Source organism: Atractosteus spatula, chromosome 15 (genome assembly GCF_055471065.1).
Source record: "Atractosteus spatula isolate fAtrSpa1 chromosome 15, fAtrSpa1.hap1, whole genome shotgun sequence".
Classification (NCBI taxonomy): Eukaryota; Metazoa; Chordata; class Actinopteri; order Semionotiformes; family Lepisosteidae; genus Atractosteus; species Atractosteus spatula.
Window position 1 is genome coordinate 8,317,043 of NC_142720.1, and position 144,179 is coordinate 8,461,221.

Sequence of the window (144,179 nt, forward strand, 5' to 3'; positions counted from 1 at the left end):
CATTTTTAAAGTTGTAGCTGAAATATTTTGGGTTTTCCAGACTCCTAATCTGTTGAAGGCTGATACCATGCTCGTGGAGAGTACGATTCGACTCAAAATTTCCAATAACAGAATACTTGTCAAAAAATGAAACTGTACTACAGTAGAGACATTTTGTTTGTTGTGGCAAGGCTGCTAAGTCTTTTCAGACTAATATTTTGATGCCCTGAGTTCTATTTTGTGCTTAAATTAGTGTTAGGTTGCATTGAAGAAAATCTGACCCCTAACCCTAACTGCCCAAACTCTTAGCTAGGGATAGGGTTAGCATTATTAGAAAACATAGAGGATGTTTGATGGCATGGCTGTGTTTTAGGACAGAAGTGAAATTTAGGAAATGTGCTATTTTAATGTTCTCTTCACTTTTTAATTTAGTTGCATATATGGCTCTATATGCTGCATTGCCCTAATTGAGGATGTTGCCTAAATCCCCGAACAGCAAAAGTTTGAAAGAAAGTGGTTAAACGTCTCAATGTGTTGCATTTGGCAATCAATGCACTGCCATTTTTACAGTTGTAGCTGAAATATTTTGGGTTTTCCAGACTCCTAGGCTGTTGAAGGCTGATACCATGCTCGTGGAGAGTACGATTCGACACAATTTCCAATAACAGAATACTTGTCAAAAAATGAAACTGTACTTCAGTAGAGACATTTTGTTTGTTGTGGCAAGGCTGCTAAGTCTTTTCAGACTAATATTTTGATGCCCTGAGTTCTATTTTCTGCTTAAAGGAGTGTAAGGTTACATTGAAGAAAATCTGACCCCTAACCCTAACTGCCCAAACCCTTAGCTAGGGTTAGGGTTAGCATTATTAGAAAACATAGAGGATGTTTGATGGCATGGCTGTGTTTTAGGACAGAAGTGAAATTTAGGAAATGTGCTATTTTAATGTCATCTTCACTTTTTAATTTTGTTGCATATATGGCTCTATATGCTGCATTGCCCTAAATGAGGATGTTGCCTAAATCCCCGAACAGCAAAAGTTTGAAAGAAAGTGGTTAAACGTCTCAGTCTGTTGCATTTGGCATTCAATGCACTTCCATTTTTACAGTTGTAGCTGAAATATTTTGGGTGTTCCAGACTCCTAGGCTGTTGAAGGCTGATACCATGCTCGTGGAGAGTACGATTCGACTCAAAATTTCCAATAACAGAATACTTGTCAAAAAATGAAACTGTACTACAGTAGAGACATTTTGTTTGTTGTGGCAAGGCTGCTAAGTCTTTTCAGACTAATATTTGGATGCCCTGAGTTCTATTTTCTGCTTAAATGAGTGTTAGGTTGCATTGAAGAAAATCTGACCCCTAACCCTAACTGCCCAAACCCTTAGGTAGGGTTAGGGTTAGCATTATTAGAAAACATAGAGGATGTTTGATGGCATGGCTGTGTTTTAGGACAGAAGTGAAATTTAGGAAATGTGATATTTTAATGTTCTCTTCACTTTTTAATTTTGTTGCATATATGGCTCTATATGCTGCATTGCCCTAAATGAGGATGTTGTCTAAATCTCCGAACAGCAAAAGTTTGAAAGAAAGTGGGTAAACGTCTCAATCTGTTGCATTTGGCATTCAATGCACTGCCATTTTTAAAGTTGTAGCTGAAATATTTTGGGTTTTCCAGACTCCTAATCTGTTGAAGGCTGATACCATGCTCGTGGAGAGTACGATTCGACACAAAATTAGCAATAACAGAATACTTGTCAAAAAATGAAACTGTACTACAGTAGAGACATTTTGTTTGTTGTGGCAAGGCTGCTAAGTCTTTTCAGACTAATATTTTGATGCCCTGAGTTCTATTTTCTGCTTAAATGAGTGTTAGGTTGCATTGAAGAAAATCTGACCCCTAACCCTAACTGCCCAAACCCTTAGCTAGGGATAGGGTTAGCATTATTAGAAAACATAGAGGATGTTTGATGGCATGGCTGTGTTTTAGGACAGAAGTGAAATTTAGGAAATGTGATATTTTAATGTTCTCTTCACTTTTTAATTTAGTTGCATATATGGCTCTATATGCTGCATTGCCCTAATTGAGGATGTTGTCTAAATCCCCGAACAGCAAAAGTTTGAAAGAAAATGGTTAAACGTCTCAATCTGTTGCATTTGGCTATCAATGCACTGCCATTTTTACAGTTGTAGCTGAAATATTTTGGGTGTTCCAGACTCCTAGGCTGTTGAAGGCTGATACCATGCTCGTGGAGAGTACGATTCGACTCAAAATTTCCAATAACAGAATACTTGTCAAAAAATGAAACTGTACTACAGTAGAGACATTTTGTTTGTTGTGGCAAGGCTGCTAAGTCTTTTCAGACTAATATTTTGATGCCCTGAGTTCTATTTTCTGCTTAAATGAGTGTTAGGTTGCATTGAAGAAAATCTGACCCCTAACCCTAACTGCCCAAACCCTTAGCTAGGGTTAGGGTTAGCATTATTAGATAACATAGAGGATGTTTGATGGCATGGCTGTGTTTTTGGACAGAAGTGAAATTTAGGAAATGTGCTATTTTAATGTTCTCTTCACTTTTTAATTTTGTTGCATATATGGCTCTATATGCTGCATTGCCCTAAATGAGGATGTTGTCTAAATCCCCGAACAGCAAAAGTTTGAAAGAAAGTGGTTAAACGTCTCAATCTGTTGCATTTGGCTATCAATGCACTGCCATTTTTACAGTTGTAGCTGAAATATTTTGGGTGTTCCAGACTCCTAGGCTGTTGAAGGCTGGTACCATGCTCGTGGAGAGTACGATTCGACTCAAAATTTCCAATAACAGAATACTTGTCAAAAAATGAAACTGTACTACAGTAGAGACATTTTGTTTGTTGTGGCAAGGCTGCTAAGTCTTTTCAGACTAATATTTTGATGCCCTGAGTTCTATTTTCTGCTTAAATGAGTGTTAGGTTGCATTGAAGAAAATCTGACCCCTAACCCTAACTGCCCAAACCCTTAGCTAGGGTTAGGGTTAGCATTATTAGATAACATAGAGGATGTTTGATGGCATGGCTGTGTTTTTGGACAGAAGTGAAATTTAGGAAATGTGCTATTTTAATGTTCTCTTCACTTTTTAATTTTGTTGCATATATGGCTCTATATGCTGCATTGCCCTAAATGAGGATGTTGTCTAAATCCCCGAACAGCAAAAGTTTGAAAGAAAGTGGTTAAACGTCTCAATCTGTTGCATTTGGCAATCAATGCACTGCCATTTTTACAGTTGTAGCTGAAATATTTTGGGTTTTCCAGACTCCTAGGCTGTTGAAGGCTGATACCATGCTCGTGGAGAGTACGATTCGACACAATTTCCAATAACAGAATACTTGTCAAAAAATGAAACTGTACTTCAGTAGAGACATTTTGTTTGTTGTGGCAAGGCTGCTAAGTCTTTTCAGACTAATATTTTGATGCCCTGAGTTCTATTTTCTGCTTAAAGGAGTGTAAGGTTACATTGAAGAAAATCTGACCCCTAACCCTAACTGCCCAAACCCTTAGCTAGGGTTAGGGTTAGCATTATTAGAAAACATAGAGGATGTTTGATGGCATGGCTGTGTTTTAGGACAGAAGTGAAATTTAGGAAATGTGCTATTTTAATGTCATCTTCACTTTTTAATTTTGTTGCATATATGGCTCTATATGCTGCATTGCCCTAAATGAGGATGTTGTCTAAACTCCCGATAAGCAAAAGTTTGAAAGAAAGTGGTTAAACGTCTCAGTCTGTTGCATTTGGAAATCAATGCACTGCCATTTTTACAGTTGTAGCTGAAATATTTTGGGTGTTCCAGACTCCTAGGCTGTTGAAGGCTGATACCATGCTCGTGGAGAGTACGATTCGACTCACAATTTCCAATAACAGAATACTTGTCAAAAAATGAAACTGTACTACAGTAGAGACATTTTGTTTGTTGTTGCAAGGCTGCTAAGTCTTTTCAGACTAATATTTGGATGCCCTGAGTTCTATTTTCTGCTTAAATGAGTGTTAGGTTGCATTGAAGAAAATCTGACCCCTAACCCTAACTGCCCAAACCCTTAGCTAGGGTTAGGGTTAGCATTATTAGAAAACATAGAGGATGTTTGATGGCATGGCTGTGTTTTAGGACAGAAGTGAAATTTAGGAAATGTGCTATTTTAATGTTCTCTTCACTTTTTAATTTTGTTGCATATATGGCTCTATATGCTGCATTGCCCTAAATGAGGATGTTGTCTAAATCTCCGAACAGCAAAAGTTTGAAAGAAAGTGGGTAAACGTCTCAATCTGTTGCATTTGGCATTCAATGCACTGCCATTTTTAAAGTTGTAGCTGAAATATTTTGGGTTTTCCAGACTCCTAATCTGTTGAAGGCTGATACCATGCTCGTGGAGAGTACGATTCGACACAAAATTAGCAATAACAGAATACTTGTCAAAAAATGAAACTGTACTACAGTAGAGACATTTTGTTTGTTGTGGCAAGGCTGCTAAGTCTTTTCAGACTAATATTTTGATGCCCTGAGTTCTATTTTCTGCTTAAATGAGTGTTAGGTTGCATTGAAGAAAATCTGACCCCTAACCCTAACTGCCCAAACCCTTAGCTAGGGTTAGGGTTAGCATTATTAGATAACATAGAGGATGTTTGATGGCATGGCTGTGTTTTTGGACAGAAGTGAAATTTAGGAAATGTGCTATTTTAATGTCATCTTCACTTTTTAATTTTGTTGCATATATGGCTCTATATGCTGCATTGCCCTAAATGAGGATGTTGTCTAAATCCCCGAACAGCAAAAGTTTGAAAGAAAGTGGTTAAACGTCTCAGTCTGTTGCATTTGGCAATCAATGCACTGCCATTTTTTAAGTTCTAGCTGAAATATTTTTGGTTTTTCAGACTCCTAATCTGTTGAAGGCTGATACCATGCTCGTGGAGAGTACGATTCGACACAAAATTTCCAATAACAGAATACTTGTCAAAAAATGAAACTGTACTACAGTAGAGACATTTTGTTTGTTGTTGCAAGGCTGCTAAGTCTTTTCAGACTAATATTTGGATGCCCTGAGTTCTATTTTCTGCTTAAATGAGTGTTAGGTTGCATTGAAGAAAATCTGCCCCCTAACCCTAACTGCCCAAACCCTTAGCTAGGGTTAGGGTTAGCATTATTAGATAACATAGAGGATGTTTGATGGCATGGCTGTGTTTTAGGACAGAAGTGAAATTTAGGAAATGTGATATTTTAATGTTCTCTTCACTTTTTAATTTAGTTGCATATATGGCTCTATATGCTGCATTGCCCTAATTGAGGATGTTGCCTAAATCCCCGAACAGCAAAAGTTTGAAAGAAAGTGGTTAAACGTCTCAATCTGTTGCATTTGGCATTCAATGCACTTCCATTTTTACAGTTGTAGCTGAAATATTTTGGGTGTTCCAGACTCCTAGGCTGTTGAAGGCTGATACCATGCTCGTGGAGAGTACGATTCGACTCAAAATTTCCAATAACAGAATACTTGTCAAAAAATGAAACTGTACTACAGTAGAGACATTTTGTTTGTTGTGGCAAGGCTGCTAAGTCTTTTCAGACTAATATTTTGATGCCCTGAGTTCTATTTTCTGCTTAAATGAGTGTTAGGTTGCATTGAAGAAAATCTGACCCCTAACCCTAACTGCCCAAACCCTTAGGTAGGGTTAGGGTTAGCATTATTAGAAAACATAGAGGATGTTTGATGGCATGGCTGTGTTTTAGGACAGAAGTGAAATTTAGGAAATGTGATATTTTAATGTTCTCTTCACTTTTTAATTTTGTTGCATATATGGCTCTATATGCTGCATTGCCCTAAATGAGGATGTTGTCTAAATCTCCGAACAGCAAAAGTTTGAAAGAAAGTGGGTAAACGTCTCAATCTGTTGCATTTGGCATTCAATGCACTGCCATTTTTAAAGTTGTAGCTGAAATATTTTGGGTTTTCCAGACTCCTAATCTGTTGAAGGCTGATACCATGCTCGTGGAGAGTACGATTCGACACAAAATTAGCAATAACAGAATACTTGTCAAAAAATGAAACTGTACTACAGTAGAGACATTTTGTTTGTTGTGGCAAGGCTGCTAAGTCTTTTCAGACTAATATTTTGATGCCCTGAGTTCTATTTTCTGCTTAAATGAGTGTTAGGTTGCATTGAAGAAAATCTGACCCCTAACCCTAACTGCCCAAACCCTTAGCTAGGGATAGGGTTAGCATTATTAGAAAACATAGAGGATGTTTGATGGCATGGCTGTGTTTTAGGACAGAAGTGAAATTTAGGAAATGTGATATTTTAATGTTCTCTTCACTTTTTAATTTAGTTGCATATATGGCTCTATATGCTGCATTGCCCTAATTGAGGATGTTGTCTAAATCCCCGAACAGCAAAAGTTTGAAAGAAAATGGTTAAACGTCTCAATCTGTTGCATTTGGCTATCAATGCACTGCCATTTTTACAGTTGTAGCTGAAATATTTTGGGTGTTCCAGACTCCTAGGCTGTTGAAGGCTGATACCATGCTCGTGGAGAGTACGATTCGACTCAAAATTTCCAATAACAGAATACTTGTCAAAAAATGAAACTGTACTACAGTAGAGACATTTTGTTTGTTGTGGCAAGGCTGCTAAGTCTTTTCAGACTAATATTTTGATGCCCTGAGTTCTATTTTCTGCTTAAATGAGTGTTAGGTTGCATTGAAGAAAATCTGACCCCTAACCCTAACTGCCCAAACCCTTAGCTAGGGTTAGGGTTAGCATTATTAGATAACATAGAGGATGTTTGATGGCATGGCTGTGTTTTTGGACAGAAGTGAAATTTAGGAAATGTGCTATTTTAATGTTCTCTTCACTTTTTAATTTTGTTGCATATATGGCTCTATATGCTGCATTGCCCTAAATGAGGATGTTGTCTAAATCCCCGAACAGCAAAAGTTTGAAAGAAAGTGGTTAAACGTCTCAATCTGTTGCATTTGGCTATCAATGCACTGCCATTTTTACAGTTGTAGCTGAAATATTTTGGGTGTTCCAGACTCCTAGGCTGTTGAAGGCTGGTACCATGCTCGTGGAGAGTACGATTCGACTCAAAATTTCCAATAACAGAATACTTGTCAAAAAATGAAACTGTACTACAGTAGAGACATTTTGTTTGTTGTGGCAAGGCTGCTAAGTCTTTTCAGACTAATATTTTGATGCCCTGAGTTCTATTTTCTGCTTAAATGAGTGTTAGGTTGCATTGAAGAAAATCTGACCCCTAACCCTAACTGCCCAAACCCTTAGCTAGGGTTAGGGTTAGCATTATTAGATAACATAGAGGATGTTTGATGGCATGGCTGTGTTTTTGGACAGAAGTGAAATTTAGGAAATGTGCTATTTTAATGTTCTCTTCACTTTTTAATTTTGTTGCATATATGGCTCTATATGCTGCATTGCCCTAAATGAGGATGTTGTCTAAATCCCCGAACAGCAAAAGTTTGAAAGAAAGTGGTTAAACGTCTCAATCTGTTGCATTTGGCAATCAATGCACTGCCATTTTTACAGTTGTAGCTGAAATATTTTGGGTTTTCCAGACTCCTAGGCTGTTGAAGGCTGATACCATGCTCGTGGAGAGTACGATTCGACACAATTTCCAATAACAGAATACTTGTCAAAAAATGAAACTGTACTTCAGTAGAGACATTTTGTTTGTTGTGGCAAGGCTGCTAAGTCTTTTCAGACTAATATTTTGATGCCCTGAGTTCTATTTTCTGCTTAAAGGAGTGTAAGGTTACATTGAAGAAAATCTGACCCCTAACCCTAACTGCCCAAACCCTTAGCTAGGGTTAGGGTTAGCATTATTAGAAAACATAGAGGATGTTTGATGGCATGGCTGTGTTTTAGGACAGAAGTGAAATTTAGGAAATGTGCTATTTTAATGTCATCTTCACTTTTTAATTTTGTTGCATATATGGCTCTATATGCTGCATTGCCCTAAATGAGGATGTTGTCTAAACTCCCGATAAGCAAAAGTTTGAAAGAAAGTGGTTAAACGTCTCAGTCTGTTGCATTTGGAAATCAATGCACTGCCATTTTTACAGTTGTAGCTGAAATATTTTGGGTGTTCCAGACTCCTAGGCTGTTGAAGGCTGATACCATGCTCGTGGAGAGTACGATTCGACTCACAATTTCCAATAACAGAATACTTGTCAAAAAATGAAACTGTACTACAGTAGAGACATTTTGTTTGTTGTTGCAAGGCTGCTAAGTCTTTTCAGACTAATATTTGGATGCCCTGAGTTCTATTTTCTGCTTAAATGAGTGTTAGGTTGCATTGAAGAAAATCTGACCCCTAACCCTAACTGCCCAAACCCTTAGCTAGGGTTAGGGTTAGCATTATTAGAAAACATAGAGGATGTTTGATGGCATGGCTGTGTTTTAGGACAGAAGTGAAATTTAGGAAATGTGCTATTTTAATGTTCTCTTCACTTTTTAATTTTTTTGCATATATGGCTCTATATGCTGCATTGCCCTAAATGAGGATGTTGTCTAAATCTCCGAACAGCAAAAGTTTGAAAGAAAGTGGGTAAACGTCTCAATCTGTTGCATTTGGCATTCAATGCACTGCCATTTTTAAAGTTGTAGCTGAAATATTTTGGGTTTTCCAGACTCCTAATCTGTTGAAGGCTGATACCATGCTCGTGGAGAGTACGATTCGACACAAAATTAGCAATAACAGAATACTTGTCAAAAAATGAAACTGTACTACAGTAGAGACATTTTGTTTGTTGTGGCAAGGCTGCTAACTCTTTTCAAACTAATATTTTGATGCCCTGAGTTCTATTTTCTGCTTAAATGAATGTTAGGTTGCATTGAAGAAAATCTGACCCCTAACCCTAACTGCCCAAACCCTTAGGTAGGGTTAGGGTTAGCATTATTAGAAAACATAGAGGATGTTTGATGGCATGGCTGTGTTTTAGGACAGAAGTGAAATTTAGGAAATGTGATATTTTAATGTTCTCTTCACTTTTTTATTTTGTTGCATATGTGGCTCTATATGCTGCATTGCCCTAAATGAGGATGTTGTCTAAATCCCCGAACAGCAAAAGTTTGAAAGAAAGTGGTTAAACGTCTCAATCTGTTGCATTTGGCTATCAATGCACTGCCATTTTTACAGTTGTAGCTGAAATATTTTGGGTTTTCCAGACTCCTAGGCTGTTGAAGGCTGATACCATGCTCGTGGAGAGTACGATTCGACTCAAAATTTCCAATAACAGAATACTTGTCAAAAAATGAAACTGTAATACGGAAGAGACATTTTGTTTGTTGTGGCAAGGCTGCTAAGTCTTTTCAGAGTAATATTTTGATGCCCTGAGTTCTATTTTCTGCTTAAATGAGTGCTAGGTTGCATTGAAGAAAATCTGACCCCTAACCCTAACTGCCCAAACCCTTAGCTAGGGTTAGGGTTAGCATTATTAGATAACATAGAGGATGTTTGATGGCATGGCTGTGTTTTAGGACAGAAGTGAAATTTAGGAAATGTGATATTTTAATGTTCTCTTCACTTTTTAATTTTGTTGCATATATGGCTCTATATGCTGCATTGCCCTAAATGAGGATGTTGTCTAAATCCCCGAACAGCAAAAGTTTGAAAGAAAGTGGTTAAACGTCTCAGTCTGTTGCATTTGGCAATCAATGCACTGCCATTTTTACAGTTCTAGCTGAAATATTTTGGGCTTTCCAAACTCCTAGGCTGTTGAAGGCTGATACCATGCTCGTGGAGAGTACGATTCGACTCAAAATTTCCAATAACAGAATACTTGTCAAGAAATGAAACTGTACTACAGTAGAGACATTTTGTTTGTTGTGGCAAGGCTGCTAAGTCTTTTCAGACTAATATTTTGATGCCCTGAGTTCTATTTTCTGCTTAAATGAGTGTTAGGTTGCATTGAAGAAAATCTGACCCCTAACCCTAACTGCCCAAACCCTTAGCTAGGGTTAGGGTTAGCATTATTAGAAAACATAGAGGATGTTTGATGGTATGGCTGTGTTTTAGGACAGAAGTGAAATTTAGGAAATGTGATATTTTAATGTTCTCTTCACTTTTTAATTTTGTTGCATATATGGCTCTATATGCTGCATTGCCCTAGATGAGGATGTTGTTTAAACTCCCGATCAGCAAAAGTTTGAAAGAAAGTGGTTAAACGTCTCAGTCTGTTGCATTTGGATATCAATGCACTGCCATTTTTACACTTGTAGCTGAAATATTTTGGGTTTTCCAGACTCCTAGGCTGTTGAAGGCTGATACCATGCTCGTGGAGAGTACGATTCGACTCAAAATTTCCAATAACAGAATACTTGTCAAAAAATGAAACTGTACTACAGTAGAGACATTTTGTTTGTTGTGGCAAGGCTGCTAAGTCTTTTCAGACTTATATTTTGATGCCCTGAGTTCTATTTTCTGCTTAAATGAGTGTTAGGTTGTATTGAAGAAAATCTGACCCCTAACCCTAACTGCCCAAACCCTTAGCTAGGGTTAGGGTTAGCATTATTAGATAACATAGAGGATGTTTGATGGCATGGCTGTGTTTTAGGACAGAAGTGAAATTTAGGAAATGTGATATTTTAATGTTCTCTTCACTTTTTAATTTTGTTGCTTATATGGCTCTATATGCTGCATTGCCCTAAATGAGGATGTTGTCTAAATCCCCGAACAGCAAAAGTTTGAAAGAAAGTGGTTAAACGTCTCAATCTGTTGCATTTGGCAATCAATGCACTGCCATTTTTAAAGTTGTAGCTGAAATATTTTGGGTTTTCCAGACTCCTAATCTGTTGAAGGCTGATACCATGCTCGTGTAGACTACGATTCGACACAAAATTTCCAATAACAGAATACTTGTCAAAAAATGAAACTGCACTACGGAAGAGACATTTTGTTTGTTGTGGCAAGGCTGCTAAGTCTTTTCAGACTAATATTTTGATGCCCTGAGTTCTATTTTCTGCTTAAATGAGTGTTAGGTTGCATTGAAGAAAATCTGACCCCTAACCCTAACTGCCCAAACCCTTAGCTAGGGTTAGGGTTAGCATTATTAGAAAACATAGAGGATGTTTGATGGTATGGCTGTGTTTTAGGACAGAAGTGAAATTTAGAAAATGTGATATTTTAATGTTCTCTTCACTTTTTAATTTTGTTGCATATATGGCTCTATATGCTGCATTGCCCTAGATGAGGATGTTGTTTAAACTCCCGATCAGCAAAAGTTTGAAAGAAAGTGGTTAAACGTCTCAGTCTGTTGCATTTGGAAATCAATGCACTGCCATTTTTACACTTCTAGCTGAAATATTTTGGGTTTTCCAGACTCCTAGGCTGTTGAAGGCTGATACCATGCTCGTGGAGAGTATGATTCGACTCAAAATTTCCAATAACAGAATACTTGTCAAAAAATGAAACTGTACTACAGTAGAGACATTTTGTTTGTTGTGGCAAGGCTGCTAAGTCTTTTCAGACTTATATTTTGATGCCCTGAGTTCTATTTTCTGCCTTAATGAGTGTTAGGTTGTATTGAAGAAAATCTGACCCCTAATCCTAACTGCCCAAACCCTTAGCTAGGGTTAGGGTTAGCATTATTAGATAACATAGAGGATGTTTGATGGCATGGCTGTGTTTTAGGACAGAAGTGAAATTTAGGAAATGTGATATTTTAATGTTCTCTTCACTTTTTAATTTTGTTGCTTATATGGCTCTATATGCTGCATTGCCCTAAATGAGGATGTTGTCTAAATCCCCGAACAGCAAAAGTTTGAAAGAAAGTGGTTAAACGTCTCAATCTGTTGCATTTGGCTATCAATGCACTGCCATTTTTACAGTTCTAGCTGAAATATTTTGGGTTTTCCAGACTCCTAATCTGTTGAAGGCTGATACCATGCTCGTGGAGACTACGATTCGACTCAAAATTTCCAATAACAGAATACTTGTCAAAAAATGAAACTGTTCTACGGTAGAGACATTTTGTTTGTTGTGGCAAGGCTGCTAAGTCTTTTCAGACTAATATTTTGATGCCCTGAGTTCTATTTTCTGCTTAAATGAGTGTTAGGTTGCATTGAAGAAAATCTGACCCCTAACCCTAACTGCCCAAACCCTTAGCTAGGGTTAGGGTTAGCATTATTAGAAAACATAGAGGATGTTTGATGGCATGGCTGTGCTTTAGGACAGAAGTGAAATTTAGGAAATGTGCTATTTTAATGTCTTTTCACTTTTTAATTTTGTTGCATATATGGCTCTATATGCTGCATTGCCCTAAATGAGGATGTTGTCTAAATCCCCGAACAGCAAAAGTTTGAAAGAAAGTGGTTAAACGTCTCAATCTGTTGCAGTTGGCAATCAATGCGCTGCCATTTTTACAGTTGTAGCTGAAATATTTTGGGTTTTCCAGACTCCTAGGCTGTTGAAGGCTGATACCATGCTCGTGGAGAGTACTATTCGACACAAAATCTCCAATAACAGAATACTTGTCAAAAAATGAAACTGCACTACGGAAGAGACATTTTGTTTGTTGTGGCAAGGCTGCTAAGTCTTTTCAGACTAATATTTTGATGCCCTGAGTTCTATTTTCTGCTTAAATGAGTGTTAGGTTGCATTGAAGAAAATCTGACCCCTAACCCTAACTGCCCAAACCCTTAGCTAGGGTTAGGGTTAGCATTATTAGAAAACATAGAGGATGTTTGATGGCATGGCTGTGTTTTAGGACAGAAGTGAAATTTAGGAAATGTGCTATTTTAATGTTCTCTTCACTTTTTAATTTTGTTGCATATATGGCTCTATATGCTGCATTGCCCTAAATGAGGATGTTGTCTAAATCCCCGAACAGCAAAAGTTTGAAAGAAAGTGGTTAAACGTCTCAATCTGTTGCAATTGGCAATCAATGCACTGCCATTTTTACAGTTCTAGCTGAAATGTTTTGGGTTTTCCAGACTCCTAGGCTGTTGAAGGCTGATACCATGCTCGTGTAGACTACGATTCGACACAAAATCTCCAATAACAGAATACTTGTCAAAAAATGAAACTGCACTACGGAAGAGACATTTTGTTTGTTGTGGCAAGGTTGCTAAGTCTTTTCAGACTAATATTTTGATGCCCTGAGTTCTATTTTCTGCTTAAATGAGTGTTAGGTTGCATTGAAGAAAATCTGACCCCTAACCCTAACTGCCCAAAACTAACCCTAACTAAGCTAGGGTTAGAGTTAGCATTATTAGAAAACATAGAGGATGTTTGATAACATGGCTGTGTTTTAGGACAGAAGTGAAATTTAGGAAATGTGATATTTTAATGTTCTCTTCTCTTTTTAATTTTGTTGCATATATGGCTCTATATGCTGCATTGCCCTAAATGAGGATGTTGTCTAAATCCCCGAACAGCAAAAGTTTGAAAGAAAGTGGTTAAACGTCTCAATCTGTTGCAATTGGCAATCAATGCACTGCCATTTTTACAGTTCTAGCTGAAATGTTTTGGGTTTTCCAGACTCCTAGGCTGTTGAAGGCTGATACCATGCTCGTGTAGACTACGATTCGACACAAAATCTCCAATAACAGAATACTTGTCAAAAAATGAAACTGCACTACGGTAGAGACATTTTGTTTGTTGTGGCAAAGCTGCTAAGTCTTTTCAGACTAATATTTTGATGCCCTGAGTTCTATTTTCTGCTTAAATGAGTGTTAGGTTGCATTGAAGAAAATCTGACCCCTAACCCTAACTGCCCAAACCCTTATCTAGGGTTTGGGTTAGCATTATTAGAAAACATAGAGGATGTTTGATGGCATGGCTGTGTTTTAGGACAGAAGTGAAATTTAGGAAATGTGATATTTTAATGTTCTCTTCACTTTTTAATTTTGTTGCATATATGGCTCTATATGCTGCATTGCCCTAAATGAGGATGTTGTCTAAATCCCCGAACAGCAAAAGTTTGAAAGAAAGTGGTTAAACGTCTCAATCTGTTGCAATTGGCAATCAATGCACTGCCATTTTTACAATTCTCGCTGAAATGTTTTGGGTTTTCCAGACTCCTAGGCTGTTGAAGGCTGATACCATGCTCGTGTAGACTACGATTCGACACAAAATCTCCAATAACAGAATACTTGTCAAAAAATGAAACTGCACTACGGAAGAGACATTTTGTTTGTTGTGGCAAGGTTGCTAAGTCTTTTCAGACTAATATTTTGATGCCCTGAGTTCTATTTTCTGCTTAAGTGAGTGTTAGGTTGCATTGAAGAAAATCTGACCCCTAACCCTAACTGCCCAAAACTAACCCTAACTAAGCTAGGGTTAGAGTTAGCATTATTAGAAAACATAGAGGATGTTTGATAACATGGCTGTGTTTTAGGACAGAAGTGAAATTTAGGAAATGTGATATTTTAATGTTCTCTTCACTTTTTAATTTTGTTGCATATATGGCTCTATATGCTGCATTGCCCTAAATGAGGATGTTGTCTAAATCCCCGAACAGCAAAAGTTTGAAAGAAAGTGGTTAAACATCTCAATCTGTTGCATTTGGCAATCAATGCACTGCCATTTTTACAGTTCTAGCTGAAATGTTTTGGGTTTTCCAGACTCCTAATCTGTTGAAGGCTGATACCATGCTCGTGGAGAGTACGATTCGACACAAAATTTCCAATAACAGAATACTTGTCAAAAAATGAAACTGTACTACGGTAGAGACATTTTGTTTGTTGTGGCAAAGCTGCTAAGTCTTTTCAGACTAATATTTTGATGCCCTGAGTTCTATTTTCTGCTTAAATGAGTGTTAGGTTGCATTGAAGAAAATCTGACCTCTAACCCTAACTGCCCAAACCCTTAGCTAGGGTTAGGGTTAGAATTATTAGAAAACATAGAGGATGTTTGATAACATGGCTGTGTTTTAGGACAGAAGTGAAATTTAGGAAATGTGATATTTTAATGTTCTCTTCACTTTTTAATTTTGTTGCATATATGGCTCTATATGCTGCATTGCCCTAAATGAGGATGTTGTCTAAATCCCCGAACAGCAAAAGTTTGAATGAAAGTGGTTAAACGTCTCAATCTGTTGCATTTGGCAATCAATGCACTGCCATTTTTACAGTTCTAGCTGAAATATTTTGGGTTTTCCAGACTCCTAGGCTGTTGAAGGCTGATACCATGCTTGTGGAGACTACGATTCGACACAAAATTTCCAATAACAGAATACTTGTCAAAAAATGAAACTGTACTACGGTAGAGACATTTTGTTTGTTGTGGCAAGGCTGCTAAGTCTTTTCAGACAAATATTTTGATGCCCTGAGTTCTATTTTCTGCTTAAATGAGTGTTAGGTTGCATTGAAGAAAATCTGACCCCTAACCCTAACTGCCCAAACCCTAAGCTAGGGTTAGGGTTAGCATTATTAGAAAACATAGAGGATGTTTGATGGCATGGCTGTGTTTTAGGACAGAAGTGAAATTTAGGAAATGTGCTATTTTAATGTTCTCTTCACTTTTTAATTTTGTTGCATATATGGCTCTATATGCTGCATTGCCCTAAATGAGGATGTTGTCTAAATCCCCGAACAGCAAAAGTTTGAAAGAAAGTGGTTAAACGTCTCAATCTGTTGCAATTGGCAATCAATGCACTGCCATTTTTACAGTTCTAGCTGAAATGTTTTGGGTTTTCCAGACTCCTAGGCTGGTGAAGGCTGATACCATGCTCGTATAGACTACGATTCGACACAAAATTTCCAATAACAGAATACTTGTCAAAAAATGAAACTGCACTACGGAAGTGACATTTTGTTTGTTGTGGCAAGGCTGCTAAGTCTTTTCAGACTAATATTTTGATGCCCTGAGTTCTATTTTCTGCTTAAATGAGTGTTAGGTTGCATTGAAGAAAATCTGACCCCTAACCCTAACTGCCCAAAACTAACCCTAACTAAGCTAGGGTTTGGGTTAGCATTATTAGAAAACATAGAGGATGTTTGATAACATGGCTGTGTTTTAGGACAGAAGTGAAATTTAGGAAATGTGTTATTTTAATGTTCTGTTCACTTTTTAATTTTGTTGCATATATGGCTCTATATGCTGCATTGCCCTAAATGAGGATGTTGTCTAAATCCCCGAACAGCAAAAGTTTGAAAGAAAGTGGTTAAACGTCTCAATCTGTTGCATTTGTCAATCAATGCACTGCCATTTTTACAGTTCTAGCTGAAATGTTTTGGGTTTTCCAGACTCCTACTGTAGGCTGTTGAAGGCTGATACCATGCTCGTGGAGAGTACTATTCGACTCAAAATTTCCAGTAACAGAATACTTGTCAAAAAATGAAACTGTACTACAGTAGAGACATTTTGTTTGTTGTGGCAAGGCTGCTAAGTCTTTTCAGACTAATATTTTGATGCCCTGAGTTCTATTTTCTGCTTAAATGAGTGTTAGGTTGCATTGAAGAAAATCTGACCCCTAACCCTAACTGCCCAAACCCTTAGCTATGGTTAGGGTTAGCATTATTAGAAAACATAGAGGATGTTTGATGGTATGGCTGTGTTTTAGGACAGAAGTGAAATTTAGGAAATGTGATATTTTAATGTTCTCTTCACTTTTTAATTTTGTTGCATATATGGCTCTATATGCTCCATTGCCCTAGATGAGGATGTTGTTTAAACTCCCGATCAGCAAAAGTTTGAAAGAAAGTGGTTAAACGTCTCAGTCTGTTGCATTTGGAAATCAATGCACTGCCATTTTTACACTTCTAGCTGAAATATTTTGGGTTTTCCAGACTCCTAGGCTGTTGAAGGCTGATACCATGCTCGTGGAGAGTACGATTCGACTCAAAATTTCCAATAATAGAATAGTTGTCAAAAAATGAAACTGTACTACGGTAGAGACATTTTGTTTGTTGTGGCAAGGCTGCTAAATCTTTTCAGACTAATATTTTGATGCCCTGAGTTCTATTTTCTGCTTAAATGAGTGTTAGGTTGCATTGAAGAAAATCTGACCCCTAACCCTAACTGCCCAAACCCTTAGCTAGGGTTAGGGTTAGCATTATTAGAAAACATAGAGGATGTTTGATGGCATGGCTGTGTTTTAGGACAGAAGTGAAATTTAGGAAATGTGATATTTTAATGTTCTCTTCACTTTTTAATTTTGTTGCATATGTGGCTCTATATGCTGCATTGCCCTAAATGAGGATGTTGTCTAAATCCCCGAACAGCAAAAGTTTGAAAGAAAGTGGTTAAACGTCTCAATCTGTTGCATTTGGCAATCAATGCACTACCATTTTTACAGTTCTAGCTGAAATGTTTTGGGTTTTCCGGACTCCTAGTCTGTTGAAGGCTGATACCATGCTTGTGGAGAGTACGATTCGACACAAAATTTCCAATAACAGAATACTTGTCAAAAAATGAAACTGTACTACAGTAGAGACATTTTGTTTGTTCTGGCACGGCTAATAAGTCTTTTCAGACTAATATTTTGATGCCCTGAGTTCTATTTTCTGCTTAAATGAGTGTTAGGTTGCATTGAAGAAAATCTGCTCCCTAACCCTAACTGCCCAAACCCTTAGCTAGGTTTAGGGTTAGCATTATTAGAAAACATAGAGGATGTTTGATGGCATGGCTGTGTTTTAGGATAGAAGTGAAATTTAGGAAATGTGATATTTTAATGTTCTCTTCACTTTTTAATTTTGTTGCATATATGGCTCTATATGCTGCATTGCCCTAAATGAGGATGTTGTCTAAATCCCCGAACAGCAAAAGTTTGAAAGAAAGTGGTTAAACGTCTCAGTCTGTTGCATTTGGCAATCAATGCACTGCCATTTTTACAGTTCTAGCTGAAATGTTTTGGGTTTTCCAGACTCCTAGGCTGTTGAAGGCTAATACCATGCTCATGGAGAGTACTATTCGACTCAAAATTTCCAATAACAGAATACTTGTCAAAAAATGAAACTGTACTACAGTAGAGACGTTCTGTTTGTTGTGGCAAGGCTGCTAAGTCTTTTCAGACTAATATTTTGAAGCCCTGAGTTCTATTTTCTGCTTAAATGAGTGTTAGGTTGCATTGAAGAAAATCTGACCCCTAACCCTAACTGCCCAAACCCTTAGCTAGGGTTAGGGTTAGCATTATTAGAAAACATAGAGGATGTTTGATGGCATGGCTGTGCTTTAGGACAGAAGTGAAATTTAGGAAATGTGCTATTTTAATGTCTTTTCACTTTTTAATTTTGTTGCATATATGGCTCTATATGCTGCATTGCCCTAAATGAGGATGTTGTCTAAATCCCCGAACAGCAAAAGTTTGAAAGAAAGTGGTTAAACGTCTCAATCTGTTGCAGTTGGCAATCAATGCACTGCCATTTTTACAGTTGTAGCTGAAATATTTTGGGTTTTCCAGACTCCTAATCTGTTGAAGGCTGATACCATGCTCGTGGAGACTACGATTCGACTCAAAATTTCCAATAACAGAATACTTGTCAAAAAATGAAACTGTTCTACGGTAGAGACATTTTATTTGTTGTGGCAAGGCTGCTAAGTCTTTTCAGACTAATATTTTGATGCCCTGAGTTCTATTTTCTGCTTAAATGAGTGTTAGGTTGCATTGAAGAAAATCTGACCCCTAACCCTAACTGCCCAAACCCTTAGCTAGGGTTAGGGTTAGCATTATTAGAAAACATAGAGGATATTAGTTAACATGGCTGTGTTTTAGGACAGAAGTGAAATTTAGGAAATGTGATATTTTAATGTTCTCTTCACTTTTTAATTTTGTTGCATATATGGCTCTATATGCTGCATTGCCCTAAATGAGGATGTTGTCTAAATCCCCGAACAGCAAAAGTTTGAAAGAAAGTGGTTAAACGTCTCAATCTGTTGCAATTGGCAATCAATGCACTGCCATTTTTACAGTTCTAGCTGAAATGTTTTGGGTTTTCCAGACTCCTAGGCTGTTGAAGGCTGATACCATGCTCGTGTAGACTACGATTCGACACAAAATTTCCAATAACAGAATACTTGTCAAAAAATGAAACTGCACTACGGAAGAGACATTTTGTTTGTTGTGGCATGGCTGCTAAGTCTTTTCAGACTAATATTTTGATGCCCTGAGTTCTATTTTCTGCTTAAATGAGTGTTAGGTTGCATTGAAGAAAATCTGACCCCTAACCCTAACTGCCCAAAACTAACCCTAACTAAGCTAGGGTTAGGGTTAGCATTATTAGAAAACATAGAGGATGTTTGATGGCATGGCTGTGCTTTAGGACAAAAGTGAAATTTAGGAAATGTGCTATTTTAATGTTCTCTTCACTTTTTAATTTTGTTGCATATATGGCTCTATATGCTGCATTGCCCTAAATGAGGATGTTGTCTAAATCCCCTAACAGCAAAAGTTTGAAAGAAAGTGGTTAAACGTCTCAATCTGTTGCATTTGGCAATCTATGCACTGCCATTTTTACAGTTCTAGCTGAAATGTTTTGGGTTTTCCAGACTCCTAGGCTGTTGAAGGCTGATACCATGCTCGTGGAGAGTACAATTCGACTCAAAATTTCCAATAACAGAATACTTGTCAAAAAATGAAACTGTACTACAGTAGAGACATTTTGTTTGTTGTGGCAAGGCTGCTAAGTCTTTTCAGACTAATATTTTGATGCCCTGAGTTCTATTTTCTGCTTAAATGAGTGTTAGGTTGCATTTAAGAAAATCTGACCCCTAACCCTAACTGCCCAAATCCTAAGCTAGGGTTACGGTTAGCATTATTAGAAAACATAGAGGATGTTTGATGGCATGGCTGTGTTTTAGGACAGAAGTGAAATTTAGGAAATGTGATATTTTAATGTTCTCTTCACTTTTTAATTTTGTTGCATATATGGCTCTATATGCTGCATTGCCCTAAATGAGGATGTTGTCTAAATCCCCGAACAGCAAAAGTTTGAAAGAAAGTGGTTAAACGTCTCAATCTGTTGCAATTGGCAATCAATGCACTGCCATTTTTACAATTCTAGCTGAAATGTTTTGGGTTTTCCAGACTCCTAGGCTGTTGAAGGCTGATACCATGCTCGTGTAGACTACGATTCGACACAAAATCTCCAATAACAGAATACTTGTCAAAAAATGAAACTGCACTACGGAAGAGACATTTTGTTTGTTGTGGCAAGGCTGCTAAGTCTTTTCAGACTAATATTTTGATGCCCTGAGTTCTATTTTCTGCTTAAATGAGTGTTAGGTTGCATTGAAGAAAATCTGACCCCTAACCCTAACTGCCCAAAACTAACCCTAACTAAGCTAGGGTTAGAGTTAGCATTATTAGAAAACATAGAGGATGTTTGATAACATGGCTGTGTTTTAGGACAGAAGTGAAATTTAGGAAATGTGATATTTTAATGTTCTCTTCACTTTTTAATTTTGTTGCATATATGGCTCTATATGCTGCATTGCCCTAAATGAGGATATTGTCTAAATTCCCGAACAGCAAAAGTTTGAAAGAAAGTGGTTAAACGTCTCAATCTGTTGCATTTGGCAATCAATGCACTGCCATGTTTACAGTTGTAGCTGAAATATTTTGGGTTTTCCAGACTCCTAATCTGTTGAAGGCTGATACCATGCTCGTGGAGAGTACGATTCGACACAAAATTTCCAATAACAGAATACTTGTCAAAAAATGAAACTGTACTACGGTAGTGACATTTTGTTTGTTGTGGCAAGGCTGCTAAGTCTTTTCAGACTAATATTTTGATGCCCTGAGTTCTATTTTCTGCTTAAATGAGTGTTAGGTTGCATTGAAGAAAATCTGACCCCTAACCCTAACTGCCCAAACCCTTAGCTAGGGTTAGGGTTAGCATTATTAGAAAACATAGAGGATGTTTGATAGCATGGCTGTGTTTTAGGTCAGAAGTGAAATTTAGGAAATGTGCTATTTTAATGTTCTCTTCACTTTTTAATTTTGTTGCATATATGGCTCTATATGCTGCATTGCCCTAAATGAGGATGTTGTCTAAATCCCCGAACAGCAAAAGTTTGAAAGAAAGTGGTTAAACGTCTCAATCTGTTGCAATTGGCAATCAATGCACTGCCATTTTTACAGTTCTAGCTGAAATGTTTTGTGTTTTCCAGACTCCTAGGGTGTTGAAGGCTGATACCATGCTCGTGTAGACTACGATTCGACACAAAATTTCCAATAACAGAATACTTGTCAAAAAATGAAACTGCACTACGGAAGAGACATTTTGTTTGTTGTGGCAAGGCTGCTAAGTCTTTTCAGACTAATATTTTGATGCCCTGAGTTCTATTTTCTGCTTAAATGAGTGTTAGGTTGCATTGAAGAAAATCTGACCCCTAACCCTAACTGCCCAAAACTAACCCTAACTAAGCTAGGGTTAGAGTTAGCATTATTAGAAAACATAGAGGATGTTTGATAACATGGCTGTGTTTTAGGACAGAAGTGAAAATTAGGAAATGTGATATTTTAATGTTCTCTTCACTTTTTAATTTTGTTGCATATATGGCTCTATATGCTGCATTGCCCTAAATGAGGATGTTGTCTAAATCCCCGAACAGCAAAAGTTTGAAAGAAAGTGGTTAAACATCTCAATCTGTTGCATTTGGCAATCAATGCACTGCCATTTTTACAGTTCTAGCTGAAATGTTTTGGGTTTTCCAGACTCCTAATCTGTTGAAGGCTGATACCATGCTCGTGGAGAGTACGATTCGACACAAAATTTCCAATAACAGAATACTTGTTAAAAAATGAAACTGTACTACGGTAGAGACATTTTGTTTGTTGTGGCAAAGCTGCTAAGTCTTTTCAGACTAATATTTTGATGCCCTGAGTTCTATTTTCTGCTTAAATGAGTGTTAGGTTGCATTGAAGAAAATCTGACCTCTAACCCTAACTGCCCAAACCCTTAGCTAGGGTTAGGGTTAGAATTATTAGAAAACATAGAGGATGTTTGATAACATGGCTGTGTTTTAGGACAGAAGTGAAATTTAGGAAATGTGATATTTTAATGTTCTCTTCACTTTTTAATTTTGTTGCATATATGGCTCTATATGCTGCATTGCCCTAAATGAGGATGTTGTCTAAATCCCCGAACAGCAAAAGTTTGAATGAAAGTGGTTAAACGTCTCAATCTGTTGCATTTGGCAATCAATGCACTGCCATTTTTACAGTTCTAGCTGAAATATTTTGGGTTTTCCAGACTCCTAATCTGTTGAAGGCTGATACCATGCTCGTGGAGAGTACGATTCGACACAAAATTTCCAATAACAGAATACTTGTCAAAAAATGAAACTGTACTACGGTAGTGACATTTTGTTTGTTGTGGCAAGGCTGCTAAGTCTTTTCAGACTAATATTTTGATGCCCTGAGTTCTATTTTCTGCTTAAATGAGTGTTAGGTTGCATTGAAGAAAATCTGACCCCTAACCCTAACTGCCCAAACCCTTAGCTAGGGTTAGGGTTAGCATTATTAGAAAACATAGAGGATGTTTGATAGCATGGCTGTGTTTTAGGACAGAAGTGAAATTTAGGAAATGTGCTATTTTAATGTTCTCTTCACTTTTTAATTTTGTTGCATATATGGCTCTATATGCTGCATTGCCCTAAATGAGGATGTTGTCTAAATCCCCGAACAGCAAAAGTTTGAAAGAAAGTGGTTAAACGTCTCAATCTGTTGCAATTGGCAATCAATGCACTGCCATTTTTACAGTTCTAGCTGAAATGTTTTGGGTTTTCCAGACTCCTAGGGTGTTGAAGGCTGATACCATGCTCGTGTAGACTACGATTCGACACAAAATTTCCAATAACAGAATACTTGTCAAAAAATGAAACTGCACTACGGAAGAGACATTTTGTTTGTTGTGGCAAGGCTGCTAAGTCTTTTCAGACTAATATTTTGATGCCCTGAGTTCTATTTTCTGCTTAAATGAGTGTTAGGTTGCATTGAAGAAAATCTGACCCCTAACACTAACTACCCAAACCCTTAGCTAGGGTTAGGGTTAGCATTATTAGAAAACATAGAGGATGTTTGATGGCATGGCTGTGTTTTAGGACAGAAGTGAAATTTAGGAAATGTGCTATTTTAATGTTCTCTTCACTTTTTAATTTTGTTGCATATATGGCTCTATATGCTGCATTGCCCTAAATGAGGATGTTGTCTAAATCCCCGAACAGCAAAAGTTTGAAAGAAAGTGGTTAAACGTCTCAATCTGTTGCAATTGGCAATCAATGCACTGCCATTTTTACAGTTCTAGCTGAAATGTTTTGGGTTTTCCAGACTCCTAGGCTGTTGAAGGCTGATACCATGCTCGTGTAGACTACGATTCGACACAAAATTTCCAATAACAGAATACTTGTCAAAAAATGAAACTGCACTACGGAAGAGACATTTTGTTTGTTGTGGCAAGGCTGCTAAGTCTTTTCAGACTAATATTTTGATGCCCTGAGTTCTATTTTCTGCTTAAATGAGTGTTAGGTTGCATTGAAGAAAATCTGACCCCTAACCCTAACTGCCCAAACCCTAAGCTAGGGTTAGGGTTAGCATTATTAGAAAACATAGAGGATGTTTGATGGCATGGCTGTGTTTTAGGACAGAAGTGAAATTTAGGAAATGTGATATTTTAATGTTCTGTTCACTTTTTAATTTTGTTGCATATATGGCTCTATATGCTGCATTGCCATAAATGAGGATGTTGTCTAAATCCCCGAACAGCAAAAGTTTGAAAGAAAGTGGTTAAACATCTCAATCTGTTGCATTTGGCAATCAATGCACTGCCATTTTTACAGTTCTAGCTGAAATGTTTTGGGTTTTCCAGACTCCTAATCTGTTGAAGGCTGATACCATGCTCGTGGAGAGTACGATTCGACACAAAATTTCCAATAACAGAATACTTGTCAAAAAATGAAACTGTACTACGGTAGAGACATTTTGTTTGTTGTGGCAAAGCTGCTAAGTCTTTTCAGACTAATATTTTGATGCCCTGAGTTCTATTTTCTGCTTAAATGAGTGTTAGGTTGCATTGAAGAAAATCTGACCCCTAACCCTAACTGCCCAAACCCTTAGCTAGGGTTAGGGTTAGAATTATTAGAAAACATAGAGGATGTTTGATAACATGGCTGTGTTTTAGGACAGAAGTGAAATTTAGGAAATGTGATATTTTAATGTTCTCTTCACTTTTTAATTTTGTTGCATATATGGCTCTATATGCTGCATTGCCCTAAATGAGGATGTTGTCTAAATCCCCGAACAGCAAAAGTTTGAATGAAAGTGGTTAAACGTCTCAATCTGTTGCATTTGGCAATCAATGCACTGCCATTTTTACAGTTCTAGCTGAAATATTTTGGGTTTTCCAGACTCCTAGGCTGTTGAAGGCTGATACCATGCTTGTGGAGACTACGATTCGACACAAAATTTCCAATAACAGAATACTTGTCAAAAAATGAAACTGTACTACGGTAGAGACATTTTGTTTGTTGTGGCAAGGCTGCTAAGTCTTTTCAGACAAATATTTTGATGCCCTGAGTTCTATTTTCTGCTTAAATGAGTGTTAGGTTGCATTGAAGAAAATCTGACCCCTAACCCTAACTGCCCAAACCCTAAGCTAGGGTTAGGGTTAGCATTATTAGAAAACATAGAGGATGTTTGATGGCATGGCTGTGTTTTAGGACAGAAGTGAAATTTAGGAAATGTGCTATTTTAATGTTCTCTTCACTTTTTAATTTTGTTGCATATATGGCTCTATATGCTGCATTGCCCTAAATGAGGATGTTGTCTAAATCCCCGAACAGCAAAAGTTTGAAAGAAAGTGGTTAAACGTCTCAATCTGTTGCAATTGGCAATCAATGCACTGCCATTTTTACAGTTCTAGCTGAAATGTTTTGGGTTTTCCAGACTCCTAGGCTGGTGAAGGCTGATACCATGCTCGTATAGACTACGATTCGACACAAAATTTCCAATAACAGAATACTTGTCAAAAAATGAAACTGCACTACGGAAGTGACATTTTGTTTGTTGTGGCAAGGCTGCTAAGTCTTTTCAGACTAATATTTTGATGCCCTGAGTTCTATTTTCTGCTTAAATGAGTGTTAGGTTGCATTGAAGAAAATCTGACCCCTAACCCTAACTGCCCAAAACTAACCCTAACTAAGCTAGGGTTTGGGTTAGCATTATTAGAAAACATAGAGGATGTTTGATAACATGGCTGTGTTTTAGGACAGAAGTGAAATTTAGGAAATGTGTTATTTTAATGTTCTGTTCACTTTTTAATTTTGTTGCATATATGGCTCTATATGCTGCATTGCCCTAAATGAGGATGTTGTCTAAATCCCCGAACAGCAAAAGTTTGAAAGAAAGTGGTTAAACGTCTCAATCTGTTGCATTTGTCAATCAATGCACTGCCATTTTTACAGTTCTAGCTGAAATGTTTTGGGTTTTCCAGACTCCTACTGTAGGCTGTTGAAGGCTGATACCATGCTCGTGGAGAGTACTATTCGACTCAAAATTTCCAGTAACAGAATACTTGTCAAAAAATGAAACTGTACTACAGTAGAGACATTTTGTTTGTTGTGGCAAGGCTGCTAAGTCTTTTCAGACTAATATTTTGATGCCCTGAGTTCTATTTTCTGCTTAAATGAGTGTTAGGTTGCATTGAAGAAAATCTGACCCCTAACCCTAACTGCCCAAACCCTTAGCTATGGTTAGGGTTAGCATTATTAGAAAACATAGAGGATGTTTGATGGTATGGCTGTGTTTTAGGACAGAAGTGAAATTTAGGAAATGTGATATTTTAATGTTCTCTTCACTTTTTAATTTTGTTGCATATATGGCTCTATATGCTCCATTGCCCTAGATGAGGATGTTGTTTAAACTCCCGATCAGCAAAAGTTTGAAAGAAAGTGGTTAAACGTCTCAGTCTGTTGCATTTGGAAATCAATGCACTGCCATTTTTACACTTCTAGCTGAAATGTTTTGGGTTTTCCAGACTCCTAGGGTGTTGAAGGCTGATACCATGCTCGTGTAGACTACGATTCGACACAAAATTTCCAATAACAGAATACTTGTCAAAAAATGAAACTGCACTACGGAAGAGACATTTTGTTTGTTGTGGCAAGGCTGCTAAGTCTTTTCAGACTAATATTTTGATGCCCTGAGTTCTATTTTCTGCTTAAATGAGTGTTAGGTTGCATTGAAGAAAATCTGACCCCTAACACTAACTACCCAAACCCTTAGCTAGGGTTAGGGTTAGCATTATTAGAAAACATAGAGGATGTTTGATGGCATGGCTGTGTTTTAGGACAGAAGTGAAATTTAGGAAATGTGCTATTTTAATGTTCTCTTCACTTTTTAATTTTGTTGCATATATGGCTCTATATGCTGCATTGCCCTAAATGAGGATGTTGTCTAAATCCCCGAACAGCAAAAGTTTGAAAGAAAGTGGTTAAACGTCTCAATCTGTTGCAATTGGCAATCAATGCACTGCCATTTTTACAGTTCTAGCTGAAATGTTTTGGGTTTTCCAGACTCCTAGGCTGTTGAAGGCTGATACCATGCTCGTGTAGACTACGATTCGACACAAAATTTCCAATAACAGAATACTTGTCAAAAAATGAAACTGCACTACGGAAGAGACATTTTGTTTGTTGTGGCAAGGCTGCTAAGTCTTTTCAGACTAATATTTTGATGCCCTGAGTTCTATTTTCTGCTTAAATGAGTGTTAGGTTGCATTGAAGAAAATCTGACCCCTAACCCTAACTGCCCAAACCCTAAGCTAGGGTTAGGGTTAGCATTATTAGAAAACATAGAGGATGTTTGATGGCATGGCTGTGTTTTAGGACAGAAGTGAAATTTAGGAAATGTGATATTTTAATGTTCTGTTCACTTTTTAATTTTGTTGCATATATGGCTCTATATGCTGCATTGCCATAAATGAGGATGTTGTCTAAATCCCCGAACAGCAAAAGTTTGAAAGAAAGTGGTTAAACATCTCAATCTGTTGCATTTGGCAATCAATGCACTGCCATTTTTACAGTTCTAGCTGAAATGTTTTGGGTTTTCCAGACTCCTAATCTGTTGAAGGCTGATACCATGCTCGTGGAGAGTACGATTCGACACAAAATTTCCAATAACAGAATACTTGTCAAAAAATGAAACTGTACTACGGTAGAGACATTTTGTTTGTTGTGGCAAAGCTGCTAAGTCTTTTCAGACTAATATTTTGATGCCCTGAGTTCTATTTTCTGCTTAAATGAGTGTTAGGTTGCATTGAAGAAAATCTGACCCCTAACCCTAACTGCCCAAACCCTTAGCTAGGGTTAGGGTTAGAATTATTAGAAAACATAGAGGATGTTTGATAACATAGCTGTGTTTTAGGACAGAAGTGAAATTTAGGAAATGTGATATTTTAATGTTCTCTTCACTTTTTAATTTTGTTGCATATATGGCTCTATATGCTGCATTGCCCTAAATGAGGATATTGTCTAAATTCCCGAACAGCAAAAGTTTGAAAGAAAGTGGTTAAACGTCTCAATCTGTTGCATTTGGCAATCAATGCACTGCCATGTTTACAGTTGTAGCTGAAATATTTTGGGTTTTCCAGACTCCTAATCTGTTGAAGGCTGATACCATGCTCGTGGAGAGTACGATTCGACACAAAATTTCCAATAACAGAATACTTGTCAAAAAATGAAACTGTACTACAGTAGTGACATTTTGTTTGTTGTGGCAAGGCTGCTAAGTCTTTTCAGACTAATATTTTGATGCCCTGAGTTCTATTTTCTGCTTAAGTGAGTGTTAGGTTGCATTGAAGAAAATCTGACCCCTAACCCTAACTGCCCAAAACTAACCCTAACTAAGCTAGGGTTAGAGTTAGCATTATTAGAAAACATAGAGGATGTTTGATAACATGGCTGTGTTTTAGGACAGAAGTGAAATTTAGGAAATGTGATATTTTAATGTTCTCTTCACTTTTTAATTTTGTTGCATATATGGCTCTATATGCTGCATTGCCCTAAATGAGGATGTTGTCTAAATCCCCGAACAGCAAAAGTTTGAAAGAAAGTGGTTAAACATCTCAATCTGTTGCATTTGGCAATCAATGCACTGCCATTTTTACAGTTCTAGCTGAAATGTTTTGGGTTTTCCAGACTCCTAATCTGTTGAAGGCTGATACCATGCTCGTGGAGAGTACGATTCGACACAAAATTTCCAATAACAGAATACTTGTCAAAAAATGAAACTGTACTACGGTAGAGACATTTTGTTTGTTGTGGCAAAGCTGCTAAGTCTTTTCAGACTAATATTTTGATGCCCTGAGTTCTATTTTCTGCTTAAATGAGTGTTAGGTTGCATTGAAGAAAATCTGACCTCTAACCCTAACTGCCCAAACCCTTAGCTAGGGTTAGGGTTAGAATTATTAGAAAACATAGAGGATGTTTGATAACATGGCTGTGTTTTAGGACAGAAGTGAAATTTAGGAAATGTGATATTTTAATGTTCTCTTCACTTTTTAATTTTGTTGCATATATGGCTCTATATGCTGCATTGCCCTAAATGAGGATGTTGTCTAAATCCCCGAACAGCAAAAGTTTGAATGAAAGTGGTTAAACGTCTCAATCTGTTGCATTTGGCAATCAATGCACTGCCATTTTTACAGTTCTAGCTGAAATATTTTGGGTTTTCCAGACTCCTAGGCTGTTGAAGGCTGATACCATGCTTGTGGAGACTACGATTCGACACAAAATTTCCAATAACAGAATACTTGTCAAAAAATGAAACTGTACTACGGTAGAGACATTTTGTTTGTTGTGGCAAGGCTGCTAAGTCTTTTCAGACAAATATTTTGATGCCCTGAGTTCTATTTTCTGCTTAAATGAGTGTTAGGTTGCATTGAAGAAAATCTGACCCCTAACCCTAACTGCCCAAACCCTAAGCTAGGGTTAGGGTTAGCATTATTAGAAAACATAGAGGATGTTTGATGGCATGGCTGTGTTTTAGGACAGAAGTGAAATTTAGGAAATGTGCTATTTTAATGTTCTCTTCACTTTTTAATTTTGTTGCATATATGGCTCTATATGCTGCATTGCCCTAAATGAGGATGTTGTCTAAATCCCCGAACAGCAAAAGTTTGAAAGAAAGTGGTTAAACGTCTCAATCTGTTGCAATTGGCAATCAATGCACTGCCATTTTTACAGTTCTAGCTGAAATGTTTTGGGTTTTCCAGACTCCTAGGCTGGTGAAGGCTGATACCATGCTCGTATAGACTACGATTCGACACAAAATTTCCAATAACAGAATACTTGTCAAAAAATGAAACTGCACTACGGAAGTGACATTTTGTTTGTTGTGGCAAGGCTGCTAAGTCTTTTCAGACTAATATTTTGATGCCCTGAGTTCTATTTTCTGCTTAAATGAGTGTTAGGTTGCATTGAAGAAAATCTGACCCCTAACCCTAACTGCCCAAAACTAACCCTAACTAAGCTAGGGTTTGGGTTAGCATTATTAGAAAACATAGAGGATGTTTGATAACATGGCTGTGTTTTAGGACAGAAGTGAAATTTAGGAAATGTGTTATTTTAATGTTCTGTTCACTTTTTAATTTTGTTGCATATATGGCTCTATATGCTGCATTGCCCTAAATGAGGATGTTGTCTAAATCCCCGAACAGCAAAAGTTTGAAAGAAAGTGGTTAAACGTCTCAATCTGTTGCATTTGTCAATCAATGCACTGCCATTTTTACAGTTCTAGCTGAAATGTTTTGGGTTTTCCAGACTCCTACTGTAGGCTGTTGAAGGCTGATACCATGCTCGTGGAGAGTACTATTCGACTCAAAATTTCCAGTAACAGAATACTTGTCAAAAAATGAAACTGTACTACAGTAGAGACATTTTGTTTGTTGTGGCAAGGCTGCTAAGTCTTTTCAGACTAATATTTTGATGCCCTGAGTTCTATTTTCTGCTTAAATGAGTGTTAGGTTGCATTGAAGAAAATCTGACCCCTAACCCTAACTGCCCAAACCCTTAGCTATGGTTAGGGTTAGCATTATTAGAAAACATAGAGGATGTTTGATGGTATGGCTGTGTTTTAGGACAGAAGTGAAATTTAGGAAATGTGATATTTTAATGTTCTCTTCACTTTTTAATTTTGTTGCATATATGGCTCTATATGCTCCATTGCCCTAGATGAGGATGTTGTTTAAACTCCCGATCAGCAAAAGTTTGAAAGAAAGTGGTTAAACGTCTCAGTCTGTTGCATTTGGAAATCAATGCACTGCCATTTTTACACTTCTAGCTGAAATATTTTGGGTTTTCCAGACTCCTAGGCTGTTGAAGGCTGATACCATGCTCGTGGAGAGTACGATTCGACTCAAAATTTCCAATAATAGAATAGTTGTCAAAAAATGAAACTGTACTACGGTAGAGACATTTTGTTTGTTGTGGCAAGGCTGCTAAATCTTTTCAGACTAATATTTTGATGCCCTGAGTTCTATTTTCTGCTTAAATGAGTGTTAGGTTGCATTGAAGAAAATCTGACCCCTAACCCTAACTGCCCAAACCCTTAGCTAGGGTTAGGGTTAGCATTATTAGAAAACATAGAGGATGTTTGATGGCATGGCTGTGTTTTAGGACAGAAGTGAAATTTAGGAAATGTGATATTTTAATGTTCTCTTCACTTTTTAATTTTGTTGCATATGTGGCTCTATATGCTGCATTGCCCTAAATGAGGATGTTGTCTAAATCCCCGAACAGCAAAAGTTTGAAAGAAAGTGGTTAAACGTCTCAATCTGTTGCATTTGGCAATCAATGCACTACCATTTTTACAGTTCTAGCTGAAATGTTTTGGGTTTTCCAGACTCCTAGTCTGTTGAAGGCTGATACCATGCTTGTGGAGAGTACGATTCGACACAAAATTTCCAATAACAGAATACTTGTCAAAAAATGAAACTGTACTACAGTAGAGACATTTTGTTTGTTCTGGCACGGCTAATAAGTCTTTTCAGACTAATATTTTGATGCCCTGAGTTCTATTTTCTGCTTAAATGAGTGTTAGGTTGCATTGAAGAAAATCTGCTCCCTAACCCTAACTGCCCAAACCCTTAGCTAGGTTTAGGGTTAGCATTATTAGAAAACATAGAGGATGTTTGATGGCATGGCTGTGTTTTAGGATAGAAGTGAAATTTAGGAAATGTGATATTTTAATGTTCTCTTCACTTTTTAATTTTGTTGCATATATGGCTCTATATGCTGCATTGCCCTAAATGAGGATGTTGTCTAAATCCCCGAACAGCAAAAGTTTGAAAGAAAGTGGTTAAACGTCTCAGTCTGTTGCATTTGGCAATCAATGCACTGCCATTTTTACAGTTCTAGCTGAAATGTTTTGGGTTTTCCAGACTCCTAGGCTGTTGAAGGCTAATACCATGCTCATGGAGAGTACTATTCGACTCAAAATTTCCAATAACAGAATACTTGTCAAAAAATGAAACTGTACTACAGTAGAGACGTTCTGTTTGTTGTGGCAAGGCTGCTAAGTCTTTTCAGACTAATATTTTGAAGCCCTGAGTTCTATTTTCTGCTTAAATGAGTGTTAGGTTGCATTGAAGAAAATCTGACCCCTAACCCTAACTGCCCAAACCCTTAGCTAGGGTTAGGGTTAGCATTATTAGAAAACATAGAGGATGTTTGATGGCATGGCTGTGCTTTAGGACAGAAGTGAAATTTAGGAAATGTGCTATTTTAATGTCTTTTCACTTTTTAATTTTGTTGCATATATGGCTCTATATGCTGCATTGCCCTAAATGAGGATGTTGTCTAAATCCCCGAACAGCAAAAGTTTGAAAGAAAGTGGTTAAACGTCTCAATCTGTTGCAGTTGGCAATCAATGCACTGCCATTTTTACAGTTGTAGCTGAAATATTTTGGGTTTTCCAGACTCCTAATCTGTTGAAGGCTGATACCATGCTCGTGGAGACTACGATTCGACTCAAAATTTCCAATAACAGAATACTTGTCAAAAAATGAAACTGTTCTACGGTAGAGACATTTTATTTGTTGTGGCAAGGCTGCTAAGTCTTTTCAGACTAATATTTTGATGCCCTGAGTTCTATTTTCTGCTTAAATGAGTGTTAGGTTGCATTGAAGAAAATCTGACCCCTAACCCTAACTGCCCAAACCCTTAGCTAGGGTTAGGGTTAGCATTATTAGAAAACATAGAGGATATTAGTTAACATGGCTGTGTTTTAGGACAGAAGTGAAATTTAGGAAATGTGATATTTTAATGTTCTCTTCACTTTTTAATTTTGTTGCATATATGGCTCTATATGCTGCATTGCCCTAAATGAGGATGTTGTCTAAATCCCCGAACAGCAAAAGTTTGAAAGAAAGTGGTTAAACGTCTCAATCTGTTGCAATTGGCAATCAATGCACTGCCATTTTTACAGTTCTAGCTGAAATGTTTTGGGTTTTCCAGACTCCTAGGCTGTTGAAGGCTGATACCATGCTCGTGTAGACTACGATTCGACACAAAATTTCCAATAACAGAATACTTGTCAAAAAATGAAACTGCACTACGGAAGAGACATTTTGTTTGTTGTGGCATGGCTGCTAAGTCTTTTCAGACTAATATTTTGATGCCCTGAGTTCTATTTTCTGCTTAAATGAGTGTTAGGTTGCATTGAAGAAAATCTGACCCCTAACCCTAACTGCCCAAAACTAACCCTAACTAAGCTAGGGTTAGGGTTAGCATTATTAGAAAACATAGAGGATGTTTGATGGCATGGCTGTGCTTTAGGACAAAAGTGAAATTTAGGAAATGTGCTATTTTAATGTTCTCTTCACTTTTTAATTTTGTTGCATATATGGCTCTATATGCTGCATTGCCCTAAATGAGGATGTTGTCTAAATCCCCTAACAGCAAAAGTTTGAAAGAAAGTGGTTAAACGTCTCAATCTGTTGCATTTGGCAATCTATGCACTGCCATTTTTACAGTTCTAGCTGAAATGTTTTGGGTTTTCCAGACTCCTAGGCTGTTGAAGGCTGATACCATGCTCGTGGAGAGTACAATTCGACTCAAAATTTCCAATAACAGAATACTTGTCAAAAAATGAAACTGTACTACAGTAGAGACATTTTGTTTGTTGTGGCAAGGCTGCTAAGTCTTTTCAGACTAATATTTTGATGCCCTGAGTTCTATTTTCTGCTTAAATGAGTGTTAGGTTGCATTTAAGAAAATCTGACCCCTAACCCTAACTGCCCAAATCCTAAGCTAGGGTTACGGTTAGCATTATTAGAAAACATAGAGGATGTTTGATGGCATGGCTGTGTTTTAGGACAGAAGTGAAATTTAGGAAATGTGATATTTTAATGTTCTCTTCACTTTTTAATTTTGTTGCATATATGGCTCTATATGCTGCATTGCCCTAAATGAGGATGTTGTCTAAATCCCCGAACAGCAAAAGTTTGAAAGAAAGTGGTTAAACGTCTCAATCTGTTGCAATTGGCAATCAATGCACTGCCATTTTTACAATTCTAGCTGAAATGTTTTGGGTTTTCCAGACTCCTAGGCTGTTGAAGGCTGATACCATGCTCGTGTAGACTACGATTCGACACAAAATCTCCAATAACAGAATACTTGTCAAAAAATGAAACTGCACTACGGAAGAGACATTTTGTTTGTTGTGGCAAGGCTGCTAAGTCTTTTCAGACTAATATTTTGATGCCCTGAGTTCTATTTTCTGCTTAAATGAGTGTTAGGTTGCATTGAAGAAAATCTGACCCCTAACCCTAACTGCCCAAAACTAACCCTAACTAAGCTAGGGTTAGAGTTAGCATTATTAGAAAACATAGAGGATGTTTGATAACATGGCTGTGTTTTAGGACAGAAGTGAAATTTAGGAAATGTGATATTTTAATGTTCTCTTCACTTTTTAATTTTGTTGCATATATGGCTCTATATGCTGCATTGCCCTAAATGAGGATATTGTCTAAATTCCCGAACAGCAAAAGTTTGAAAGAAAGTGGTTAAACGTCTCAATCTGTTGCATTTGGCAATCAATGCACTGCCATGTTTACAGTTGTAGCTGAAATATTTTGGGTTTTCCAGACTCCTAATCTGTTGAAGGCTGATACCATGCTCGTGGAGAGTACGATTCGACACAAAATTTCCAATAACAGAATACTTGTCAAAAAATGAAACTGTACTACGGTAGTGACATTTTGTTTGTTGTGGCAAGGCTGCTAAGTCTTTTCAGACTAATATTTTGATGCCCTGAGTTCTATTTTCTGCTTAAATGAGTGTTAGGTTGCATTGAAGAAAATCTGACCCCTAACCCTAACTGCCCAAACCCTTAGCTAGGGTTAGGGTTAGCATTATTAGAAAACATAGAGGATGTTTGATAGCATGGCTGTGTTTTAGGTCAGAAGTGAAATTTAGGAAATGTGCTATTTTAATGTTCTCTTCACTTTTTAATTTTGTTGCATATATGGCTCTATATGCTGCATTGCCCTAAATGAGGATGTTGTCTAAATCCCCGAACAGCAAAAGTTTGAAAGAAAGTGGTTAAACGTCTCAATCTGTTGCAATTGGCAATCAATGCACTGCCATTTTTACAGTTCTAGCTGAAATGTTTTGTGTTTTCCAGACTCCTAGGGTGTTGAAGGCTGATACCATGCTCGTGTAGACTACGATTCGACACAAAATTTCCAATAACAGAATACTTGTCAAAAAATGAAACTGCACTACGGAAGAGACATTTTGTTTGTTGTGGCAAGGCTGCTAAGTCTTTTCAGACTAATATTTTGATGCCCTGAGTTCTATTTTCTGCTTAAATGAGTGTTAGGTTGCATTGAAGAAAATCTGACCCCTAACCCTAACTGCCCAAAACTAACCCTAACTAAGCTAGGGTTAGAGTTAGCATTATTAGAAAACATAGAGGATGTTTGATAACATGGCTGTGTTTTAGGACAGAAGTGAAAATTAGGAAATGTGATATTTTAATGTTCTCTTCACTTTTTAATTTTGTTGCATATATGGCTCTATATGCTGCATTGCCCTAAATGAGGATGTTGTCTAAATCCCCGAACAGCAAAAGTTTGAAAGAAAGTGGTTAAACATCTCAATCTGTTGCATTTGGCAATCAATGCACTGCCATTTTTACAGTTCTAGCTGAAATGTTTTGGGTTTTCCAGACTCCTAATCTGTTGAAGGCTGATACCATGCTCGTGGAGAGTACGATTCGACACAAAATTTCCAATAACAGAATACTTGTTAAAAAATGAAACTGTACTACGGTAGAGACATTTTGTTTGTTGTGGCAAAGCTGCTAAGTCTTTTCAGACTAATATTTTGATGCCCTGAGTTCTATTTTCTGCTTAAATGAGTGTTAGGTTGCATTGAAGAAAATCTGACCTCTAACCCTAACTGCCCAAACCCTTAGCTAGGGTTAGGGTTAGAATTATTAGAAAACATAGAGGATGTTTGATAACATGGCTGTGTTTTAGGACAGAAGTGAAATTTAGGAAATGTGATATTTTAATGTTCTCTTCACTTTTTAATTTTGTTGCATATATGGCTCTATATGCTGCATTGCCCTAAATGAGGATGTTGTCTAAATCCCCGAACAGCAAAAGTTTGAATGAAAGTGGTTAAACGTCTCAATCTGTTGCATTTGGCAATCAATGCACTGCCATTTTTACAGTTCTAGCTGAAATATTTTGGGTTTTCCAGACTCCTAATCTGTTGAAGGCTGATACCATGCTCGTGGAGAGTACGATTCGACACAAAATTTCCAATAACAGAATACTTGTCAAAAAATGAAACTGTACTACGGTAGTGACATTTTGTTTGTTGTGGCAAGGCTGCTAAGTCTTTTCAGACTAATATTTTGATGCCCTGAGTTCTATTTTCTGCTTAAATGAGTGTTAGGTTGCATTGAAGAAAATCTGACCCCTAACCCTAACTGCCCAAACCCTTAGCTAGGGTTAGGGTTAGCATTATTAGAAAACATAGAGGATGTTTGATAGCATGGCTGTGTTTTAGGACAGAAGTGAAATTTAGGAAATGTGCTATTTTAATGTTCTCTTCACTTTTTAATTTTGTTGCATATATGGCTCTATATGCTGCATTGCCCTAAATGAGGATGTTGTCTAAATCCCCGAACAGCAAAAGTTTGAAAGAAAGTGGTTAAACGTCTCAATCTGTTGCAATTGGCAATCAATGCACTGCCATTTTTACAGTTCTAGCTGAAATGTTTTGGGTTTTCCAGACTCCTAGGGTGTTGAAGGCTGATACCATGCTCGTGTAGACTACGATTCGACACAAAATTTCCAATAACAGAATACTTGTCAAAAAATGAAACTGCACTACGGAAGAGACATTTTGTTTGTTGTGGCAAGGCTGCTAAGTCTTTTCAGACTAATATTTTGATGCCCTGAGTTCTATTTTCTGCTTAAATGAGTGTTAGGTTGCATTGAAGAAAATCTGACCCCTAACACTAACTACCCAAACCCTTAGCTAGGGTTAGGGTTAGCATTATTAGAAAACATAGAGGATGTTTGATGGCATGGCTGTGTTTTAGGACAGAAGTGAAATTTAGGAAATGTGCTATTTTAATGTTCTCTTCACTTTTTAATTTTGTTGCATATATGGCTCTATATGCTGCATTGCCCTAAATGAGGATGTTGTCTAAATCCCCGAACAGCAAAAGTTTGAAAGAAAGTGGTTAAACGTCTCAATCTGTTGCAATTGGCAATCAATGAACTGCCATTTTTACAGTTCTAGCTGAAATGTTTTGGGTTTTCCAGACTCCTAGGCTGTTGAAGGCTGATACCATGCTCGTGTAGACTACGATTCGACACAAAATTTCCAATAACAGAATACTTGTCAAAAAATGAAACTGCACTACGGAAGAGACATTTTGTTTGTTGTGGCAAGGCTGCTAAGTCTTTTCAGACTAATATTTTGATGCCCTGAGTTCTATTTTCTGCTTAAATGAGTGTTAGGTTGCATTGAAGAAAATCTGACCCCTAACCCTAACTGCCCAAACCCTAAGCTAGGGTTAGGGTTAGCATTATTAGAAAACATAGAGGATGTTTGATGGCATGGCTGTGTTTTAGGACAGAAGTGAAATTTAGGAAATGTGATATTTTAATGTTCTGTTCACTTTTTAATTTTGTTGCATATGTGGCTCTATATGCTGCATTGCCATAAATGAGGATGTTGTCTAAATCCCCGAACAGCAAAAGTTTGAAAGAAAGTGGTTAAACATCTCAATCTGTTGCATTTGGCAATCAATGCACTGCCATTTTTACAGTTCTAGCTGAAATGTTTTGGGTTTTCCAGACTCCTAATCTGTTGAAGGCTGATACCATGCTCGTGGAGAGTACGATTCGACACAAAATTTCCAATAACAGAATACTTGTCAAAAAATGAAACTGTACTACGGTAGAGACATTTTGTTTGTTGTGGCAAAGCTGCTAAGTCTTTTCAGACTAATATTTTGATGCCCTGAGTTCTATTTTCTGCTTAAATGAGTGTTAGGTTGCATTGAAGAAAATCTGACCCCTAACCCTAACTGCCCAAACCCTTAGCTAGGGTTAGGGTTAGAATTATTAGAAAACATAGAGGATGTTTGATAGCATGGCTGTGTTTTAGGACAGAAGTGAAATTTAGGAAATGTGCTATTTTAATGTTCTCTTCACTTTTTAATTTTGTTGCATATATGGCTCTATATGCTGCATTGCCCTAAATGAGGATGTTGTCTAAATCCCCGAACAGCAAAAGTTTGAAAGAAAGTGGTTAAACGTCTCAATCTGTTGCAATTGGCAATCAATGCACTGCCATTTTTACAGTTCTAGCTGAAATGTTTTGGGTTTTCCAGACTCCTAGGCTGTTGAAGGCTGATACCATGCTCGTGTAGACTACGATTCGACACAAAATTTCCAATAACAGAATACTTGTCAAAAAATGAAACTGCACTACGGAAGAGACATTTTGTTTGTTGTGGCAAGGCTGCTAAGTCTTTTCAGACTAATATTTTGATGCCCTGAGTTCTATTTTCTGCTTAAATGAGTGTTAGGTTGCATTGAAGAAAATCTGACCCCTAACCCTAACTACCCAAACCCTAAGCTAGGGTTAGGGTTAGCATTATTAGAAAACATAGAGGATGTTTGATGGCATGGCTGTGTTTTAGGACAGAAGTGAAATTTAGGAAATGTGATATTTTAATGTTCTCTTCACTTTTTAATTTTGTTGCATATATGGCTCTATATGCTGCATTGCCCTAAATGAGGATGTTGTCTAAATCCCCGAACAGCAAAAGTTTGAAAGAAAGTGGTTAAACGTCTCAATCTGTTGCAATTGGCAATCAATGCACTGCCAGTTTTACAATTCTAGCTGAAATGTTTTGGGTTTTCCAGACTCCTAGGCGTTTGAAGGCTGATACCATGCTCGTGTAGACTACGATTCGACACAAAATCTCCAATAACAGAATACTTGTCAAAAAATGAAACTGCACTACGGAAGAGACATTTTGTTTGTTGTGGCAAGGTTGCTAAGTCTTTTCAGACTAATATTTTGATGCCCTGAGTTCTATTTTCTGCTTAAATGAGTGTTAGGTTGCATTGAAGAAAATCTGACCCCTAACCCTAACTGCCCAAAACTAACCCTAACTAAGCTAGGGTTAGAGTTAGCATTATTAGAAAACATAGAGGATGTTTGATAACATGGCTGTGTTTTAGGACAGAAGTGAAATTTAGGAAATGTGATATTTTAATGTTCTCTTCACTTTTTAATTTTGTTGCATATATGGCTCTATATGCTGCATTGCCCTAAATGAGGATGTTGTCTAAATCCCCGAACAGCAAAAGTTTGAAATAAAGTGGTTAAACATCTCAATCTGTTGCATTTGGCAATCAATGCACTGCCATTTTTACAGTTCTAGCTGAAATGTTTTGGGTTTTCCAGACTCCTAATCTGTTGAAGGCTGATACCATGCTCGTGGAGAGTACGATTCGACACAAAATTTCCAATAACAGAATACTTGTCAAAAAATGAAACTGTACTACGGTAGAGACATTTTGTTTGTTGTGGCAAAGCTGCTAAGTCTTTTCAGACTAATATTTTGATGCCCTGAGTTCTATTTTCTGCTTAAATGAGTGTTAGGTTGCATTGAAGAAAATCTGACCCCTAACCCTAACTGCCCAAACCCTAAGCTAGGGTTAGGGTTAGCATTATTAGAAAACATAGAGGATGTTTGATGGCATGGCTGTGTTTTAGGACAGAAGTGAAATTTAGGAAATGTGCTATTTTAATGTTCTCTTCACTTTTTAATTTTGTTGCATATATGGCTCTATATGCTGCATTGCCCTAAATGAGGATGTTGTCTAAATCCCCGAACAGCAAAAGTTTGAAAGAAAGTGGTTAAACGTCTCAATCTGTTGCAATTGGCAATCAATGCACTGCCATTTTTACAGTTCTAGCTGAAATGTTTTGGGTTTTCCAGACTCCTAGGCTGGTGAAGGCTGATACCATGCTCGTGTAGACTACGATTCGACACAAAATTTCCAATAACAGAATACATGTCAAAAAATGAAACTGCACTACGGAAGTGACATTTTGTTTGTTGTGGCAAGGCTGCTAAGTCTTTTCAGACTAATATTTTGATGCCCTGAGTTCTATTTTCTGCTTAAATGAGTGTTAGGTTGTATTGAAAAAAATCTGACCCCTAACCCTAACTGCCCAAAACTAACCCTAACTAAGCTAGGGTTAGGGTTAGCATTATTAGAAAACATAGAGGATGTTTGATGGCATGGCTGTGCTTTAGGACAGAAGTGAAATTTAGGAAATGTGCTATTTTAATGTTCTCTTCACTTTTTAATTTTGTTGCATATATGGCTCTATATGCTGCATTGCCCTAAATGAGGATGTTGTCTAAATCCCCGAACAGCAAAAGCTTGAAAGAAAGTGGTTAAACGTCTCAATCTGTTGCATTTGTCAATCAATGCACTGCCATTTTTACAGTTCTAGCTGAAATGTTTTGGGTTTTCCAGACTCCTAATCTGTTGAAGGCTGATACCATGCTCGTGGAGAGTACGATTCGACACAAAATTTCCAATAACAGAGTACTTGTCAAAAAATGAAACTGTACTACAGTAGAGACATTTTGTTTGTTGTGGCAAGGCTGCTAAGTCTATCAGACTAATATTTTGATGCCCTGAGTTCTATTTTCTGCTTAAAGGAGTGTTAGGTTGCATTGAAGAAAATCTGACCCCTAACCCTAACTGCCCAAACCCTTAGCTAGGGTTAGGGTAGCATTATTAGAAAACATAGAGGATGTTTGATGGCATGGCTGTGTTTTAGGACAGAAGTGAAATTTAGGAAATGTGCTATTTTAATGTTCTCTTCACTTTTTAATTTTGTTGCATATATGGCTCTATATGCTGCATTGCCCTAAATGAGGATGTTGTCTAAATCCCCGAACAGCAAAAGTTTGAAAGAAAGTGGTTAAACGTCTCAATCTGTTGCAATTGGCAATCAATGCACTGCCATTTTTACAATTCTAGCTGAAATGTTTTGGGTTTTCCAGACTCCTAGGCTGTTGAAGGCTGATACCATGCTCGTGTAGACTACGATTCGACACAAAATCTCCAATAACAGAATACTTGTCAAAAAATGAAACTGCACTACAGAAGAGACATTTTGTTTGTTGTGGCAAGGCTGCTAAGTCTTTTCAGACTAATATTTTGATGCCCTGAGTTCTATTTTCTGCTTAAATGAGTGTTAGGTTGCATTGAAGAAAATCTGACCCCTAACCCTAACTGCCCAAAACTAACCCTAACTAAGCTAGGGTTAGAGTTAGCATTATTAGAAAACATAGAGGATGTTTGATAACATGGCTGTGTTTTAGGACAGAAGTGAAATTTAGGAAATGTGATATTTTAATGTTCTCTTCACTTTTTAATTTTGTTGCATATATGGCTCTATATGCTGCATTGCCCTAAATGAGGATGTTGTCTAAATCCCCGAACAGCAAAAGTTTGAAAGAAAGTGGTTAAACATCTCAATCTGTTGCATTTGGCAATCAATGCACTGCCATTTTTACAGTTCTAGCTGAAATGTTTTGGGTTTTCCAGACTCCTAATCTGTTGAAGGCTGATACCATGCTCGTGGAGAGTACGATTCGACACAAAATTTCCAATAACAGAATACTTGTCAAAAAATGAAACTGTACTACGGTAGAGACATTTTGTTTGTTGTGGCAAAGCTGCTAAGTCTTTTCAGACTAATATTTTGATGCCCTGAGTTCTATTTTCTGCTTAAATGAGTGTTAGGTTGCATTGAAGAAAATCTGACCCCTAACCCTAACTGCCCAAACCCTTAGCTAGGGTTAGGGTTAGCATTATTAGAAAACATAGAGGATGTTTGATGGCATGGCTGTGTTTTAGGACAGAAGTGAAATTTAGGAAATGTGATATTTTAATGTTCTCTTCACTTTTTAATTTTGTTGCATATATGGCTCCATATACTGCATTGCCCTAAATGAGGATGTTGTCTAAATCCCCGAACAGCAAAAGTTTGAAAGAAAGTGGTTAAACGTCTCAATCTGTTGCAATTGGCAATCAATGCACTGCCATTTTTACAATTCTAGCTGAAATGTTTTGGGTTTTCCAGACTCCTAGGCTGTTGAAGGCTGATACCATGCTCGTGTAGACTACGATTCGATACAAAATCTCCAATAACAGAATACTTGTCAAAAAATGAAACTGCACTACGGAAGAGACATTTTGTTTGTTGTGGCAAGGTTGCTAAGTCTTTTCAGACTAATATTTTGATGTCCTGAGTTCTATTTTCTGCTTAAATGAGTGTTAGGTTGCATTGAAGAAAATCTGACCCCTAACCCTAACTGCCCAAAACTAACCCTAACTAAGCTAGGGTTAGAGTTAGCATTATTAGAAAACATAGAGGATGTTTGATAACATGGCTGTGTTTTAGGACAGAAGTGAAATTTAGGAAATGTGATATTTTAATGTTCTCTTCACTTTTTAATTTTGTTGCATATATGGCTCTATATGCTGCATTGCCCTAAATGAGGATGTTGTCTAAATCCCCGAACAGCAAAAGCTTGAAAGAAAGTGGTTAAACGTCTCAATCTGTTGCATTTGTCAATCAATGCACTGCCATTTTTACAGTTCTAGCTGAAATGTTTTGGGTTTTCCAGACTCCTAATCTGTTGAAGGCTGATACCATGCTCGTGGAGAGTACGATTCGACACAAAATTTCCAATAACAGAGTACTTGTCAAAAAATGAAACTGTACTACAGTAGAGACATTTTGTTTGTTGTGGCAAGGCTGCTAAGTCTATCAGACTAATATTTTGATGCCCTGAGTTCTATTTTCTGCTTAAAGGAGTGTTAGGTTGCATTGAAGAAAATCTGACCCCTAACCCTAACTGCCCAAACCCTTAGCTAGGGTTAGGGTTAGCATTATTAGAAAACATAGAGGATGTTTGATGGCATGGCTGTGTTTTAGGACAGAAGTGAAATTTAGGAAATGTGCTATTTTAATGTTCTCTTCACTTTTTAATTTTGTTGCATATATGGCTCTATATGCGGCATTGCCCTAAATGAGGATGTTGTCTAAATCCCCGAACAGCAAAAGTTTGAAAGAAAGTGGTTAAACGTCTCAATCTGTTGCAATTGGCAATCAATGCACTGCCATTTTTACAATTCTAGCTGAAATGTTTTGGGTTTTCCAGACTCCTAGGCTGTTGAAGGCTGATACCATGCTCGTGTAGACTACGATTCGACACAAAATCTCCAATAACAGAATACTTGTCAAAAAATGAAACTGCACTACGGAAGAGACATTTTGTTTGTTGTGGCAAGGCTGCTAAGTCTTTTCAGACTAATATTTTGATGCCCTGAGTTCTATTTTCTGCTTAAATGAGTGTTAGGTTGCATTGAAGAAAATCTGACCCCTAACCCTAACTGCCCAAAACTAACCCTAACTAAGCTAGGGTTAGAGTTAGCATTATTAGAAAACATAGAGGATGTTTGATAACATGGCTGTGTTTTAGGACAGAAGTGAAATTTAGGAAATGTGATATTTTAATGTTCTCTTCACTTTTTAATTTTGTTGCATATATGGCTCTATATGCTGCATTGCCCTAAATGAGGATGTTGTCTAAATCCCCGAACAGCAAAAGTTTGAAAGAAAGTGGTTAAACATCTCAATCTGTTGCATTTGGCAATCAATGCACTGCCATTTTTACAGTTCTAGCTGAAATGTTTTGGGTTTTCCAGACTCCTAATCTGTTGAAGGCTGATACCATGCTCGTGGAGAGTACGATTCGACACAAAATTTCCAATAACAGAATACTTGTCAAAAAATGAAACTGTACTACGGTAGAGACATTTTGTTTGTTGTGGCAAAGCTGCTAAGTCTTTTCAGACTAATATTTTGATGCCCTGAGTTCTATTTTCTGCTTAAATGAGTGTTAGGTTGCATTGAAGAAAATCTGACCCCTAACCCTAACTGCCCAAACCCTTAGCTAGGGTTAGGGTTAGCATTATTAGAAAACATAGAGGATGTTTGATGGCATGGCTGTGTTTTAGGACAGAAGTGAAATTTAGGAAATGTGATATTTTAATGTTCTCTTCACTTTTTAATTTTGTTGCATATATGGCTCCATATACTGCATTGCCCTAAATGAGGATGTTGTCTAAATCCCCGAACAGCAAAAGTTTGAAAGAAAGTGGTTAAACGTCTCAATCTGTTGCAATTGGCAATCAATGCACTGCCATTTTTACAATTCTAGCTGAAATGTTTTGGGTTTTCCAGACTCCTAGGCTGTTGAAGGCTGATACCATGCTCGTGTAGACTACGATTCGACACAAAATCTCCAATAACAGAATACTTGTCAAAAAATGAAACTGCACAACGGAAGAGACATTTTGTTTGTTGTGGCAAGGTTGCTAAGTCTTTTCAGACTAATATTTTGATGTCCTGAGTTCTATTTTCTGCTTAAATGAGTGTTAGGTTGCATTGAAGAAAATCTGACCCCTAACCCTAACTGCCCAAAACTAACCCTAACTAAGCTAGGGTTAGAGTTAGCATTATTAGAAAACATAGAGGATGTTTGATAACATGGCTGTGTTTTAGGACAGAAGTGAAATTTAGGAAATGTGATATTTTAATGTTCTCTTCACTTTTTAATTTTGTTGCATATATGGCTCTATATGCTGCATTGCCCTAAATGAGGATGTTGTCTAAATCCCCGAACAGCAAAAGTTTGAAAGAAAGTGGTTAAACATCTCAATCTGTTGCATTTGGCAATCAATGCACTGCCATTTTTACAGTTGTAGCTGAAATGTTTTGGGTTTTCCAGACTCCTAATCTGTTGAAGGCTGATACCATGCTCGTGGAGACTACGATTCGACAGAAAATTTCCAATAACAGAATACTTGTCAAAAAATGAAACTGTACTACGGTAGAGACATTTTGTTTGTTGTGGCAAGGCTGCTAAGTCTTTTCAGACTAATATTTTGATGCCCTCAGTTCTATTTTCTGCTTAAATGAGTGTTAGGTTGCATTGAAGAAAATCTGACCCCTAACCCTAACTGCCCAAACCCATAGCTAGGGTTAGTGTTAGAATTATTAGAAAACATAGAGGATGTCTGATAGCATGGCTGTGTTTTAGGACAGAAGTGAAATTTAGGAAATGTGCTATTTTAATGTTCTCTTCACTTTTTAATTTTGTTGCATATATGGCTCTATATGCTGCATTGCCCTAAATGAGGATGTTGTCTAAATCCCCGAACAGCAAAAGTTTGAAAGATAGTGGTTAAACGTCTCAATCTGTTGCATTTGTCAATCAATGCACTGCCATTTTTACAGTTCTAGCTGAAATGTTTTGGGTTTTCCAGACTCCTAATCTCTTGAAGGCTGATACCATGCTCGTGGAGAGTACTATTCGACACAAAATTTCCAATAACAGAGTACTTGTCAAAAAATGAAACTGTACTACGGTAGAGACATTTTGTTTGTTGTGGCAAGGCTGCTAAGTCTTTTCAGACTAATATTTTGATGCCCTGAGTTCTATTTTCTGCTTAAATGAGTGTTAGGTTGCATTGAAGAAAATCTGACCCCTAACCCTAACTGCCCAAACCCTAAGCTAGGGTTAGGGTTAGCATTATTAGAAAACATAGAGGATGTTTGATAACATGGCTGTGTTTTAGGACAGAAGTGAAATTTAGGAAATGTGATATTTTAATGTTCTCTTCACTTTTTAATTTTGTTGCATATATGGCTCTATATGCTCCATTGCCCTAAATGAGGATGTTGTCTAAATCCCCGAACAGCAAAAGTTTGAAAGAAAGTGGTTAAACATCTCAATCTGTTGCATTTGGCAATCAATGCACTGCCATTTTTACAGTTCTAGCTGAAATGTTTTGGGTTTTCCAGACTCCTAATCTGTTGAAGGCTGATACCATGCTCGTGGAGAGTACGATTCGACACAAAATTTCCAATAACAGAATACTTGTCAAAAAATGAAACTGTACTGCGGTAGAGACATTTTGTTTGTTGTGGCAAAGCTGCTAAGTCTTTTCAGACTAATATTTTGATGCCCTGAGTTCTATTTTCTGCTTAAATGAGTGTTAGGTTGCATTGAAGAAAATCTGACCCCTAACCCTAACTGCCCAAACCCTTAGCTAGGGTTAGGGTTAGCATTATTAGAAAACATAGAGGATGTTTGATGGCATGGCTGTGTTTTAGGACAGAAGTGAAATTTAGGAAATGTGCTTTTTTAATGTTCTCTTCACTTTTTAATTTTGTTGCATATATGGCTCTATATGCTGCATTGCCCTAAATGAGGATGTTGTCTAAATCCCCGAACAGCAAAAGTTTGAAAGAAAGTGGTTAAACGTCTCAATCTGTTGCAATTGGCAATCAATGCACTGCCATTTTTACAATTCTAGCTGAAATGTTTTGGGTTTTCCAGACTCCTAGGCTGTTGAAGGCTGATACCATGCTCGTGTAGACTACGATTCGACACAAAATCTCCAATAACAGAATACTTGTCAAAAAATGAAACTGCACTACGGAAGAGACATTTTGTTTGTTGTGGCAAGGCTGCTAAGTCTTTTCAGACTAATATTTTGATGCCCTGAGTTCTATTTTCTGCTTAAATGAGTGTTAGGTTGCATTGAAGAAAATCTGATCCCTAACCCTAACTGCCCAAAACTAACCCTAACTAAGCTAGGGTTAGAGTTAGCATTATTAGAAAACATAGAGGATGTTTGATAACATGGCTGTGTTTTAGGACAGAAGTGAAATTTAGGAAATGTGATATTTTAATGTTCTCTTCACTTTTTAATTTTGTTGCATATATGGCTCTATATGCTGCATTGCCCTAAATGAGGATGTTGTCTAAATCCCCGAACAGCAAAAGTTTGAAAGAAAGTGGTTAAACGTCTCAATCTGTTGCAATTGGCAATCAATGCACTGCCATTTTTACGGTTCTAGCTGAAATGTTTTGGGTTTTCCAGACTCCTAGGCTGGTGAAGGCTGATACCATGCTCATGTAGACTACGATTCGACACAAAATTTCCAATAACAGAATACTTCTCAAAAAATGAAACTGCACTACGGAAGAGACATTTTGTTTGTTGTGGCAAGGCTGCTAAGTCTTTTCAGACTAATATTTTGATGCCCTGAGTTCTATTTTCTGCTTAAATGAGTGTTAGGTTGCATTGAAGAAAATCTGACCCCTAACCCTAACTGCCCAAAACTAACCCTAACTAAGCTAGGGTTAGGGTTAGCATTATTAGAAAACATAGAGGATGTTTGATGGCATGGCTGTGCTTTAGGACAGAAGTGAAATTTAGGAAATGTGCTATTTTAATGTTCTCTTCACTTTTTAATTTTGTTGCATATATGGCTCTATATGCTGCATTGCCCTAAATGAGGATGTTGTCTAAATCCCAGAACAGCAAAAGTTTGAAAGAAAGTGGTTAAACGTCTCAATCTGTTGCATTTGTCAATCAATGCACTGCCATTTTTACAGTTCTAGCTGAAATGTTTTGGGTTTTCCAGACTCCTAATCTGTTGAAGGCTGATACCATGCTTGTGGAGAGTACGATTCGACATAAAATTTCCAATAACAGAATACTTGTCAAAAAATGAAACTGTACTACGGTAGTGACATTTTGTTTGTTGTGGCAAGGCTGCTAAGTCTTTTCAGACTAATATTTTGATGCCCTGAGTTCTATTTTCTGCTTAAATGAGTGTTAGGTTGCATTGAAGAAAATCTGACCCCTAACCCTAACTGCCCAAACCCTTAGCTAGGGTTAGGGTTAGCATTATTAGAAAACATAGAGGATGTTTGATGGCATGGCTGTGTTTTAGGACAGAAGTGAAATTTAGGAAATGTGCTATTTTAATGTTCTCTTCACTTTTTAATTTTGTTGCATATATGGCTCTATATGCTGCATTGCCCTAAATGAGGATGTTGTCTAAATCCCCGAACAGCAAAAGTTTGAAAGAAAGTGGTTAAACGTCTCAATCTGTTGCATGTGGCAATCAATGCACTGCCATTTTTACAGTTCTAGCTGAAATATTTTGGGTTTTCCAGACTCCTAGGCTGTTGAAGGCTGATACCATGCTTGTGGAGACTACGATTCGACACAAAATTTCGAATAACAGAATACTTGTCAAAAAATGAAACTGTACTACGGTAGAGACATTTTGTTTGTTGTGGAAAGGCTGCTAAGTCTTTTCAGACAAATATTTTGATGCCCTGAGTTCTATTTTCTGCTTAAATGAGTGTTAGGTTGCATTGAAGAAAATCTGACCCCTAACCCTAACTGCCCAAACCCTAAGCTAGGGTTAGGGTTAGCATTATTAGAAAACATAGAGGATGTTTGATAACATGGCTGTGTTTTAGGACAGAAGTGAAATTTAGGAAATGTGATATTTTAATGTTCTGTTCACTTTTTAATTTTGTTGCATATATGGCTCTATATGCTGCATTGCCCTAAATGAGGATGTTGTCTAAATCCCCGAACAGCAAAAGTTTGAAAGAAAGTGGTTAAACGTCTCAATCTGTTGCAATTGGCAATCAATGCACTGCCATTTTTACGGTTCTAGCTGAAATGTTTTGGGTTTTCCAGACTCCTAGGCTGGTGAAGGCTGATACCATGCTCATGTAGACTACGATTCGACACAAAATTTCCAATAACAGAATACTTCTCAAAAAATGAAACTGCACTACGGAAGAGACATTTTGTTTGTTGTGGCAAGGCTGCTAATTCTTTTCAGACTAATATTTTGATGCCCTGAGTTCTATTTTCTGCTTAAATGAGTGTTAGGTTGCATTGAAGAAAATCTGACCCCTAACCCTAACTGCCCAAACCTAACCCTAACTAAGCTAGGGTTAGGGTTAGCATTATTAGAAAACATAGAGGATGTTTGATGGCATGGCTGTGCTTTAGGACAGAAGTGAAATTTAGGAAATGTGCTATTTTAATGTTCTCTTCACTTTTTAATTTTGTTGCATATATGGCTCTATATGCTGCATTGCCCTAAATGAGGATGTTGTCTAAATTCCCGTACAGCAAAAGTTTGAAAGAAAGTGGTTAAACGTCTCAATCTGTTGCATTTGGCAATCAATGCACTGCCATGTTTACAGTTGTAGCTGAAATATTTTGGGTTTTCCAGACTCCTAATCTGTTGAAGGCTGATACCATGCTCGTGGAGAGTACGATTCGACACAACATTTCCAATAACAGAATACTTGTCAAAAAATGAAACTGTACTACGGTAGAGACATTTTGTTTGTTGTGACAAGGCTGCTAAGTCTTTTCAGACTAATATTTTGATGCCCTGAGTTCTATTTTCTGCTTAAATGAGTGTTAGGTTGCATTGAAGAAAATCTGACCCCTAACCCTAACTGCCCAAACCCATAGCTAGGGTTAGTGTTAGAATTATTAGAAAACATAGAGGATGTCTGATAGCATGGCTGTGTTTTAGGACAGAAGTGAAATTTAGGAAATGTGCTATTTTAATGTTCTCTTCACTTTTTAATTTTGTTGCATATATGGCTCTATATGCTGCATTGCCCTAAATGAGGATGTTGTCTAAATCCCCGAACAGCAAAAGTTTGAAAGATAGTGGTTAAACGTCTCAATCTGTTGCATTTGTCAATCAATGTACTGCCATTTTTACAGTTCTAGCTGAAATGTTTTGGGTTTTCCAGACTCCTAATCTCTTGAAGGCTGATACCATGCTCGTGGAGAGTACTATTCGACACAAAATTTCCAATAACAGAGTACTTGTCAAAAAATGAAACTGTACTACGGTAGAGACATTTTGTTTGTTGTGGCAAGGCTGCTAAGTCTTTTCAGACTAATATTTTGATGCCCTGAGTTCTATTTTCTGCTTAAATGAGTGTTAGGTTGCATTGAAGAAAATCTGACCCCTAACCCTAACTGCCCAAACCCTAAGCTAGGGTTAGGGTTAGCATTATTAGAAAACATAGAGGATGTTTGATAACATGGCTGTGTTTTAGGACAGAAGTGAAATTTAGGAAATGTGATATTTTAATGTTCTCTTCACTTTTTAATTTTGTTGCATATATGGCTCTATATGCTGCATTGCCCTAAATGAGGATGTTGTCTAAATCCCCGAACAGCAAAAGTTTGAAAGAAAGTGGTTAAACGTCTCAATCTGTTGCATTTGGCAATCAATGCACTGCCATGTTTACAGTTGTAGCTGAAATATTTTGGGTTTACCAGACTCCTAATCTGTTGAAGGCTGATACCATTCTCGTGGAGAGTACGATTCGACACAAAATTTCCAATAACAGAATACTTTCAAAAAATGAAACTGTACTACAGTAGAGACATTTTGTTTGTTGTGGCAAGGCTGCTAAGTCTTTTCAGACTAATATTTTGATGCCCTGAGTTCTATTTTCTGCTTAAATGAGTGTTAGGTTGCATTGAAGAAAATCTGACCCCTAACCCTAACTGCCCAAACCCTTAGCTAGGGTTAGGGTTAGCATTATTAGAAAACATAGAGGATGTTTGATGGCATGGCTGTGTTTTAGGTCAGAAGTGAAATTTAGGAAATGTGCTATTTTAATGTTCTCTTCACTTTTTAATTTTGTTGCATATATGGCTGTATATGCTGCATTGCCCTAAAGGAGGATGTTGTCTGAATTCCCGAACAGCAAAAGTTTGAAAGAAAGTGGTTAAACGTCTCAATCTGTTGCATTTGGCAATCAATGCACTGCCATTTTTATAGTTCTAGCTAAAATGTTTTGGGTTTTCCAGACTCCTAGGCTGTTGAAGGCTGATACCATGCTCGTGTAGACTACGATTCGACACAAAATTTCCAATAACAGAATACTTGTCAAAAAATGAAACTGTACTACGGTAGAGACATTTTGTTTGTTGTGGCAAGGCTGCTAAGTCTTTTCAGACTAATATTTTGATGCCCTGAGTTCTATTTTCTGCTTAAATGAGTGTTAGGTTGCATTGAAGAAAATCTGACCCCTAAGCCTAACTGCCCAAAACTAACCCTAACTAAGCTAGGGTTAGGGTTAGCATTATTAGAAAACATAGAGGATGTTTGATGGCATGGCTGTGCTTTAGGACAGAAGTGAAATTTAGGAAATGTGCTATTTTAATGTTCTCTTCACTTTTTAATTTTGTTGCATATATGGCTCTATATGCTGCATTGCCCTAAATGAGGATGTTGTCTAAATCCCCGAACAGCAAAAGTTTGAAAGAAAGTGGTTAAACGTCTCAATCTGTTGCATTTGGCAATCAATGCACTGCCATTTTTACAGTTCTAGCTGAAATGTTTTGGGTTTTCCAGACTCTTAGGCTGTTGAAGGCTGATACCATGCTCGTAGAGAGTACAATTTGACTCAAAATTTCCAATAACAGAATACTTGTCAAAAAATGAAACTGTACTACAGTAGAGACATTTTGTTTGTTGTGGCAAGGCTGCTAAGTCTTTTCAGACTAATATTTTGATGCCCTGAGTTCTATTTTCTGCTTAAATGAGTGTTAGGTTGCATTGAAGAAAATCTGACCCCTAACCCTAACTGCCCAAACCCATAGCTAGGGTTAGTGTTAGAATTATTAGAAAACATAGAGGATGTCTGATAGCATGGCTGTGTTTTAGGACAGAAGTGAAATTTAGGAAATGTGCTATTTTAATGTTCTCTTCACTTTTTAATTTTGTTGCATATATGGCTCTATATGCTGCATTGCCCTAAATGAGGATGTTGTCTAAATCCCCGAACAGCAAAAGTTTGAAAGAAAGTGGTTAAACGTCTCAATCTGTTGCATTTGTCAATCAATGCAGTGCCATTTTTACAGTTCTAGCTGAAATGTTTTGGGTTTTCCAGACTCCTAATCTCTTGAAGGCTGATACCATGCTCGTGGAGAGTACTATTCGACACAAAATTTCCAATAACAGAGTACTTGTCAAAAAATGAAACTGTACTACGGTAGAGACATTTTGTTTGTTGTGGCAAGGCTGCTAAGTCTTTTCAGACTAATATTTTGATGCCCTGAGTTCTATTTTCTGCTTAAATGAGTGTTAGGTTGCATTGAAGAAAATCTGACCCCTAACCCTAACTGCCCAAACCCTAAGCTAGGGTTAGGGTTAGCATTATTAGAAAACATAGAGGATGTTTGATAACATGGCTGTGTTTTAGGACAGAAGTGAAATTTAGGAAATGTGATATTTTAATGTTCTCTTCACTTTTTAATTTTGTTGCATATATGGCTCTATATCCTGCATTGCCCTAAATGAGGATGTTGTCTAAATCCCCGAACAGCAAAAGTTTGAAAGAAAGTGGTTAAACGTCTCAATCTGTTGCATTTGGCTATCAATGCACTGCCATGTTTTCAGTTGTAGCTGAAATATTTTGGGTTTTCCAGACTCCTAATCTGTTGAAGGCTGATACCATGCTTGTGGAGACTACGATTCGACACAAAATTTCGAATAACAGAATACTTGTGAAAAAATGAAACTGTACTACGGTAGAGACATTTTGTTTGTTGTGGCAAGGCTGCTAAGTCTTTTCAGACAAATATTTTGATGCCCTGAGTTCTATTTTCTGCTTAAATGAGTGTTAGGTTGCATTGAAGAAAATCTGACCCCTAACCCTAACTGCCCAAACCCTAAGCTAGGGTTAGGGTTAGCATTATTAGAAAACATAGAGGATGTTTGATAACATGGCTGTGTTTTAGGACAGAAGTGAAATTTAGGAAATGTGATATTTTAATGTTCTGTTCACTTTTTAATTTTGTTGCATATATGGCTCTATATGCTGCATTGCCCTAAATGAGGATGTTGTCTAAATCCCCGAACAGCAAAAGTTTGAAAGAAAGTGGTTAAACGTCTCAATCTGTTGCAATTGGCAATCAATGCACTGCCATTTTTACGGTTCTAGCTGAAATGTTTTGGGTTTTCCAGACTCCTAGGCTGGTGAAGGCTGATACCATGCTCATGTAGACTACGATTCGACACAAAATTTCCAATAACAGAATACTTCTCAAAAAATGAAACTGCACTACGGAAGAGACATTTTGTTTGTTGTGGCAAGGCTGCTAATTCTTTTCAGACTAATATTTTGATGCCCTGAGTTGTATTTTCTGCTTAAATGAGTGTTAGGTTGCATTGAAGAAAATCTGACCCCTAACCCTAACTGCCCAAACCTAACCCTAACTAAGCTAGGGTTAGGGTTAGCATTATTAGAAAACATAGAGGATGTTTGATGGCATGGCTGTGCTTTAGGACAGAAGTGAAATTTACGAAATGTGCTATTTTAATGTTCTCTTCACTTTTTAATTTTGTTGCATATATGGCTCTATATGCTGCATTGCCCTAAATGAGGATGTTGTCTAAATTCCCGAACAGCAAAAGTTTGAAAGAAAGTGGTTAAACGTCTCAATCTGTTGCATTTGTCAATCAATGCACTGCCATTTTTACAGTTCTAGCTGAAATGTTTTGGGTTTTCCAGACTCCTAATCTGTTGAAGGCAGATACCATGCTCGTGGAGAGTACGATTCGACACAAAATTTCCAATAACAGAATACTTTCAAAAAATGAAACTGTACTACAGTAGAGACATTTTGTTTGTTGTGGCAAGGCTGCTAAGTCTTTTCAGACTAATATTTTGATGCCCTGAGTTCTATTTTCTGCTTAAATGAGTGTTAGGTTGCATTGAAGAAAATCTGACCCCTAACCCTAACTGCCCAAACCCTTAGCTAGGGTTAGGGTTAGCATTATTAGAAAACATAGAGGATGTTTGATGGCATGGCTGTGTTTTAGGTCAGAAGTGAAATTTAGGAAATGTGCTATTTTAATGTTCTCTTCACTTTTTAATTTTGTTGCATATATGGCTCTATATGCTGCATTGCCCTAAAGGAGGATGTTGTCTGAATTCCCGAACAGCAAAAGTTTGAAAGAAAGTGGTTAAACGTCTCAATCTGTTGCATTTGGCTATCAATGCACTGCCATTTTTAGAGTTCTAGCTGAAATGTTTTGGGTTTTCCAGACTCCTAGGCTGTTGAAGGCTGATACCATGCTCGTGTAGACTACGATTCGACACAAAATTTCCAATAACAGAATACTTGTCAAAAAATGAAACTGTACTACGGTAGAGACATTTTGTTTGTTGTGGCAAGGCTGCTAAGTCTTTTCAGACTAATATTTTGATGCCCTGAGTTCTATTTTCTGCTTAAATGAGTGTTAGGTTGCATTGAAGAAAATCTGACCCCTAACCCTAACTGCCCAAACCGTTAGCTAGGGTTAGGGTTAGCATTATTAGAAAACATAGAGGATGTTTGATGACATGGCTGTGTTTTAGGACAGAAGTGAAATTTAGGAAATGTGCTATTTTAATGTTCTCTTCACTTTTTAATTTTGTTGCATATATGGCTCTATATGCTGCATTGCCCTAAATGAGGATGTTGTCTAAATTCCCGAACAGCAAAAGTTTGAAAGAAAGTGGTTAAACGTCTCAATCTGTTGCATTTGGCAATCAATGCACTGCCATTTTTAGAGTTCTAGCTGAAATGTTTTGGGTTTTCCAGACTCCTAGGCTGTTGAAGGCTGATACCATGCTCGTGTAGACTACGATTCGACACAAAATTTCCAATAACAGAATACTTGTCAAAAAATGAAACTGTACTACGGTAGAGACATTTTGTTTGTTGTGGCAAGGCTGCTAAGTCTTTTCAGACTAATATTTTGATGCCCTGAGTTCTATTTTCTGCTTAAATGAGTGTTAGGTTGCATTGAAGAAAATCTGACCCCTAACCCTAACTGCCCAAACCCTAAGCTAGGGTTAGGGTTAGCATTATTAGAAAACATAGAGGATGTTTGATAACATGGCTGTGTTTTAGGACAGAAGTGAAATTTAGGAAATGTGATATTTTAATGTTCTCTTCACTTTTTAATTTTGTTGCATATATGGCTCTATATGCTGCATTGCCCTAAATGAGGATGTTGTCTAAATCCCCGAACAGCAAAAGTTTGAAAGAAAGTGGTTAAACGTCTCAATCTGTTGCATTTGGCAATCAATGCACTGCCATGTTTACAGTTGTAGCTGAAATATTTTGGGTTTTCCAGACTCCTAATCTGTTGAAGGCTGATACCATGCTCGTCGGGAGTACGATTCGATACAAAATTTCCAATAACAGAATACTTGTCAAAAAATGAAACTGTACTACGGTAGTGACATTTTGTTTGTTGTGGCAAGGCTGCTAAGTCTTTTCAGACAAATATTTTGATGCCCTGAGTTCTATTTTCTGCTTAAATGAGTGTTAGGTTGCATTGAAGAAAATCTGACCCATAACCCTAACTGCCCAAACCCTAAGCTAGGGTTAGGGTTAGCATTATTAGAAAACATAGAGGATGTTTGATGGCATGGCTGTGCTTTAGGACAGAAGTGAAATTTAGGAAATGTGCTATTTTAATGTTCTCTTCACTTTTTAATTTTGTTGCATATATGGCTCTATATGCTGCATTGCCCTAAATGAGGATGTTGTCTAAATCCCCGAACAGCAAAAGTTTGAAAGAAAGTGGTTAAACGTCTCAATCTGTTGCATTTGGCAATCAATGCACTGCCATGTTTACAGTTGTAGCTGAAATATTTTGGGTTTTCCAGACTCCTGATCTGTTGAAGGCTGATACCATGCTCGTGGAGAGTACGATTCGACAAAAAATTTCCAATAACAGAATACTTGTCAAAAAATGAAACTGTACTACAGTAGTGACATTTTGTTTGTTGTGGCAAGGCTGCTAAGTCTTTTCAGACTAATATTTTGATGCCCTGAGTTCTATTTTCTGCTTAAATGAGTGTTAGGTTGCATTGAAGAAAATCTGACCCCTAACCCTAACTGCCCAAACCGTTAGCTAGGGTTAGGGTTAGCATTATTAGAAAACATAGAGGATGTTTGATGACATGGCTGTGTTTTAGGACAGAAGTGAAATTTAGGAAATGTACTATTTTAATGTTCTCTTCACTTTTTAATTTTGTTGCATATATGGCTCTATATGCTGCATTGCCCTAAATGAGGATGTTGTCTAAATTCCCGAACAGCAAAAGTTTGAAAGAAAGTGGTTAAACGTCTCAATCTGTTGCATTTGGCAATCAATGCACTGCCATTTTTAGAGTTCTAGCTGAAATGTTTTGGGTTTTCCAGACTCCTAGGCTGTTGAAGGCTGATACCATGCTCGTGTAGACTACGATTCGACACAAAATTTCCAATAACAGAATACTTGTCAAAAAATGAAACTGTACTACGGTAGAGACATTTTGTTTGTTGTGGCAAGGCTGCTAAGTCTTTTCAGACTAATATTTTGATGCCCTGAGTTCTATTTTCTGCTTAAATGAGTGTTAGGTTGCATTGAAGAAAATCTGACCCCTAACCCTAACTGCCCAAACCCTAAGCTAGGGTTAGGGTTAGCATTATTAGAAAACATAGAGGATGTTTGATAACATGGCTGTGTTTTAGGACAGAAGTGAAATTTAGGAAATGTGATATTTTAATGTTCTCTTCACTTTTTAATTTTGTTGCATATATGGCTCTATATGCTGCATTGCCCTAAATGAGGATGTTGTCTAAATCCCCGAACAGCAAAAGTTTGAAAGAAAGTGGTTAAACGTCTCAATCTGTTGCATTTGGCAATCAATGCACTGCCATGTTTACAGTTGTAGCTGAAATATTTTGGGTTTTCCAGACTCCTAATCTGTTGAAGGCTGATACCATGCTCGTGGAGAGTACAATTCGACACAAAATTTCCAATAACAGAATACTTGTCAAAAAATGAAACTGTACTACGGTAGAGACATTTTGTTTCTTGTGGCAAGGCTGCTAAGTCTATCAGACTAATATTTTGATGCCCTGAGTTCTATTTTCTGCTTAAATGAGTGTTAGGTTGCATTGAAGAAAATCTAACCCCTAACCCTAACTGCCCAAACCATTAGCTAGGGTTAGGGTTAGCATTATTAGAAAACATAGAGGATGTTTGATGGCATGGCTGTGTTTTAGGACAGAAGTGAAATTTAGGAAATGTGATATTTTAATGTTCTCTTCACTTTTTAATTTTGTTGCATATATGGCTCTATATGCTGCATTGCCCTAAATGAGGATGTTGTCTAAATCCCCGAACAGCAAAAGTTTGAAAGAAAGTGGTTAAACGTCTCAATCTGTTGCATTTGGCAATCAATGCACTGCCATGTTTACAGTTGTAGCTGAAATATTTTGGGTTTTCCAGACTCCTAATCTGTTGAAGGCTGATACCATGCTCGTGGAGAGTACGATTCGACACAAAATTTCCAATAACAGAATACTTTCAATAAATGAAACTGTACTACAGTAGTGACATTTTGTTTGTTGTGGCAAGGCTGCTAAGTCTTTTCAGACTAATATTTTGATGCCCTGAGTTCTATTTTCTGCTTAAATGAGTGTTAGGTTGCATTGAAGAAAATCTGACCCCTAACCCTAACTGCCCAAACCCTAAGCTAGGGTTAGGGTTAGCATTATTAGAAAACATAGAGGATGTTTGATAACATGGCTGTGTTTTAGGACAGAAGTGAAATTTAGGAAATGTGATATTTTAATGTTCTCTTCACTTTTTAATTTTGTTGCATATATGGCTCTATATGCTGCATTGCCCTAAATGAGGATGTTGTCTAAATCCCCGAACAGCAAAAGTTTGAAAGAAAGTGGTTAAACGTCTCAGTCTGTTGCATTTGGCAATCAATGCACTGCCATGTTTACAGTTGTAGCTGAAATATTTTGGGTTTTCCAGACTCCTAATCTGTTGAAGGCTGATACCATGCTCGTGGAGAGTACGATTCGACACAAAATTTCCAATAACAGAATACTTGTCAAAAAATGAAACTGTACTACTGTAGAGACATTTTGTTTGTTGTGGCAAGGCTGCTAAGTCTTTTCAGACTAATATTTTGATGCCCTGAGTTCTATTTTCTGCTTAAATGAGTGTTAGGTTGCATTGAAGAAAATCTGACCCCTAACCCTAACTGCCCAAACCCTAAGCTAGGGTTAGGGTTAGCATTATTAGAAAACATAGAGGATGTTTGATAACATGGCTGTGTTTTAGGACAGAAGTGAAATTTAGGAAATGTGATATTTTAATGTTCTGTTCACTTTTTAATTTTGTTACATATATGGCTCTATATGCTGCATTGCCCTAAATGAGGATGTTGTCTAAATCCCCGAACAGCAAAAGTTTGAAAGAAAGTGGTTAAACGTCTCAATCTGTTGCATTTGGCAATCAATGCACTGCCATTTTTACAGTTCTAGCTGTAATATTTTGGGTTTTCCAGACTCCTAGGCTGTTGAAGGCTGATACCATGCTTGTGGAGACTACGATTCGACACAAAATTTCCAATAACAGAATACTTGTCAAAAAATGAAACTGTACTACGGTAGAGACATTTTGTTTGTTGTGGCAAGGCTGCTAAGTCTTTTCAGACAAATATTTTGATGCCCTGAGTTCTATTTTCTGCTTAAATGAGTGTTAGGTTGCATTGAAGAAAATCTGACCCCTAACCCTAACTGCCCAAACCCTAAGCTAGGGTTAGGGTTAGCATTATTAGAAAACATAGAGGATGTTTGATGGCATGGCTGTGTTTTAGGACAGAAGTGAAATTTAGGAAATGTGCTATTTTAATGTTCTGTTCACTTTTTAATTTTGTTGCATATATGGCTCTATATGCTGCATTGCCCTAAATGAGGATGTTGTCTAAATCCCCGAACAGCAAAAGTTTGAAAGAAAGTTGTTAAACGTCTCAATCTGTTGCAATTGCAATCAATGCACTGCCATTTTTACAGTTCTAGCTGAAATGTTTTGGGTTTTCCAGACTCCTAGGCTGGTGAAGGCTGATACCATGCTCGTGTAGACTACGATTCGACACAAAATTTCCAATAACAGAATACTTCTCAAAAAATGAAACTGCACTACGGAAGAGACATTTTGTTTGTTGTGGCAAGGCTGCTATGTCTTTTCAGAGTAATATTTTGATGCCCTGAGTTCTATTTTCTGCTTAAATGAGTGTTAGGTTGCATTGAAGAAAATCTGACCCCTAACCCTAACTGCCCAAAACTAACCCTAACTAAGCTAGGGTTAGGGTTAGCATTATTAGAAAACATAGAGGATGTTTGATGGCATGGCTGTGCTTGAGGACAGAAGTGAAATTTAGGAAATGTGCTATTTTAATGTTCTCTTCACTTTTTAATTTTGTTGCATATATGGCTCTATATGCTGCATTGCCCTAAATGAGGATGTTGTCTAAATCCCCGAACAGCAAAAGTTTGAAAGAAAGTGGTTAAACGTCTCAATCTGTTGCATTTGGCAATCAATGCACTGCCATTTTTACAGTTCCAGCTGAAATGTTTTGGGTTTTCCAGACTCCTAGGCTGTTGAAGGCTGATACCATGCTCGTGGAGAGTACAATTTGACTCAAAATTTCCAATAACAGAATACTTGTCAAAAAATGAAACTGTACTACAGTAGAGACATTTTGTTTGTTGTGGCAAGGCTGCTAAGTCTTTTCAGACTAATATTTTGATGCCCTGAGTTCTATTTTCTGCTTAAATGAGTGTTAGGTTGCATTGAAGAAAATCTGACCCCTAACCCTAACTGCCCAAACCCTTAGCTAGGTTTAGGGTTAGCATTATTAGAAAACATAGAGGATGTTTGATGGCATGGCTGTGTTTTAGGACAGAAGTGAAATTTAGGAAATGTGATATTTTAATGTTCTCTTCACTTTTTCATTTTGTTGCATATATGGCTCTATATGCTGCATTGCCCTAAATGAGGATGTTGTCTAAATCCCCGAACAGCAAAAGTTTGAAAGAAAGTGGTTAAACGTCTCAATCTGTTGCATTTGGCAATCAATGCACTGCCATGTTTACAGTTGTAGCTGAAATATTTTGGGTTTTCCAGACTCCTGATCTGTTGAAGGCTGATACCATGCTCGTGGAGAGTACGATTCGACACAAAATTTCCAATAACAGAATACTTGTCAAAAAATGAAACTGTACTACAGTAGTGACATTTTGTTTGTTGTGGCAAGGCTGCTAAGTCTTTTCAGACTAATATTTTGATGCCCTGAGTTCTATTTTCTGCTTAAATGAGTGTTAGGTTGCATTGAAGAAAATCTGACCCCTAACCCTAACTGCCCAAACCCTTAGCTAGGGTTAGGGTTAGCATTATTAGAAAACCTAGAGGATGATTGATAGCATGGCTGTGTTTTAGGACAGAAGTGAAATTTAGGAAATGTGCTATTTTAATGTTCACTTCACTTTTTAATTTTGTTGCATATATGGCTCTATATGCTGCATTGCCCTAAATGAGGATGTTGTCTAAATCCCCAAACAGCAAAAGTTTGAAAGAAAGTGGTTAAACGTCTCAATCTGTTGCATTTGGCAATCAATGCACTGCCATTTTTAGAGTTCTAGCTGAAATGTTTTGGGTTTTCCAGACTCCTAGGCTGTTGAAGGCTGATACCATGCTCGTGGAGAGTACGATTCGACACAAAATTTCTAATAACAGAATACTTGTCAAAAAATGAAACTGTACTACGGTAGTGACATTTTGTTTGTTGTGGCAAGGCTGCTAAGTCTTTTCAGACAAATATTTTGATGCCCTGAGTTCTATTTTCTGCTTAAATGAGTGTTAGGTTGCATTGAAGAAAATCTGACCCCTAACCCTAACTGCCCAAACCCTAAGCTAGGGTTAGGGTTAGCATTATTAGAAAACATAGAGGATGTTTGATAACATGGCTGTGTTTTAGGACAGAAGTGAAATTTAGGAAATGTGCTATTTTAATGTTCTCTTCACTTTTTAATTTTGTTGCATATATGGCTCTATATGCTGCATTGCCCTAAATGAGGATGTTGTCTAAATTCCCGAACAGCAAAAGTTTGAAAGAAAGTGGTTAAACGTCTCAATCTGTTGCATTTGGCAATCAATGCACTGCCATTTTTACAGTTCTAGCTGAAATGTTTTGGGTTTTCCAGACTCCTAATCTGTTGAAGGCTGATACCATGCTCGTGGAGAGTACAATTCGACACAAAATTTCCAATAACAGAATACTTGTCAAAAAATGAAACTGTACTACGGTAGAGACATTTTGTTTGTTGTGGCAAGACTGCTAAGTCTTTTCACACTAATATTTTGATGCCCTGAGTTCTATTTTCTGCTTAAATGAGTGTTAGGTTGCATTGAAGAAAATCTGACCCCTAACCCTAACTGCCCAAACCCTTAGCTAGGGTTAGGGTTAGCATTATTAGAAAACATAGAGGATGTTTGATAGCATGGCTGTGTTTTAGGACAGAAGTGAAATTTAGGAAATGTGCTATTTTAATGTTCACTTCACTTTTTAATTTTGTTGCATATATGGCTCTATATGCTGCATTGCCCTAAATGAGGATGTTTTCTAAATCCCCAAACAGCAAAAGTTTGAAAGAAAGTGGTTAAACGTCTCAATCTGTTGCATTTGGCAATCAATGCACTGCCATTTTTAGAGTTCTAGCTGAAATGTTTTGGGTTTTCCAGACTCCTAGGCTGTTGAAGGCTGATACCATGCTCGTGTAGACTACGATTCGACACAAAATTTCCAATAACAGAATACTTGTCAAAAAATGAAACTGTATTACGGTAGAGACATTTTGTTTGTTGTGGCAAGGCTGCTAAGTCTTTTCAGACTAATATTTTGATGCCCTGAGTTCTATTTTCTGCTTAAATGAGTGTTAGGTTGCATTGAAGAAAATCTGACCCCTAACCCTAACTGCCCAAACCCTAAGCTAGGGTTAGGGTTAGCATTATTAGAAAACATAGAGGATGTTTGATAACATGGCTGTGTTTTAGGACAGAAGTGAAATTTAGGAAATGTGATATTTTAATGTTCTCTTCACTTTTTAATTTTGTTGCATATATGGCTCTATATGCTGCATTGCCCTAAATGAGGATGTTGTCTAAATCCCCGAACAGCAAAAGTTTGAAAGAAAGTGGTTAAACGTCTCAATCTGTTGCATTTGGCAATCAATGCACTGCCATGTTTACAGTTGTAGCTGAAATATTTTGGGTTTTCCAGACTCCTAATCTGTTGAAGGCTGATACCATGCTCGTGGAGAGTACGATTCGACACAAAATTTCTAATAACAGAATACTTGTCAAAAAATGAAACTGTACTACGGTAGTGACATTTTGTTTGTTGTGGCAAGGCTGCTAAGTCTTTTCAGACAAATATTTTGATGCCCTGAGTTCTATTTTCTGCTTAAATGAGTGTTAGGTTGCATTGAAGAAAATCTGACCCCTAACCCTAACTGCCCAAACCCTAAGCTAGGGTTAGGGTTAGCATTATTAGAAAACATAGAGGATGTTTGATGGCATGGCAGTGCTTTAGGACAGAAGTGAAATTTAGGAAATGTGATATTTTAATGTTCTCTTCACTTTTTAATTTTGTTGCATATATGGCTCTATATGCTGCATTGCCCTAAATGAGGATGTTGTCTAAATCCCCGAACAGCAAAAGTTTGAAAGAAAGTGGTTAAACGTCTCAGTCTGTTGCATTTGGCAATCAATGCACTGCCATGTTTACAGTTGTAGCTGAAATATTTTGGGTTTTCCAGACTCCTAATCTGTTGAAGGCTGATACCATGCTCGTGGAGAGTACGATTCGACACAAAATTTCCAATAACAGAATACTTGTCAAAAAATGAAACTGTACTACTGTAGAGACATTTTGTTTGTTGTGGCAAGGCTGCTAAGTCTTTTCAGACTAATATTTTGATGCCCTGAGTTCTATTTTCTGCTTAAATGAGTGTTAGGTTGCATTGAAGAAAATCTGACCCCTAACCCTAACTGCCCAAACCCTAAGCTAGGGTTAGGGTTAGCATTATTAGAAAACATAGAGGATGTTTGATAACATGGCTGTGTTTTAGGACAGAAGTGAAATTTAGGAAATGTGATATTTTAATGTTCTGTTCACTTTTTAATTTTGTTACATATATGGCTCTATATGCTGCATTGCCCTAAATGAGAATGTTGTCTAAATCCCCGAACAGCAAAAGTTTGAAAGAAAGTGGTTAAACGTCTCAATCTGTTGCATTTGGCAATCAATGCACTGCCATTTTTGCAGTTCTAGCTGTAATATTTTGGGTTTTCCAGACTCCTAGGCTGTTGAAGGCTGATACCATGCTTGTGGAGACTACGATTCGACACAAAATTTCCAATAACAGAATACTTGTCAAAAAATGAAACTGTACTACGGTAGAGACATTTTGTTTGTTGTGGCAAGGCTGCTAAGTCTTTTCAGACAAATATTTTGATGCCCTGAGTTCTATTTTCTGCTTAAATGAGTGTTAGGTTGCATTGAAGAAAATCTGACCCCTAACCCTAACTGCCCAAACCCTAAGCTAGGGTTAGGGTTAGCATTATTAGAAAACATAGAGGATGTTTGATGGCATGGCTGTGTTTTAGGACAGAAGTGAAATTTAGGAAATGTGCTATTTTAATGTTCTGTTCACTTTTTAATTTTGTTGCATATATGGCTCTATATGCTGCATTGCCCTAAATGAGGATGTTGTCTAAATCCCCGAACAGCAAAAGTTTGAAAGAAAGTTGTTAAACGTCTCAATCTGTTGCAATTGCAATCAATGCACTGCCATTTTTACAGTTCTAGCTGAAATGTTTTGGGTTTTCCAGACTCCTAGGCTGGTGAAGGCTGATACCATGCTCGTGTAGACTACGATTCGACACAAAATTTCCAATAACAGAATACTTCTCAAAAAATGAAACTGCACTACGGAAGAGACATTTTGTTTGTTGTGGCAAGGCTGCTAAGTCTTTTCAGAGTAATATTTTGATGCCCTGAGTTCTATTTTCTGCTTAAATGAGTGTTAGGTTGCATTGAAGAAAATCTGACCCCTAACCCTAACTGCCCAAAACTAACCCTAACTAAGCTAGGGTTAGGGTTAGCATTATTAGAAAACATAGAGGATGTTTGATGGCATGGCTGTGCTTTAGGACAGAAGTGAAATTTAGGAAATGTGCTATTTTAATGTTCTCTTCACTTTTTAATTTTGTTGCATATATGGCTCTATATGCTGCATTGCCCTAAATGAGGATGTTGTCTAAATCCCCGAACAGCAAAAGTTTGAAAGAAAGTGGTTAAACGTCTCAATCTGTTGCATTTGGCAATCAATGCACTGCCATTTTTACAGTTCTAGCTGAAATGTTTTGGGTTTTCCAGACTCCTAGGCTGTTGAAGGCTGATACCATGCTCGTGGAGAGTACAATTTGACTCAAAATTTCCAATAACAGAATACTTGTCAAAAAATGAAACTGTACTACAGTAGAGACATTTTGTTTGTTGTGGCAAGGCTGCTAAGTCTTTTCAGACTAATATTTTGATGCCCTGAGTTCTATTTTCTGCTTAAATGAGTGTTAGGTTGCATTGAAGAAAATCTGACCCCTAACCCTAACTGCCCAAACCCTTAGCTAGGTTTAGGGTTAGCATTATTAGAAAACATAGAGGATGTTTGATGGCATGGCTGTGTTTTAGGACAGAAGTGAAATTTAGGAAATGTGATATTTTAATGTTATCTTCACTTTTTCATTTTGTTGCATATATGGCTCTATATGCTGCATTGCCCTAAATGAGGATGTTGTCTAAATCCCCGAACAGCAAAAGTTTGAAAGAAAGTGGTTAAACGTCTCAATCTGTTGCATTTGGCAATCAATGCACTGCCATGTTTACAGTTGTAGCTGAAATATTTTGGGTTTTCCAGACTCCTGATCTGTTGAAGGCTGATACCATGCTCGTGGAGAGTACGATTCGACACAAAATTTCCAATAACAGAATACTTGTCAAAAAATGAAACTGTACTACAGTAGTGACATTTTGTTTGTTGTGGCAAGGCTGCTAAGTCTTTTCAGACTAATATTTTGATGCCCTGAGTTCTATTTTCTGCTTAAATGAGTGTTAGGTTGCATTGAAGAAAATCTGACCCCTAACCCTAACTGCCCAAACCCTTAGCTAGGGTTAGGGTTAGCATTATTAGAAAACATAGAGGATGTTTGATAACATGGCTGTGTTTTAGGACAGAAGTGAAATTTAGGAAACGTGCTATTTTAATGTTCTATTCACTTTTTAATTTTGTTGCATATATGGCTCTATATGCTGCATTGCCCTAAATGAGGATGTTTTCTAAATCCCCAAACAGCAAAAGTTTGAAAGAAAGTGGTTAAACGTCTCAATCTGTTGCATTTGGCAATCAATGCACTGCCATTTTTAGAGTTCTAGCTGAAATGTTTTGGGTTTTCCAGACTCCTAGGCTGTTGAAGGCTGATACCATGCTCGTGTAGACTACAATTCGACACAAAATTTCCAATAACAGAATACTTGTCAAAAAATGAAACTGTATTACGGTAGAGACATTTTGTTTGTTGTGGCAAGGCTGCTAAGTCTTTTCAGACTAATATTTTGATGCCCTGAGTTCTATTTTCTGCTTAAATGAGTGTTAGGTTGCATTGAAGAAAATCTGACCCCTAACCCTAACTGCCCAAACCCTAAGCTAGGGTTAGGGTTAGCATTATTAGAAAACATAGAGGATGTTTGATAACATGGCTGTGTTTTAGGACAGAAGTGAAATTTAGGAAATGTGATATTTTAATGTTCTCTTCACTTTTTAATTTTGTTGCATATATGGCTCTATATGCTGCATTGCCCTAAATGAGGATGTTGTCTAAATCCCCGAACAGCAAAAGTTTGAAAGAAAGTGGTTAAACGTCTCAATCTGTTGCATTTGGCAATCAATGCACTGCCATGTTTACAGTTGTAGCTGAAATATTTTGGGTTTTCCAGACTCCTAATCTGTTGAAGGCTGATACCATGCTCGTGGAGAGTACGATTCGACACAAAATTTCTAATAACAGAATACTTGTCAAAAAATGAAACTGTACTACGGTAGTGACATTTTGTTTGTTGTGGCAAGGCTGCTAAGTCTTTTCAGACAAATATTTTGATGCCCTGAGTTCTATTTTCTGCTTAAATGAGTGTTAGGTTGCATTGAAGAAAATCTGACCCCTAACCCTAACTGCCCAAACCCTAAGCTAGGGTTAGGGTTAGCATTATTAGAAAACATAGAGGATGTTTGATAACATGGCTGTGTTTTAGGACAGAAGTGAAATTTAGGAAATGTGCTATTTTAATGTTCTCTTCACTTTTTAATTTTGTTGCATATATGGCTCTATATGCTGCATTGCCCTAAATGAGGATGTTGTCTAAATTCCCGAACAGCAAAAGTTTGAAAGAAAGTGGTTAAACGTCTCAATCTGTTGCATTTGGCAGTCAATGCACTGCCATTTTTACAGTTCTAGCTGAAATGTTTTGGGTTTTCCAGACTCCTAATCTGTTGAAGGCTGATACCATGCTCGTGGAGAGTACAATTCGACACAAAATTTCCAATAACAGAATACTTGTCAAAAAATGAAACTGTACTACGGTAGAGACATTTTGTTTGTTGTGGCAAGACTGCTAAGTCTTTTCACACTAATATTTTGATGCCCTGAGTTCTATTTTCTGCTTAAATGAGTGTTAGGTTGCATTGAAGAAAATCTGACCACTAACCCTAACTGCCCAAACCCTTAGCTAGGGTTAGGGTTAGCATTATTAGAAAACATAGAGGATGTTTGATAGCATGGCTGTGTTTTAGGACAGAAGTGAAATTTAGGAAATGTGCTATTTTAATGTTCACTTCACTTTTTAATTTTGTTGCATATATGGCTCTATATGCTGCATTGCCCTAAATGAGGATGTTTTCTAAATCCCCAAACAGCAAAAGTTTGAAAGAAAGTGGTTAAACGTCTCAATCTGTTGCATTTGGCAATCAATGCACTGCCATTTTTAGAGTTCTAGCTGAAATGTTTAGGGTTTTCCAGACTCCTAGGCTGTTGAAGGCTGATACCATGCTCGTGTAGACTACGATTCGACACAAAATTTCCAATAACAGAATACTTGTCAAAAAATGAAACTGTATTACGGTAGAGACATTTTGTTTGTTGTGGCAAGGCTGCTAAGTCTTTTCAGACTAATATTTTGATGCCCTGAGTTCTATTTTCTGCTTAAATGAGTGTTAGGTTGCATTGAAGAAAATCTGACCCCTAACCCTAACTGCCCAAACCCTAAGCTAGGGTTAGGGTTAGCATTATTAGAAAACATAGAGGATGTTTGATAACATGGCTGTGTTTTAGGACAGAAGTGAAATTTAGGAAATGTGATATTTTAATGTTCTCTTCACTTTTTAATTTTGTTGCATATATGGCTCTATATGCTGCATTGCCCTAAATGAGGATGTTGTCTAAATCCCCGAACAGCAAAAGTTTGAAAGAAAGTGGTTAAACGTCTCAATCTGTTGCATTTGGCAATCAATGCACTGCCATGTTTACAGTTGTAGCTGAAATATTTTGGGTTTTCCAGACTCCTAATCTGTTGAAGGCTGATACCATGCTCGTGGAGAGTACGATTCGACACAAAATTTCTAATAACAGAATACTTGTCAAAAAATGAAACTGTACTACGGTAGTGACATTTTGTTTGTTGTGGCAAGGCTGCTAAGTCTTTTCAGACAAATATTTTGATGCCCTGAGTTCTATTTTCTGCTTAAATGAGTGTTAGGTTGCATTGAAGAAAATCTGACCCCTAACCCTAACTGCCCAAACCCTAAGCTAGGGTTAGGGTTAGCATTATTAGAAAACATAGAGGATGTTTGATGGCATGGCAGTGCTTTAGGACAGAAGTGAAATTTAGGAAATGTGCTATTTTAATGTTCTCTTCACTTTTTAATATTGTTGCATATATGGCTCTATATGCTGCATTGCCCTAAATGAGGATGTTGTCTAAATCCCCGAACAGCAAAAGTTTGAAAGAAAGTGGTTAAACGTCTCAATCTGTTGCATTTGTCAATCAATGCACTGCCATTTTTACAGTTCTAGCTGAAATGTTTTGGGTTTTCCAGACTCCTAATCTGTTGAAGGCTGATACCATGCTCGTGGAGAGTACGATTCGACACAAAATTTCTAATAACAGAATACTTGTCAAAAAATGAAACTGTACTACGGTAGTGACATTTTGTTTGTTGTGGCAAGGCTGCTAAGTCTTTTCAAACAAATATTTTGATGCCCTGAGTTCTATTTTCTGCTTAAATGAGTGTTAGGTTGCATTGAAGAAAATCTGACCCCTAACCCTAACTGCCCAAACCCTAAGCTAGGGTTAGGGTTAGCATTATTAGAAAACATAGAGGATGTTTGATGGCATGGCTGTGCTTTAGGACAGAAGTGAAATTTAGGAAATGTGCTATTTTAATGTTCTCTTCACTTTTTAATATTGTTGCATATATGGCTCTATATGCTGCATTGCCCTAAATGAGGATGTTGTCTAAATCCCCGAACAGCAAAAGTTTGAAAGAAAGTGGTTAAACGTCTCAATCTGTTGCATTTGTCAATCAATGCACTGCCATTTTTACAGTTCTAGCTGAAATGTTTTGGGTTTTCCAGACTCCTAATCTCTTGAAGGCTGATACCATGCTCGTGGAGAGTACGATTCGACACAAAATTTCCAATAACAGAATACTTTCAAAAAATGAAACTGTACTACAGTAGTGACATTTTGTTTGTTGTGGCAAGGCTGCTAAGTCTTTTCAGACTAATATTTTGATGCCCTGAGTTCTATTTTCTGCTTAAATGAGTGTTAGGTTGCATTGAAGAAAATCTGACCCCTAACCCTAACTGCCCAAACCCTAAGCTAGGGTTAGGGTTAGCATTATTAGAAAACATAGAGGATGTTTGATAACATGGCTGTGTTTTAGGACAGAAGTGAAATTTAGGAAATGTGATATTTTAATGTTCTCTTCACTTTTTAATTTTGTTGCATATATGGCTCTATATGCTGCATTGCCCTAAATGAGGATGTTGTCTAAATTCCCGAACAGCAAAAGTTTGAAAGAAAGTGGTTAAACGTCTCAATCTGTTGCATTTGGCAATCAATGCACTGCCATGTTTACAGTTGTAGCTGAAATATTTTGGGTTTTCCAGACTCCTGATCTGTTGAAGGCTGATACCATGCTCGTGGAGAGTACGATTCGACACAAAATTTCCAATAACAGAATACTTTTCAAAAAATGAAACTGTACTACAGTAGTGACATTTTGTTTGTTGTGGCAAGGCTGCTAAGTCTTTTCAGACTAATATTTTGATGCCCTGAGTTCTATTTTCTGCTTAAATGAGTGTTAGGTTGCATTGAAGAAAATCTGACCCCTAACCCTAACTGCCCAAACCCTTAGCTAGGGTTAGGGTTAGCATTATTAGAAAACATAGAGGATGTTTGATGGCATGGCTGTGTTTTAGGACAGAAGTGAAATTTAGGAAATGTGCTATTTTAATGTTCTCTTCACTTTTTAATTTTGTTGCATATATGGCTCTATATGCTGCATTGCCCTAAATGAGGATGTTGTCTAAATTCCCGAACAGCAAAAGTTTGAAAGAAAGTGGTTAAACGTCTCAATCTGTTGCATTTGGAAATCAATGCACTGCCATTTTTACAGTTCTAGCTGAAATGTTTTGGGTTTTCCAGACTCCTAATCTGTTGAAGGCTGATACCATGCTCGTGGATAGTACAATTCGACACAAAATTTCCAATAACAGAATACTTGTCAAAAAATGAAACTGTACTACGGTAGAGACATTTTGTTTGTTGTGGCAAGACTGCTAAGTCTTTTCAGACTAATATTTTGATGCCCTGAGTTCTATTTTCTGCTTAAATGAGTGTTAGGTTGCATTGAAGAAAATCTGACCCCTAACCCTAACTGCCCAAACCCTTAGCTAGGGTTAGGGTTAGCATTATTAGAAAACATAGAGGATGTTTGATAGCATGGCTGTGTTTTAGGACAGAAGTGAAATTTAGGAAATGTGCTATTTTAATGTTCACTTCACTTTTTAATTTTGTTGCATATATGGCTCTATATGCTGCATTGCCCTAAATGAGGATGTTTTCTAAATCCCCAAACAGCAAAAGTTTGAAAGAAAGTGGTTAAACGTCTCAATCTGTTGCATTTGGCAATCAATGCACTGCCATTTTTAGAGTTCTAGCTGAAATGTTTTGGGTTTTCCAGACTCCTAGGCTGTTGAAGGCTGATACCATGCTCGTGTAGACTACGATTCGACACAAAATTTCCAATAACAGAATACTTGTCAAAAAATGAAACTGTATTACGGTAGAGACATTTTGTTTGTTGTGGCAAGGCTGCTAAGTCTTTTCAGACTAATATTTTGATGCCCTGAGTTCTATTTTCTGCTTAAATGAGTGTTAGGTTGCATTGAAGAAAATCTGACCCCTAACCCTAACTGCCCAAACCCTAAGCTAGGGTTAGGGTTAGCATTATTAGAAAACATAGAGGATGTTTGATAACATGGCTGTGTTTTAGGACAGAAGTGAAATTTAGGAAATGTGATATTTTAATGTTCTCTTCACTTTTTAATTTTGTTGCATATATGGCTCTATATGCTGCATTGCCCTAAATGAGGATGTTGTCTAAATCCCCGAACAGCAAAAGTTTGAAAGAAAGTGGTTAAACGTCTCAATCTGTTGCATTTGGCAATCAATGCACTGCCATGTTTACAGTTGTAGCTGAAATATTTTGGGTTTTCCAGACTCCTAATCTGTTGAAGGCTGATACCATGCTCGTGGAGAGTACGATTCGACACAAAATTTCTAATAACAGAATACTTGTCAAAAAATGAAACTGTACTACGGTAGTGACATTTTGTTTGTTGTGGCAAGGCTGCTAAGTCTTTTCAGACAAATATTTTGATGCCCTGAGTTCTATTTTCTGCTTAAATGAGTGTTAGGTTGCATTGAAGAAAATCTGACCCCTAACCCTAACTGCCCAAACCCTAAGCTAGGGTTAGGGTTAGCATTATTAGAAAACATAGAGGATGTTTGATGGCATGGCTGTGCTTTAGGACAGAAGTGAAATTTAGGAAATGTGCTATTTTAATGTTCTCTTCACTTTTTAATATTGTTGCATATATGGCTCTATATGCTGCATTGCCCTAAATGAGGATGTTGTCTAAATCCCCGAACAGCAAAAGTTTGAAAGAAAGTGGTTAAACGTCTCAATCTGTTGCATTTGTCAATCAATGCACTGCCATTTTTACAGTTCTAGCTGAAATGTTTTGGGTTTTCCAGACTCCTAATCTCTTGAAGGCTGATACCATGCTCGTGGAGAGTACGATTCGACACAAAATTTCCAATAACAGAATACTTTCAAAAAATGAAACTGTACTACAGTAGTGACATTTTGTTTGTTGTGGCAAGGCTGCTAAGTCTTTTCAGACTAATATTTTGATGCCCTGAGTTCTATTTTCTGCTTAAATGAGTGTTAGGTTGCATTGAAGAAAATCTGACCCCTAACCCTAACTGCCCAAACCCTAAGCTAGGGTTAGGGTTAGCATTATTAGAAAACATAGAGGATGTTTGATAACATGGCTGTGTTTTAGGACAGAAGTGAAATTTAGGAAATGTGATATTTTAATGTTCTCTTCACTTTTTAATTTTGTTGCATATATGGCTCTATATCCTGCATTGCCCTAAATGAGGATGTTGTCTAAATTCCCGAACAGCAAAAGTTTGAAAGAAAGTGGTTAAACGTCTCAATCTGTTGCATTTGGCAATCAATGCACTGCCATGTTTACAGTTGTAGCTGAAATATTTTGGGTTTTCCAGACTCCTGATCTGTTGAAGGCTGATACCATGCTCGTGGAGAGTACGATTCGACACAAAATTTCCAATAACAGAATACTTGTCAAAAAATGAAACTGTACTACAGTAGTGACATTTTGTTTGTTGTGGCAAGGCTGCTAAGTCTTTTCAGACTAATATTTTGATGCCCTGAGTTCTATTTTCTGCTTAAATGAGTGTTAGGTTGCATTGAAGAAAATCTGACCCCTAACCCTAACTGCCCAAACCCTTAGCTAGGGTTAGGGTTAGCATTATTAGAAAACATAGAGGATGTTTGATGGCATGGCTGTGTTTTAGGACAGAAGTGAAATTTAGGAAATGTGCTATTTTAATGTTCTCTTCACTTTTTAATTTTGTTGCATATATGGCTCTATATGCTGCATTGCCCTAAATGAGGATGTTGTCTAAATTCCCGAACAGCAAAAGTTTGAAAGAAAGTGGTTAAACGTCTCAATCTGTTGCATTTGGCAATGAATGCACTGCCATTTTTACAGTTCTAGCTGAAATGTTTTGGGTTTTCCAGACTCCTAATCTGTTGAAGGCTGATACCATGCTCGTGGAGAGTACAATTCGACACAAAATTTCCAATAACAGAATACTTGTCAAAAAATGAAACTGTACTACGGTAGAGACATTTTGTTTGTTGTGGCAAGACTGCTAAGTCTTTTCACACTAATATTTTGATGCCCTGAGTTCTATTTTCTGCTTAAATGAGTGTTAGGTTGCATTGAAGAAAATCTGACCCCTAACCCTAACTGCCCAAACCCTTAGCTAGGGTTAGGGTTAGCATTATTAGAAAACATAGAGGATGTTTGATAGCATGGCTGTGTTTTAGGACAGAAGTGAAATTTAGGAAATGTGCTATTTTAATGTTCACTTCACTTTTTAATTTTGTTGCATATATGGCTCTATATGCTGCATTGCCCTAAATGAGGATGTTTTCTAAATCCCCAAACAGCAAAAGTTTGAAAGAAAGTGGTTAAACGTCTCAATCTGTTGCATTTGGCAATCAATGCACTGCCATTTTTAGAGTTCTAGCTGAAATGTTTTGGGTTTTCCAGACTCCTAGGCTGTTGAAGGCTGATACCATGCTCGTGTAGACTACGATTCGACACAAAATTTCCAATAACAGAATACTTGTCAAAAAATGAAACTGTATTACGGTAGAGACATTTTGTTTGTTGTGGCAAGGCTGCTAAGTCTTTTCAGACTAATATATTGATGCCCTGAGTTCTATTTTCTGCTTAAATGAGTGTTAGGTTGCATTGAAGAAAATCTGACCCCTAACCCTAACTGCCCAAACCCTAAGCTAGGGTTAGGGTTAGCATTATTAGAAAACATAGAGGATGTTTGATAACATGGCTGTGTTTTAGGACAGAAGTGAAATTTAGGAAATGTGATATTTTAATGTTCTCTTCACTTTTTAATTTTGTTGCATATATGGCTCTATATGCTGCATTGCCCTAAATGAGGATGTTGTCTAAATCCCCGAACAGCAAAAGTTTGAAAGAAAGTGGTTAAACGTCTCAATCTGTTGCATTTGGCAATCAATGCACTGCCATGTTTACAGTTGTAGCTGAAATATTTTGGGTTTTCCAGACTCCTAATCTGTTGAAGGCTGATACCATGCTCGTGGAGAGTACGATTCGACACAAAATTTCTAATAACAGAATACTTGTCAAAAAATGAAACTGTACTACGGTAGTGACATTTTGTTTGTTGTGGCAAGGCTGCTAAGTCTTTTCAGACAAATATTTTGATGCCCTGAGTTCTATTTTCTGCTTAAATGAGTGTTAGGTTGCATTGAAGAAAATCTGACCCCTAACCCTAACTGCCCAAAGCCTAAGCTAGGGTTAGGGTTAGCATTATTAGAAAACATAGAGGATGTTTGATGGCATGGCTGTGCTTTAGGACAGAAGTGAAATTTAGGAAATGTGCTATTTTAATGTTCTCTTCACTTTTTAATTTTGTTGCATATATGGCTCTATATGCTGCATTGCCCTAAATGAGGATGTTGTCTAAATCCCCGAACAGCAAAAGTTTGAAAGAAAGTGGTTAAACGTCTCAATCTGTTGCATTTGTCAATCAATGCACTGCCATTTTTACAGTTCTAGCTGAAATGTTTTGGGTTTTCCAGACTCCTAATCTCTTGAAGGCTGATACCATGCTCGTGGAGAGTACGATTCGACACAAAATTTCCAATAACAGAATACTTTCAAAAAATGAAACTGTACTACAGTAGTGACATTTTGTTTGTTGTGGCAAGGCTGCTAAGTCTTTTCAGACTAATATTTTGATGCCCTGAGTTCTATTTTCTGCTTAAATGAGTGTTAGGTTGCATTGAAGAAAATCTGACCCCTAACCCTAACTGCCCAAACCCTAAGCTAGGGTTAGGGTTAGCATTATTAGAAAACATAGAGGATGTTTGATAACATGGCTGTGTTTTAGGACAGAAGTGAAATTTAGGAAATGTGATATTTTAATGTTCTCTTCACTTTTTAATTTTGTTGCATATATGGCTCTATATGCTGCATTGCCCTAAATGAGGATGTTGTCTAAATCCCCGAACAGCAAAAGTTTGAAAGAAAGTGGTTAAACGTCTCAATCTGTTGCATTTGGCAATCAATGCACTGCCATGTTTACAGTTGTAGCTGAAATATTTTGGGTTTTCCAGACTCCTAATCTGTTGAAGGCTGATACCATGCTCGTGGAGAGTACGATTCGACACAAAATTTCCAATAACAGAATACTTGTCAAAAAATGAAACTGTACTACAGTAGAGACATTTTGTTTGTTGTGGCAAGGCTGCTAAGTCTTTTCAGACTAATATTTTGATGCCCTGAGTTCTATTTTCTGCTTAAATGAGTGTTAGGTTGCATTGAAGAAAATCTGACCCCTAACCCTAACTGCCCAAACCCTAAGCTAGGGTTAGGGTTAGCATTATTAGAAAACATAGAGGATGTTTGATAACATGGCTGTGTTTTAGGACAGAAGTGAAATTTAGGAAATGTGATATTTTAATGTTCTGTTCACTTTTTAATTTTGTTGCATATATGGCTCTATATGCTGCATTGCCCTAAATGAGGATGTTGTCTAAATCCCCGAACAGCAAAAGTTTGAAAGAAAGTGGTTAAACGTCTCAATCTGTTGCATTTGGCAATCAATGCACTGCCATTTTTACAGTTCTAGCTGAAATATTTTGGGTTTTCCAGACTCCTAGGCTGTTGAAGGCTGATACCATGCTTGTGGAGACTACGATTCGACACAAAATTTCCAATAACAGAATACTTGTCAAAAAATGAAACTGTACTACGGTAGAGACATTTTGTTTGTTGTGGCAAGGCTGCTAAGTCTTTTCAGACAAATATTTTGATGCCCTGAGTTCTATTTTCTGCTTAAATGAGTGTTAGGTTGCATTGAAGAAAATCTGACCCCTAACCCTAACTGCCCAAACCCTAAGCTAGGGTTAGGGTTAGCATTATTAGAAAACATAGAGGATGTTTGATGGCATGGCTGTGTTTTAGGACAGAAGTGAAATTTAGGAAATGTGCTATTTTAATGTTCTGTTCACTTTTTAATTTTGTTGCATATATGGCTCTATATGCTGCATTGCCCTAAATGAGGATGTTGTCTAAATCCCCGAACAGCAAAAGTTTGAAAGAAAGTTGTTAAACGTCTCAATCTGTTGCAATTGCAATCAATGCACTGCCATTTTTACAGTTCTAGCTGAAATGTTTTGGGTTTTCCAGACTCCTAGGCTGGTGAAGGCTGATACCATGCTCGTGTAGACTACGATTCGACACAAAATTTCCAATAACAGAATACTTCTCAAAAAATGAAACTGCACTACGGAAGAGACATTTTGTTTGTTGTGGCAAGGCTGCTAAGTGTTTTCAGACTAATATTTTGATGCCCTGAGTTCTATTTTCTGCTTAAATGAGTGTTAGGTTGCATTGAAGAAAATCTGACCCCTAACCCTAACTGCCCAAAACTAACCCTAACTAAGCTAGGGTTAGGGTTAGCATTATTAGAAAACATAGAGGATGTTTGATGGCATGGCTGTGCTTTAGGACAGAAGTGAAATTTAGGAAATGTGCTATTTTAATGTTCTCTTCACTTTTTAATATTGTTGCATATATGGCTCTATATGCTGCATTGCCCTAAATGAGGATGTTGTCTAAATCCCCGAACAGCAAAAGTTTGAAAGAAAGTGGTTAAACGTCTCAATCTGTTGCATTTGTCAATCAATGCACTGCCATTTTTACAGTTCTAGCTGAAATGTTTTGGGTTTTCCAGACTCCTAATCTCTTGAAGGCTGATACCATGCTCGTGGAGAGTACGATTCGACACAAAATTTCCAATAACAGAATACTTTCAAAAAATGAAACTGTACTACAGTAGTGACATTTTGTTTGTTGTGGCAAGGCTGCTAAGTCTTTTCAGACTAATATTTTGATGCCCTGAGTTCTATTTTCTGCTTAAATGAGTGTTAGGTTGCATTGAAGAAAATCTGACCCCTAACCCTAACTGCCCAAACCCTAAGCTAGGGTTAGGGTTAGCATTATTAGAAAACATAGAGGATGTTTGATAACATGGCTGTGTTTTAGGACAGAAGTGAAATTTAGGAAATGTGATATTTTAATGTTCTCTTCACTTTTTAATTTTGTTGCATATATGGCTCTATATGCTGCATTGCCCTAAATGAGGATGTTGTCTAAATTCCCGAACAGCAAAAGTTTGAAAGAAAGTGGTTAAACGTCTCAATCTGTTGCATTTGGCAATCAATGCACTGCCATGTTTACAGTTGTAGCTGAAATATTTTGGGTTTTCCAGACTCCTGATCTGTTGAAGGCTGATACCATGCTCGTGGAGAGTACGATTCGACACAAAATTTCCAATAACAGAATACTTGTCAAAAAATGAAACTGTACTACAGTAGTGACATTTTGTTTGTTGTGGCAAGGCTGCTAAGTCTTTTCAGACTAATATTTTGATGCCCTGAGTTCTATTTTCTGCTTAAATGAGTGTTAGGTTGCATTGAAGAAAATCTGACCCCTAACCCTAACTGCCCAAACCCTTAGCTAGGGTTAGGGTTAGCATTATTAGAAAACATAGAGGATGTTTGATGGCATGGCTGTGTTTTAGGACAGAAGTGAAATTTAGGAAATGTGCTATTTTAATGTTCTCTTCACTTTTTAATTTTGTTGCATATATGGCTCTATATGCTGCATTGCCCTAAATGAGGATGTTGTCTAAATTCCCGAACAGCAAAAGTTTGAAAGAAAGTGGTTAAACGTCTCAATCTGTTGCATTTGGAAATCAATGCACTGCCATTTTTACAGTTCTAGCTGAAATGTTTTGGGTTTTCCAGACTCCTAATCTGTTGAAGGCTGATACCATGCTCGTGGAGAGTACAATTCGACACAAAATTTCCAATAACAGAATACTTGTCAAAAAATGAAACTGTACTACGGTAGAGACATTTTGTTTGTTGTGGCAAGACTGCTAAGTCTTTTCAGACTAATATTTTGATGCCCTGAGTTCTATTTTCTGCTTAAATGAGTGTTAGGTTGCATTGAAGAAAATCTGACCCCTAACCCTAACTGCCCAAACCCTTAGCTAGGGTTAGGGTTAGCATTATTAGAAAACATAGAGGATGTTTGATAGCATGGCTGTGTTTTAGGACAGAAGTGAAATTTAGGAAATGTGCTATTTTAATGTTCACTTCACTTTTTAATTTTGTTGCATATATGGCTCTATATGCTGCATTGCCCTAAATGAGGATGTTTTCTAAATCCCCAAACAGCAAAAGTTTGAAAGAAAGTGGTTAAACGTCTCAATCTGTTGCATTTGGCAATCAATGCACTGCCATTTTTAGAGTTCTAGCTGAAATGTTTTGGGTTTTCCAGACTCCTAGGCTGTTGAAGGCTGATACCATGCTCGTGTAGACTACGATTCGACACAAAATTTCCAATAACAGAATACTTGTCAAAAAATGAAACTGTATTACGGTAGAGACATTTTGTTTGTTGTGGCAAGGCTGCTAAGTCTTTTCAGACTAATATTTTGATGCCCTGAGTTCTATTTTCTGCTTAAATGAGTGTTAGGTTGCATTGAAGAAAATCTGACCCCTAACCCTAACTGCCCAAACCCTAAGCTAGGGTTAGGGTTAGCATTATTAGAAAACATAGAGGATGTTTGATAACATGGCTGTGTTTTAGGACAGAAGTGAAATTTAGGAAATGTGATATTTTAATGTTCTCTTCACTTTTTAATTTTGTTGCATATATGGCTCTATATGCTGCATTGCCCTAAATGAGGATGTTGTCTAAATCCCCGAACAGCAAAAGTTTGAAAGAAAGTGGTTAAACGTCTCAATCTGTTGCATTTGGCAATCAATGCACTGCCATGTTTACAGTTGTAGCTGAAATATTTTGGGTTTTCCAGACTCCTAATCTGTTGAAGGCTGATACCATGCTCGTGGAGAGTACGATTCGACACAAAATTTCTAATAACAGAATACTTGTCAAAAAATGAAACTGTACTACGGTAGTGACATTTTGTTTGTTGTGGCAAGGCTGCTAAGTCTTTTCAGACAAATATTTTGATGCCCTGAGTTCTATTTTCTGCTTAAATGAGTGTTAGGTTGCATTGAAGAAAATCTGACCCCTAACCCTAACTGCCCAAACCCTAAGCTAGGGTTAGGGTTAGCATTATTAGAAAACATAGAGGATGTTTGATGGCATGGCTGTGCTTTAGGACAGAAGTGAAATTTAGGAAATGTGCTATTTTAATGTTCTCTTCACTTTTTAATATTGTTGCATATATGGCTCTATATGCTGCATTGCCCTAAATGAGGATGTTGTCTAAATCCCCGAACAGCAAAAGTTTGAAAGAAAGTGGTTAAACGTCTCAATCTGTTGCATTTGTCAATCAATGCACTGCCATTTTTACAGTTCTAGCTGAAATGTTTTGGGTTTTCCAGACTCCTAATCTCTTGAAGGCTGATACCATGCTCGTGGAGAGTACGATTCGACACAAAATTTCCAATAACAGAATACTTTCAAAAAATGAAACTGTACTACAGTAGTGACATTTTGTTTGTTGTGGCAAGGCTGCTAAGTCTTTTCAGACTAATATTTTGATGCCCTGAGTTCTATTTTCTGCTTAAATGAGTGTTAGGTTGCATTGAAGAAAATCTGACCCCTAACCCTAACTGCCCAAACCCTAAGCTAGGGTTAGGGTTAGCATTATTAGAAAACATAGAGGATGTTTGATAACATGGCTGTGTTTTAGGACAGAAGTGAAATTTAGGAAATGTGATATTTTAATGTTCTCTTCACTTTTTAATTTTGTTGCATATATGGCTCTATATGCTGCATTGCCCTAAATGAGGATGTTGTCTAAATTCCCGAACAGCAAAAGTTTGAAAGAAAGTGGTTAAACGTCTCAATCTGTTGCATTTGGCAATCAATGCACTGCCATGTTTACAGTTGTAGCTGAAATATTTTGGGTTTTCCAGACTCCTGATCTGTTGAAGGCTGATACCATGCTCGTGGAGAGTACGATTCGACACAAAATTTCCAATAACAGAATACTTGTCAAAAAATGAAACTGTACTACAGTAGTGACATTTTGTTTGTTGTGGCAAGGCTGCTAAGTCTTTTCAGACTAATATTTTGATGCCCTGAGTTCTATTTTCTGCTTAAATGAGTGTTAGGTTGCATTGAAGAAAATCTGACCCCTAACCCTAACTGCCCAAACCCTTAGCTAGGGTTAGGGTTAGCATTATTAGAAAACATAGAGGATGTTTGATAGCATGGCTGTGTTTTAGGACAGAAGTGAAATTTAGGAAATGTGCTATTTTAATGTTCACTTCACTTTTTAATTTTGTTGCATATATGGCTCTATATGCTGCATTGCCCTAAATGAGGATGTTTTCTAAATCCCCAAACAGCAAAAGTTTGAAAGAAAGTGGTTAAACGTCTCAATCTGTTGCATTTGGCAATCAATGCACTGCCATTTTTAGAGTTCTAGCTGAAATGTTTTGGGTTTTCCAGACTCCTAGGCTGTTGAAGGCTGATACCATGCTCGTGTAGACTACGATTCGACACAAAATTTCCAATAACAGAATACTTGTCAAAAAATGAAACTGTATTACGGTAGAGACATTTTGTTTGTTGTGGCAAGGCTGCTAAGTCTTTTCAGACTAATATTTTGATGCCCTGAGTTCTATTTTCTGCTTAAATGAGTGTTAGGTTGCATTGAAGAAAATCTGACCCCTAACCCTAACTGCCCAAACCCTAAGCTAGGGTTAGGGTTAGCATTATTAGAAAACATAGAGGATGTTTGATAACATGGCTGTGTTTTAGGACAGAAGTGAAATTTAGGAAATGTGATATTTTAATGTTCTCTTCACTTTTTAATTTTGTTGCATATATGGCTCTATATGCTGCATTGCCCTAAATGAGGATGTTGTCTAAATCCCCGAACAGCAAAAGTTTGAAAGAAAGTGGTTAAACGTCTCAATCTGTTGCATTTGGCAATCAATGCACTGCCATGTTTACAGTTGTAGCTGAAATATTTTGGGTTTTCCAGACTCCTAATCTGTTGAAGGCTGATACCATGCTCGTGGAGAGTACGATTCGACACAAAATTTCTAATAACAGAATACTTGTCAAAAAATGAAACTGTACTACGGTAGTGACATTTTGTTTGTTGTGGCAAGGCTGCTAAGTCTTTTCAGACAAATATTTTGATGCCCTGAGTTCTATTTTCTGCTTAAATGAGTGTTAGGTTGCATTGAAGAAAATCTGACCCCTAACCCTAACTGCCCAAACCCTAAGCTAGGGTTAGGGTTAGCATTATTAGAAAACATAGAGGATGTTTGATGGCATGGCTGTGCTTTAGGACAGAAGTGAAATTTAGGAAATGTGCTATTTTAATGTTCTCTTCACTTTTTAATATTGTTGCATATATGGCTCTATATGCTGCATTGCCCTAAATGAGGATGTTGTCTAAATCCCCGAACAGCAAAAGTTTGAAAGAAAGTGGTTAAACGTCTCAATCTGTTGCATTTGTCAATCAATGCACTGCCATTTTTACAGTTCTAGCTGAAATGTTTTGGGTTTTCCAGACTCCTAATCTCTTGAAGGCTGATACCATGCTCGTGGAGAGTACGATTCGACACAAAATTTCCAATAACAGAATACTTTCAAAAAATGAAACTGTACTACAGTAGTGACATTTTGTTTGTTGTGGCAAGGCTGCTAAGTCTTTTCAGACTAATATTTTGATGCCCTGAGTTCTATTTTCTGCTTAAATGAGTGTTAGGTTGCATTGAAGAAAATCTGACCCCTAACCCTAACTGCCCAAACCCTAAGCTAGGGTTAGGGTTAGCATTATTAGAAAACATAGAGGATGTTTGATAACATGGCTGTGTTTTAGGACAGAAGTGAAATTTAGGAAATGTGATATTTTAATGTTCTCTTCACTTTTTAATTTTGTTGCATATATGGCTCTATATCCTGCATTGCCCTAAATGAGGATGTTGTCTAAATTCCCGAACAGCAAAAGTTTGAAAGAAAGTGGTTAAACGTCTCAATCTGTTGCATTTGGCAATCAATGCACTGCCATGTTTACAGTTGTAGCTGAAATATTTTGGGTTTTCCAGACTCCTGATCTGTTGAAGGCTGATACCATGCTCGTGGAGAGTACGATTCGACACAAAATTTCCAATAACAGAATACTTGTCAAAAAATGAAACTGTACTACAGTAGTGACATTTTGTTTGTTGTGGCAAGGCTGCTAAGTCTTTTCAGACTAATATTTTGATGCCCTGAGTTCTATTTTCTGCTTAAATGAGTGTTAGGTTGCATTGAAGAAAATCTGACCCCTAACCCTAACTGCCCAAACCCTTAGCTAGGGTTAGGGTTAGCATTATTAGAAAACATAGAGGATGTTTGATGGCATGGCTGTGTTTTAGGACAGAAGTGAAATTTAGGAAATGTGCTATTTTAATGTTCTCTTCACTTTTTAATTTTGTTGCATATATGGCTCTATATGCTGCATTGCCCTAAATGAGGATGTTGTCTAAATTCCCGAACAGCAAAAGTTTGAAAGAAAGTGGTTAAACGTCTCAATCTGTTGCATTTGGCAATCAATGCACTGCCATTTTTACAGTTCTAGCTGAAATGTTTTGGGTTTTCCAGACTCCTAATCTGTTGAAGGCTGATACCATGCTCGTGGAGAGTACAATTCGACACAAAATTTCCAATAACAGAATACTTGTCAAAAAATGAAACTGTACTACGGTAGAGACATTTTGTTTGTTGTGGCAAGACTGCTAAGTCTTTTCACACTAATATTTTGATGCCCTGAGTTCTATTTTCTGCTTAAATGAGTGTTAGGTTGCATTGAAGAAAATCTGACCCCTAACCCTAACTGCCCAAACCCTTAGCTAGGGTTAGGGTTAGCATTATTAGAAAACATAGAGGATGTTTGATAGCATGGCTGTGTTTTAGGACAGAAGTGAAATTTAGGAAATGTGCTATTTTAATGTTCACTTCACTTTTTAATTTTGTTGCATATATGGCTCTATATGCTGCATTGCCCTAAATGAGGATGTTTTCTAAATCCCCAAACAGCAAAAGTTTGAAAGAAAGTGGTTAAACGTCTCAATCTGTTGCATTTGGCAATCAATGCACTGCCATTTTTAGAGTTCTAGCTGAAATGTTTTGGGTTTTCCAGACTCCTAGGCTGTTGAAGGCTGATACCATGCTCGTGTAGACTACGATTCGACACAAAATTTCCAATAACAGAATACTTGTCAAAAAATGAAACTGTATTACGGTAGAGACATTTTGTTTGTTGTGGCAAGGCTGCTAAGTCTTTTCAGACTAATATTTTGATGCCCTGAGTTCTATTTTCTGCTTAAATGAGTGTTAGGTTGCATTGAAGAAAATCTGACCCCTAACCCTAACTGCCCAAACCCTAAGCTAGGGTTAGGGTTAGCATTATTAGAAAACATAGAGGATGTTTGATAACATGGCTGTGTTTTAGGACAGAAGTGAAATTTAGGAAATGTGATATTTTAATGTTCTCTTCACTTTTTAATTTTGTTGCATATATGGCTCTATACAGATGCAGCCATTCAAAGTGTGCGTCACAGACACGTACCGCAGGTGACGTCGCTCAGTATGACGCAAGATGACGCGCGGCACCGCAGTAAGTGATTGGTTGACCGACAGGGGCACTCGTGGTCCGTTGGTCTGTCGTAGAAAGACTTACAGTAAAAACGTCTTTGCTGTGCCCGTTGTAGATATTGAATTTACCAATGAAGGGAAATCTTAGTAGCTGAGCATAAAAAGAATAGGAGCATACTGTAACGCGTGTGAAGGCCATAAACGATATTAATTTTGGAACATAAACATACAGTATATAGCTGGTCTTGGTACTTTAAAGAAAAAAATACACACCAGTATTCCATTTCTCCCTAAACATTTTAAGCTTTGAAGTCTTTAACTAATGTGATACCGGAGTCAACAAGCATACTTTTAGAATTTGATTAAAAGGGAATATAATATGGAATCGCGTATCTAAGGAATTTAATAATGGTATTCGTGTGCTGCGACAGGGCTGTGTAGGGCTGTTTCGCCTGCCTGGTCATGCGAGCTGTGTTGTAGCCGACTGGTCTAGGTGCGTGCCTAGCAACTGGTAGGTTGTGTGTTCAAATCCAGCTGGTACCGGACTTTTCTTTTAACAAACATTTCTTCGAAAAAATAGAATAGCGATATTATGGACAATCAATTGACTTTTATATTTCAAAATATCGCAACATGATCGATATTTGCGATATTTTGAACATATCTTCCCTTCTGACAGCGGTTCCTCCTTCTATTGTGTGTGTGTGTGCAACAGAGTAATTTTTTATAGAGAAATGGAGGCTGGACAGTATGCGTTACAATATAAACATTTATATTGATTTAAATCGTGTTCTGATTTAAATCGCAAACGCGTGTTTAATTATGTGTTTTTTAATCATAATCAGGCTAATGCATTCCTACATTTTCTGTATGAACCAGCTTAGAGGTTCATACAGAAAGACAGCTTGTGTTTAAATTGAGTGTAAGGTAATTTATGCTTCTAAAGTCATGGTCAGCATTTATTATCGTACTGTGCTGTAAACTTTTTCTGTGCCTAGTCACATTATTTTATAGCGTTTTTATTGCGTTATTAAATCTGGTGGCGCTGTGTGTTACAGTAGTTTCGTGACTCCCATGTCACATGGTCTGTGATTGAATCCCATAGAACTATGACTTATTTTTTTAACAAACATTTCTTTGAAAAAATGAAACGTTTCCCTTGGTCAGAGATTAAATAAAACCTCACTCGCACCAAACAAATTTATATTTCTAAATATCACAAAATATGTTCATTGTCTTCCAATCGAGTCGAGTTGACATTGGAAGCCTGCCACACCCGGACTCTTAAACCAACGCATTAGCACGTCAAAGCCCATCGAGGGTATTGAGCCAGTATTGGCTTTAGTATTCCCCCCCTCTCCCCTCAATTCAATTCAATTCAAGGTGTTTTATTTGCATGACAGATGGGTACAAGCAGTGTTGGGTATGTATATTGTAACGCTTACGGCAGACAGGCACTGTGTAAGAGCCGGCACACCAGAGCAGCGCACCGAGGGAGCGTCTGCATTTCTAACTTAGTTTTTAAAATTAGTCAAGCAATATGAAGCATCCCCTTTTACTTTGTGCCTGAGCATAAAAAGAATAGGAGCATACTGCAACGCGTGTGAAGTCCATAAACGATATTAATTTTGGAACTTAAACATACAGTATATGGCTGGTATCGGTACTTTAAAGAAAACATACACACCAGTATTCCATTTCTCCCTAAACATTTTAAGCATCGAAGTCTTTAACTACCGCGATACCGGAGTCAACAAGCATACTTTTAGAATTTGATTAAAAGGGAATATAATATGGAATCGCGTATCTCAAGAAATTAATAACGATATAATTATATTCATGTTGCAAAAGAACTGCAACGGACATAAAAACTCCCTTGCTTTTAATAGAGCGCTCCATAATTTCTAACTACGAAAATGCCAAGTGAAAGGATTTGTAAACATATTTTGTTAAAGCAAGTCAGTTTTTTCCGCAACACATAAAAGACATTTTTCCAAGAAAGTTTAGCCTTTGTCACTAATGAAACCACTAAATAAAGACATAAATATAGAAATCTTAAGATTTGTTTTATTTAATGTTGGTAGCAGGATGAACTGTCAGAGTGTATATTTTGTCGCAGAGTTGCTGCAAGATGTTAACAGTGAAAAAGGTATTTAGAAATTAGTTATTTCAAGATGAAAATTTTCAGAATAATTGCAAATCTAGCAGGATAGAGAAAGCACAGAAAACTGGCAGTTAGATTGATCAGATTAGTATGAAAAGTCATTTAGCAAAGGGAATTAGAAGAGTGACAAACTAGTATACTTTAGATCTTTTTTTTCTGAACCAGGGACAATCTGATCATGTTTCCCTATAACAATAATAAAAAACTTTATTTGATATATCACCATTAAAGGTGGCATCTCAAAGCAATACAGTAGATGTAAAAACAGATAAAAGGACCACAGATTACAAAGTAAATGCATATAAGAAAGACAAGCAGGTAGAGGTGCTACCAAAATTAGAAAATGAAGCAGATACAGACACTAAGTCTTCTGAAAAGAAAGGTTCTGAGGTTAGATTTAAAGTGGCCCTGGTGTGTGTGTGTTTGTGTCTGTCCTGTGATGGACTGGCGCTATGTCCAGGGTGTATTCTGCCTTGTGTCCGTCGCTTCATTCATGTGCATCCAACACACAGTTCAACGCTAGCAACTACACAAAATCTAAAATATGAGCTCTACTTGCCACTTACAGTACCAACAGTACCAGCTAACTTTAGTAGTGACATTTTCATGGATCTTTTTAACAATAAAATTTACAACATCAGACTTCAGACACAATTAAACAGGCCTCAAAAAAGTCTGGTACAAACATTTTCAGCATGGAATAAACTGTTACTTTAATGGTATAAACCTTAAATGGATTCATATTCTCAATAAGATTTGGTGCTCAGTAACATGACTTAGAAAATGACAGAAGACATGCGTATCATGCTTATCCTTCTATTTTTCATAATCGTAAACTCCTTAAGGCAGTTACATTTTCTCTGTTCTGACCTGGAGTTACAGAGAAATTTAAATTCTAATAAGAGATTTGTAATGAGGAAAGTCATACCAATCACTCATACAGTACCAGGATTTGCAATTACAATACAAATACTTTCTTTCTGTATGTGTTTATTTTGCAGTTTGAGTCTATGGCATTCCTTTGGGGGTCTATACTCCAAGGCATGACTTTTTTATGTATAAACATCAGTATTTACTGCTATTAATTACTGTACGATTTATAGTTGAAATCTGAGCCTAGATATAAAGTTAGATATAAAGTTAAAATCTTGACAAAGCAATGTAGGAAATACAGAGAAAATAAATTCTTTCTGACATCTAAAATCAGTTTCGATCAAGGTCTCTAAAACGAACAAGAAAAAGAAGATTTTCGGAGGGCAATTACGCTGTGTTTATATAGAATAAGTGATTTATGAGCAATCTAATTTCTTGTTCGTTTAAAACAGTGAAATGTCAGCTGTAAAAGATCGCACCAGAAACAGCACTCACTCTGCCTGTCATAGACGTTCAGGAAAGGCTGAATGAAGTCATGTCAAGTACAATAATTCGGAGAACAATAATACCAGTTGTAGGACAGTATATAAGGAGGATAAGGATTTTGAAGTTGACTCGAAATCTGATAGGTAACCAGTGCAAGGACTTGAAAACAGGTGTAATGCATCCCTGATAGGATTCTTGCTGTCATATTCTGAACATATTGAAGATTGCTCAGTGTGGATTTAATTTCCCCAGTGAACAGGATGTGCATTTATTAATTCTAGAAAAAAAGCCTTTCTTGATTTCTCTAGTTCTTAGTTTCTCTAGTTCCCTTTAAAATAAACTATTATTCCACAATGCAGAGTATTACATGGCCAGTATTTACACATGATATTTGTGATTTAAAGAAATTAACACAAGCAGCTTTTGGAGATTTAAGTGTTGGCTGAGTTATTGCAGGATAAAAGACTAGAGATGTTGGCAAGAAGAAGATAGTTTGGGGAAAGCTGAGGAATACACTTATAACAAGAACACTTCCTAATGGGGTTAGGCATACTTTTGATGAAGATGATGAAGTTAACAGACTATATGTTTACATAGATACTGAAATAAGGATTGTATTTTAGATTATGTGTAGTTGCTGGCATTGAACTGTGTGTTGGATGCACATGAATTGAAGGAATGGGCAAACATAGCTGATGCGGATCCACAGAGCCAGCATATTAAGATGTTTATAATTAGAGGCAATTTGTTTAAATAACTAGGTATGGATACTGATGTGCAAGAGAGGTGGAAAGGCTGTTTCCTTAAGCCAGCAGTAAAAAATATTTTATTCTCAGTGAGATGCTGCCATTTCATAGTGGGTTTCTAACACTGTGTATAGTTCCATCCACACAGTGCCTTTACTTCCATTTCTAATCTCTTTATCCAGTACAGAGGATTTGGAGCCTATCCCAGTAAGCAACGGACACAAGGCAGAATACACCCTGGACATAGCGCCAGTCCATCACAGGACAGACAGACACAAACACACACAGACCAGGGCCAGGTTTCCCATAAACTAATTAACTTACCAGTATGTTTTGGAGTGCGAGAGGGAGTCATATCACACATATGGAGAAAAACCATGTAACCCAGAGAGAACATGTAAACCCCACACACACAGGATGGCAGGAATTGAACCTAGGACCCCAGTGCTGCAAGATAGCAATGCTAACCACTTTGCCACCATTATAAATGGATGGATATCTTAGTTATCTTTCTAGTTCACAGGTTTGCATGCATAATTTAATTTTGAAAGCCACTGAGACATCAGGTACTACTGTTGTATTTATGAAAAAGAAACAAAACAAAAAACATACTAACAACTGTGCCATCCTACGCCTTAGCTAATACATTTTATTATTCATAAACAGTTAACATTGTTAGCAAAATATTTTGAATTATATTTAACCCTATTTTTTCTTTAGTTTTGTATTTAACTTATTATATGATAGTCAGACTTAATGTATATTTGAACAATGAAAATATATTTTTACAAGATTTTACATTAAGCACTTAAAATTAATATGGTTAATAATAGTAAACTGTAACATGCTGTAACAAGATCGGTTAAACAGCGAAGAAAATGCTTTCAGAGAAAATGTTTCAGGTGTGAAGAACATAGATCTCCAATGCAATTTCAACCAAACCTGTTCCCACACACCCTGCCCCCACTACCATTAGAATATACACAAAGCACTCAAATCTTTCGAGCTAATGATCAGGTGACCCGAGAGAGAGCGAGAGAAACACCAAGGGGTATCACCAAGGGTATTAATAATACGATCTATAGTTGAAATCTGAGCCTAAATAAAAAGAAAAAGCAAGTGATTAGGTTTATGAGCAATCTAATTACTTATTCGTTTAAAACGCTATATAAAATAAAGTTTATTATTAATTTGCTGCACAGAGCGGTGAATATTGTTATGCATAAGACAAAGATAACGATCCTGATCAGTTTAGAAATCTGTGTACGCTGTAAGGTTTTTACTTCTTAAACTTTTAAAGTACACGTTTTGAATAGAAAGAAATCCTCTTCCTGTTACAGTATGTATAGCAAACTAGCACGTCTTTTTTCTCCAATCAGAGGGGTGTCAGATGGTGTCAGCCAATCACCATTCTGCGTTGGGTAGCAACGGGTGACTGTTCTCAGGCGGAAGATGTAAACAGCTTAATGTTCGTGTTAAATAATTTTTTAAAATTCAATTAAACGGGCACAATTAAGACATTAAATATACATATACATACTGTATACAGTACAGTTTGCATACGGTAATATGTTACGCGATTAAAAAATAAATAAATAAAACTGGAAGGTTCAGCACCAGCTGGATTCGAGCACACACCCTGCCCGTTGGCAGGCACGCACCTAGACCAGTCGGCTACAGTCAGCTCGCATGAGCAGGCAGGCGAAACAGCCCTACACAGCCCTGCCGCAGTACATGGATATACTCATACCGTTATTAAATTCTTGAGATACGCGATTCCATATTATATTCCCTTTTAATCAAATTCTAAAAGTATGCTTGTTGACTCCGGTATCACGTTAGTTAAAGACTTCGAAGCTTACAATGTTTAGGGAGAAATGGAATACCGGTGTGTATTTTTCCTTGTGATATTTTAAGCTCTAGTTGAATGATAGGTGTCGCATTTTAAATCATTTTCGTAGTTAGAAATTATGAAACGCCCTGTTAAAAGCAAGGAAGTTTTTATGCCCGTTGAAGTAAAACAAAATGCCTGACAAAGTATGGCTTGGACAGATTCCAAGTGCTTGTACAAATGTGCTAAAGAAATTATACTTTGAGTATACAGCTTGTCCAAAGTCATCCATTATTAATACTATTAGTAATATCTCCGGTAAAGGCTTTGATGCATAAATATTTCTGATAAAGGTAGGTTGTGTACTTTTGTCCAACTGAGCAATCTTGCTTTCATAAAATATACCAACATTTTAATGACTGAAGATTAACATGCTGTAATACACTGTTCAAAATTAAAGGCTCAAATGCTGTACATGAGAGGTTAAGCTCCCCCTGGCGGTTTTACAAGGTGACGCCGGATAGTTTCCGGCAGAGCGTCAAATGACGCGCGATTAACACGTCACACTGCGTGACACTGCGAGATGCCGCGCCACGCCCACCGGGGTATGCCGCAAAATAACGCACGCATTTTGAATGGCTGCATCTGTATGCTGCATTGCCCTAAATGAGGATGTTGTCTAAATCCCCGAACAGCAAAAGTTTGAAAGAAAGTGGTTAAACGTCTCAATCTGTTGCATTTGGCAATCAATGCACTGCCATGTTTACAGTTGTAGCTGAAATATTTTGGGTTTTCCAGACTCCTAATCTGTTGAAGGCTGATACCATGCTCGTGGAGAGTACGATTCGACACAAAATTTCTAATAACAGAATACTTGTCAAAAAATGAAACTGTACTACGGTAGTGACATTTTGTTTGTTGTGGCAAGGCTGCTAAGTCTTTTCAGACAAATATTTTGATGCCCTGAGTTCTATTTTCTGCTTAAATGAGTGTTAGGTTGCATTGAAGAAAATCTGACCCCTAACCCTAACTGCCCAAAGCCTAAGCTAGGGTTAGGGTTAGCATTATTAGAAAACATAGAGGATGTTTGATGGCATGGCTGTGCTTTAGGACAGAAGTGAAATTTAGGAAATGTGCTATTTTAATGTTCTCTTCACTTTTTAATATTGTTGCATATATGGCTCTATATGCTGCATTGCCCTAAATGAGGATGTTGTCTAAATCCCCGAACAGCAAAAGTTTGAAAGAAAGTGGTTAAACGTCTCAATCTGTTGCATTTGTCAATCAATGCACTGCCATTTTTACAGTTCTAGCTGAAATGTTTTGGGTTTTCCAGACTCCTAATCTCTTGAAGGCTGATACCATGCTCGTGGAGAGTACGATTCGACACAAAATTTCCAATAACAGAATACTTTCAAAAAATGAAACTGTACTACAGTAGTGACATTTTGTTTGTTGTGGCAAGGCTGCTAAGTCTTTTCAGACTAATATTTTGATGCCCTGAGTTCTATTTTCTGCTTAAATGAGTGTTAGGTTGCATTGAAGAAAATCTGACCCCTAACCCTAACTGCCCAAACCCTAAGCTAGGGTTAGGGTTAGCATTATTAGAAAACATAGAGGATGTTTGATAACATGGCTGTGTTTTAGGACAGAAGTGAAATTTAGGAAATGTGATATTTTAATGTTCTCTTCACTTTTTAATTTTGTTGCATATATGGCTCTATATGCTGCATTGCCCTAAATGAGGATGTTGTCTAAATCCCCGAACAGCAAAAGTTTGAAAGAAAGTGGTTAAACGTCTCAATCTGTTGCATTTGGCAATCAATGCACTGCCATGTTTACAGTTGTAGCTGAAATATTTTGGGTTTTCCAGACTCCTAATCTGTTGAAGGCTGATACCATGCTCGTGGAGAGTACGATTCGACACAAAATTTCCAATAACAGAATACTTGTCAAAAAATGAAACTGTACTACAGTAGAGACATTTTGTTTGTTGTGGCAAGGCTGCTAAGTCTTTTCAGACTAATATTTTGATGCCCTGAGTTCTATTTTCTGCTTAAATGAGTGTTAGGTTGCATTGAAGAAAATCTGACCCCTAACCCTAACTGCCCAAACCCTAAGCTAGGGTTAGGGTTAGCATTATTAGAAAACATAGAGGATGTTTGATAACATGGCTGTGTTTTAGGACAGAAGTGAAATTTAGGAAATGTGATATTTAATGTTCTGTTCACTTTTTAATTTTGTTGCATATATGGCTCTATATGCTGCATTGCCCTAAATGAGGATGTTGTCTAAATCCCCGAACAGCAAAAGTTTGAAAGAAAGTGGTTAAACGTCTCAATCTGTTGCATTTGGCAATCAATGCACTGCCATTTTTACAGTTCTAGCTGAAATATTTTGGGTTTTCCAGACTCCTAGGCTGTTGAAGGCTGATACCATGCTTGTGGAGACTACGATTCGACACAAAATTTCCAATAACAGAATACTTGTCAAAAAATGAAACTGTACTACGGTAGAGACATTTTGTTTGTTGTGGCAAGGCTGCTAAGTCTTTTCAGACAAATATTTTGATGCCCTGAGTTCTATTTTCTGCTTAAATGAGTGTTAGGTTGCATTGAAGAAAATCTGACCCCTAACCCTAACTGCCCAAACCCTAAGCTAGGGTTAGGGTTAGCATTATTAGAAAACATAGATGATGTTTGATGGCATGGCTGTGTTTTAGGACAGAAGTGAAATTTAGGAAATGTGCTATTTTAATGTTCTGTTCACTTTTTAATTTTGTTGCATATATGGCTCTATATGCTGCATTGCCCTAAATGAGGATGTTGTCTAAATCCCCGAACAGCAAAAGTTTGAAAGAAAGTTGTTAAACGTCTCAATCTGTTGCAATTGCAATCAATGCACTGCCATTTTTACAGTTCTAGCTGAAATGTTTTGGGTTTTCCAGACTCCTAGGCTGGTGAAGGCTGATACCATGCTCGTGTAGACTACGATTCGACACAAAATTTCCAATAACAGAATACTTCTCAAAAAATGAAACTGCACTACGGAAGAGACATTTTGTTTGTTGTGGCAAGGCTGCTAAGTCTTTTCAGACTAATATTTTGATGCCCTGAGTTCTATTTTCTGCTTAAATGAGTGTTAGGTTGCATTGAAGAAAATCTGACCCCTAACCCTAACTGCCCAAAACTAACCCTAACTAAGCTAGGGTTAGGGTTAGCATTATTAGAAAACATAGAGGATGTTTGATGGCATGGCTGTGCTTTAGGACAGAAGTGAAATTTAGGAAATGTGCTATTTTAATGTTCTCTTCACTTTTTAATTTTGTTGCATATATGGCTCTATATGCTGCATTGCCCTAAATGAGGATGTTGTCTAAATCCCCGAACAGCAAAAGTTTGAAAGAAAGTGGTTAAACGTCTCAATCTGTTGCATTTGGCAATCAATGCACTGCCATTTTTACAGTTCTAGCTGAAATGTTTTGGGTTTTCCAGACTCTTAGGCTGTTGAAGGCTGATACCATGCTCGTGGAGAGTACAATTTGACTCAAAATTTCCAATAACAGAATACTTGTCAAAAAATGAAACTGTACTACAGTAGAGACATTTTGTTTGTTGTGGCAAGGCTGCTAAGTCTTTTCAGACTAATATTTTGATGCCCTGAGTTCTATTTTCTGCTTATATGAGTGTTAGGTTGCATTGAAGAAAATCTGACCCCTAACCCTAACTGCCCAAACCCTTAGCTAGGGTTAGGGTTAGCATTATTAGAAAACATAGAGGATGTTTGATGGCATGGCTGTGTTTTAGGACAGAAGTGAAATTTAGGAAATGTGATATTTTAATGTTCTCTTCACTTTTTCATTTTGTTGCATATATGGCTCTATATGCTGCATTGCCCTAAATGAGGATGTTGTCTAAATTCCCGAACAGCAAAAGTTTGAAAGAAAGTGGTTAAACGTCTCAATCTGTTGCATTTGGCAATCAATGCACTGCCATGTTTACAGTTGTAGCTGAAATATTTTGGGTTTTCCAGACTCCTAATCTGTTGAAGGCTGATACCATGCTTGTGGAGAGTACGATTCGACACAAAATTTCCAATAACAGAATACTTGTCAAAAAATGAAACTGTACTACGGTAGTGACATTTTGTTTGTTGTGGCAAGGCTGCTAAGTCTTTTCAGACTAATATTTTGATGCCCTGAGTTCTATTTTCTGCTTAAATGAGTGTTAGGTTGCATTGAAAAAAATCTGACCCCTAACCCTAACTGCCCAAACCCTAAGCTAGGGTTAGGGTTAGCATTATTAGAAAACATAGAGGATGTTTGATAACATGGCTGTGTTTTAGGACAGAAGTGAAATTTAGGAAATGTGATATTTTAATGTTCTCTTCACTTTTTAATTTTGTTGCATATATGGCTCTATATGCTGCATTGCCCTAAATGAGGATGTTGTCTAAATCCCCGAACAGCAAAAGTTTGAAAGAAAGTGGTTAAACGTCTCAATCTGTTGCATTTGGCAATCAATGCACTGCAATTTTTAGAGTTCTAGCTGAAATGTTTTGGGTTTTCCAGACTCCTAGGCTGTTGAAGGCTGATACCATGCTCGTGTAGACTACGATTCGACACAAAATTTCCAATAACAGAATACTTGTCAAAAAATGAAACTGTATTACCGTAGAGACATTTTGTTTGTTGTGGCAAGGCTGCTAAGTCTTTTCAGACTAATATTTTGATGCCCTGAGTTCTATTTTCTGCTTAAATGAGTGTTAGTTTGCATTGAAGAAAATCTGACCCCTAACCCTAACTGCCCAAACCCTAAGCTAGGGTTAGGGTTAGCATTATTAGAAAACATAGAGGATGTTTGATAACATGGCTGTGTTTTAGGACAGAAGTGAAATTTAGGAAATGTGATATTTTAATGTTCTCTTCACTTTTTAATTTTGTTGCATATATGGCTCTATATGCTGCATTGCCCTAAATGAGGATGTTGTCTAAATCCCCGAACAGCAAAAGTTTGAAAGAAAGTGGTTAAACGTCTCAATCTGTTGCATTTGGCAATCAATGCACTGCCATGTTTACAGTTGTAGCTGAAATATTTTGGGTTTTCCAGACTCCTAATCTGTTGAAGGCTGATACCATGCTCGTGGAGAGTACGATTCGACACAAAATTTCTAATAACAGAATACTTGTCAAAAAATGAAACTGTACTACGGTAGTGACATTTTGTTTGTTGTGGCAAGGCTGCTAAGTCTTTTCAGACAAATATTTTGATGCCCTGAGTTCTATTTTCTGCTTAAATGAGTGTTAGGTTGCATTGAAGAAAATCTGACCCCTAACCCTAACTGCCCAAACCCTAAGCTAGGGTTAGGGTTAGCATTATTAGAAAACATAGAGGATGTTTGATGGCATGGCTGTGCTTTAGGACAGAAGTGAAATTTAGGAAATGTGCTATTTTAATGTTCTCTTCACTTTTTAATTTTGTTGCATATATGGCTCTATATGCTGCATTGCCCTAAATGAGGATGTTGTCTAAATCCCCGAACAGCAAAAGTTTGAAAGAAAGTGGTTAAACGTCTCAATCTGTTGCATTTGGCAATCAATGCACTGCCATTTTTACAGTTCTAGCTGAAATGTTTTGGGTTTTCCAGACTCTTAGGCTGTTGAAGGCTGATACCATGCTCGTGGAGAGTACAATTTGACTCAAAATTTCCAATAACAGAATACTTGTCAAAAAATGAAACTGTACTACAGTAGAGACATTTTGTTTGTTGTGGCAAGGCTGCTAAGTCTTTTCAGACTAATATTTTGATGCCCTGAGTTCTATTTTCTGCTTAAATGAGTGTTAGGTTGCATTGAAGAAAATCTGACCCCTAACCCTAACTGCCCAAACCCTTAGCTAGGGTTAGGGTTAGCATTATTAGAAAACATAGAGGATGTTTGATGGCATGGCTGTGTTTTAGGACAGAAGTGAAATTTAGGAAATGTGATATTTTAATGTTCTCTTCACTTTTTCATTTTGTTGCATATATGGCTCTATATGCTGCATTGCCCTAAATGAGGATGTTGTCTAAATTCCCGAACAGCAAAAGTTTGAAAGAAAGTGGTTAAACGTCTCAATCTGTTGCATTTGGCAATCAATGCACTGCCATGTTTACAGTTGTAGCTGAAATATTTTGGGTTTTCCAGACTCCTAATCTGTTGAAGGCTGATACCATGCTTGTGGAGAGTACGATTCGACACAAAATTTCCAATAACAGAATACTTGTCAAAAAATGAAACTGTACTACGGTAGTGACATTTTGTTTGTTGTGGCAAGGCTGCTAAGTCTTTTCAGACTAATATTTTGATGCCCTGAGTTCTATTTTCTGCTTAAATGAGTGTTAGGTTGCATTGAAAAAAATCTGACCCCTAACCCTAACTGCCCAAACCCTAAGCTAGGGTTAGGGTTAGCATTATTAGAAAACATAGAGGATGTTTGATAACATGGCTGTGTTTTAGGACAGAAGTGAAATTTAGGAAATGTGATATTTTAATGTTCTCTTCACTTTTTAATTTTGTTGCATATATGGCTCTATATGCTGCATTGCCCTAAATGAGGATGTTGTCTAAATCCCCGAACAGCAAAAGTTTGAAAGAAAGTGGTTAAACGTCTCAATCTGTTGCATTTGGCAATCAATGCACTGCCATGTTTACAGTTGTAGCTGAAATATTTTGGGTTTTCCAGACTCCTAGGCTGTTGAAGGCTGATACCATGCTTGTGGAGACTACGATTCGACACAAAATTTCCAATAACAGAATACTTGTCAAAAAATGAAACTGTACTACGGTAGAGACATTTTGTTTGTTGTGGCAAGGCTGCTAAGTCTTTTCAGACAAATATTTTGATGCCCTGAGTTCTATTTTCTGCTTAAATGAGTGTTAGGTTGCATTGAAGAAAATCTGACCCCTAACCCTAACTGCCCAAAACTAACCCTAACTAAGCTAGGGTTAGGGTTAGCATTATTAGAAAACATAGAGGATGTTTGATGGCATGGCTGTGCTTTAGGACAGAAGTGAAATTTAGGAAATGTGCTATTTTAATGTTCTCTTCACTTTTTAATTTTGTTGCATATATGGCTCTATATGCTGCATTGCCCTAAATGAGGATGTTGTCTAAATCCCCGAACAGCAAAAGTTTGAAAGAAAGTGGTTAAACGTCTCAATCTGTTGCATTTGGCAATCAATGCACTGCCATTTTTACAGTTCTAGCTGAAATGTTTTGGGTTTTCCAGACTCTTAGGCTGTTGAAGGCTGATACCATGCTCGTGGAGAGTACAATTTGACTCAAAATTTCCAATAACAGAATACTTGTCAAAAAATGAAACTGTACTACAGTAGAGACATTTTGTTTGTTGTGGCAAGGCTGCTAAGTCTTTTCAGACTAATATTTTGATGCCCTGAGTTCTATTTTCTGCTTAAATGAGTGTTAGGTTGCATTGAAGAAAATCTGACCCCTAACCCTAACTGCCCAAACCCTTAGCTAGGGTTAGGGTTAGCATTATTAGAAAACATAGAGGATGTTTGATGGCATGGCTGTGTTTTAGGACAGAAGTGAAATTTAGGAAATGTGATATTTTAATGTTCTCTTCACTTTTTCATTTTGTTGCATATATGGCTCTATATGCTGCATTGCCCTAAATGAGGATGTTGTCTAAATTCCCGAACAGCAAAAGTTTGAAAGAAAGTGGTTAAACGTCTCAATCTGTTGCATTTGGCAATCAATGCACTGCCATGTTTACAGTTGTAGCTGAAATATTTTGGGTTTTCCAGACTCCTAATCTGTTGAAGGCTGATACCATGCTCGTGGAGAGTACGATTCGACACAAAATTTCCAATAACAGAATACTTGTCAAAAAATGAAACTGTACTACAGTAGAGACATTTTGTTTGTTGTGGCAAGGCTGCTAAGTCTTTTCAGACTAATATTTTGATGCCCTGAGTTCTATTTTCTGCTTAAATGAGTGTTAGGTTGCATTGAAAAAAATCTGACCCCTAACCCTAACTGCCCAAACCCTAAGCTAGGGTTAGGGTTAGCATTATTAGAAAACATAGAGGATGTTTGATAACATGGCTGTGTTTTAGGACAGAAGTGAAATTTAGGAAATGTGATATTTTAATGTTCTCTAAACTTTTTAATTTTGTTGCATATATGGCTCTATATGCTGCATTGCCCTAAATGAGGATGTTGTCTAAATCCCCGAACAGCAAAAGTTTGAAAGAAAGTGGTTAAACGTCTCAATCTGTTGCATTTGGCAATCAATGCACTGCCATGTTTACAGTTGTAGCTGAAATATTTTGGGTTTTCCAGACTCCTGATCTGTTGAAGGCTGATACCATGCTCGTGGAGAGTACGATTCGACACAAAATTTCCAATAACAGAATACTTGTCAAAAAATGAAACTGTACTACAGTAGTGACATTTTGTTTGTTGTGGCAAGGCTGCTAAGTCTTTTCAGACTAATATTTTGATGCCCTGAGTTCTATTTTCTGCTTAAATGAGTGTTAGGTTGCATTGAAGAAAATCTGACCCCTAACCCTAAGTGCCCAAACCCTTAGCTAGGGTTAGGGTTAGCATTATTAGAAAACATAGAGGATGTTTGATGGCATGGCTGTGTTTTAGGACAGAAGTGAAATTTAGGAAATGTGCTATTTTAATGTTCTCTTCACTTTTTCATTTTGTTGCATATATGGCCCTATATGCTGCATTGCCCTAAATGAGGATGTTTTCTAAATTCCCGTACAGCAAAAGTTTGAAAGAAAGTGGTTAAACGTCTCAATCTGTTGCATTTGGCAATCAATGCACTGCCATTTTTAGAGTTCTAGCTGAAATGTTTTGGGTTTTCCAGACTCCTTGGCTGTTGAAGGCTGATACCATGCTCGTGGAGACTACGATTCGACACACAATTTCCAATAACAGAATACTTCTCAAAAAATGAAACTGCACTACGGAAGAGACATTTTGTTTGTTGTGGCAAGGCTGCTAAGTCTTTTCAGACTAATATTTTGATGCCCTGAGTTCTATTTTCTGCTTAAATGAGTGTTAGGTTGCATTGAAGAAAATCTGACCCCTAACCCTAACTGCCCAAAACTAACCCTAACTAAGCTAGGGTTAGGGTTAGCATTATTAGAAAACATAGAGGATGTTTGATGGCATGGCTGTGCTTTAGGACAGAAGTGAAATTTAGGAAATGTGCTATTTTAATGTTCTCTTCACTTTTTAATTTTGTTGCATATATGGCTCTATATGCTGCATTGCCCTAAATGGGGATGTTGTCTAAATTCCCGAACAGCAAAAGTTTGAAAGAAAGTGGTTAAACGTCTCAATCTGTTGCATTTGGCAATCAATGCACTGCCATTTTTACAGTTCTAGCTGAAATGTTTTGGGTTTTCCAGACTCCTAATCTGTTGAAGGCTGATACCATGCTCGTGGAGAGTACAATTCGACACAAAATTTCCAATAACAGAATACTTGTCAAAAAATGAAACTGTACTACGGTAGAGACATTTTGTTTGTTGTGGCAAGACTGCTAAGTCTTTTCAGACTAATATTTTGATGCCCTGAGTTCTATTTTCTGCTTAAATGAGTGTTAGGTTGCATTGAAGAAAATCTAACCCCTAACCCTAACTGCCCAAACCCTTAGCTAGGGTTAGGGTTAGCATTATTAGAAAACATAGAGGATGTTTGATAGCATGGCTGTGCTTTAGGACAGAAGTGAAATTTAGGAAATGTGCTATTTTAATGTTCTCTTCACTTTTTAATTTTGTTGCATATATGGCTCTATATGCTGCATTGCCCTAAATGAGGATGTTGTCTAAATCCCCGAACAGCAAAAGTTTGAAAGAAAGTGGTTAAACGTCTCAATCTGTTGCATTTGTCAATCAATGCACTGCCATTTTTACAGTTCTAGCTGAAATGTTTTGGGTTTTCCAGACTCCTAATCTCTTGAAGGCTGATACCATGCTCGTGGAGAGTACGATTCGACACAAAATTTCCAATAACAGAGTACTTGTCAAAAAATGAAACTGTACTACGGTAGAGACATTTTGTTTGTTGTGGCAAGGCTGCTAAGTCTTTTCAGACTAATATTTTGATGCCCTGAGTTCTATTTTCTGCTTAAATGAGTGTTAGGTTGCATTGAAGAAAATCTGACCCCTAACCCTAACTGCCCAAACCCTAAGCTAGGGTTAGGGTTAGCATTATTAGAAAACATAGAGGATGTTTGATAACATGGCTGTGTTTTAGGACAGAAGTGAAATTTAGGAAATGTGAGATTTTAATGTTCTCTTCACTTTTTAATTTTGTTGCATATATGGCTCTATATCCTGCATTGCCCTAAATGAGGATGTTGTCTAAATCCCCGAACAGCAAAAGTTTGAAAGAAAGTGGTTAAACGTCTCAATCTGTTGCATTTGGCAATCAATGCACTGCCATGTTTACAGTTGTAGCTGAAATATTTTGGGTTTTCCAGACTCCTAATCTGTTGAAGGCTGATACCATGCTCATGGAGAGTACAATTCGACACAAAATTTCCAATAACAGAATACTTGTCAAAAAATGAAACTGTACTACGGTAGAGACATTTTGTTTGTTGTGGCAAGGCTGCTAAGTCTTTTCAGACTAATATTTTGATGCCCTGAGTTCTATTTTCTGCTTAAATGAGTGTTAGGTTGCATTGAAGAAAATCTGACCCCTAACCCTAACTGCCCAAACCCTAAGCTAGGGTTAGGGTTAGCATTATTAGAAAACATAGAGGATGTTTGATGGCATGGCTGTGTTTTAGGACAGAAGTGAAATTTAGGAAATGTGATATTTTAATGTTCTCTTCACTTTTTCATTTTGTTGCATATATGGCTCTATATGCTGCATTGCCCTAAATGAGGATGTTGTCTAAATCCCCGAACAGCAAAAGTTTGAAAGAAAGTGGTTAAACGTCTCAATCTGTTGCATTTGGCAATCAATGCACTGCCATGTTTACAGTTGTAGCTGAAATATTTTGGGTTTTCCAGAATCCTAATCTGTTGAAGGCTGATACCATGCTCGTGGAGAGTACGATTCGACACAAAATTTCCAATAACAGAATACTTGTCAAAAAATGAAACTGTACTACGGTAGAGACATTTTGTTTGTTGTGGCAAGGCTGCTAAGTCTATCAGACTAATATTTTGATGCCCTGAGTTCTATTTTCTGCTTAAATGAGTGTTAGGTTGCATTGAAGAAAATCTAACCCCTAACCCTAACTGCCCAAACCCTTAGCTAGGGTTAGGGTTAGCATTATTAGAAAACATAGAGGATGTTTGATGGCATGGTTGTGCTTTAGGACAGAAGTGAAATTTAGGAAATGTGCTATTTTAATGTTCTCTTCACTTTTTAATTTTGTTGCATATATGGCTCTATATGGTGCATTGCCCTAAATGAGGATGTTGTCTAAATCCCCGAACAGCAAAAGTTTGAAAGAAAGTGGTTAAACGTCTCAATCTGTTGCATTTGGCAATCAATGCACTGCCATGTTTACAGTTGTAGCTGAAATATTTTGGGTTTTCCAGACTCCTAATCTGTTGAAGGCTGATACCATGCTCGTGGAGAGTACGATTCGACACAAAATTTCCAATAACAGAATACTTTCAAAAAATGAAACTGTACTACAGTAGTGACATTTTGTTTGTTGTGGCAAGGCTGCTAAGTCTTTTCAGACTAATATTTTGATGCCCTGAGTTCTATTTTCTGCTTAAATGAGTGTTAGGTTGCATTGAAGAAAATCTGACCCCTAACCCTAACTGCCCAAACCCTAAGCTAGGGTTAGGGTTAGCATTATTAGAAAACATAGAGGATGTTTGATAACATGGCTGTGTTTTAGGACAGAAGTGAAATTTAGGAAATGTGATATTTTAATGTTCTCTTCACTTTTTAATTTTGTTGCATATATGGCTCTATATGCTGCATTGCCCTAAATGAGGATGTTGTCTAAATCCCCGAACAGCAAAAGTTTGAAAGAAAGTGGTTAAACGTCTCAATCTGTTGCAATTGGCAATCAATGCACTGCCATTTTTACAGTTCTAGCTGAAATGTTTTGGGTTTTCCAGACTCCTAGGCTGTTGAAGGCTGATACCATGCTCGTGTAGACTACGATTCGACACAAAATTTCCAATAACAGAATACTTGTCAAAAAATGAAACTGTACTACGGTAGAGACATTTTGTTTGTTGTGGAAAGGCTGCTAAGTCTTTTCAGACAAATATTTTGATGCCCTGAGTTCTATTTTCTGCTTAAATGAGTGTTAGGTTGCATTGAAGAAAATCTGACCCCTAACCCTAACTGCCCAAACCCTAAGCTAGGGTTAGGGTTAGTATTATTAGAAAACATAGAGGATGTTTGATGGCATGGCTGTGTTTTAGGACAGAAGTGAAATTTAGGAAATGTGCTATTTTAATGTTCTCTTCACTTTTTAATTTTGTTGCATATATGGCTCTATATGCTGCATTGCCCTAAATGAGGATGTTGTCTAAATCCCCGATCAGCAAGAATTTGAAAGAAAGTGGTTAAACGTCTCAATCTGTTGCAATTGGCAATCAATGCACTGCCATTTTTACAGTTCTAGCTGAAATGTTTTGGGTTTTCCAGACTCCTAGGCTGTTGAAGGCTGATACCATGCTCGTGTAGACTACGATTCGACACAAAATTTCCAATAACAGAATACTTGTCAAAAAATGAAACTGCACTACAGAAGAGACATTTTGTTTGTTGTGGCAAGGCTGCTTAGTCTTTTCAGACTAATATTTTGATGCCCTGAGTTCTATTTTCTGCTTAAATGAGTGTTAGGTTGCATTGAAGAAAATCTGACCCCTAACCCTAACTGCCCAAACCCTAAGCTAGGGTTAGGGTTAGCATTATTAGAAAACATAGAGGATGTTTGATAACATGGCTGTGTTTTAGGACAGATGTGAAATTTAGGAAATGTGATATTTTAATGTTCTGTTCACTTTTTAATTTTGTTGCATATATGGCTCTATATGCTGCATTGCCCTAAATGAGGATGTTGTCTAAATATCCGAACAGCGAAAGTTTGAAAGAAAGTGGTTAAACGTCTCAATCTGTTGCATTTGGCAATCAATGCACTGCCATTTTTACAGTTCTAGCTGAAATATTTTGGGTTTTCCAGACTCCTAATCTGTTGAAGGCTGATACCATGCTCGTGGAGAGTACGATTCGACACAACATTTCCAATAACAGAATACTTGTCAAAAAATGAAACTGTACTACGGTAGAGACATTTTGTTTGTTGTGGCAAGGCTGCTAAGTCTTTTCAGACTAATATTTTGATGCCCTGAGTTCTATTTTCTGCTTAAATGAGTGTTAGGTTGCATTGAAGAAAATCTGACCCCTAACCCTAACTGCCCAAACCCTAAGCTAGGGTTAGGGTTAGCATTATTAGAAAACATAGAGGATGTTTGATAACATGGCTGTGTTTTAGGACAGAAGTGAAATTTAGGAAATGTGATATTTTAATGTTCTGTTCACTTTTTAATTTTGTTGCATATATGGCTCTATATGCTGCATTGCCCTAAATGAGGATGTTGTCTAAATATCCGAACAGCGAAAGTTTGAAAGAAAGTGGTTAAACGTCTCAATCTGTTGCATTTGGCAATCAATGCACTGCCATTTTTACAGTTCTAGCTGAAATATTTTGGGTTTTCCAGACTCCTAATCTGTTGAAGGCTGATACCATGCTCGTGGAGAGTACGATTCGACACAACATTTCCAATAACAGAATACTTGTCAAAAAATGAAACTGTACTACGGTAGAGACATTTTGTTTGTTGTGGCAAGGCTGCTAAGTCTTTTCAGACTAATATTTTGATGCCCTGAGTTCTATTTTCTGCTTAAATGAGTGTTAGGTTGCATTGAAGAAAATCTGACCCCTAACCCTAACTGCCCAAACCCTAAGCTAGGGTTAGGGTTAGCATTATTAGAAAACATAGAGGATGTTTGATAACATGGCTGTGTTTTAGGACAGAAGTGAAATTTAGGAAATGTGATATTTTAATGTTCTCTTCACTTTTTAATTTTGTTGCATATATGGCTCTATATGCTGCATTGCCCTAAATGAGGATGTTGTCTAAATCCCCGAACAGCAAAAGTTTGAAAGAAAGTGGTTAAACGTCTCAATCTGTTGCATTTGGCAATCAATGCACTGCCATGTTTACAGTTGTAGCTGAAATATTTTGGGTTTTCCAGACTCCTAATCTGTTGAAGGCTGATACCATGCTCGTGGAGAGTACGATTCGACACAAAATTTCCAATAACAGAATACTTGTCAAAAAATGAAACTGTACTACGGTAGAGACATTTTGTTTGTTGTGGAAAGGCTGCTAAGTCTTTTCAGACAAATATTTTGATGCCCTGAGTTCTATTTTCTGCTTAAATGAGTGTTAGGTTGCATTGAAGAAAATCTGACCCCTAACCCTAACTGCCCAAACCCTAAGCTAGGGTTAGGGTTAGTATTATTAGAAAACATAGAGGATGTTTGATGGCATGGCTGTGTTTTAGGACAGAAGTGAAATTTAGGAAATGTGCTATTTTAATGTTCTCTTCACTTTTTAATTTTGTTGCATATATGGCTCTATATGCTGCATTGCCCTAAATGAGGATGTTGTCTAAATCCCCGATCAGCAAGAGTTTGAAAGAAAGTGGTTAAACGTCTCAATCTGTTGCAATTGGCAATCAATGCACTGCCATTTTTACAGTTCTAGCTGAAATATTTTGGGTTTTCCAGACTCCTAGGCTGTTGAAGGCTGATACCATGCTCGTGTAGACTACGATTCGACACAAAATTTCCAATAACAGAATACTTGTCAAAAAATGAAACTGCACTACAGAAGAGACATTTTGTTTGTTGTGGCAAGGCTGCTTAGTCTTTTCAGACTAATATTTTGATGCCCTGAGTTCTATTTTCTGCTTAAATGAGTGTTAGGTTGCATTGAAGAAAATCTGACCCCTAACCCTAACTGCCCAAACCCTAAGCTAGGGTTAGGGTTAGCATTATTAGAAAACATAGAGGATGTTTGATAACATGGCTGTGTTTTAGGACAGAAGTGAAATTTAGGAAATGTGATATTTTAATGTTCTGTTCACTTTTTAATTTTGTTGCATATATGGCTCTATATGCTGCATTGCCCTAAATGAGGATGTTGTCTAAATATCCGAACAGCGAAAGTTTGAAAGAAAGTGGTTAAACGTCTCAATCTGTTGCATTTGGCAATCAATGCACTGCCATTTTTACAGTTCTAGCTGAAATATTTTGGGTTTTCCAGACTCCTAATCTGTTGAAGGCTGATACCATGCTCGTGGAGAGTACGATTCGACACAACATTTCCAATAACAGAATACTTGTCAAAAAATGAAACTGTACTACGGTAGAGACATTTTGTTTGTTGTGGCAAGGCTGCTAAGTCTTTTCAGACTAATATTTTGATGCCCTGAGTTCTATTTTCTGCTTAAATGAGTGTTAGGTTGCATTGAAGAAAATCTGACCCCTAACCCTAACTGCCCAAACCCTAAGCTAGGGTTAGGGTTAGCATTATTAGAAAACATAGAGGATGTTTGATAACATGGCTGTGTTTTAGGACAGAAGTGAAATTTAGGAAATGTGATATTTTAATGTTCTGTTCACTTTTTAATTTTGTTGCATATATGGCTCTATATGCTGCATTGCCCTAAATGAGGATGTTGTCTAAATATCCGAACAGCGAAAGTTTGAAAGAAAGTGGTTAAACGTCTCAATCTGTTGCATTTGGCAATCAATGCACTGCCTTTTTTACAGTTCTAGCTGAAATATTTTGGGTTTTCCAGACTCCTAATCTGTTGAAGGCTGATACCATGCTCGTGGAGAGTACGATTCGACACAACATTTCCAATAACAGAATACTTGTCAAAAAATGAAACTGTACTACGGTAGAGACATTTTGTTTGTTGTGGCAAGGCTGCTAAGTCTTTTCAGACTAATATTTTGATGCCCTGAGTTCTATTTTCTGCTTAAATGAGTGTTAGGTTGCATTGAAGAAAATCTGACCCCTAACCCTAACTGCCCAAACCCTAAGCTAGGGTTAGGGTTAGCATTATTAGAAAACATAGAGGATGTTTGATGGCATGGCTGTGTTTTAGGACAGAAGTGAAATTTAGGAAATGTGCTATTTTAATGTTCTCTTCACTTTTTAATTTTGTTGCATATATGGCTCTATATGCTGCATTGCCCTAAATGAGGATGTTGTCTAAATCCCCGATCAGCAAGAGTTTGAAAGAAAGTGGTTAAACGTCTCAATCTGTTGCAATTGGCAATCAATGCACTGCCATTTTTACAGTTCTAGCTGAAATGTTTTGGGTTTTCCAGACTCCTAGGCTGTTGAAGGCTGATACCATGCTCGTGTAGACTACGATTCGACACAAAATTTCCAATAACAGAATACTTGTCAAAAAATGAAACTGCACTACAGAAGAGACATTTTGTTTGTTGTGGCAAGGCTGCTTAGTCTTTTCAGACTAATATTTTGATGCCCTGAGTTCTATTTTCTGCTTAAATGAGTGTTAGGTTGCATTGAAGAAAATCTGACCCCTAACCCTAACTGCCCAAACCCTAAGCTAGGGTTAGGGTTAGCATTATTAGAAAACATAGAGGATGTTTGATGGCATGGCTGTGTTTTAGGACAGAAGTGAAATTTAGGAAATGTGCTATTTTAATGTTCTCTTCACTTTTTAATTTTGTTGCATATATGGCTCTATATGCTGCATTGCCCTAAATGAGGATGTTGTCTAAATCCCCGATCAGCAAGAGTTTGAAAGAAAGTGGTTAAACGTCTCAATCTGTTGCAATTGGCAATCAATGCACTGCCATTTTTACAGTTCTAGCTGAAATATTTTGGGTTTTCCAGACTCCTAGGCTGTTGAAGGCTGATACCATGCTCGTGTAGACTACGATTCGACACAAAATTTCCAATAACAGAATACTTGTCAAAAAATGAAACTGCACTACAGAAGAGACATTTTGTTTGTTGTGGCAAGGCTGCTTAGTCTTTTCAGACTAATATTTTGATGCCCTGAGTTCTATTTTCTGCTTAAATGAGTGTTAGGTTGCATTGAAGAAAATCTGACCCCTAACCCTAACTGCCCAAACCCTAAGCTAGGGTTAGGGTTAGCATTATTAGAAAACATAGAGGATGTTTGATAACATGGCTGTGTTTTAGGACAGAAGTGAAATTTAGGAAATGTGATATTTTAATGTTCTGTTCACTTTTTAATTTTGTTGCATATATGGCTCTATATGCTGCATTGCCCTAAATGAGGATGTTGTCTAAATATCCGAACAGCGAAAGTTTGAAAGAAAGTGGTTAAACGTCTCAATCTGTTGCATTTGGCAATCAATGCACTGCCATTTTTACAGTTCTAGCTGAAATATTTTGGGTTTTCCAGACTCCTAATCTGTTGAAGGCTGATACCATGCTCGTGGAGAGTACGATTCGACACAACATTTCCAATAACAGAATACTTGTCAAAAAATGAAACTGTACTACGGTAGAGACATTTTGTTTGTTGTGGCAAGGCTGCTAAGTCTTTTCAGACTAATATTTTGATGCCCTGAGTTCTATTTTCTGCTTAAATGAGTGTTAGGTTGCATTGAAGAAAATCTGACCCCTAACCCTAACTGCCCAAACCCTAAGCTAGGGTTAGGGTTAGCATTATTAGAAAACATAGAGGATGTTTGATAACATGGCTGTGTTTTAGGACAGAAGTGAAATTTAGGAAATGTGATATTTTAATGTTCTCTTCACTTTTTAGTTTTGTTGCATATATGGCTCTATATGCTGCATTGCCCTAAATGAGGATGTTGTCTAAATCCCCGAACAGCAAAAGTTTGAAAGAAAGTGGTTAAACGTCTCAATCTGTTGCATTTGGCAATCAATGCACTGCCATGTTTACAGTTGTAGCTGAAATATTTTGGGTTTTCCAGACTCCTAATCTGTTGAAGGCTGATACCATGCTCGTGGAGAGTACGATTCGACACAAAATTTCCAATAACAGAATACTTTCAAAAAATGAAACTGTACTACAGTAGTGACATTTTGTTTGTTGTGGCAAGGCTGCTAAGTCTTTTCAGACTAATATTTTGATGCCCTGAGTTCTATTTTCTGCTTAAATGAGTGTTAGGTTGCATTGAAGAAAATCTGACCCCTAACCCTAACTGCCCAAACCCTAAGCTAGGGTTAGGGTTAGCATTATTAGAAAACATAGAGGATGTTTGATAACATGGCTGTGTTTTAGGACAGAAGTGAAATTTAGGAAATGTGATATTTTAATGTTCTCTTCACTTTTTAATTTTGTTGCATATATGGCTCTATATGCTGCATTGCCCTAAATGAGGATGTTGTCTAAATCCCCGAACAGCAAAAGTTTGAAAGAAAGTGGTTAAACGTCTCAATCTGTTGCATTTGGCAATCAATGCACTGCCATGTTTACAGTTGTAGCTGAAATATTTTGGGTTTTCCAGACTCCTAATCTGTTGAAGGCTGATACCATGCTCGTGGAGAGTACGATTCGACACAAAATTTCCAATAACAGAATACTTGTCAAAAAATGAAACTGTACTACGGTAGAGACATTTTGTTTGTTGTGGAAAGGCTGCTAAGTCTTTTCAGACAAATATTTTGATGCCCTGAGTTCTATTTTCTGCTTAAATGAGTGTTAGGTTGCATTGAAGAAAATCTGACCCCTAACCCTAACTGCCCAAACCCTAAGCTAGGGTTAGGGTTAGCATTATTAGAAAACATAGAGGATGTTTGATGGCATGGCTGTGTTTTAGGACAGAAGTGAAATTTAGGAAATGTGCTATTTTAATGTTCTCTTCACTTTTTAATTTTGTTGCATATATGGCTCTATATGCTGCATTGCCCTAAATGAGGATGTTGTCTAAATCCCCGATCAGCAAGAGTTTGAAAGAAAGTGGTTAAACGTCTCAATCTGTTGCAATTGGCAATCAATGCACTGCCATTTTTACAGTTCTAGCTGAAATGTTTTGGGTTTTCCAGACTCCTAGGCTGTTGAAGGCTGATACCATGCTCGTGTAGACTACGATTCGACACAAAATTTCCAATAACAGAATACTTGTCAAAAAATGAAACTGCACTACAGAAGAGACATTTTGTTTGTTGTGGCAAGGCTGCTTAGTCTTTTCAGACTAATATTTTGATGCCCTGAGTTCTATTTTCTGCTTAAATGAGTGTTAGGTTGCATTGAAGAAAATCTGACCCCTAACCCTAACTGCCCAAACCCTAAGCTAGGGTTAGGGTTAGCATTATTAGAAAACATAGAGGATGTTTGATGGCATGGCTGTGTTTTAGGACAGAAGTGAAATTTAGGAAATGTGCTATTTTAATGTTCTCTTCACTTTTTAATTTTGTTGCATATATGGCTCTATATGCTGCATTGCCCTAAATGAGGATGTTGTCTAAATTCCCGAACAGCAAAAGCTTGAAAGAAAGTGGTTAAACGTCTCAATCTGTTGTATTTGGCAATCAATGCACTGCCATTTTTACAGTTCTACCTGAAATATTTTGGGTTTTCCAGACTCCTAGGCTGTTGAAGGCTGATACCATGCTTGTGGAGACTACGATTCGACACAAAATTTCCAATAACAGAATACTTGTCAAAAAATGAAACTGTACTACGGTAGAGACATTTTGTTTGTTGTGGCAAGGCTGCTAAGTCTTTTCAGACTAATATTTTGATGCCCTGAGTTCTATTTTCTGCTTAAATGAGTGTTAGGTTGCATTGAAGAAAATCTGACCCCTAACCCTAACTGCCCAAACCCTAAGCTAGGGTTAGGGTTAGCATTATTAGAAAACATAGAGGATGTTTGATAACATGGCTGTGTTTTAGGACAGAAGTGAAATTTAGGAAATGTGATATTTTAATGTTCTCTTCACTTTTTAATTTTGTTGCATATATGGCTCTATATGCTGCATTGCCCTAAATGAGGATGTTGTCTAAATCCCCGAACAGCAAAAGTTTGCAAGAAAGTGGTTAAACGTCTCAATCTGTTGCATTTGGCAATCAATGCACTGCCATGTTTACAGTTGTAGCTGAAATATTTTGGGTTTTCCAGACTCCTAATCTGTTGAAGGCTGATACCATGCTCGTGGAGAGTACGATTCGACACAAAATTTCCAATAACAGAATACTTTCAAAAAATGAAACTGTACTACAGTAGTGACATTTTGTTTGTTGTGGCAAGGCTGCTAAGTCTTTTCAGACTAATATTTTGATGCCCTGACTTCTATTTTCTGCTTAAATGAGTGTTAGGTTGCATTGAAGAAAATCTGACCCCTAACCCTAACTGCCCAAACCCTAAGCTAGGGTTAGGGTTAGCATTATTAGAAAACATAGAGGATGTTTGATAACATGGCTGTGTTTTAGGACAGAAGTGAAATTTAGGAAATGTGCTATTTTAATGTTCTCTTCACTTTTTAGTTTTGTTGCATATATGGCTCTATATGCTGCATTGCCCTAAATGAGGATGTTGTCTAAATCCCCGAACAGCAAAAGTTTGAAAGAAAGTGGTTAAACGTCTCAATCTGTTGCATTTGGCAATCAATGCACTGCAATTTTTACAGTTCTAGCTGAAATGTTTTGGGTTTTCCAGACTCCTAGGCTGTTGAAGGCTGATACCATGCTCGTGTAGAGTACAATTTGACTCAAAATTTCCAATAACAGAATACTTGTCAAAAAATGAAACTGTTCTACGGTAGAGACATTTTGTTTGTTGTGGCAAGGCTGCTAAGTCTTTTCAGACAAATATTTTGATGCCCTGAGTTCTATTTTCTGCTTAAATGAGTGTTAGGTTGCATTGAAGAAAATCTGACCCCTAACCCTAACTGCCCAAACCCTAAGCTAGGGTTAGGGTTAGCATTATTAGAAAACATAGAGGATGTTTGATGGCATGGCTGTGTTTTAGGACAGAAGTGAAATTTAGGAAATGTGATATTTTAATGTTCTCTTCACTTTTTAATTTTGTTGCATATATGGCTCTATATGCTGCATTGCCCTAAATGAGGATGTTGTCTAAATCCCCGATCAGCAAGAGTTTGAAAGAAAGTGGTTAAACGTCTCAATCTGTTGCAATTGGCAATCAATGCACTGCCATTTTTACAGTTCTAGCTGAAATATTTTGGGTTTTCCAGACTCCTAGGCTGTTGAAGGCTGATACCATGCTCGTGTAGACTACGATTCGACACAAAATTTCCAATAACAGAATACTTGTCAAAAAATGAAACTGCACTACAGAAGAGACATTTTGTTTGTTGTGGCAAGGCTGCTTAGTCTTTTCAGACTAATATTTTGATGCCCTGAGTTCTATTTTCTGCTTAAATGAGTGTTAGGTTGCATTGAAGAAAATCTGACCCCTAACCCTAACTGCCCAAACCCTAAGCTAGGGTTAGGGTTAGCATTATTAGAAAACATAGAGGATGTTTGATGGCATGGCTGTGTTTTAGGACAGAAGTGAAATTTAGGAAATGTGCTATTTTAATGTTCTCTTCACTTTTTAATTTTGTTGCATATATGGCTCTATATGCTGCATTGCCCTAAATGAGGATGTTGTCTAAATCCCCGATCAGCAAGAGTTTGAAAGAAAGTGGTTAAACGTCTCAATCTGTTGCAATTGTCAATCAATGCACTGCCATTTTTACAGTTCTAGCTGAAATATTTTGGGTTTTCCAGACTCCTAGGCTGTTGAAGGCTGATACCATGCTCGTGTAGACTACGATTCGACGCAAAATTTCCAATAACAGAATACTTGTCAAAAAATGAAACTGCACTACAGAAGAGACATTTTGTTTGTTGTGGCAAGGCTGCTTAGTCTTTTCAGACTAATATTTTGATGCCCTGAGTTCTATTTTCTGCTTAAATGAGTGTTAGGTTGCATTGAAGAAAATCTGACCCCTAACCCTAACTGCCCAAACCCTAAGCTAGGGTTAGGGTTAGCATTATTAGAAAACATAGAGGATGTTTGATAACATGGCTGTGTTTTAGGACAGAAGTGAAATTTAGGAAATGTGATATTTTAATGTTCTGTTCACTTTTTAATTTTGTTGCATATATGGCTCTATATGCTGCATTGCCCTAAATGAGGATGTTGTCTAAATATCCGAACAGCGAAAGTTTGAAAGAAAGTGGTTAAACGTCTCAATCTGTTGCATTTGGCAATCAATGCACTGCCATTTTTACAGTTCTAGCTGAAATATTTTGGGTTTTCCAGACTCCTAATCTGTTGAAGGCTGATACCATGCTCGTGGAGAGTACGATTCGACACAACATTTCCAATAACAGAATACTTGTCAAAAAATGAAACTGTACTACGGTAGAGACATTTTGTTTGTTGTGGCAAGGCTGCTAAGTCTTTTCAGACTAATATTTTGATGCCCTGAGTTCTATTTTCTGCTTAAATGAGTGTTAGGTTGCATTGAAGAAAATCTGACCCCTAACCCTAACTGCCCAAACCCTAAGCTAGGGTTAGGGTTAGCATTATTAGAAAACATAGAGGATGTTTGATAACATGGCTGTGTTTTAGGACAGAAGTGAAATTTAGGAAATGTGATATTTTAATGTTCTGTTCACTTTTTAATTTTGTTGCATATATGGCTCTATATGCTGCATTGCCCTAAATGAGGATGTTGTCTAAATATCCGAACAGCGAAAGTTTGAAAGAAAGTGGTTAAACGTCTCAATCTGTTGCATTTGGCAATCAATGCACTGCCATTTTTACAGTTCTAGCTGAAATATTTTGGGTTTTCCAGACTCCTAATCTGTTGAAGGCTGATACCATGCTCGTGGAGAGTACGATTCGACACAACATTTCCAATAACAGAATACTTGTCAAAAAATGAAACTGTACTACGGTAGAGACATTTTGTTTGTTGTGGCAAGGCTGCTAAGTCTTTTCAGACTAATATTTTGATGCCCTGAGTTCTATTTTCTGCTTAAATGAGTGTTAGGTTGCATTGAAGAAAATCTGACCCCTAACCCTAACTGCCCAAACCCTAAGCTAGGGTTAGGGTTAGCATTATTAGAAAACATAGAGGATGTTTGATAACATGGCTGTGTTTTAGGACAGAAGTGAAATTTAGGAAATGTGATATTTTAATGTTCTCTTCACTTTTTAGTTTTGTTGCATATATGGCTCTATATGCTGCATTGCCCTAAATGAGGATGTTGTCAAAATCCCCGAACAGCAAAAGTTTGAAAGAAAGTGGTTAAACGTCTCACTCTGTTGCATTTGGCAATCAATGCACTGCCATGTTTACAGTTGTAGCTGAAATATTTTGGGTTTTCCAGACTCCTAATCTGTTGAAGGCTGATACCATGCTCGTGGAGAGTACGATTCGACACAAAATTTCCAATAACAGAATACTTGTCAAAAAATGAAACTGTACTACAGTAGTGACATTTTGTTTGTTGTGGAAAGGCTGCTAAGTCTTTTCAGACTAATATTTTGATGCCCTGAGTTCTATTTTCTGCTTAAATGAGTGTTAGGTTGCATTGAAGAAAATCTGACCCCTAACCCTAACTGCCCAAACCCTAAGCTAGGGTTAGGGTTAGCATTATTAGAAAACATAGAGGATGTTTGATGGCATGGCTGTGTTTTAGGACAGAAGTGAAATTTAGGAAATGTGCTATTTTAATGTTCTCTTCACTTTTTAATTTTGTTGCATATATGGCTCTATATGCTGCATTGCCCTAAATGAGGATGTTGTCTAAATCCCCGATCAGCAAGAGTTTGAAAGAAAGTGGTTAAACGTCTCAATCTGTTGCAATTGGCAATCAATGCACTGCCATTTTTACAGTTCTAGCTGAAATGTTTTGGGTTTTCCAGACTCCTAGGCTGTTGAAGGCTGATACCATGCTCGTGTAGACTACGATTCGACACAAAATTTCCAATAACAGAATACTTGTCAAAAAATGAAACTGCACTACAGAAGAGACATTTTGTTTGTTGTGGCAAGGCTGCTTAGTCTTTTCAGACTAATATTTTGATGCCCTGAGTTCTATTTTCTGCTTAAATGAGTGTTAGGTTGCATTGAAGAAAATCTGACCCCTAACCCTAACTGCCCAAACCCTAAGCTAGGGTTAGGGTTAGCATTATTAGAAAACATAGAGGATGTTTGATAACATGGCTGTGTTTTAGGACAGAAGTGAAATTTAGGAAATGTGATATTTTAATGTTCTGTTCACTTTTTAATTTTGTTGCATATATGGCTCTATATGCTGCATTGCCCTAAATGAGGATGTTGTCTAAATATCTGAACAGCGAAAGTTTGAAAGAAAGTGGTTAAACGTCTCAATCTGTTGCATTTGGCAATCAATGCACTGCCATTTTTACAGTTCTAGCTGAAATATTTTGGGTTTTCCAGACTCCTAGGCTGTTGAAGGCTGATACCATGCTCGTGGAGAGTACAATTCGACACAAAATTTCCAATAACAGAATACTTGTCAAAAAATGAAACTGTACTACGGTAGAGACATTTTGTTTCTTGTGGCAAGGCTGCTAAGTCTATCAGACTAATATTTTGATGCCCTGAGTTCTATTTTCTGCTTAAATGAGTGTTAGGTTGCATTGAAGAACATCTAACCCCTAACCCTAACTGCCCAAACCATTAGCTAGGGTTAGGGTTAGCATTATTAGAAAACATAGAGGATGTTTGATGGCATGGCTGTGCTTTAGGACAGAAGTGAAATTTAGGAAATGTGCTATTTTAATGTTCTCTTCACTTTTTAATTTTGTTGCATATATGGCTCTATATGCTGCATTGCCCTAAATGAGGATGTTGTCTAAATCCCCGAACAGCAAAAGTTTGAAAGAATGTGGTTAAACGTCTCAATCTGTTGCATTTGGCAATCAATGCACTGCCATTTTTACAGTTCTAGCTGAAATGTTTTGGGTTTTCCAGACTCCTAGGCTGTTGAAGGCTGATACCATGCTCGTGTAGAGTACAATTTGACTCAAAATTTCCAATAACAGAATACTTGTCAAAAAATGAAACTGTACTACGGTAGAGACATTTTGTTTGTTGTGGCAAGGCTGCTAAGTCTTTTCAGACAAATATTTTGATGCCCTGAGTTCTATTTTCTGCTTAAATGAGTGTTAGGTTGCATTGAAGAAAATCTGACCCCTAACCCTAACTGCCCAAACCCTAATCTAGGGTTAGTGTTAGCATTATTAGAAAACATAGAGGATGTTTGATGGCATGGCTGTGTTTTAGGACAGAAGTGAAATTTAGGAAATGTGATATTTTAATGTTCTCTTCACTTTTTAATTTTGTTGCATATATGGCTCTATATGCTGCATTGCCCTAAATGAGGATGTTGTCTAAATCCCCGAACAGCAAAAGTTTGAAAGAAAGTGGTTAAACGTCTCAATCTGTTGCATTTGGCAATCAATGCACTGCCATGTTTACAGTTGTAGCTGAAATATTTTGGGTTTTCCAGACTCCTAATCTGTTGAAGGCTGATACCATGCTCGTGGAGAGTACGATTCGACACAAAATTTCCAATAACAGAATACTTGTCAAAAAATGAAACTGTACTACGGTAGAGACATTTTGTTTGTTGTGGAAAGGCTGCTAAGTCTTTTCAGACAAATATTTTGATGCCCTGAGTTCTATTTTCTGCTTAAATGAGTGTTAGGTTGCATTGAAGAAAATCTGACCCCTAACCCTAACTGCCCAAACCCTAAGCTAGGGTTAGGGTTAGCATTATTAGAAAACATAGAGGATGTTTGATGGCATGGCTGTGTTTTAGGACAGAAGTGAAATTTAGGAAATGTGCTATTTTAATGTTCTCTTCACTTTTTAATTTTGTTGCATATATGGCTCTATATGCTGCATTGCCCTAAATGAGGATGTTGTCTAAATCCCCGATCAGCAAGAGTTTGAAAGAAAGTGGTTAAACGTCTCAATCTGTTGCAATTGGCAATCAATGCACTGCCATTTTTACAGTTCTAGCTGAAATATTTTGGGTTTTCCAGACTCCTAGGCTGTTGAAGGCTGATACCATGCTCGTGTAGACTACGATTCGACACAAAATTTCCAATAACAGAATACTTGTCAAAAAATGAAACTGCACTACAGAAGAGACATTTTGTTTGTTGTGGCAAGGCTGCTTAGTCTTTTCAGACTACTATTTTGATGCCCTGAGTTCTATTTTCTGCTTAAATGAGTGTTAGGTTGCATTGAAGAAAATCTGACCCCTAACCCTAACTGCCCAAACCCTAAGCTAGGGTTAGGGTTAGCATTATTAGAAAACATAGAGGATGTTTGATAACATGGCTGTGTTTTAGGACAGAAGTGAAATTTAGGAAATGTGCTATTTTAATGTTCTCTTCACTTTTTAATTTTGTTGCATATATGGCTCTATATGCTGCATTGCCCTAAATGAGGATGTTGTCTAAATCCCCGAACAGCAAAAGTTTGAAAGAATGTGGTTAAACGTCTCAATCTGTTGCATTTGGCAATCAATGCACTGCCATTTTTACAGTTCTAGCTGAAATGTTTTGGGTTTTCCAGACTCCTAGGCTGTTGAAGGCTGATACCATGCTCGTGTAGAGTACAATTTGACTCAAAATTTCCAATAACAGAATACTTGTCAAAAAATGAAACTGTACTACGGTAGAGACATTTTGTTTGTTGTGGCAAGGCTGCTAAGTCTTTTCAGACAAATATTTTGATGCCCTGAGTTCTATTTTCTGCTTAAATGAGTGTTAGGTTGCATTGAAGAAAATCTGACCCCTAACCCTAACTGCCCAAACCCTAAGCTAGGGTTAGGGTTAGCATTATTAGAAAACATAGAGGATGTTTGATGGCATGGCTGTGTTTTAGGACAGAAGTGAAATTTAGGAAATGTGATATTTTAATGTTCTCTTCACTTTTTAATTTTGTTGCATATATGGCTCTATATGCTGCATTGCCCTAAATGAGGATGTTGTCTAAATTCCCGAACAGCAAAAGCTTGAAAGAAAGTGGTTAAACGTCTCAATCTGTTGCATTTGGCAATCAATGCACTGCCATTTTTACAGTTCTACCTGAAATATTTTGGGTTTTCCAGACTCCTAGGCTGTTGAAGGCTGATACCATGCTTGTGGAGACTACGATTCGACACAAAATTTCCAATAACAGAATACTTGTCAAAAAATGAAACTGTACTACGGTAGAGACATTTTATTTGTTGTGGCAAGGCTGCTAAGTCTTTTCAGACAAATATTTTGATGCCCTGAGTTCTATTTTCTGCTTAAATGAGTGTTAGGTTGCATTGAAGAAAATCTGACCCCTAACCCTAACTGCCCAAACCCTAAGCTAGGGTTAGGGTTAGCATTATTAGAAAACATAGAGGATGTTTGATGGCATGGCTGTGTTTTAGGACAGAAGTGAAATTTAGGAAATGTGCTATTTTAATGTTCTCTTCACTTTTTAATTTTGTTGCATATATGGCTCTATATGCTGCATTGCCCTAAATGAGGATGTTGTCTAAATCCCCGATCAGCAAGAGTTTGAAAGAAAGTGGTTAAACGTCTCAATCTGTTGCAATTGGCAATCAATGCACTGCCATTTTTACAGTTCTAGCTGAAATATTTTGGGTTTTCCAGACTCCTAGGCTGTTGAAGGCTGATACCATGCTCGTGTAGACTACGATTCGACACAAAATTTCCAATAACAGAATACTTGTCAAAAAATGAAACTGCACTACAGAAGAGACATTTTGTTTGTTGTGGCAAGGCTGCTTAGTCTTTTCAGACTAATATTTTGATGCCCTGAGTTCTATTTTCTGCTTAAATGAGTGTTAGGTTGCATTGAAGAAAATCTGACCCCTAACCCTAACTGCCCAAACCCTAAGCTAGGGTTAGGGTTAGCATTATTAGAAAACATAGAGGATGTTTGATAACATGGCTGTGTTTTAGGACAGAAGTGAAATTTAGGAAATGTGATATTTTAATGTTCTGTTCACTTTTTAATTTTGTTGCATATATGGCTCTATATGCTGCATTGCCCTAAATGAGGATGTTGTCTAAATATCCGAACAGCGAAAGTTTGAAAGAAAGTGGTTAAACGTCTCAATCTGTTGCATTTGGCAATCAATGCACTGCCATTTTTACAGTTCTAGCTGAAATATTTTGGGTTTTCCAGACTCCTAATCTGTTGAAGGCTGATACCATGCTCGTGGAGAGTACGATTCGACACAACATTTCCAATAACAGAATACTTGTCAAAAAATGAAACTGTACTACGGTAGAGACATTTTGTTTGTTGTGGCAAGGCTGCTAAGTCTTTTCAGACTAATATTTTGATGCCCTGAGTTCTATTTTCTGCTTAAATGAGTGTTAGGTTGCATTGAAGAAAATCTGACCCCTAACCCTAACTGCCCAAACCCTAAGCTAGGGTTAGGGTTAGCATTATTAGAAAACATAGAGGATGTTTGATAACATGGCTGTGTTTTAGGACAGAAGTGAAATTTAGGAAATGTGATATTTTAATGTTCTCTTCACTTTTTAGTTTTGTTGCATATATGGCTCTATATGCTGCATTGCCCTAAATGAGGATGTTGTCTAAATCCCCGAACAGCAAAAGTTTGAAAGAAAGTGGTTAAACGTCTCATTCTGTTGCATTTGGCAATCAATGCACTGCCATGTTTACAGTTGTAGCTGAAATATTTTGGGTTTTCCAGACTCCTAATCTGTTGAAGGCTGATACCATGCTCGTGGAGAGTACGATTCGACACAAAATTTCCAATAACAGAATACTTTCAAAAAATGAAACTGTACTACAGTAGTGACATTTTGTTTGTTGTGGCAAGGCTGCTAAGTCTTTTCAGACTAATATTTTGATGCCCTGAGTTCTATTTTCTGCTTAAATGAGTGTTAGGTTGCATTGAAGAAAATCTGACCCCTAACCCTAACTGCCCAAACCCTAAGCTAGGGTTAGGGTTAGCATTATTAGAAAACATAGAGGATGTTTGATAACATGGCTGTGTTTTAGGACAGAAGTGAAATTTAGGAAATGTGATATTTTAATGTTCTCTTCACTTTTTAATTTTGTTGCATATATGGCTCTATATGCTGCATTGCCCTAAATGAGGATGTTGTCTAAATCCCCGAACAGCAAAAGTTTGAAAGAAAGTGGTTAAACGTCTCAATCTGTTGCATTTGGTAATCAATGCACTGCCATGTTTACAGTTGTAGCTGAAATATTTTGGGTTTTCCAGACTCCTAATCTGTTGAAGGCTGATACCATGCTCGTGGAGAGTACGATTCGACACAAAATTTCCAATAACAGAATACTTGTCAAAAAATGAAACTGTACTACGGTAGAGACATTTTGTTTGTTGTGGAAAGGCTGCTAAGTCTTTTCAGACAAATATTTTGATGCCCTGAGTTCTATTTTCTGCTTAAATGAGTGTTAGGTTGCATTGAAGAAAATCTGACCCCTAACCCTAACTGCCCAAACCCTAAGCTAGGGTTAGGGTTAGCATTATTAGAAAACATAGAGGATGTTTGATGGCATGGCTGTGTTTTAGGACAGAAGTGAAATTTAGGAAATGTGCTATTTTAATGTTCTCTTCACTTTTTAATTTTGTTGCATATATGGCTCTATATGCTGCATTGCCCTAAATGAGGATGTTGTCTAAATCCCCGATCAGCAAGAGTTTGAAAGAAAGTGGTTAAACGTCTCAATCTGTTGCAATTGGCAATCAATGCACTGCCATTTTTACAGTTGTAGCTGAAATGTTTTGGGTTTTCCAGACTCCTAGGCTGTTGAAGGCTGATACCATGCTCGTGTAGACTACGATTCGACACAAAATTTCCAATAACAGAATACTTGTCAAAAAATGAAACTGCACTACAGAAGAGACATTTTGTTTGTTGTGGCAAGGCTGCTTAGTCTTTTCAGACTAATATTTTGATGCCCTGAGTTCTATTTTCTGCTTAAATGAGTGTTAGGTTGCATTGAAGAAAATCTGACCCCTAACCCTAACTGCCCAAACCCTAAGCTAGGGTTAGGGTTAGCATTATTAGAAAACATAGAGGATGTTTGATAACATGGCTGTGTTTTAGGACAGAAGTGAAATTTAGGAAATGTGATATTTTAATGTTCTGTTCACTTTTTAATTTTGTTGCATATATGGCTCTATATGCTGCATTGCCCTAAATGTGGATGTTGTCTAAATATCCGAACAGCGAAAGTTTGAAAGAAAGTGGTTAAACGTCTCAATCTGTTGCATTTGGCAATCAATGCACTGCCATTTTTACAGTTCTAGCTGAAATATTTTGGGTTTTCCAGACTCCTAGGCTGTTGAAGGCTGATACCATGCTCGTGGAGAGTACAATTCGACACAAAATTTCCAATAACAGAATACTTGTCAAAAAATGAAACTGTACTACGGTAGAGACATTTTGTTTCTTGTGGCAAGGCTGCTAAGTCTATCAGACTAATATTTTGATGCCCTGAGTTCTATTTTCTGCTTAAATGAGTGTTAGGTTGCATTGAAGAAAATCTAACCCCTAACCCTAACTGCCCAAACCATTAGCTAGGGTTAGGGTTAGCATTATTAGAAAACATAGAGGATGTTTGATGGCATGGCTGTGCTTTAGGACAGAAGTGAAATTTAGGAAATGTGCTATTTTAATGTTCTCTTCACTTTTTAATTTTGTTGCATATAATGCTCTATATGCTGCATTGCCCTAAATGAGGATGTTGTCTAAATCCCCGAACAGCAAAAGTTTGAAAGAATGTGGTTAAACGTCTCAATCTGTTGCATTTGGCAATCAATGCACTGCCATTTTTACAGTTCTAGCTGAAATGTTTTGGGTTTTCCAGACTCCTAGGCTGTTGAAGGCTGATACCATGCTCGTGTAGAGTACAATTTGACTCAAAATTTCCAATAACAGAATACTTGTCAAAAAATGAAACTGTACTACGGTAGAGACATTTTGTTTGTTGTGGCAAGGCTGCTAAGTCTTTTCAGACAAATATTTTGATGCCCTGAGTTCTATTTTCTGCTTAAATGAGTGTTAGGTTGCATTGAAGAAAATCTGACCCCTAACCCTAACTGCCCAAACCCTAAGCTAGGGTTAGGGTTAGCATTATTAGAAAACATAGAGGATGTTTGATGGCATGGCTGTGTTTTAGGACAGAAGTGAAATTTAGGAAATGTGATATTTTAATGTTCTGTTCACTTTTTAATTTTGTTGCATATATGGCTCTATATGCTGCATTGCCCTAAATGAGGATGTTGTCTAAATATCCGAACAGCGAAAGTTTGAAAGAAAGTGGTTAAACGTCTCAATCTGTTGCATTTGGCAATCAATGCACTGCCATTTTTACAGTTCTAGCTGAAATATTTTGGGTTTTCCAGACTCCTAATCTGTTGAAGGCTGATACCATGCTCGTGGAGAGTACGATTCGACACAACATTTCCAATAACAGAATACTTGTCAAAAAATGAAACTGTACTACGGTAGAGACATTTTGTTTGTTGTGGCAAGGCTGCTTAGTCTTTTCAGACTAATATTTTGATGCCCTGAGTTCTATTTTCTGCTTAAATGAGTGTTAGGTTGCATTGAAGAAAATCTGACCCCTAACCCTAACTGCCCAAACCCTAAGCTAGGGTTAGGGTTAGCATTATTAGAAAACATAGAGGATGTTTGATAACATGGCTGTGTTTTAGGACAGAAGTGAAATTTAGGAAATGTGATATTTTAATGTTCTCTTCACTTTTTAATTTTGTTGCATATATGGCTCTATATGCTGCATTGCCCTAAATGAGGATGTTGTCTAAATCCCTGAACAGCAAAAGTTTGAAAGAAAGTGGTTAAACGTCTCAATCTGTTGCATTTGGCAATCAATGCACTGCCATGTTTACAGTTGTAGCTGAAATATTTTGGGTTTTCCAGACTCCTAATCTGTTGAAGGCTGATACCATGCTCGTGGAGAGTACGATTCGACACAAAATTTCCAATAACAGAATACTTTCAAAAAATGAAACTGTACTACAGTAGTGACATTTTGTTTGTTGTGGCAAGGCTGCTAAGTCTTTTCAGACTAATATTTTGATGCCCTGAGTTCTATTTTCTGCTTAAATGAGTGTTAGGTTGCATTGAAGAAAATCTGACCCCTAACCCTAACTGCCCAAACCCTAAGCTAGGGTTAGGGTTAGCATTATTAGAAAACATAGAGGATGTTTGATAACATGGCTGTGTTTTAGGACAGAAGTGAAATTTAGGAAATGTGATATTTTAATGTTCTCTTCACTTTTTAATTTTGTTGCATATATGGCTCTATATGCTGCATTGCCCTAAATGAGGATGTTGTCTAAATCCCCGAACAGCAAAAGTTTGAAAGAAAGTGGTTAAACGTCTCAATCTGTTGCATTTGGCAATCAATGCACTGCCATGTTTACAGTTGTAGCTGAAATATTTTGGGTTTTCCAGACTCCTAATCTGTTGAAGGCTGATACCATGCTCGTGGAGAGTACGATTCGACACAAAATTTCCAATAACAGAATACTTGTCAAAAAATGAAACTGTACTACGGTAGAGACATTTTGTTTGTTGTGGAAAGGCTGCTAAGTCTTTTCAGACAAATATTTTGATGCCCTGAGTTCTATTTTCTGCTTAAATGAGTGTTAGGTTGCATTGAAGAAAATCTGACCCCTAACCCTAACTGCCCAAACCCTAAGCTAGGGTTAGGGTTAGCATTATTAGAAAACATAGAGGATGTTTGATGGCATGGCTGTGTTTTAGGACAGAAGTGAAATTTAGGAAATGTGCTATTTTAATGTTCTCTTCACTTTTTAATTTTGTTGCATATATGGCTCTATATGCTGCATTGCCCTAAATGAGGATGTTGTCTAAATCCCCGATCAGCAAGAGTTTGAAAGAAAGTGGTTAAACGTCTCAATCTGTTGCAATTGGCAATCAATGCACTGCCATTTTTACAGTTCTAGCTGAAATGTTTTGGGTTTTCCAGACTCCTAGGCTGTTGAAGGCTGATACCATGCTCGTGTAGACTACGATTCGACACAAAATTTCCAATATCAGAATACTTGTCAAAAAATGAAACTGCACTACAGAAGAGACATTTTGTTTGTTGTGGCAAGGCTGCTTAGTCTTTTCAGACTAATATTTTGATGCCCTGAGTTCTATTTTCTGCTTAAATGAGTGTTAGGTTGCATTGAAGAAAATCTGACCCCTAACCCTAACTGCCCAAACCCTAAGCTAGGGTTAGGGTTAGCATTATTAGAAAACATAGAGGATGTTTGATAACATGGCTGTGTTTTAGGACAGAAGTGAAATTTAGGAAATGTGATATTTTAATGTTCTGTTCACTTTTTAATTTTGTTGCATATATGGCTCTATATGCTGCATTGCCCTAAATGAGGATGTTGTCTAAATATCCGAACAGCGAAAGTTTGAAAGAAAGTGGTTAAACGTCTCAATCTGTTGCATTTGGCAATCAATGCACTGCCATTTTTACAGTTCTAGCTGAAATATTTTGGGTTTTCCAGACTCCTAGGCTGTTGAAGGCTGATACCATGCTCGTGGAGAGTACAATTCGACACAAAATTTCCAATAACAGAATACTTGTCAAAAAATGAAACTGTACTACGGTAGAGACATTTTGTTTCTTGTGGCAAGGCTGCTAAGTCTATCAGACTAATATTTTGATGCCCTGAGTTCTATTTTCTGCTTAAATGAGTGTTAGGTTGCATTGAAGAAAATCTAACCCCTAACCCTAACTGCCCAAACCATTAGCTAGGGTTAGGGTTAGCATTATTAGAAAACATAGAGGATGTTTGATGGCATGGCTGTGTTTTAGGACAGAAGTGAAATTTAGGAAATGTGATATTTTAATGTTCTCTTCACTTTTTAATTTTGTTGCATATATGGCTCTATATGCTGCATTGCCCTAAATGAGGATGTTGTCTAAATTCCCGAACAGCAAAAGTTTGAAAGAAAGTGGTTAAACGTCTCAATCTGTTGCATTTGGCAATCAATGCACTGCCATGTTTACAGTTGTAGCTGAAATATTTTGGGTTTTCCAGACTCCTAATCTGTTGAAGGCTGATACCATGCTTGTGGAGAGTACGATTCGACACAAAATTTCCAATAACAGAATACTTGTCTAAAAATGAAACTGTACTACGGTAGTGACATTTTGTTTGTTGTGGCAAGGCTGCTAAGTCTTTTCAGACTAATATTTTGATGCCCTGAGTTCTATTTTCTGCTTAAATGAGTGTTAGGTTGCATTGAAAAAAATCTGACCCCTAACCCTAACTGCCCAAACCCTAAGCTAGGGTTAGGGTTAGCATTATTAGAAAACATAGAGGATGTTTGATAACATGGCTGTGTTTTAGGACAGAAGTGAAATTTAGGAAATGTGATATTTTAATGTTCTCTTCACTTTTTAATTTTGTTGCATATATGGCTCTATATGCTGCATTGCCCTAAATGAGGATGTTGTCTAAATCCCCGAACAGCAAAAGTTTGAAAGAAAGTGGTTAAACGTCTCAATCTGTTGCATTTGGCAATCAATGCACTGCCATGTTTACAGTTGTAGCTGAAATATTTTGGGTTTTCCAGACTCCTGATCTGTTGAAGACTGATACCATGCTCGTGGAGAGTACGATTCGACACAAAATTTCCAATAATAGAATACTTGTCAAAAAATGAAACTGTACTACAGTAGTGACATTTTGTTTGTTGTGGCAAGGCTGCTAAGTCTTTTCAGACTAATATTTTGATGCCCTGAGTTCTATTTTCTGCTTAAATGAATGTTAGGTTGCATTAAAGAAAATCTGACCCCTAACCCTAACTGCCCAAACCCTAAGCTAGGGTTAGGATTAGCATTATTAGAAAACATAGAGGATGTTTGATGGCATGGCTGTGCTTTAGGACAGAAGTGAAATTTAGGAAATGTGCTATTTTAATGTTCTCTTCACTTTTTAATTTTGTTGCATATATGGCTCTATATGCTGCATTGCCCTAAATGAGGATGTTGTCTAAATCCCCGAACAGCAAAAGTTTGAAAGAAAGTGGTTAAACGTCTCAATCTGTTGCATTTGTCAATCAATGCACTGCCATTTTTACAGTTCTAGCTGAAATGTTTTGGGTTTTCCAGACTCCTAATCTCTTGAAGGCTGATACCATGCTCGTGGAGAGTACGATTCGACACAAAATTTCCAATAACAGAATACTTGTCAAAAAATGAAACTGTACTACGGTAGAGACATTTTGTTTCTTGTGGCAAGGCTGCTAAGTCTATCAGACTAATATTTTGATGCCCTGAGTTCTATTTTCTGCTTAAATGAGTGTTAGGTTGCATTGAAGAAAATCTAACCCCTAACCCTAACTGCCCAAACCATTAGCTAGGGTTAGGGTTAGCATTATTAGAAAACATAGAGGATGTTTGATGGCATGGCTGTGCTTTAGGACAGAAGTGAAATTTAGGAAATGTGCTATTTTAATGTTCTCTTCACTTTTTAATTTTGTTGCATATAATGCTCTATATGCTGCATTGCCCTAAATGAGGATGTTGTCTAAATCCCCGAACAGCAAAAGTTTGAAAGAATGTGGTTAAACGTCTCAATCTGTTGCATTTGGCAATCAATGCACTGCCATTTTTACAGTTCTAGCTGAAATGTTTTGGGTTTTCCAGACTCCTAGGCTGTTGAAGGCTGATACCATGCTCGTGTAGAGTACAATTTGACTCAAAATTTCCAATAACAGAATACTTGTCAAAAAATGAAACTGTACTACGGTAGAGACATTTTGTTTGTTGTGGCAAGGCTGCTAAGTCTTTTCAGACAAATATTTTGATGCCCTGAGTTCTATTTTCTGCTTAAATGAGTGTTAGGTTGCATTGAAGAAAATCTGACCCCTAACCCTAACTGCCCAAACCCTAAGCTAGGGTTAGGGTTAGCATTATTAGAAAACATAGAGGATGTTTGATGGCATGGCTGTGTTTTAGGACAGAAGTGAAATTTAGGAAATGTGATATTTTAATGTTCTGTTCACTTTTTAATTTTGTTGCATATATGGCTCTATATGCTGCATTGCCCTAAATGAGGATGTTGTCTAAATATCCGAACAGCGAAAGTTTGAAAGAAAGTGGTTAAACGTCTCAATCTGTTGCATTTGGCAATCAATGCACTGCCATTTTTACAGTTCTAGCTGAAATATTTTGGGTTTTCCAGACTCCTAATCTGTTGAAGGCTGATACCATGCTCGTGGAGAGTACGATTCGACACAACATTTCCAATAACAGAATACTTGTCAAAAAATGAAACTGTACTACGGTAGAGACATTTTGTTTGTTGTGGCAAGGCTGCTTAGTCTTTTCAGACTAATATTTTGATGCCCTGAGTTCTATTTTCTGCTTAAATGAGTGTTAGGTTGCATTGAAGAAAATCTGACCCCTAACCCTAACTGCCCAAACCCTAAGCTAGGGTTAGGGTTAGCATTATTAGAAAACATAGAGGATGTTTGATAACATGGCTGTGTTTTAGGACAGAAGTGAAATTTAGGAAATGTGATATTTTAATGTTCTCTTCACTTTTTAATTTTGTTGCATATATGGCTCTATATGCTGCATTGCCCTAAATGAGGATGTTGTCTAAATCCCTGAACAGCAAAAGTTTGAAAGAAAGTGGTTAAACGTCTCAATCTGTTGCATTTGGCAATCAATGCACTGCCATGTTTACAGTTGTAGCTGAAATATTTTGGGTTTTCCAGACTCCTAATCTGTTGAAGGCTGATACCATGCTCGTGGAGAGTACGATTCGACACAAAATTTCCAATAACAGAATACTTTCAAAAAATGAAACTGTACTACAGTAGTGACATTTTGTTTGTTGTGGCAAGGCTGCTAAGTCTTTTCAGACTAATATTTTGATGCCCTGAGTTCTATTTTCTGCTTAAATGAGTGTTAGGTTGCATTGAAGAAAATCTGACCCCTAACCCTAACTGCCCAAACCCTAAGCTAGGGTTAGGGTTAGCATTATTAGAAAACATAGAGGATGTTTGATAACATGGCTGTGTTTTAGGACAGAAGTGAAATTTAGGAAATGTGCTATTTTAATGTTCTCTTCACTTTTTAATTTTGTTGCATATATGGCTCTATATGCTGCATTGCCCTAAATGAGGATGTTGTCTAAATCCCCGAACAGCAAAAGTTTGAAAGAAAGTGGTTAAACGTCTCAATCTGTTGCATTTGGCAATCAATGCACTGCCATGTTTACAGTTGTAGCTGAAATATTTTGGGTTTTCCAGACTCCTAATCTGTTGAAGGCTGATACCATGCTCGTGGAGAGTACGATTCGACACAAAATTTCCAATAACAGAATACTTGTCAAAAAATGAAACTGTACTACGGTAGAGACATTTTGTTTGTTGTGGAAAGGCTGCTAAGTCTTTTCAGACAAATATTTTGATGCCCTGAGTTCTATTTTCTGCTTAAATGAGTGTTAGGTTGCATTGAAGAAAATCTGACCCCTAACCCTAACTGCCCAAACCCTAAGCTAGGGTTAGGGTTAGCATTATTAGAAAACATAGAGGATGTTTGATGGCATGGCTGTGTTTTAGGACAGAAGTGAAATTTAGGAAATGTGCTATTTTAATGTTCTCTTCACTTTTTAATTTTGTTGCATATATGGCTCTATATGCTGCATTGCCCTAAATGAGGATGTTGTCTAAATCCCCGATCAGCAAGAGTTTGAAAGAAAGTGGTTAAACGTCTCAATCTGTTGCAATTGGCAATCAATGCACTGCCATTTTTACAGTTCTAGCTGAAATGTTTTGGGTTTTCCAGACTCCTAGGCTGTTGAAGGCTGATACCATGCTCGTGTAGACTACGATTCGACACAAAATTTCCAATATCAGAATACTTGTCAAAAAATGAAACTGCACTACAGAAGAGACATTTTGTTTGTTGTGGCAAGGCTGCTTAGTCTTTTCAGACTAATATTTTGATGCCCTGAGTTCTATTTTCTGCTTAAATGAGTGTTAGGTTGCATTGAAGAAAATCTGACCCCTAACCCTAACTGCCCAAACCCTAAGCTAGGGTTAGGGTTAGCATTATTAGAAAACATAGAGGATGTTTGATAACATGGCTGTGTTTTAGGACAGAAGTGAAATTTAGGAAATGTGATATTTTAATGTTCTGTTCACTTTTTAATTTTGTTGCATATATGGCTCTATATGCTGCATTGCCCTAAATGAGGATGTTGTCTAAATTCCCGAACAGCGAAAGTTTGAAAGAAAGTGGTTAAACGTCTCAATCTGTTGCATTTGGCAATCAATGCACTGCCATTTTTACAGTTCTAGCTGAAATATTTTGGGTTTTCCAGACTCCTAGGCTGTTGAAGGCTGATACCATGCTCGTGGAGAGTACAATTCGACACAAAATTTCCAATAACAGAATACTTGTCAAAAAATGAAACTGTACTACGGTAGAGACATTTTGTTTCTTGTGGCAAGGCTGCTAAGTCTATCAGACTAATATTTTGATGCCCTGAGTTCTATTTTCTGCTTAAATGAGTGTTAGGTTGCATTGAAGAAAATCTAACCCCTAACCCTAACTGCCCAAACCATTAGCTAGGGTTAGGGTTAGCATTATTAGAAAACATAGAGGATGTTTGATGGCATGGCTGTGTTTTAGGACAGAAGTGAAATTTAGGAAATGTGATATTTTAATGTTCTCTTCACTTTTTAATTTTGTTGCATATATGGCTCTATATGCTGCATTGCCCTAAATGAGGATGTTGTCTAAATTCCCGAACAGCAAAAGTTTGAAAGAAAGTGGTTAAACGTCTCAATCTGTTGCATTTGGCAATCAATGCACTGCCATGTTTACAGTTGTAGCTGAAATATTTTGGGTTTTCCAGACTCCTAATCTGTTGAAGGCTGATACCATGCTTGTGGAGAGTACGATTCGACACAAAATTTCCAATAACAGAATACTTGTCTAAAAATGAAACTGTACTACGGTAGTGACATTTTGTTTGTTGTGGCAAGGCTGCTAAGTCTTTTCAGACTAATATTTTGATGCCCTGAGTTCTATTTTCTGCTTAAATGAGTGTTAGGTTGCATTGAAAAAAATCTGACCCCTAACCCTAACTGCCCAAACCCTAAGCTAGGGTTAGGGTTAGCATTATTAGAAAACATAGAGGATGTTTGATAACATGGCTGTGTTTTAGGACAGAAGTGAAATTTAGGAAATGTGATATTTTAATGTTCTCTTCACTTTTTAATTTTGTTGCATATATGGCTCTATATGCTGCATTGCCCTAAATGAGGATGTTGTCTAAATCCCCGAACAGCAAAAGTTTGAAAGAAAGTGGTTAAACGTCTCAATCTGTTGCATTTGGCAATCAATGCACTGCAATGTTTACAGTTGTAGCTGAAATATTTTGGGTTTTCCAGACTCCTGATCTGTTGAAGACTGATACCATGCTCGTGGAGAGTACGATTCGACACAAAATTTCCAATAACAGAATACTTTCAAAAAATGAAACTGTACTACAGTAGTGACATTTTGTTTGTTGTGGCAAGGCTGCTAAGTCTTTTCAGACAAATATTTTGATGCCCTGAGTTCTATTTTCTGCTTAAATGAGTGTTAGGTTGCATTGAAGAAAATCTGACCCCTAACCCTAACTGCCCAAACCCTAAGCTAGGGTTAGGGTTAGCATTATTAGAAAACATAGAGGATGTTTGATGGCATGGCTGTGTTTTAGGACAGAAGTGAAATTTAGGAAATGTGATATTTTAATGTTCTGTTCACTTTTTAATTTTGTTGCATATATGGCTCTATATGCTGCATTGCCCTAAATGAGGATGTTGTCTAAATATCCGAACAGCGAAAGTTTGAAAGAAAGTGGTTAAACGTCTCAATCTGTTGCATTTGGCAATCAATGCACTGCCATTTTTACAGTTCTAGCTGAAATATTTTGGGTTTTCCAGACTCCTAATCTGTTGAAGGCTGATACCATGCTCGTGGAGAGTACGATTCGACACAACATTTCCAATAACAGAATACTTGTCAAAAAATGAAACTGTACTACGGTAGAGACATTTTGTTTGTTGTGGCAAGGCTGCTTAGTCTTTTCAGACTAATATTTTGATGCCCTGAGTTCTATTTTCTGCTTAAATGAGTGTTAGGTTGCATTGAAGAAAATCTGACCCCTAACCCTAACTGCCCAAACCCTAAGCTAGGGTTAGGGTTAGCATTATTAGAAAACATAGAGGATGTTTGATAACATGGCTGTGTTTTAGGACAGAAGTGAAATTTAGGAAATGTGATATTTTAATGTTCTCTTCACTTTTTAATTTTGTTGCATATATGGCTCTATATGCTGCATTGCCCTAAATGAGGATGTTGTCTAAATCCCTGAACAGCAAAAGTTTGAAAGAAAGTGGTTAAACGTCTCAATCTGTTGCATTTGGCAATCAATGCACTGCCATGTTTACAGTTGTAGCTGAAATATTTTGGGTTTTCCAGACTCCTAATCTGTTGAAGGCTGATACCATGCTCGTGGAGAGTACGATTCGACACAAAATTTCCAATAACAGAATACTTTCAAAAAATGAAACTGTACTACAGTAGTGACATTTTGTTTGTTGTGGCAAGGCTGCTAAGTCTTTTCAGACTAATATTTTGATGCCCTGAGTTCTATTTTCTGCTTAAATGAGTGTTAGGTTGCATTGAAGAAAATCTGACCCCTAACCCTAACTGCCCAAACCCTAAGCTAGGGTTAGGGTTAGCATTATTAGAAAACATAGAGGATGTTTGATAACATGGCTGTGTTTTAGGACAGAAGTGAAATTTAGGAAATGTGCTATTTTAATGTTCTCTTCACTTTTTAATTTTGTTGCATATATGGCTCTATATGCTGCATTGCCCTAAATGAGGATGTTGTCTAAATCCCCGAACAGCAAAAGTTTGAAAGAAAGTGGTTAAACGTCTCAATCTGTTGCATTTGGCAATCAATGCACTGCCATGTTTACAGTTGTAGCTGAAATATTTTGGGTTTTCCAGACTCCTAATCTGTTGAAGGCTGATACCATGCTCGTGGAGAGTACGATTCGACACAAAATTTCCAATAACAGAATACTTGTCAAAAAATGAAACTGTACTACGGTAGAGACATTTTGTTTGTTGTGGAAAGGCTGCTAAGTCTTTTCAGACAAATATTTTGATGCCCTGAGTTCTATTTTCTGCTTAAATGAGTGTTAGGTTGCATTGAAGAAAATCTGACCCCTAACCCTAACTGCCCAAACCCTAAGCTAGGGTTAGGGTTAGCATTATTAGAAAACATAGAGGATGTTTGATGGCATGGCTGTGTTTTAGGACAGAAGTGAAATTTAGGAAATGTGCTATTTTAATGTTCTCTTCACTTTTTAATTTTGTTGCATATATGGCTCTATATGCTGCATTGCCCTAAATGAGGATGTTGTCTAAATCCCCGATCAGCAAGAGTTTGAAAGAAAGTGGTTAAACGTCTCAATCTGTTGCAATTGGCAATCAATGCACTGCCATTTTTACAGTTCTAGCTGAAATGTTTTGGGTTTTCCAGACTCCTAGGCTGTTGAAGGCTGATACCATGCTCGTGTAGACTACGATTCGACACAAAATTTCCAATATCAGAATACTTGTCAAAAAATGAAACTGCACTACAGAAGAGACATTTTGTTTGTTGTGGCAAGGCTGCTTAGTCTTTTCAGACTAATATTTTGATGCCCTGAGTTCTATTTTCTGCTTAAATGAGTGTTAGGTTGCATTGAAGAAAATCTGACCCCTAACCCTAACTGCCCAAACCCTAAGCTAGGGTTAGGGTTAGCATTATTAGAAAACATAGAGGATGTTTGATAACATGGCTGTGTTTTAGGACAGAAGTGAAATTTAGGAAATGTGATATTTTAATGTTCTGTTCACTTTTTAATTTTGTTGCATATATGGCTCTATATGCTGCATTGCCCTAAATGAGGATGTTGTCTAAATTCCCGAACAGCGAAAGTTTGAAAGAAAGTGGTTAAACGTCTCAATCTGTTGCATTTGGCAATCAATGCACTGCCATTTTTACAGTTCTAGCTGAAATATTTTGGGTTTTCCAGACTCCTAGGCTGTTGAAGGCTGATACCATGCTCGTGGAGAGTACAATTCGACACAAAATTTCCAATAACAGAATACTTGTCAAAAAATGAAACTGTACTACGGTAGAGACATTTTGTTTCTTGTGGCAAGGCTGCTAAGTCTATCAGACTAATATTTTGATGCCCTGAGTTCTATTTTCTGCTTAAATGAGTGTTAGGTTGCATTGAAGAAAATCTAACCCCTAACCCTAACTGCCCAAACCATTAGCTAGGGTTAGGGTTAGCATTATTAGAAAACATAGAGGATGTTTGATGGCATGGCTGTGTTTTAGGACAGAAGTGAAATTTAGGAAATGTGATATTTTAATGTTCTCTTCACTTTTTAATTTTGTTGCATATATGGCTCTATATGCTGCATTGCCCTAAATGAGGATGTTGTCTAAATTCCCGAACAGCAAAAGTTTGAAAGAAAGTGGTTAAACGTCTCAATCTGTTGCATTTGGCAATCAATGCACTGCCATGTTTACAGTTGTAGCTGAAATATTTTGGGTTTTCCAGACTCCTAATCTGTTGAAGGCTGATACCATGCTTGTGGAGAGTACGATTCGACACAAAATTTCCAATAACAGAATACTTGTCTAAAAATGAAACTGTACTACGGTAGTGACATTTTGTTTGTTGTGGCAAGGCTGCTAAGTCTTTTCAGACTAATATTTTGATGCCCTGAGTTCTATTTTCTGCTTAAATGAGTGTTAGGTTGCATTGAAAAAAATCTGACCCCTAACCCTAACTGCCCAAACCCTAAGCTAGGGTTAGGGTTAGCATTATTAGAAAACATAGAGGATGTTTGATAACATGGCTGTGTTTTAGGACAGAAGTGAAATTTAGGAAATGTGATATTTTAATGTTCTCTTCACTTTTTAATTTTGTTGCATATATGGCTCTATATGCTGCATTGCCCTAAATGAGGATGTTGTCTAAATCCCCGAACAGCAAAAGTTTGAAAGAAAGTGGTTAAACGTCTCAATCTGTTGCATTTGGCAATCAATGCACTGCAATGTTTACAGTTGTAGCTGAAATATTTTGGGTTTTCCAGACTCCTGATCTGTTGAAGACTGATACCATGCTCGTGGAGAGTACGATTCGACACAAAATTTCCAATAATAGAATACTTGTCAAAAAATGAAACTGTACTACAGTAGTGACATTTTGTTTGTTGTGGCAAGGCTGCTAAGTCTTTTCAGACTAATATTTTGATGCCCTGAGTTCTATTTTCTGCTTAAATGAATGTTAGGTTGCATTAAAGAAAATCTGACCCCTAACCCTAACTGCCCAAACCCTAAGCTAGGGTTAGGGTTAGCATTATTAGAAAACATAGAGGATGTTTGATGGCATGGCTGTGCTTTAGGACAGAAGTGAAATTTAGGAAATGTGCTATTTTAATGTTCTCTTCACTTTTTAATTTTGTTGCATATATGGCTCTATATGCTGCATTGCCCTAAATGAGGATGTTGTCTAAATCCCCGAACAGCAAAAGTTTGAAAGAAAGTGGTTAAACGTCTCAATCTGTTGCATTTGTCAATCAATGCACTGCCATTTTTACAGTTCTAGCTGAAATGTTTTGGGTTTTCCAGACTCCTAATCTCTTGAAGGCTGATACCATGCTCGTGGAGAGTACGATTCGACACAAAATTTCCAATAACAGAATACTTGTCAAAAAATGAAACTGTACTACGGTAGAGACATTTTGTTTCTTGTGGCAAGGCTGCTAAGTCTATCAGACTAATATTTTGATGCCCTGAGTTCTATTTTCTGCTTAAATGAGTGTTAGGTTGCATTGAAGAAAATCTAACCCCTAACCCTAACTGCCCAAACCATTAGCTAGGGTTAGGGTTAGCATTATTAGAAAACATAGAGGATGTTTGATGGCATGGCTGTGCTTTAGGACAGAAGTGAAATTTAGGAAATGTGCTATTTTAATGTTCTCTTCACTTTTTAATTTTGTTGCATATAATGCTCTATATGCTGCATTGCCCTAAATGAGGATGTTGTCTAAATCCCCGAACAGCAAAAGTTTGAAAGAATGTGGTTAAACGTCTCAATCTGTTGCATTTGGCAATCAATGCACTGCCATTTTTACAGTTCTAGCTGAAATGTTTTGGGTTTTCCAGACTCCTAGGCTGTTGAAGGCTGATACCATGCTCGTGTAGAGTACAATTTGACTCAAAATTTCCAATAACAGAATACTTGTCAAAAAATGAAACTGTACTACGGTAGAGACATTTTGTTTGTTGTGGCAAGGCTGCTAAGTCTTTTCAGACAAATATTTTGATGCCCTGAGTTCTATTTTCTGCTTAAATGAGTGTTAGGTTGCATTGAAGAAAATCTGACCCCTAACCCTAACTGCCCAAACCCTAAGCTAGGGTTAGGGTTAGCATTATTAGAAAACATAGAGGATGTTTGATGGCATGGCTGTGTTTTAGGACAGAAGTGAAATTTAGGAAATGTGATATTTTAATGTTCTGTTCACTTTTTAATTTTGTTGCATATATGGCTCTATATGCTGCATTGCCCTAAATGAGGATGTTGTCTAAATATCCGAACAGCGAAAGTTTGAAAGAAAGTGGTTAAACGTCTCAATCTGTTGCATTTGGCAATCAATGCACTGCCATTTTTACAGTTCTAGCTGAAATATTTTGGGTTTTCCAGACTCCTAATCTGTTGAAGGCTGATACCATGCTCGTGGAGAGTACGATTCGACACAACATTTCCAATAACAGAATACTTGTCAAAAAATGAAACTGTACTACGGTAGAGACATTTTGTTTGTTGTGGCAAGGCTGCTTAGTCTTTTCAGACTAATATTTTGATGCCCTGAGTTCTATTTTCTGCTTAAATGAGTGTTAGGTTGCATTGAAGAAAATCTGACCCCTAACCCTAACTGCCCAAACCCTAAGCTAGGGTTAGGGTTAGCATTATTAGAAAACATAGAGGATGTTTGATAACATGGCTGTGTTTTAGGACAGAAGTGAAATTTAGGAAATGTGATATTTTAATGTTCTCTTCACTTTTTAATTTTGTTGCATATATGGCTCTATATGCTGCATTGCCCTAAATGAGGATGTTGTCTAAATCCCTGAACAGCAAAAGTTTGAAAGAAAGTGGTTAAACGTCTCAATCTGTTGCATTTGGCAATCAATGCACTGCCATGTTTACAGTTGTAGCTGAAATATTTTGGGTTTTCCAGACTCCTAATCTGTTGAAGGCTGATACCATGCTCGTGGAGAGTACGATTCGACACAAAATTTCCAATAACAGAATACTTTCAAAAAATGAAACTGTACTACAGTAGTGACATTTTGTTTGTTGTGGCAAGGCTGCTAAGTCTTTTCAGACTAATATTTTGATGCCCTGAGTTCTATTTTCTGCTTAAATGAGTGTTAGGTTGCATTGAAGAAAATCTGACCCCTAACCCTAACTGCCCAAACCCTAAGCTAGGGTTAGGGTTAGCATTATTAGAAAACATAGAGGATGTTTGATAACATGGCTGTGTTTTAGGACAGAAGTGAAATTTAGGAAATGTGCTATTTTAATGTTCTCTTCACTTTTTAATTTTGTTGCATATATGGCTCTATATGCTGCATTGCCCTAAATGAGGATGTTGTCTAAATCCCCGAACAGCAAAAGTTTGAAAGAAAGTGGTTAAACGTCTCAATCTGTTGCATTTGGCAATCAATGCACTGCCATGTTTACAGTTGTAGCTGAAATATTTTGGGTTTTCCAGACTCCTAATCTGTTGAAGGCTGATACCATGCTCGTGGAGAGTACGATTCGACACAAAATTTCCAATAACAGAATACTTGTCAAAAAATGAAACTGTACTACGGTAGAGACATTTTGTTTGTTGTGGAAAGGCTGCTAAGTCTTTTCAGACAAATATTTTGATGCCCTGAGTTCTATTTTCTGCTTAAATGAGTGTTAGGTTGCATTGAAGAAAATCTGACCCCTAACCCTAACTGCCCAAACCCTAAGCTAGGGTTAGGGTTAGCATTATTAGAAAACATAGAGGATGTTTGATGGCATGGCTGTGTTTTAGGACAGAAGTGAAATTTAGGAAATGTGCTATTTTAATGTTCTCTTCACTTTTTAATTTTGTTGCATATATGGCTCTATATGCTGCATTGCCCTAAATGAGGATGTTGTCTAAATCCCCGATCAGCAAGAGTTTGAAAGAAAGTGGTTAAACGTCTCAATCTGTTGCAATTGGCAATCAATGCACTGCCATTTTTACAGTTCTAGCTGAAATGTTTTGGGTTTTCCAGACTCCTAGGCTGTTGAAGGCTGATACCATGCTCGTGTAGACTACGATTCGACACAAAATTTCCAATATCAGAATACTTGTCAAAAAATGAAACTGCACTACAGAAGAGACATTTTGTTTGTTGTGGCAAGGCTGCTTAGTCTTTTCAGACTAATATTTTGATGCCCTGAGTTCTATTTTCTGCTTAAATGAGTGTTAGGTTGCATTGAAGAAAATCTGACCCCTAACCCTAACTGCCCAAACCCTAAGCTAGGGTTAGGGTTAGCATTATTAGAAAACATAGAGGATGTTTGATAACATGGCTGTGTTTTAGGACAGAAGTGAAATTTAGGAAATGTGATATTTTAATGTTCTGTTCACTTTTTAATTTTGTTGCATATATGGCTCTATATGCTGCATTGCCCTAAATGAGGATGTTGTCTAAATTCCCGAACAGCGAAAGTTTGAAAGAAAGTGGTTAAACGTCTCAATCTGTTGCATTTGGCAATCAATGCACTGCCATTTTTACAGTTCTAGCTGAAATATTTTGGGTTTTCCAGACTCCTAGGCTGTTGAAGGCTGATACCATGCTCGTGGAGAGTACAATTCGACACAAAATTTCCAATAACAGAATACTTGTCAAAAAATGAAACTGTACTACGGTAGAGACATTTTGTTTCTTGTGGCAAGGCTGCTAAGTCTATCAGACTAATATTTTGATGCCCTGAGTTCTATTTTCTGCTTAAATGAGTGTTAGGTTGCATTGAAGAAAATCTAACCCCTAACCCTAACTGCCCAAACCATTAGCTAGGGTTAGGGTTAGCATTATTAGAAAACATAGAGGATGTTTGATGGCATGGCTGTGTTTTAGGACAGAAGTGAAATTTAGGAAATGTGATATTTTAATGTTCTCTTCACTTTTTAATTTTGTTGCATATATGGCTCTATATGCTGCATTGCCCTAAATGAGGATGTTGTCTAAATTCCCGAACAGCAAAAGTTTGAAAGAAAGTGGTTAAACGTCTCAATCTGTTGCATTTGGCAATCAATGCACTGCCATGTTTACAGTTGTAGCTGAAATATTTTGGGTTTTCCAGACTCCTAATCTGTTGAAGGCTGATACCATGCTTGTGGAGAGTACGATTCGACACAAAATTTCCAATAACAGAATACTTGTCTAAAAATGAAACTGTACTACGGTAGTGACATTTTGTTTGTTGTGGCAAGGCTGCTAAGTCTTTTCAGACTAATATTTTGATGCCCTGAGTTCTATTTTCTGCTTAAATGAGTGTTAGGTTGCATTGAAAAAAATCTGACCCCTAACCCTAACTGCCCAAACCCTAAGCTAGGGTTAGGGTTAGCATTATTAGAAAACATAGAGGATGTTTGATAACATGGCTGTGTTTTAGGACAGAAGTGAAATTTAGGAAATGTGATATTTTAATGTTCTCTTCACTTTTTAATTTTGTTGCATATATGGCTCTATATGCTGCATTGCCCTAAATGAGGATGTTGTCTAAATCCCCGAACAGCAAAAGTTTGAAAGAAAGTGGTTAAACGTCTCAATCTGTTGCATTTGGCAATCAATGCACTGCCATGTTTACAGTTGTAGCTGAAATATTTTGGGTTTTCCAGACTCCTGATCTGTTGAAGACTGATACCATGCTCGTGGAGAGTACGATTCGACACAAAATTTCCAATAATAGAATACTTGTCAAAAAATGAAACTGTACTACAGTAGTGACATTTTGTTTGTTGTGGCAAGGCTGCTAAGTCTTTTCAGACTAATATTTTGATGCCCTGAGTTCTATTTTCTGCTTAAATGAATGTTAGGTTGCATTAAAGAAAATCTGACCCCTAACCCTAACTGCCCAAACCCTAAGCTAGGGTTAGGGTTAGCATTATTAGAAAACATAGAGGATGTTTGATGGCATGGCTGTGCTTTAGGACAGAAGTGAAATTTAGGAAATGTGCTATTTTAATGTTCTCTTCACTTTTTAATTTTGTTGCATATATGGCTCTATATGCTGCATTGCCCTAAATGAGGATGTTGTCTAAATCCCCGAACAGCAAAAGTTTGAAAGAAAGTGGTTAAACGTCTCAATCTGTTGCATTTGTCAATCAATGCACTGCCATTTTTACAGTTCTAGCTGAAATGTTTTGGGTTTTCCAGACTCCTAATCTCTTGAAGGCTGATACCATGCTCGTGGAGAGTACGATTCGACACAAAATTTCCAATAACAGAGTACTTGTCAAAAAATGAAACTGTACTACGGTAGAGACATTTTGTTTGTTGTGGCAAGGCTGCTAAGTCTTTTCAGACTAATATTTTGATGCCCTGAGTTCTATTTTCTGCTTAAATGAGTGTTAGGTTGCATTGAAGAAAATCTGACCCCTAACCCTAACTGCCCAAACCCTAAGCTAGGGTTAGGGTTAGCATTATTAGAAAACATAGAGGATGTTTGATAACATGGCTGTGTTTTAGGACAGAAGTGAAATTTAGGAAATGTGAGATTTTAATGTTCTCTTCACTTTTTAATTTTGTTGCATATATGGCTCTATATCCTGCATTGCCCTAAATGAGGATGTTGTCTAAATCCCCGAACAGCAAAAGTTTGAAAGAAAGTGGTTAAACGTCTCAATCTGTTGCATTTGGCAATCAATGCACTGCCATGTTTACAGTTGTAGCTGAAATATTTTGGGTTTTCCAGACTCCTAATCTGTTGAAGGCTGATACCATGCTCATGGAGAGTACAATTCGACACAAAATTTCCAATAACAGAATACTTGTCAAAAAATGAAACTGTACTACGGTAGAGACATTTTGTTTGTTGTGGCAAGGCTGCTAAGTCTTTTCAGACAAATATTTTGATGCCCTGAGTTCTATTTTCTGCTTAAATGAGTGTTAGGTTGCATTGAAGAAAATCTGACCCCTAACCCTAACTGCCCAAACCCTAAGCTAGGGTTAGGGTTAGCATTATTAGAAAACATAGAGGATGTTTGATGGCATGGCTGTGTTTTAGGACAGAAGTGAAATTTAGGAAATGTGATATTTTAATGTTCTCTTCACTTTTTCATTTTGTTGCATATATGGCTCTATATGCTGCATTGCCCTAAATGAGGATGTTGTCTAAATCCCCGAACAGCAAAAGTTTGAAAGAAAGTGGTTAAACGTCTCAATCTGTTGCATTTGGCAATCAATGCACTGCCATGTTTACAGTTGTAGCTGAAATATTTTGGGTTTTCCAGAATCCTAATCTGTTGAAGGCTGATACCATGCTCGTGGAGATTAGATTCGACACAAAATTTCCAATAACAGAATACTTGTCAAAAAATGAAACTGTACTACGGTAGAGACATTTTGTTTGTTGTGGCAAGGCTGCTAAGTCTATCAGACTAATATTTTGATGCCCTGAGTTCTATTTTCTGCTTAAATGAGTGTTAGGTTGCATTGAAGAAAATCTAACCCCTAACCCTAACTGCCCAAACCCTTAGCTAGGGTTAGGGTTAGCATTATTAGAAAACATAGAGGATGTTTGATGGCATGGTTGTGCTTTAGGACAGAAGTGAAATTTAGGAAATGTGCTATTTTAATGTTCTCTTCACTTTTTAATTTTGTTGCATATATGGCTCTATATGCTGCATTGCCCTAAATGAGGATGTTGTCTAAATCCCCGAACAGCAAAAGTTTGAAAGAAAGTGGTTAAACGTCTCAATCTGTTGCATTTGGCAATCAATGCACTGCCATTTTTACAGTTCTAGCTGAAATGTTTTGGGTTTTCCAGACTCCTAGGCTGTTGAAGGCTGATACCATGCTCGTGTAGAGTACAATTTGACTCAAAATTTCCAATAACAGAATACTTGTCAAAAAATGAAACTGTTCTACGGTAGAGACATTTTGTTTGTTGTGGCAAGGCTGCTAAGTCTTTTCAGACAAATATTTTGATGCCCTGAGTTCTATTTTCTGCTTAAATGAGTGTTAGGTTGCATTGAAGAAAATCTGACCTCTAACCCTAACTGCCCAAACCCTAAGCTAGGGTTAGGGTTAGCATTATTAGAAAACATAGAGGATGTTTGATGGCATGGCTGTGTTTTAGGACAGAAGTGAAATTTAGGAAATGTGATATTTTAATGTTCTCTTCACTTTTTAATTTTGTTGCATATATGGCTCTATATGCTGCATTGCCCTAAATGAGGATGTTGTCTAAATTCCCGAACAGCAAAAGCTTGAAAGAAAGTGGTTAAACGTCTCAATCTGTTGCATTTGGCAATCAATGCACTGCCATGTTTACAGTTGTAGCTGAAATATTTTGGGTTTTCCAGACTCCTAATCTGTTGAAGGCTGATACCATGCTCATGGAGAGTACAATTCGACACAAAATTTCCAATAACAGAATACTTGTCAAAAAATGAAACTGTACTACGGTAGAGACATTTTGTTTGTTGTGGCAAGGCTGCTAAGTCTTTTCAGACAAATATTTTGATGCCCTGAGTTCTATTTTCTGCTTAAATGAGTGTTAGGTTGCATTGAAGAAAATCTGACCCCTAACCCTAACTGCCCAAACCCTAAGCTAGGGTTAGGGTTAGCATTATTAGAAAACATAGAGGATGTTTGATGGCATGGCTGTGTTTTAGGACAGAAGTGAAATTTAGGAAATGTGATATTTTAATGTTCTCTTCACTTTTTCATTTTGTTGCATATATGGCTCTATATGCTGCATTGCCCTAAATGAGGATGTTGTCTAAATCCCCGAACAGCAAAAGTTTGAAAGAAAGTGGTTAAACGTCTCAATCTGTTGCATTTGGCAATCAATGCACTGCCATGTTTACAGTTGTAGCTGAAATATTTTGGGTTTTCCAGAATCCTAATCTGTTGAAGGCTGATACCATGCTCGTGGAGATTAGATTCGACACAAAATTTCCAATAACAGAATACTTGTCAAAAAATGAAACTGTACTACGGTAGAGACATTTTGTTTGTTGTGGCAAGGCTGCTAAGTCTATCAGACTAATATTTTGATGCCCTGAGTTCTATTTTCTGCTTAAATGAGTGTTAGGTTGCATTGAAGAAAATCTAACCCCTAACCCTAACTGCCCAAACCCTTAGCTAGGGTTAGGGTTAGCATTATTAGAAAACATAGAGGATGTTTGATGGCATGGTTGTGCTTTAGGACAGAAGTGAAATTTAGGAAATGTGCTATTTTAATGTTCTCTTCACTTTTTAATTTTGTTGCATATATGGCTCTATATGCTGCATTGCCCTAAATGAGGATGTTGTCTAAATCCCCGAACAGCAAAAGTTTGAAAGAAAGTGGTTAAACGTCTCAATCTGTTGCATTTGGCAATCAATGCACTGCCATTTTTACAGTTCTAGCTGAAATGTTTTGGGTTTTCCAGACTCCTAGGCTGTTGAAGGCTGATACCATGCTCGTGTAGAGTACAATTTGACTCAAAATTTCCAATAACAGAATACTTGTCAAAAAATGAAACTGTTCTACGGTAGAGACATTTTGTTTGTTGTGGCAAGGCTGCTAAGTCTTTTCAGACAAATATTTTGATGCCCTGAGTTCTATTTTCTGCTTAAATGAGTGTTAGGTTGCATTGAAGAAAATCTGACCTCTAACCCTAACTGCCCAAACCCTAAGCTAGGGTTAGGGTTAGCATTATTAGAAAACATAGAGGATGTTTGATGGCATGGCTGTGTTTTAGGACAGAAGTGAAATTTAGGAAATGTGATATTTTAATGTTCTCTTCACTTTTTAATTTTGTTGCATATATGGCTCTATATGCTGCATTGCCCTAAATGAGGATGTTGTCTAAATTCCCGAACAGCAAAAGCTTGAAAGAAAGTGGTTAAACGTCTCAATCTGTTGCATTTGGCAATCAATGCACTGCCATGTTTACAGTTGTAGCTGAAATATTTTGGGTTTTCCAGACTCCTAATCTGTTGAAGGCTGATACCATGCTCATGGAGAGTACAATTCGACACAAAATTTCCAATAACAGAATACTTGTCAAAAAATGAAACTGTACTACGGTAGAGACATTTTGTTTGTTGTGGCAAGGCTGCTAAGTCTTTTCAGACAAATATTTTGATGCCCTGAGTTCTATTTTCTGCTTAAATGAGTGTTAGGTTGCATTGAAGAAAATCTGACCCCTAACCCTAACTGCCCAAACCCTAAGCTAGGGTTAGGGTTAGCATTATTAGAAAACATAGAGGATGTTTGATGGCATGGCTGTGTTTTAGGACAGAAGTGAAATTTAGGAAATGTGATATTTTAATGTTCTCTTCACTTTTTCATTTTGTTGCATATATGGCTCTATATGCTGCATTGCCCTAAATGAGGATGTTGTCTAAATCCCCGAACAGCAAAAGTTTGAAAGAAAGTGGTTAAACGTCTCAATCTGTTGCATTTGGCAATCAATGCACTGCCATGTTTACAGTTGTAGCTGAAATATTTTGGGTTTTCCAGAATCCTAATCTGTTGAAGGCTGATACCATGCTCGTGGAGATTAGATTCGACACAAAATTTCCAATAACAGAATACTTGTCAAAAAATGAAACTGTACTACGGTAGAGACATTTTGTTTGTTGTGGCAAGGCTGCTAAGTCTATCAGACTAATATTTTGATGCCCTGAGTTCTATTTTCTGCTTAAATGAGTGTTAGGTTGCATTGAAGAAAATCTAACCCCTAACCCTAACTGCCCAAACCCTTAGCTAGGGTTAGGGTTAGCATTATTAGAAAACATAGAGGATGTTTGATGGCATGGTTGTGCTTTAGGACAGAAGTGAAATTTAGGAAATGTGCTATTTTAATGTTCTCTTCACTTTTTAATTTTGTTGCATATATGGCTCTATATGCTGCATTGCCCTAAATGAGGATGTTGTCTAAATCCCCGAACAGCAAAAGTTTGAAAGAAAGTGGTTAAACGTCTCAATCTGTTGCATTTGGCAATCAATGCACTGCCATTTTTACAGTTCTAGCTGAAATGTTTTGGGTTTTCCAGACTCCTAGGCTGTTGAAGGCTGATACCATGCTCGTGTAGAGTACAATTTGACTCAAAATTTCCAATAACAGAATACTTGTCAAAAAATGAAACTGTTCTACGGTAGAGACATTTTGTTTGTTGTGGCAAGGCTGCTAAGTCTTTTCAGACAAATATTTTGATGCCCTGAGTTCTATTTTCTGCTTAAATGAGTGTTAGGTTGCATTGAAGAAAATCTGACCTCTAACCCTAACTGCCCAAACCCTAAGCTAGGGTTAGGGTTAGCATTATTAGAAAACATAGAGGATGTTTGATGGCATGGCTGTGTTTTAGGACAGAAGTGAAATTTAGGAAATGTGATATTTTAATGTTCTCTTCACTTTTTAATTTTGTTGCATATATGGCTCTATATGCTGCATTGCCCTAAATGAGGATGTTGTCTAAATTCCCGAACAGCAAAAGCTTGAAAGAAAGTGGTTAAACGTCTCAATCTGTTGCATTTGGCAATCAATGCACTGCCATTTTTACAGTTCTAGCTGAAATATTTTGGGTTTTCCAGACTCCTAGGCTGTTGAAGGCTGATACCATGCTTGTGGAGACTACGATTTGACACAAAATTTCCAATAACAGAATACTTGTCAAAAAATGAAACTGTACTACGGTAGAGACATTTTGTTTGTTGTGGAAAGGCTGCTAAGTCTTTTCAGACAAATATTTTGATGCCCTGAGTTCTATTTTCTGCTTAAATGAGTGTTAGGTTGCATTGAAGAAAATCTGACCCCTAACCCTAACTGCCCAAACCCTAAGCTAGGGTTAGGGTTAGCATTATTAGAAAACATAGAGGATGTTTGATGGCATGGCTGTGTTATAGGACAGAAGTGAAATTTAGGAAATGTGCTATTTTAATGTTCTCTTCACTTTTTAATTTTGTTGCATATATGGCTCTATATGCTGCATTGCCCTAAATGAGGATGTTGTCTAAATCCCCGATCAGCAAGAGTTTGAAAGAAAGTGGTTAAACGTCTCAATCTGTTGCAATTGGCAATCAATGCACTGCCATTTTTACAGTTCTAGCTGAAATATTTTGGGTTTTCCAGACTCCTAGGCTGTTGAAGGCTGATACCATGCTCGTGTAGACTACGATTCGACACAAAATTTCCAATAACAGAATACTTGTCAAAAAATGAAACTGCACTACAGAAGAGACATTTTGTTTGTTGTGGCAAGGCTGCTTAGTCTTTTCAGACTAATATTTTGATGCCCTGAGTTCTATTTTCTGCTTAAATGAGTGTTAGGTTGCATTGAAGAAAATCTGACCCCTAACCCTAACTGCCCAAACCCTAAGCTAGGGTTAGGGTTAGCATTATTAGAAAACATAGAGGATGTTTGATAACATGGCTGTGTTTTAGGACAGAAGTGAAATTTAGGAAATGTGATATTTTAATGTTCTCTTCACTTTTTAGTTTTGTTGCATATATGGCTCTATATGCTGCATTGCCCTAAATGAGGATGTTGTCTAAATCCCCGAACAGCAAAAGTTTGAAAGAAAGTGGTTAAACGTCTCAATCTGTTGCATTTGTCAATCAATGCACTGCCATTTTTACAGTTCTAGATGAAATGTTTTGGGTTTTCCAGACTCCTAATCTCTTGAAGTCTGATACCATGCTCGTGGAGAGTACGATTCGACACAAAATTTCCAATAACAGAGTACTTGTCAAAAAATGAAACTGTACTACGGTAGAGACATTTTGTTTGTTGTGGCAAGGCTGCTAAGTCTTTTCAGACTAATATTTTGATGCCCTGAGTTCTATTTTCTGCTTAAATGAGTGTTAGGTTGCATTGAAGAAAATCTGACCCCTAACCCTAACTGCCCAAACCCTAAGCTAGGGTTAGGGTTAGCATTATTAGAAAACATAGAGGATGTTTGATAACATGGCTGTGTTTTAGGACAGAAGTGAAATTTAGGAAATGTGAGATTTTAATGTTCTCTTCACTTTTTAATTTTGTTGCATATATGGCTCTATATCCTGCATTGCCCTAAATGAGGATGTTGTCTAAATCCCCGAACAGCAAAAGTTTGAAA